The sequence below is a fragment of the Coffea eugenioides genome, chromosome 2 (genome assembly GCF_003713205.1).
Source record: "Coffea eugenioides isolate CCC68of chromosome 2, Ceug_1.0, whole genome shotgun sequence".
In the NCBI taxonomy this organism is placed as follows: Eukaryota; Viridiplantae; Streptophyta; class Magnoliopsida; order Gentianales; family Rubiaceae; genus Coffea; species Coffea eugenioides.
Window position 1 is genome coordinate 78,865,764 of NC_040036.1, and position 139,947 is coordinate 79,005,710.

The 139,947-nt window shown below is 36.4% G+C and overlaps 16 protein-coding genes and 2 long non-coding RNA genes across 22 annotated transcripts in view; 8 read left to right on the forward strand and 10 right to left on the reverse strand.

Annotated features, from left to right (window-relative positions):
- Positions 1-6,922: 6,922 nt before the first annotated feature.
- Positions 6,923-8,646, forward strand: LOC113761912 (hydroquinone glucosyltransferase-like). The gene has a single exon (XM_027305094.1). The coding sequence runs from the start codon at positions 7,036-7,038 to the stop codon at positions 8,446-8,448; it is 1,413 nt and encodes a 470-aa protein (XP_027160895.1). The 5' UTR covers positions 6,923-7,035; the 3' UTR covers positions 8,449-8,646.
- A 14,692-nt stretch (positions 8,647-23,338) lies between these two features.
- On the forward strand, positions 23,339-27,777 carry LOC113762966 (putative anthocyanidin reductase). Of its 2 annotated transcripts, XR_003467290.1 has the most exons (6): positions 23,339-23,485; positions 23,731-23,900; positions 24,940-25,152; positions 25,492-25,865; positions 27,188-27,404; positions 27,634-27,777. XR_003467290.1 is itself a non-coding variant. In XM_027306629.1 (5 exons), exons 1-5 carry the CDS (start codon positions 23,377-23,379, stop codon positions 27,330-27,332), a joined length of 1,011 nt encoding a protein of 336 aa, XP_027162430.1. In that variant the 5' UTR covers positions 23,339-23,376; the 3' UTR covers positions 27,333-27,628. The 2 variants fall into 2 exon arrangements, 1 of the variants encoding a protein (XP_027162430.1); XM_027306629.1 differs by lacking the exon at positions 27,634-27,777 and having other exon boundaries at positions 27,188-27,628.
- Positions 27,778-28,182: 405 nt separating this feature from the next.
- LOC113762965 (probable WRKY transcription factor 53) lies at positions 28,183-30,990 on the reverse strand. The gene is made up of 3 exons (XM_027306628.1): positions 30,322-30,990; positions 30,084-30,212; positions 28,183-29,206 (listed from the first exon to the last, which is right to left on the reverse strand). The coding sequence occupies exons 1-3, from the start codon at positions 30,651-30,653 to the stop codon at positions 28,564-28,566; spliced, it is 1,104 nt and encodes a 367-aa protein (XP_027162429.1). The 5' UTR covers positions 30,654-30,990; the 3' UTR covers positions 28,183-28,563.
- An 8,062-nt stretch (positions 30,991-39,052) lies between these two features.
- On the reverse strand, positions 39,053-40,403 carry LOC113763846 (transcription factor TRY). The gene is made up of 3 exons (XM_027307813.1): positions 40,324-40,403; positions 39,861-39,948; positions 39,053-39,339 (listed from the first exon to the last, which is right to left on the reverse strand). Exons 1-3 carry the CDS (start codon positions 40,376-40,378, stop codon positions 39,195-39,197), a joined length of 288 nt encoding a protein of 95 aa, XP_027163614.1. The 5' UTR covers positions 40,379-40,403; the 3' UTR covers positions 39,053-39,194.
- A 7,315-nt stretch (positions 40,404-47,718) lies between these two features.
- Positions 47,719-51,611, reverse strand: LOC113762971 (histone H3-like centromeric protein HTR12). Of its 2 annotated transcripts, XM_027306636.1 has the most exons (7): positions 51,462-51,611; positions 51,303-51,343; positions 51,155-51,197; positions 50,869-50,996; positions 48,904-48,978; positions 48,538-48,613; positions 47,719-48,114 (listed from the first exon to the last, which is right to left on the reverse strand). In XM_027306636.1, exons 1-7 carry the CDS (start codon positions 51,514-51,516, stop codon positions 48,059-48,061), a joined length of 474 nt encoding a protein of 157 aa, XP_027162437.1. In that variant the 5' UTR covers positions 51,517-51,611; the 3' UTR covers positions 47,719-48,058. The 2 variants fall into 2 exon arrangements, with proteins under 2 accessions (XP_027162437.1, XP_027162438.1); XM_027306637.1 differs by lacking the exon at positions 47,719-48,114 and having other exon boundaries at positions 48,565-48,650.
- Positions 51,612-53,067: 1,456 nt separating this feature from the next.
- LOC113762435 (rhodanese-like domain-containing protein 4, chloroplastic) lies at positions 53,068-57,453 on the reverse strand. The gene is made up of 8 exons (XM_027305890.1): positions 56,597-57,453; positions 55,601-55,703; positions 55,405-55,488; positions 55,248-55,319; positions 55,089-55,163; positions 54,657-54,737; positions 54,195-54,440; positions 53,068-53,817 (listed from the first exon to the last, which is right to left on the reverse strand). The coding sequence occupies exons 1-8, from the start codon at positions 57,250-57,252 to the stop codon at positions 53,770-53,772; spliced, it is 1,365 nt and encodes a 454-aa protein (XP_027161691.1). The 5' UTR covers positions 57,253-57,453; the 3' UTR covers positions 53,068-53,769.
- An 812-nt stretch (positions 57,454-58,265) lies between these two features.
- Positions 58,266-64,848, reverse strand: LOC113762207 (chitinase domain-containing protein 1). Its single transcript, XM_027305544.1, has 8 exons — positions 64,567-64,848; positions 64,371-64,444; positions 63,196-63,276; positions 61,967-62,051; positions 61,387-61,484; positions 60,519-60,606; positions 59,448-59,796; positions 58,266-58,665 (listed from the first exon to the last, which is right to left on the reverse strand). The coding sequence occupies exons 1-8, from the start codon at positions 64,846-64,848 to the stop codon at positions 58,415-58,417; spliced, it is 1,308 nt and encodes a 435-aa protein (XP_027161345.1). The 3' UTR covers positions 58,266-58,414.
- Positions 64,849-66,432: 1,584 nt separating this feature from the next.
- LOC113762806 lies at positions 66,433-69,548 on the forward strand. The gene is made up of 2 exons (XR_003467264.1): positions 66,433-66,545; positions 69,131-69,548. It is a non-coding gene; the product is annotated as an uncharacterized LOC113762806 (long non-coding RNA).
- LOC113762805 (protein WHAT'S THIS FACTOR 1 homolog, chloroplastic) lies at positions 66,485-68,677 on the forward strand. Its single transcript, XM_027306407.1, has one exon. It carries the CDS (start codon positions 66,671-66,673, stop codon positions 68,264-68,266), a length of 1,596 nt encoding a protein of 531 aa, XP_027162208.1. The 5' UTR covers positions 66,485-66,670; the 3' UTR covers positions 68,267-68,677.
- Positions 69,549-73,660: 4,112 nt separating the features above from the next.
- On the reverse strand, positions 73,661-76,714 carry LOC113763545. The gene is made up of 5 exons (XR_003467364.1): positions 76,504-76,714; positions 75,583-75,658; positions 75,121-75,152; positions 75,006-75,034; positions 73,661-74,451 (listed from the first exon to the last, which is right to left on the reverse strand). It is a non-coding gene; the product is annotated as an uncharacterized LOC113763545 (long non-coding RNA).
- Positions 76,715-77,157: 443 nt separating this feature from the next.
- On the forward strand, positions 77,158-78,929 carry LOC113760356 (pentatricopeptide repeat-containing protein At4g01030, mitochondrial). The gene is given in 4 exon segments (XM_027302905.1): positions 77,158-77,446; positions 77,449-78,164; positions 78,166-78,421; positions 78,424-78,929. Coding segments are annotated over 4 exon segments (1,767 nt in total).
- Positions 78,930-80,473: 1,544 nt separating this feature from the next.
- LOC113761603 (abscisic acid receptor PYL9-like) lies at positions 80,474-83,409 on the reverse strand. The gene is made up of 3 exons (XM_027304672.1): positions 82,910-83,409; positions 82,054-82,269; positions 80,474-81,116 (listed from the first exon to the last, which is right to left on the reverse strand). The coding sequence occupies exons 1-3, from the start codon at positions 83,021-83,023 to the stop codon at positions 80,904-80,906; spliced, it is 543 nt and encodes a 180-aa protein (XP_027160473.1). The 5' UTR covers positions 83,024-83,409; the 3' UTR covers positions 80,474-80,903.
- Positions 83,410-95,699: 12,290 nt separating this feature from the next.
- On the forward strand, positions 95,700-98,878 carry LOC113760357 (phospholipase A1 PLIP1, chloroplastic). Its single transcript, XM_027302906.1, has 6 exons — positions 95,700-95,848; positions 95,966-96,653; positions 96,917-97,444; positions 97,676-97,735; positions 97,828-98,244; positions 98,434-98,878. Exons 1-6 carry the CDS (start codon positions 95,700-95,702, stop codon positions 98,848-98,850), a joined length of 2,259 nt encoding a protein of 752 aa, XP_027158707.1. The 3' UTR covers positions 98,851-98,878.
- Positions 98,879-99,863: 985 nt separating this feature from the next.
- LOC113762859 (zinc finger CCCH domain-containing protein 1-like) lies at positions 99,864-102,221 on the reverse strand. Of its 2 annotated transcripts, XM_027306476.1 has the most exons (3): positions 101,900-102,221; positions 100,388-101,040; positions 99,864-100,128 (listed from the first exon to the last, which is right to left on the reverse strand). In XM_027306476.1, exons 2-3 carry the CDS (start codon positions 100,648-100,650, stop codon positions 100,035-100,037), a joined length of 357 nt encoding a protein of 118 aa, XP_027162277.1. In that variant the 5' UTR covers positions 100,651-101,040; positions 101,900-102,221; the 3' UTR covers positions 99,864-100,034. The 2 variants fall into 2 exon arrangements, 1 of the variants encoding a protein (XP_027162277.1); XR_003467272.1 differs by lacking the exon at positions 101,900-102,221 and having other exon boundaries at positions 100,392-101,309.
- Positions 102,222-104,527: 2,306 nt separating this feature from the next.
- On the forward strand, positions 104,528-115,575 carry LOC113762857. The gene is made up of 9 exons (XM_027306474.1): positions 104,528-105,545; positions 106,755-106,943; positions 107,735-107,827; positions 107,967-108,149; positions 108,228-108,330; positions 108,423-108,608; positions 110,314-112,772; positions 113,704-114,293; positions 114,950-115,575. The coding sequence occupies exons 1-9, from the start codon at positions 105,318-105,320 to the stop codon at positions 114,957-114,959; spliced, it is 4,041 nt and encodes a 1,346-aa protein (XP_027162275.1). The 5' UTR covers positions 104,528-105,317; the 3' UTR covers positions 114,960-115,575.
- Positions 115,576-116,052: 477 nt separating this feature from the next.
- Positions 116,053-122,864, reverse strand: LOC113762858 (DEAD-box ATP-dependent RNA helicase 31-like). The gene is made up of 10 exons (XM_027306475.1): positions 121,543-122,864; positions 121,207-121,313; positions 120,552-120,607; positions 119,789-120,013; positions 118,827-119,033; positions 118,658-118,744; positions 118,435-118,530; positions 117,304-117,519; positions 116,546-116,728; positions 116,053-116,388 (listed from the first exon to the last, which is right to left on the reverse strand). The coding sequence occupies exons 1-10, from the start codon at positions 122,748-122,750 to the stop codon at positions 116,161-116,163; spliced, it is 2,613 nt and encodes an 870-aa protein (XP_027162276.1). The 5' UTR covers positions 122,751-122,864; the 3' UTR covers positions 116,053-116,160.
- A 6,621-nt stretch (positions 122,865-129,485) lies between these two features.
- Positions 129,486-135,707, forward strand: LOC113761567 (cyclic nucleotide-gated ion channel 1). 2 transcript variants are annotated; one of them, XM_027304621.1, is made up of 8 exons: positions 129,486-129,656; positions 130,550-131,123; positions 131,398-131,610; positions 132,236-132,531; positions 133,510-133,621; positions 134,046-134,282; positions 134,420-134,814; positions 135,145-135,707. In XM_027304621.1, exons 1-8 carry the CDS (start codon positions 129,628-129,630, stop codon positions 135,446-135,448), a joined length of 2,160 nt encoding a protein of 719 aa, XP_027160422.1. In that variant the 5' UTR covers positions 129,486-129,627; the 3' UTR covers positions 135,449-135,707. The 2 variants fall into 2 exon arrangements, with proteins under 2 accessions (XP_027160422.1, XP_027160423.1); XM_027304622.1 differs by lacking the exon at positions 131,398-131,610.
- A 327-nt stretch (positions 135,708-136,034) lies between these two features.
- Positions 136,035-139,947, reverse strand: part of LOC113763330 (long chain acyl-CoA synthetase 4-like) — a 7,963-nt gene continuing 4,050 nt past the window's right edge. Inside the window, exons 11-19 of the mRNA XM_027307098.1 lie at positions 139,852-139,939; positions 139,509-139,575; positions 138,456-138,531; positions 138,240-138,357; positions 137,638-137,886; positions 137,410-137,549; positions 136,980-137,162; positions 136,652-136,771; positions 136,035-136,301 (exon numbers count right to left, since the gene is read on the reverse strand). Coding sequence (XP_027162899.1) covers positions 136,266-136,301; positions 136,652-136,771; positions 136,980-137,162; positions 137,410-137,549; positions 137,638-137,886; positions 138,240-138,357; positions 138,456-138,531; positions 139,509-139,575; positions 139,852-139,939 — 1,077 coding nt within the window. The 3' untranslated portion in view covers positions 136,035-136,265. The remainder of the gene's footprint in view (positions 136,302-136,651; positions 136,772-136,979; positions 137,163-137,409; positions 137,550-137,637; positions 137,887-138,239; positions 138,358-138,455; positions 138,532-139,508; positions 139,576-139,851; positions 139,940-139,947) is intronic.

Genomic DNA, 139,947 nt, shown 5'->3' on the forward strand with positions numbered 1-139,947 from the left:
GATCCAACTGGGTCTAGGAGGACCGGTGGGAATTGAACAACTATCGGATCAAACGGGTGCACTACGCACTCGTCTGGATTTTTTTGAGAAACCGCTTAATATGGCAATTGATAAAAGGCAATATTTGAATGGTTTAATGATAGCCATCAGCAAAAAGGCCGGTGGGTGACCCTAAAATAACTTCTACCTATTATATAAGAAAAAAGCCAAGTTACTATAGCACCCCATCTTTTTTACACATGTATTGCACATATTTTTGACAAGTGGATTCTTGGTCATTTTAGCTAAACTTTTCCTTCCCTTTTTTGATTCAATTGGGCCAAAATAATTAAAATATTTTTTCTCTTTCAGAAAATCAACTGTGTCGCTTCTTCTTCTTCTTGCGGCAAGTGCTGTTATTTTTTATTTTTTAAAACTAATCTAACTAAAATTGTTGCCATGTTCTTTTTTTTTTTCGTCGAGATGATTAGCTACTTAACAAAGAGAAGTTTTTATTATTTTTTTATCCCATTTTACATTTTCTTTTCTTCCTTGTTTTTCTTCATGTCTAATCTCTCATATTTGCTCTATTCTTCGATCATAATGTTATAGTCAACTGGCATTTGTTTGTTAAATTTATAGGATGATGCTATTATTTGGTATTTTTCATGGATAAAAGGTGAAATATTAAAATATGTAAAAAGATCTTAGAATTCATTTTATACCAATGATCATTTTCTATGAAGAATAGAACAATAATTCTTTCTTTTCTTTTCTCCTCCCACGATTTGATTTCTTACTTCACATTTTTTTTCTTTTTCTTTGTTTTTTGGTTACATTTTGTAATTATCTACAATTTTGTGTATTTTTTAAAGAGAAAAGATATATCATGTGATGCTTCCACCAAGATAAATCTAACTAGGCATTCTTCTACCTCTGTGTTCTATAAGATTTTGTATATATTTAAACTAACGTTAATTTTTGTTTGTTTTTTTAATTATTCAGGTTCTGTGGTATAAATTGGGTTGGCATATAAAAATTGTAGTTGGTGGTAGAAGTCACAATTAAAAATTGTTAGAAAATTCAATTTTGATTAGGAAAATGTTTTTGCAATAAAAAAAATGGTTCAATTCTAATTTGTATATGTAGATCTGGAAACGTAGCAATTCATATTTTTTATCTAACCTTGCTATTTATATTCTGGAGCTGCAGGATAATGTTGTCACCTTTAAACGGGATTTAAATAAATAAAGAAAGAAAAATGTGAAACTTTAGAGTAAGTTATATTGATGTTAAAGATTGTGACATGTCTTAGTGGCTTTCTAAACTTTTTCTCATTATTAAAATACTGGAAGCATTATGACTGCTTTTGATTTAGTTACAACTAAGACTATGCTACTAATTAATACAGCAATGCACTTGTAGTGTATTGATTTTCTCTCTTTTTTGGGTATTATCATAATAATAGTTCAAAAATCTTTATTCAAATCACAATAAATAGGGGTATTAACTTCATAGATGGAATTTCTCTTCACAACAAATTTTGAGGGAAATTTTATTTATACTCCATATTTTATTAATTGTATTCCTACAATAAATAAAAACTATATGATAAAAATAATAGTGAAAATGTGATTAACAAAAATGAGAGTTCAAATAACATATGTTAATTTTAATTGTTTTGAGGCCCAATTTTCTCCTATATTTCTATTGATTTATCATGTGCCAAAATAATTTGATGTTATGTGTTTGACTAAATTTCTAGGGGGCCAAACTGTGCTTTGCACAGCTCAAGTACCTCTAGTACTAGTACATACTTTTCAATTCCACGAGTTCCTGTCAACGCCATGCTGGCAGCTTGGCAGTTGGCACCTCAGACATAATTCACTGCTAAGATCTTTCTCATCAAATTATTGTCACCTCAACCACCAGCCCAAACCAACTTCCTTTAGTGGAGTTGGCCACCACATTAATTGTGGGGTGGGAGGTCAAGGGTTCAAACCTTGCCTCCCATCAATGTCCCTCAATATGAGGTTTGTTCTAAATCCATACAAGTGTGTGGTGCACAAAAAAAACCACCAGCCCAAAGGCACGTGGCCACCATTAAATCATTTAAGTTTTGGTGGGATAGGAGGCAAGGGATCAATTGCTACATTAAATGGCTTCTTAAAAAATCTAGGTCCAGTAGTGGTTTAGTCTCCACCGACCTCTCTAGATCCAGTTGGGTCTCCCCCTTAGATTAGGATAGTGTAGGATATTATAGAAAAAGTGATGATTGACTAAAAAAAAAGAAAATTATTGCCGCATCCCATTTTACGGGCATTACCATGAATTTAAAACTCCTCTAAGGGTTGTTAAATTCTGATTCATACTACGGAGTAGAAGAAATAGCAGTTCAAGCGGGATACAAACTAAACTATTTCATCGGCTTACTCAATGCGATTTTCTTGCCCGTTCGTTATTTGGGGCTTGTGGCTCTGCAAGTAGAATTTTGGGTAGGATCGCACATGAAGGCTTCCAGTCCATACCCTTAGAGGAGCCCATTTTTTGTTCGACGCAGTTGGACGATTGATATCATTTTCTTTGGGCTTCTAAACTATCCTGACAGTGATGACGATCTATTGTCTATCTTTGCTTTCCGTAATGGACTTTCTTCTAGCCCACTACCTCGTTAGAATCTCTAGATTCCGAAATTCGCATTTTAATCGGTGTTACCATTCCTTATTTTTTTTTTGGGCAACACAGAGGTATCTGGGTCTTCGGACTGATAATACCTAATGACCCAACTAATCCTCTGCGGGTCGGGAGAGGCTGCCCAGCTTTTTCACCGACCGCTTTACCGGGATTCGAACCTTCGCGGAGGTACTCCCCCAACTGGGGTACTACCACCAGCTCTAGCCCCGGGGGGCAACCACTCCTTATTACCTACTTGTTTTTGACACAATCTCTGTGTGTCTGGATATTTTGAAAGCTATATATATATATATATGTTGGTGGGAAATTGAAAGAATTGATTGGAAAAGTAAAAATTAAGTTTTAAACTGAGGTGGAAGAAGTTTGTTCATAAAATCATACCAAGTGGCAAAATTTGTTCACACCTAAAACAAGACCCCCGCTTTATGGATAATACTACAGACAACTGATTTTTTCTGATAAATATAAAATTAAATTTGGTTTGCTTGGTAATGCGTGTCTCGCATTTGTCGATTCGTTTAAGTTTTTAATGCTTCCCCCCCCCGGGGGGGGGGGGGGGGTTTAAAAGCATAGAAAGGGATATCCTCAATTGAATAAGAGTATAAGAGCCTACATACAGTTCTATGAATAATTCATATAGACAGCTGGAGTAATAAAATTTGGATGTCCCAGCTGATACCTAAAACAATTTAAATGATGCAGCTGGAGTTACTTAACAAGCATATGTATGGCTATTCTAAGACCCCAAGTAATTGGTGGGATATGGAACATATATAGAATAGTGTGGGATCCAATTGATAGGATTGTTAATTGGTTTGTGTTTGTGAGATCTCAAACTTAGATCCTCGTGTTTCTTTTCTCACTAAGAAAGTCTTGTTCTGGGTATTTGGGACCACGATATGGCATTATGTTGAAAAATTGACGATTGCGAAATTAAAAACTGTCTTCTTCTTCTTTTTTTTTTTTGGGGTTCGGTTGAAATATACAAAACCGTCTTAATTAAAGAACGTAGTAACATTTATTGCTATTTTATGCATTCCTATTGCAAATTCTTTAAATACGTATAGTGAAGGGTGTTAAACTACAACAGCGACACACAATTGCGTGGGTTATGCCGTCATTCTTGCAAGTAACGCTGGAAGGGTCAAAGAAAAACTTCCCATTGGCATTATGTGGGATTTCCAACTAATTTTCTGTTTTTACATCCACATATTAAAACACACATCTATACATACATATATATATATATCTATTTTTTTTTTCCGGGCTTATTTTATAATTTGTAGTATATGTAGATTTTGGATGAAACATTTCAACGATGCAAGTGGTTAGGATGTCAAGAAGAGGGAACAGGTTAGAATCTTCTGTTGTTTGATGATGTAAAGATGAAGATTAATGTTTTAATTTTCAGCGACTTCATTACTCGGTTATTCTTTGAACAGTTGGCCAGAAAACGAGTTTCTTTGACGGGTTGTAAACTCTCGCTGCCAAGTGTTCCCAATTCTTGGAAAGTACAGAAGAAGGTGAAATTTACAAAGTCAAGGTAATGGAACATTCCTTCTTTTCTTTTTTTGAATGCTCCTTCCTTTTTTTCTTTTTTTCCCTGTTTGAATGTTAATAGAGGGGCCGGGAGAGATTTGAAAAAAAGATTATGAACCAGCTCCCCAATAAATGTGTCATGTGAACGAGTTTCTCTGTTTGATTCATCATATGCTTCTTTGAAGGTCATTAATTGACAATGTCAGAAGCAGTGATAGATGATCTAAGCACAAGTTGTTTGGTTTCTAGAAGCAAAAAGACCATTGGTATAAAGTTTTGTGACTTGTATTTGTAGGTTGAGATTGGTTGAACGAATTATCTTAAGGGAGGCTCAAGCAGCCAATAAGGGATGGGGAATGACTTGATTTACTTTCATTTTGTTACTTAAACATTTACTACTGGATTAGCGTCTCCAAAAAAACAAAATAATGGTTGATTAGCCAAGAGCCACGCAATTTACAAGGCCACGCAGCTTACGCGTTACCCGTCGCTATTATGGTAGAAAAACCCCCTTAAAAAAAATTACAACAGTAGTGAATTTATAAGAGGAGGAAGGAAAGCAGGAAAAAATGTGAGTGAAAATGGGAATTAGAGTTTGCTGCTATATAGGATTCCTGCCCTGCTGCCCAAATGAATTATCTTTTGTTCTTGATGAAGATATTGGATAGGAATCTGTCTTGCTCGTGGTACCTTTATTTATGGACCTAATCATTGCTAGGAACATTAATCTCTATTTTCTACCGTCAAAAAAAAAAAAAAAAAGAAGCAGTCCAGTTGAGATGATGATAATTAGAGGGAGCAAAGGAGAAGGTATTGATTGGTGTCGTGTTTTTTGATAAAATAAATGATGATGGTTGAATGATAGGCATGTGATTGATATTGGGAATATGGGATGGAGCCTTGGTGGAGGATTTTTTTTTTTTTTTTTTTTTTTATCGATACGATAGCTTTTACATTACGGGGAGCGGGAGGGCCTGAAGAGATCTTGGAGTAATCCGAAGGGGACTGAATTACCACCGGACTAGACGGGCGTACTACGCACCCGTCTGAATTTTTTAAATAAAGTCACATTTAATTGTGACAAATTTGTCTTCCACCCCACCAAGTCTTAATGCATTGATGATGACCACCAGCCTAGACGGAGGAGGACCAAATAAATTCAAAGTGCTTAGCCACAGGTGTATTTGGTTGAATGGCATTGTGTGAACCATATCGAATCTTCCACTGCTACCAAACAAAATGCAAAGCCCTCGTCCTTGGGTCTGCTTCCTCCATTGTTTTTGACATATTCTCTTCCCGAATTGTCCACATATCCAAATTCCTTTCTTTTCTTTTCTTTTTTTCCTTTTTCCTTTTAGCATGAATGATGGATAGCAATATCGGTGACCCGTACGTGGAGGATGGACATCTCTCAAATTGCGTCCCTGAGAGGGAAACTAACAATGGCTTCAAAAGCCAAGTTTGGTTTGTGATATATATATATATATCAGTACAACAGCAGAAGTTGAAAGCCACAAAAAGTGCAAAGAGATAATCGGAAAGTTAAAAATCAAAGTTTAATGGTTGCTTGTAATTGGCAGATGTTGAGACGCCACCATCGTTCCTGTCCTCCTACTTTAGCAATCAGATATTCTTATTGGCTGTGATTATTTTTTCGGGTGTAATTCTTGATCATTCCAACTGTCAATTGTTAGAAGCAAAATTTTTTTTGAGAGTGTCAAGTGAAACTAACAGAACCCTCTCCAAAAAAAAAATAATTTGTATGCGACATGGTATGATATGCATCTTTTCTAGTTTTCTGCTACAATAATTGGGAGTCTTTTTGAATCAACAACCAGTCTTCTATCTTTGTGGAGGAAATAATTTTGTCGGTGTCTTCTGGCTTTGTGGTTGGAGAACTTAAATAGTAGTAGTACTACTACTAAGTGTAAGCAGCTGGTTTGACAAAGAGAAGCCAAGGATCATTTGTTTAAAAACACACAATTGCAGGCAAGACCAGACACAGCACATGAGATTAGGTATTTAGGTCGGGGTTGGCATGACGAAATGGTTATGTTTGCATGATATCAGCACCAAGAACTCCCATCTGGATAACGAGTACCAGTAGTCGCAATTACATTTACCTATAGCCTGTAGCCATCACCATCACTGATACTACACATACCCTTTGAGTCTGCGCACGTACGCCGGCATGCGTTAAATTCACCGCCAATAATCATTAATATTATTATTATTGTTTCTATATTACAAATAAGGAAAAAAATTATTGGTTAATTAATAACATTTACCAAAATATTTCAAGTCACGTGGTCTTTTAATTCCTAGTATTTTTCTACATATAATAACTGTATTTTGTTACGAGAAATATGTTATTTACATTTCAATTTTTGTTACTCATATATACTCTTCCTATCTTTTTATCATATAATTTTTATTTATTAAATTATATGATAAAATAAACAACGAGAGTGCAAATAATTAAAGTATATGATTTAACAAATAGTGGGAATATAAATAACGTTTATTTTCCCTTTTGTTACAAATAAATGAGGTGTCTTGATCCTACTTCGTAATCACATACCTAATACATACATACATATATATATATACATAGTAGTATTATAGTTTTTTGTAGAGTAAATCTCTAGCATTAATGCAGACCATCTGTATGTATATATATATATATATACACTAGCTTGTTATCCAACTCATCTTGCAACCACTATAGAGCAAGCTTCATTCTGCGTTTTTCATCTATTGTAGCTATAACTGAAAACTAGAGAAGAATTGTTGATCAGCAGAAGCCAATTTAAGCCATTTTCAATGGATCAAACACCCCGTGTAGCCCTCTTACCATCTCCCGGGATGGGTCATCTCATCCCGCTGGTGGAGTTTGCTAAGCGCCTTATTCTCCAACACAACTTCTCAGTCACCATAATTCTCCCGACAGATGGACCTCTCTCTAAGGCACAAACCACCTTTCTTGCTGCTCTTCCTGCTGCCATCGATTATATTCTCCTTCCTCCTGTTAACTTCGACGACTTAGCTGACGACGTTAGGATTGAGACGCGTATTTCCCTCACCGTCACTCGCTCTCTTCCTTCCCTTCGTGTTGCGCTCAAGTCTTTGGTTGACACCACCAAGTTGGCCGCTCTCGTGGTCGATCTTTTCGGCACGGATGCCTTTGATGTAGCCAATGAATTCAAGCTCCCGCCATATATCTTCTTCCCTTCCACCGCCACGGCTTTAGCGTTTTTCTCCTACCTGCCTAAGCTTCATGAGATGGTTGCATGTGAATTTAGAGACTTGCCCGGGCCAATTCGAGTCCCGGGTTGTGTACCAATTCACGGGAGGGATCTCCTCGACCCGGCTCAGGACCGAAAGAACGACGCCTACAAGTGGCTGCTTCACCACGCGAGGAGGTACAGCCTGGCCGAGGGAATCCTGGTGAACAGCTTCAAGGACTTGGAGCCTGGACCTTTAAAAGCGTTGCAGGAGCAAGAACCGGGTAAGCCACCGGTTTATCCGGTTGGACCACTTATACAGATGGGCTCAGGGGACAAGAGGGGGGAGGAGTCGGAATGCTTGAAATGGTTGGATGATCAGCCCAGCGGGTCCGTTCTGTACATTTCGTTTGGTAGCGGTGGGACCCTCTCCCATAATCAGCTAATCGAGCTAGCATTTGGATTGGAGATGAGCGAGCAAAGATTCTTGTGGGTGGTCCGGAGTCCAAATGATGGAGTTGCCAATGCCACTTACTTCACCGTCCACAGTCAAAATGATCCTCTGGCTTTTATGCCGGAAGGGTTCTTGGATAGGATCAAGGGTCGAGGTTTTTTGCTGCCATCTTGGGCTCCACAGGCTAAAATTCTCGGCCACAGTTCCACCGGTGGGTTTCTGACCCACTGCGGTTGGAACTCGACTCTTGAAAGTGTGGTTGAGGGGATTCCGCTTATTGCTTGGCCGCTCTACGCGGAGCAGAAGATGAACGCCGTAATGCTTGCGGAGGATCTAAAAGTTGCTTTGAGGCCAAAGGCTGACGAAAATGGATTCGTGGGAAGAGTTGAGATTGCAAACATGGTAAAGAGGTTAATGGAAGGAGAAGAAGGGAAGAGGCTCCGCAGCCGAATGAAGGAGCTCAAGGATGCAGCTGCTAAGGTTTTGAGCCAAGACGGTTCTTCCGCAGAAGCTCTAGCCCAAGTTGCCGGCAAGTGGCAGGCCAAAATTTGTACGTAAATTAGATTATAGCCTCGTCTTAGTTTTGCCCTTTCTGTTCTTGGTGTATTTTTTTATTTAAAAGCACCTTGTTCTGCGTTGGTTTCAAGCGCATAAATGTAGGAGGTGTATTGTCTTTGGTTAAATAAGTTAAAAAGGGTAATTTGGTTTTGTAAAGAGGTCAGTTTCTATGAGCCCCCATTCTATTATTTTGGTGTTCGACTTGGATGAGTATTAAGTGGAGAATGAGGAGCCGGAGAAGGCTTGGGCACGTCCATTGCATGACAAAAATTCGAGATGTGCTTGCTTGAGTACCTGTAAAAATTCATGCGGCTGCTCATTTAGGAATGGAGTGTTATAAACTTGTGCTCTCCCAAATACATGGCTACTACTAGGTTGGTGGGATCCGGGATACGTGCATCCATGTAAAATACAGGCAGGCATGCGATTGCCACTTGTTAAATTTTTATCCCCTGCCCTCTTCTTAGTCCTTACCAAGGAGCGGGGATGGGCCAATAAGAAGGACAGGTTAAAATTTGTGGTGGGCGCGGGCGTTAAGTGGAGTTGGTGGCTGCCTGCCATCGTCACAAGGATGCCCCAGTCTATCCCGTAACATGTATACTTTCTTTTTCTTTTTTTTTGTGTGTAAAATAGTGTACAGTGACTACATTAGATGTTGATTACTCCGGCATTGAACGGTGTCAGGTGTCGGATTTCTTCTAGCGGTAGGGGGGAGGAGGTGGGGTGCAGGGAGAGGAGGCGGCGAGGGAAGGGGGGAGGGAGAGAGGAGGAAGGGAAAGATTGAGGAGGAGAGGAAAGAAAAGAAAGAGAGGAGGGGGGGGTGTCGTTGCCATCGTTGGAGAAGATGCCGGCCGACAAGCCGAACAAGTGAAGAAGGAAGAAGAAAGGCAAAAAAGGAAAAAGCTTTATGGTGTATTGGAATATTTTAGAGTGTGTCTTAAAAGTTTGGAATATTTTTAAAAGGTTTTTATAGACAAAGTTGTAAAAGAATTTGTCTATAAAATGCCCCTGAAAAAAACCAATCCCAAGGGAACCCATTGTTTTCTCTATCTACAATATTCGAACCTGAAACCTTTCTTTTAGGAACATCGAACTCCTTGTTATTTAACCTAATAACAGTTGGTATTCACTATAATCACCTAATAACCGTTGGTATTCACTATCTAACCCAAAACTTTCTAAAATCACGGGTCTCACAAGTTCCAATTATAATTGGTCGAGGACAAAATGATTCCTTTTTACATTTTCATATCACTCTCTTACTCTTTTTTTCAACTCCAATAAATAACTTTTCGTTGAATTAATATCACTCTCTTACTTATTTACATTCTATCTCGATTCATTTACATCATGCGTTCACTTATTTACACCGTTAGAAACAAACTAGTTTGAACTAAACTTGTGAGGCCTTTTATTCAAATCAACACAAGTTGATAAGGATGGATCACTTTCTCATAAAAGATCATGTGTTTGAATTTCATATTGTCACCGTAAAAGATGTGTTAATAAGCGATCTATACGAACTTTTGCGAGTATGCTCTGATATGTGATGATGATTAAAATCGAACCCACCAAAATATTTTTATTACACCAAAAAAAAAAAAGGCCCCTTATCCAATCTTCTATTGCTCTCGGTGGATCATTGGGAGGTGCAACTGCTATTTTACCAAATTGCTCTGCACTTCTGAATATTCTAGTCCCTATTGAGTGACAGCTATAGTGATGCTAAAGCTGTTTAAAAAATTATTAGACAATCCACGAAAGATATGAGAATCCGTTCTTGTCTTGCACACTTTTAATAATGGTCATGCAAAATGTGTGTAATCGTGATTGTGTCTGTTCACATTCTGACTTTGTCTATGGATTTCGTGTATGCAAAAGCCAAAAGGACTTGTTCTGGTACGCTCTTCGATTTGGGCATTTGAACTGTTGGTGACTATGAAGACTTCAACCTTGACTTCCAATCACTCGTCACTATAAATAATTTCTTCTAAATTCATACGACTGTATAATACATCCGTCTGGTTCGACGGTGATTCATGTTTCGCCGATTCTTCTATAGATTAAGTTGGGTTATCTCTCTAGAATAAGTTAAAGTAGAAGTAGGAATAGGAATAGATGTCGTGTAGATAAGTGACGACTGACAAAAAAATGCACGCTTTTCGATCGTTATATATATTTTATTATATACCATAAATTTATTTTGTGAGCACTAATTCAATATGTGCAAAACATACAATTAAGTTAAAAAAACACACACACACACACAAAAAGGTATCTAATTCTACTAACACAATCATATTTTACCCCGAGCTATAAAAAATATCATACTGCATGGTGAACTAGTGATGGCTGAAAAAAAAAAAAAAGAAAGAAATGGCGATGGCTGACAGACAAAATTTTCTTGTGGTTCATGACAAGGATCACTCAAGCGATATCGCTGAAACATGCCTGCTTTTTTTTTTTTTCTTTTAGCACTAGTAGATATCAGGCAGCTTCGAAATATTTGTTACCCGTCGAATGTAAAAGCAAATCAATTATAGTGCAGCTTCTAAATATCTTTAGAATAAGAATAACTATTTAAATATTTAATAACTAAGATTTATGATTTAACAAAAGAAATTCTAAAGTAAAATAAAATTACTTTCAAAAGGTAGAATTTGCAAAAGAATTAATGCTTGAAATAAGTTTAATGGAATTAGTGAAGATTGATGCTTGATCAAATAGAGACAAATGTTGAAAAATTTGGTGTTTATCTTGACTAATAACTCCTATTGTTCTTTTTTAGTTCTAGTCAATTTAGCATTAATAATTTGTATATGTAGTTAAATCTTCTTTTACTTGTGTTTAATTTCTTCTCTCTGTCTTTTCTTTTTTTTTTTTCATATCGATATAGTGTTTCTTTAGTTGCTAGTTTAAAGTTATAATAATCATATCCAATAAAGGAATGATTTGGATAGCAGGTGGCTAATGAGAGACTCATTAGGAGGGATCTCAGATGTGAAATTTTTTCTGTAAATGTAGTTAATTTGTAATTGTTTAAATACAAGGGATAAAATAATTGTAATTGTGTATATTCATATGATAAGTTAAGTATAATTTAAGTTGCTAACTAGTACTCGGGAGGGAGTGATAGGTTGGAGAATGAGTGTAAGTGAGAGATTCCAAATTAGAATCTTTCCATTTACACTAAAAAAATAAAATAAAAAATTGCTAACTAGCACTTACTAGTGCATTTGTTAGAAAAATCCATAAAGGACTTGCTAATTAAGAGTTATATTAACTGCTAATACCATGTAAACATTAAAGTGAAACACAAATACTAATTGTATACAAAAATTAGTTTTGTAATAAATTTGTGTCTTATATTAGTATAAGAAAACTTAAGATTTGGTTTTAAACAGAGGCATTTAAGTATATTCTCTAATTGATATCTAAATGTGAAACACGTTGGGGGAGGCAAAGTGATAAAATTGGATTTAAAAATTAGGACTTCATAGACAAGTTAAAAAATTTTTTAAGGGCCTATATAGATTTTTTGAAAAACTTTGGGGGGCGGCTGCCCCTAACTCCCCTCCCAATAACGTCTGTCTGTCGAAATAGAATCTGGAGAAAATTCATGATTTTGGATTCTTATGCATCTTCCACTCCTTATGCGTAGACTGAATAGATCATCCGATTGATGGTATTCTTTTCTTTGCAATTGTGTGGAATTTAGTGGGACGTGTACTGCAGGGCATGTGATAATTTGGACGTAATGGCCCCAACTCATCTGTCAAACGTCTATCCTAATACTACTATTTGGTTCTGCTGCCATTTTACCACCATATAAAAAGTGCAGTGCCCGAATGCAAAAGGCAATCAACCACCGGGTCAATGGCCACCATGGGGGGCTTAAGTCTCTCCTTAGATTTTTTTTTTTTTTTTTTTTCGACACTGGGGTGTTCGGGTCAAGACCCGAAGGCGGCCCGACTAATCCCCAGCGGCCCGAGAGGAGAGGCCCCATCCCCCCAAGCACGGTAACCCTGCACGACTCGAACCCCTGGCAAGCGCTCCTAAGTCTCTCCTTAGATTGTAGGTAAGGATTCAAATGTAACGAAAAAAGTTTAAGGTTGTGTCAGAACACTTTCTTGATCTAGTTGGGTCTGTATACCCACTAACCCCCTATCATAACCTCCTTAGACTCCCCCTCTCCCCTAGATTAGGATAGAGTAGATTATACAAAATGTATCGTTGCGGATAAAAAAAAAAGAATGCAAAAGGAAATCAGCTTGACCACAATAGCGACTCCAATATTCAACAAATGAAGAGATGGGGTGAAAATCTTGCCTTGAATCTTCAAGATAATGATGGATTACGTGATGATGTTGTGTGAATTTGAATATTTTCTTTTCGTTTAGTTGGACTGAGCAAAGGACTTTTTGACTCCTTGCTGACATAAATATTATGGTAGAATGAACTTTCTTCCGTTGAAACTTGAAAGTATCGCTTGAGAACATATCATTATTTCAGTTTCCTTTCTTTTTTTTTCTTCTGTAATCCTATCCTTCTAGAGGAGGAATCGAACATAAACTGAACATCCTAATATTTGATAAATATGTTTATGATGCAAATGAAATATTATTTAAAAAAATTTACTATTCTGATAAAGTGAACACGTTGATATATATATTTTTTTAAGACGGCAACATCAGAACACGTTGATATTGGTTATGTCAAATTTTTTAAGCTAGCTATAGAAGCTTCCAATTTTTTGCCATTTTTTTTCAATTTTTTGCCATTTAACATTATTGAATTTCTCTATTGGGGCTCTATGATTGAAGTTTCTGGTGTGGTGTGGTCGTCATATGCCCCGAGGAATCACATCAGCAAGCATTCGCGCCCCTTCCAACAGCGCCGGCTCTTTTTGACTCCTAATACTAACCACCACAGTGCAGGGCAGGGCTGGCAAAAATAAAGATGATTCCAAATTAATTGGCGGCAGCCGAGGCTAAGCTGTTCTTGCCCGCTATTAATTAATCAGGCAGAATATTCTTGAATTCTGAAATTTCCATTGCCATGAATTGGAAAATGCTCCTACTAACAACCCTTGTAACCCCAAAAAAAAAAAAAAGAAAAGGAGATATCACTTTCTTTCTTACCAAAGCATGATGTCACTTTTACGTCATCCACATCCATCGTGTTGCTCGTGGGATGCACGAGCAATAAATAGACGAAACGAGTCGTCTCATCATGTCTTAGGTGTCGACTGCCGACACAAGATGGTTTAATCAGTAAAACAGATTATTTTTTCACGAAAAATCGTGTGTTTAAATGCTGAGAATTGCGTTAATAGATAATCGATAAAAGTCTCTGTCAACTACTTATGATTTTGGGAGCATGTCCTGTATCATGATGGTAAAAGGAGCCAAACCCACCCATATTTTCTACCCAAAAAAAAAAATCTCATCTCCTAAGCTTCTTAGAATAATACTAGTATGGAAGATGTGACCCCCCTGCCTGGGGCCGTTCCCTCTTTTGCATTGCTCCAAATGAAGCTTTCAGAATATAGACAGAATGGAATATCACAACCCGAAATTCTTACCAGACGATGAACAAGAATATGAAGTTAGCAATCTTCAGATTTTAGGAATGAATTAATGACATAGTTTACAGCTCGTTATTGAATGCGACTGATGTGACACGTCACAATTTTTAACCAAATATCACTAAGAATGTAGAAGTAACGCTCGAATATTCTCCGTAGAAAAAAAAAATGAAGACAGTTCAAGGAAGAAAAAATATTCGGTATATTTAAGGACAGAAGTGATTAAATTGTTCTTACCGCATAATTAAATGATGACAACATAAAGAGCCATTTTTGGTCATCCAATTTTCTAAGGATTAATTTTTTATGCACTAACAGTACAGTAATTTTTTTATACTAGCAGTTCTGGATGTATGCTACATATATATTATTTGAATTCATGTTATGTGATATGATCTAAACCTTGTTGTGTAAAAAGAAAATTGTACATATGAAAAACATATTCATTTTTTAAACAAAGAAAAAATTAGAATATTTTTATTAGTACTTCTTCCAACTACTTCGCTCATTTTCTTAACAACCTTTTGTATTCATCAACCGAACATCTCAAAGGTGGTACAAATACTTTTTTTTTTTGGTTCAAAAAATATTTCTAATAGATTCAAATCAAACGGACAGTTTCAGTTTATTACATCTTCTGTTGTATTATAAGTTGTTATTAATTAGTGAAAGAAGTAAATTATATGAAGTCAAAGAACAACACTCTATAAATAAATAAATAATTAAATAGACAGCATTTTTTTGATCAAAATTAAATTCCAGTGTTATGCAATTCCTTGTTTGGGTCGATAATTTCACTAGATTGGCATGGAATGACGACCTTTTCTACTGGATCTGTGGTCTATTTCATAGGTCATTTTCTTAAAGAGACTAAAAAAAAAATTTTCATTCTTTTCGTGGTGGTCTCTTGCTCTCTTTATTTGAGCTAACCCAATAAATTATTACCATTGCAGGCTCTATGTCAGGTTTATTATTTGGACGTTCCTGCAGACTTTTATGACCCATTACTCGTAAAATGTTGCAATAGATGCATGTTAGTGTCGAGCAATTCAAAACCAAATTTAAAACCGTAACCTGGTTCCTGACGTTTCTTATTTCCTAATAGGCTTCTTCTTCTTCTTCTTCTTTTTTTAGCACACGGACGTATTATAATGAATGCTTAACATGCCACATTTTAACAGAATCAATGGAAATACGGTAGTGATGCTGGATTATTCTCCACAGAGAGTAAAGACAGCTTAAGGGTCAAAAGAAGAGGAAAAAATGAAGGACAGACCAGATAATATAATAGGACCCAATAAATTGTCGCCATTGCAGGCTCTTTGCTCTTCTACATTCCTCATTTCCTGTAGACTTCTGTGACCCAATTACTCGTAAAATGTTGCAAAAAACATGGAGCAATTCAAACCCTCTTTTTTTTTTTTTTTTTGTGTCAGGGTGATTAAAGGAATACAAAATTCTTGGAGACGACATGGTCTTTATAATAATATATATATATATATATATATATATGAAAGGCAGCTTTGCATAATTTAAGGTTGGTAAAGTCAAGGTAGAGAAATTGAACCACTTGTGATTCATTAGCTTCAGAGGCCAAAGATTCCAACACTATTAATATGTGTTTTAGCTAAGTGAAGGGGTAGGGGCGTGAAGAGGGTTTGCAATTGCATAGCAATGTTGGATTTGAGTCATTATATGTACTTTGATTTAGTTGAGCTAAACCCCCTTTTTTTTTTTTTTTACTCAACTGTTCTAGAAAGCAGGATCGAGCTCGGCGGAATCAATTTACCTGCAGAAATACCCTTTTTTTTTGGTTGGGATTGAATTTAGATTGCAGGAGTTGAGTTGGAAATATTCCAAGCGCAACGCAATGGGAGTCTATGATTCCCCAGCAATGATGTTGCAGGGCAGGAGGAGCCAGGATTAGGATTATGAATAAAGTAACCACAAATTAATACAGTTGGTCTGGCAATTAGTCCCATATGTGATTTGTAATTTATGTATGCACAGTAGCCAATGGATAGCTTCTTTGAAAGTTAAGTTAAACGCTTTGAGTCATGAGTTGTGCCTAACCACCAACCCCCCGCAGCATTAGTACTAGTACTAGATCAGTATTTAATTTTTTTTGACATCAGACTTTTTTTTTTCCTTTGTATTGGTTGGTTAATCAGTCCCCGCCAATAATTATCATGAATGATTACAACATCCAAATTAAAAAAGATGTGATATGAAGCATATCATATTAGTATTAAATTTAGAATACTACGAATAACATATAACATATCTCTATTTGATTTCATCTAAACAGGCTAATTGTAGTTGTACACATGCTATTCAATAGATATATACTTGCGTTTAAAGCTAACAAGTTTGTTTTAAACTCATGTATATACCCATTTGATTTCACCATGTGAACCTATTCAATATTTATGACCTTTTCTCTTTTGGTAATAATTCATTTATTGAGTTGTATAATAAGACCATCTAGTTAATCGGTCCTAATTTGAATTCTATAATCATAATAACAAATTGCAATTTAAATTTGAAATTTCTACTCGCCACCTTTAAGACCAACAGTTAAACTACTTGTCTTGTGATTGTTTTAAAATTTGAGAGTGCCAATCACTTACTTCTTTTTGTCATACTTTTCATTTATTTATTTTTTCTCTTCAATTTTAATTCGATAATGTTTAGGATTAAATGTCTTCTTTGTTTTTAATTTTTGAGTAAAAAGAAATGAACATGAGTGAAAAAGTAACAATTTTTTTAAATTCATGTATATATCTATTTAATTTCGTCTAAATAATATGTTTAGGTGAATCAAATAGAAATATATTACATGCTATTCGTACTATTTAAGTGAAATCAAATAGATATATATATATACATATATATGGGTTAAAAAAACTATTCATATATATGATCAATGAAAAATAAAAAAATTCATTTTATAAAATGTGAAGAGTGGAAAATTTTATTTTGTGAAATGTGAGAGACGAAAAATTTCATTTTGTAAAATGTGAGAAATTATGGATCGGATTATGTAAAATTTGATTTGACAATTTTTCCCTTAAAAAATGTTCACATAGAAGGCACGTAGTGGATTCTGATAAAATATTTATTGGAAACTTATGTAGGGATCAAATTTGACCAATATTAATTTGTAAGGGACGTAAAATTACACTTTTAAAAATAAGAGACAAAAAAAGTTATTTTACAAAATGTAAGTAACGTTTTGAATGATTTTCCCGTAAAAATATGTTGAATAAGTGAAAAAAATATAAATAATGCCACTTTCAGAAGAAATTCTTGAAGTGGACTGTCAAAACAATCTTTATGATTTTTATATTTTGTGGTTTATTTAATGACCATACGTACTAACGGTCTGATACTGGATTGCATGAATTAAAGGTACAGACGACTCTAGGGTCTTGCCTTTTTGGTTTCAATTTTGCCTTCTACTCCTTTTTTATTTTTATTATTTTTTCAGAATCTGTTCCATAGTTTTTGGGTCTGATAACATGATGATTTCAGCCGATCAGCTTACTCAAGATTCATCTACCAAACGGTTTATTTTTCCAAATCAAACATTGAAACTCGATTTAATCTATAATTCTACGTACACATCACCTGAAGGAAAAAGGTGACCATACATCAATCATCATGAAATACAGAAATTACAAATGAACACTACCTACTATGATTGATGTCTTCCGAGATCAAATCAGCATTTAATTTTTTTTTTGACATCTGATTTTGTTTTCCTTTGTATTGGTTGGTTAACCAGTCCCCGCCAATAATTATCATGAATGATTACAAACATCCAAATTAAAAAGATATGATATGAAGCCTTAATTAATTTTTATGTACTTCAATGAGAACCGATCGATCAAACCAGTTAAGCATGTTCGTTAATTATGTCAAGCTCGAGTCGTAACACGTCTTCTGGTAATTAAACATAATAAATTAAGTGCCTTTACGCATTTGAAAGAAGAAAGAGCACCATTAATTACCATTTTTTTTGTTTTTCCTTGTAGTATTCTTTTTCAGTCTCTCTATATTATTATATGTGAATGGAATTATGGAACCAACCCCACACTAAGCATGCATTCATTTGTATTAGTAGAAGGTCTTAACGTTCGGTAATGAACACAAGGAACTGGACTCCATATCTAAGAAGCTATGGTAGCATTTTCTTTCAAGTTCCAATGCTCATATTAATCGTGATTTCTATCTGGAATTAATATTGAAAGAAAAATATTTACGCAGCGGAATGAGCAAACAATTTTTCGATGTTATTGCTTGAATTTGCAATTTGATTCGGGCCTTGATATTTCAAAACAAATAAATACTTACTTGTTTAGACGAATATGCGATGCCTGCTGCAGATGTTCGAATTCCAGCAATCAGCCTTCCACGCGCTAGGCCTCTAGCTCGTCCACACAGACTCAAACTAATGGATTACTGAATTTTGGAGTTTTGTCTTTTGTAGAGAAGAAATAACTTTCTTTCTTTTCAAAAGACCAGCCGCAATTGCCTCTCACCCTTTTTGGGACCTTGCCCAACTTTTGTCAATAGGGTTTTATTTATATAGTTGTTTTGATTAGATCAATATCTTATATTATCTTGATCAAAGCAATATAACACAACTCATATGATTATCCAACCCATATTTGATTCTTATCTTGATCAAATCAAAACAACCGATATATATTTTATTCTCATCTTGATCAAATCAAAATAGAATACAATTAATATAATTATTTAATTCATGTTTTAGTTTTGATCACATCAAAATATAAACACCATTAATATAATTATATTAACTGTTCTCTTCATCTTTATAATATTTGAGTCATACACAAATACCAACTCCAAATTCCGTCTAGATTGGGTTTCAAGATGTGCTAGCATCCTTACCAAAGTATAAACCCATTCTAATCAATTTCCCTATTAGTTCAAATCCTTTTGTGAGTGACTATCTAGGTTCATTACCCAGTTGGCAATGTAATAAACGTTAACCTATTAACATTAGTTAGAACATTTCTAACACTTGAGAAGTTCTCCAAATATACCTCAAGTTAACATAGTTCATGAGTGATGCCTAGCAGCATATCATGACACCCAACCGGTGATGAAAGATTGGAATCCTTTTATGTGAACCATGACTGCAATTGTTTTGCATAAAAATCCTTCTATTACTATATCCCTATTGAGTTCAGTTTAGTAATAATGTCAAACTCTAAAACTCAATTGTATGACTTAATCTATCAAATTACTTGACTATAAAATTGATCATCTACATGAATCAATTTGTCTTGGCCAAGAACTCCTTTAGTCAAGATTGATAGATTTCATAAGATATCAAACCATTCATGATGGAATAATAGATCCCATTTTGCATAAACACCTGGCTCCATGCATAACTAATTAGAGGTACCATATGCCAATACTCATCCGAACAAGTATTTTCTGCATTGATAGACTTTAACCACCCATGAATGAGCCAACCATGTCATCTCAGGTCTTTGGATCACATGCACCATTGCAATCAATAATGAATCATTGACATTAATAAGCTAATGATTCATTATTTAAATTAGTTAGTGTTCAAGCCAACTTGTCACACAAGTGCCTCTCATATTTGTTCTAATATCACATACTTAATGGTATGAGACTCACCATTCTATTATCATTAATATCTCATATTAATCATAGAAAATAAATATGAGACTAATCTTCCGAATTAAACTTGTCCAATTAATAATCCTATGATTAGGAACAATTTAATATTATTTGTACCAAGTTTTTCCGTCACTCATATTCTCATCACATGAGAATGGAACATTAACAAATAATAATGGACAACATTCAATCAAATCTAAACCAAGAATAATTGAATCAAGAAGTGCAATTTTATTTTAATCAAGACAATAATTATTAATGCTCTAGGGCATACTGCTAACAAATATTTCTATGCACCTTGATGGATATTTACAGTCTTTCTTTCAATTAACCAACTTTTTTTTTAAAGTGATAATTTCATTCACAAACTAAATTACTATGAACTAGGTCAGTCAATTGTGTTAAGCAAAGCTTTAAATGAATTTTCTAGAAGGAGTTGATGAGAATGGACGCAATTGATTTAGTCAAATTTAGAATCAACCATTACGAAACCTTAAAAACAAAAAACAAAAAAAAAAAGATTTGTTTGATATTTCTTATCAACTAAACGAACGAGAACACAACGAAGAAACTTTCACCTAAAAGATCGAAAATCGAAATCCATATTACCATTGCTAGTAGACTATCAAACAAAACGCACTTGAGTTTTTTGCCAAATTTGTCAGTTACAAGTTTTTTAAAAACTTTAGTTATAGTAATCTAAAAAAATTTCTCAAAAATTTTAAACTATACATTTCAAAATATATAAAAATTTACACACTTCAAAAAATTTTTTAAAATTTATATAATAAGTTACAGTAAAGTTTTAGACAAACGCCTAAAAAATTCATTTCTTAAATAGGGCCATAGATTGAAAGAGAGGTGTTACTCTGCTCTACAACCAACGACCAATTAGAAGGAATTGAAAGTTTTTCTAGAAAGTTGAAGATTTTGCCATGACTAAATTGACAATCGGTAATGGTATGAGGTAGAACTGTTTTTCTAATGATTTGTGGTGTGCGTGTTGAAACACTTTTGTTAGTGTGATTCTTCAATGGCCTGAATAGATTTTCAACTGGATTATCTGTATTTTCAAGATTCATTGTAGTCCACCAATTTGTGATTATTTTCAATGAATGGCAGATGATCATAACCAGTGGCCAACCCGGCTTCGTGTTGCTCTTGTTCGAGCCAGGTCAAGCAAAGGAATTTAGTGCCAAAAACAAACAAAATAAAGTGAATTTTTTTTTTTAAAAAAAAAAAAAAGGAGAGAGAGAGAGAGAGCCTTAAGCTAAGACATGAATATTCGGGGATTTCCGGTATGGGTCGTTTAATGAAATGAATATCGTCCAGTTACCACCCAAAACAAAAAAAGGAAAAAAAAAAAAAGAACATCCATACGCCAAAATTATTGGTAAATGGTCACTACAATATACTAGTATTCGGTATTGTTAAGCAAACATAAATAAGTTTAGTACAAATAGATGCTAGTTTTCGTTTCAAAATTCGTGGATTATTAGTTGGTTATTGATTGTAATGTTATTAAATATAATTGGTATATATTAATTCCACCATTGTGGACTGATTATAATCATATGAAAATTTTACAAAAAACAAACACAACAAAAGGTTGCTCGGTTATTGGAGATTACCTTGACTGTCTATGGCCACCAACAATTAGATATCCCTCTGTCCTATTTAATTCTCTGGCTAGGACGGTTCGCCTTTCTTACTTAGACTGCCCCTTTTTTTCCCCCCTTTTGTAAGGCTCATTTCTCATTTATTTATTTTTATTAAGTGTAAACTTCAATTTTTTTAATTTATTTTTATAAGCGAAAGACGTCGAATTAAGAACCTCCTATTTATAATAATATTTTTTATCTTATCATCTAATCTAATCCAATCCTTTGCGGTCAACAACTTCAAGTTTCCTTCCTACCCAATCCAACCCTTCCCGGTCGACAACTTCAAGTTTCACTTCCTAGCAAACTCAAACAATTATTCAAGTTCTTCTCAATAGTTATATAAGAAACCTCCAAAAACACCAAGCACCATATCTTGAAAATAGTGGATGATAAATAGTGGATGATATCATCCACTATTTTCAAGATATGGATTGGAAGTCCATTTTGATTTTGGCGACATAACGTAATCGACAAACTCGGATCGTGGAAAAAATTTGGCTTTCACAATATAATACTAATATATAACAATACAGGCAGATTATGCTACATTATAGTAGTATTATACTACAAGAGGAAAAAGATTCACCTGAGCGCAAGTGGGGAGCACCATGGTCCAGCGTCAATGTACTCCGATCCTCGAGAAGCAACAAATGACCACCCCAGCCTCTAAAGTAAAATTAATTATAGGGATAATTTCAAGAAACCTCCCCTAAAGTTTAAAAAATTACACTTATATCCCTTAATTTAATAGTTTTAATAATAAAACCTTAAAATAATATTGACTTGATCAATTTTTTAAATGAATACCCAAAAAATGAACTTGTGTGATGAATTTTAATTTATTTTTCTATACAATTATAAGATTGTTTAGTATAATTATAAGGCAAATGTACCAAAATTTTCATGCCAATTTCTACTATTTGATAAAGAATTATAATAATAATTTTATTACTCTGATATGATACTTTTGATGGTATTTTATTATAAATTTAGATTTATAAGATAGAAATGAAAATGTTGAAATAGTTCATTTAGAGTTTATGAATTTTTGGAGCGGTGGGATATCATATTTTAATAGTGGTTTTGGGCCATTTTTTATTTATTTTTAATTTTAATACCAAAAAAAGATTACTAATATCAGCAAAAATATTGGATTGCATATAAAATTAACTCATAAAAAAATCACTAGTTCGACATTTAGTTATAATAAAAACTAGAGGCAATAGTGGTAGTTCTATAATTTTATTGGTAAAAAATTTAAAAAAAGAATGAAAAATAGTTTAAAAACTCATTCTAAGTATAAGCATGCCAAAAAAAAGAATGAAAAAATAGTTTAAAAACTCATTATAAGTATAAGCATGCCAAATAGGCCTGTCAACGGGTCGAAACTAATAAATCCGGACCGAACCCTTTATTCTATACCAGTTTCGAATCCGACTCGGATATCCGACGGGTCTTCTATTCTTTCTCCAGGAACCGGATCCGGCGGGTCCTGGATCTAGGTCGGACCTACCCGAAAAAATTATATATTTTTAAAATAATAGTTAGAGAAGTAAATTTGGAATATTATATTAATAAATATATACTTTTTAAATTATTAATCAATTTATATTCGGGTTCGGGTCGAATACGGGTCGAAAATACCACATTTCGTATCCGATTTGTTTTTTGTTTGACAAAACGGATCCGGATCCAGATCCCGGAATTATATCCCTACCCGTATCCGAAATAATTTGACTGATCCGGTCCGGATTCGATAGACCGTTGACAGGCCTAATGCCAAATAAGAGAATTTCATTAAAATATTTAAGAATAAAATTGTCATTTTAAATAATAAGGGAGGTATGTATAATTTTTTAAATTTCAGGGGAGCTCAATGTGATTGTCAGAAACCTATATCCCTTAATTATATTGTGCTGTATCATGCAAACAAAGTGCTCCTATATACAACCCTTGGCCACATCAATCAGTCACCAGATTTAATTGCAAAAAATGAACACCAAGGTTTGCGTCACGGGAGCTGCAGGCTATCTCGGTTCTGCCCTCGTTCACAAGTTGCTGGAAAAAGGGTATGCCGTCCATGCTACTCTCCGGAATTTAGGTAGGCAACCTGCCATGCCAATCTTTACTTCTTGGTCTCTCTCTGTCTTTCTTTCTATCACTTACACACTGCCTAAGTAATGAGGAGATGGCTGAGCAATTAGAGCTATTAGGGTCGAAGTACTGGCGGGCTTTGTTATACGTTGACAGGCTAATTAAGCAAGAAGGGTTTCGTTTTAACAGCTAAATACTTGTATGTGATGATCTAGGAAAAAAGTTAAGAAAGTAGTGCACATGTACGTGCAGGTGATGCATCAAAGACAGGGCTGCTCAAAGCTCTTCCCCACGCAGACACAAGGCTCTTATTGTTTCAGGCAGATATCTACAATCCTGATGAGTTTGGTCCTGCTATTCAAGGCTGCCAGGTGGTTTTCCACGTTGCCACTCCCTTGCAGCACGACGCCTCCAGCTCTCAGGTTCCAATTCTCGAACCGTTAGAGAAGAAAAAAAATGGAAAAAAAAACTATAATGTTGCTGCTGGGTTAATGATGCTTTCTTTCAAAATTAACGAAGCTAAAACGGAATTTCCCTACAGCAATATGAAGAAATTCTCCTCCCTGGAACGATTTGTGGAGGATATTGTTTTGATTTCACGAGGTGAAGAACCAAAACTAGTTTCATTGATGCCTCAGATGTATGCTATTCAAATACACAGTTTCAGCGATGCCTCTTGAAAAAGTACCCATTTAATAGGCACCCTTTTAGGGAATACACACATATCTTCTTCTTAAGATTCAACCAAAATGGCCCAAAGTGCCGATTTATTGACTTTTGAATATAATCTATTGCAACAGTCAAAAGAAGACAAATGCGCATGACACTCTGCAATTTTCCTCCAAAAGTTTCCCACAAAAGAAATTCAACTGAGTTGGTGTAAAGCTTTAATTTATGTCTTTTGATCTTCTACAAACTTTCCAATTTGGGATTCCAACCAATACACCGCCAACGATACTTACAATACATAGCATTAACTACCCCACTAGATGGTGTATTATGTGGGCGTGTTTGGATAGAAGATTATTTGGGATTTTTTTTTTTTGAAAAAAATATTATAGCATTTTTTGATGTGACATATATGAGATCACATAAAAAATTGATTCAAAAATATGCTGATGCTATAAGCAAATAAAAGGGCGAAAAATTATTAGTATTATTATGCTCGTGTGACTTACATTACATGTCTATCAAGTACAGCTGAAAGTTTGCATCGGCACTGTTGTGGTAGACGATTAGTATATATATTAACTATAGGAAGAATGCAGAAATGGCGTGCATGATGAACTTATAATTTGGGAGTCGATTTTGAGGACCTAAGGAGATCGAGTTTAAGGTGCCTGAAACCAATTTTTGGGACTTAAATTTCGATTAATTTGAGGTGCATTACGGCAGCATATTTAAACTGGTTGGATTAATTGTTCTGTGACCCTATCAAGTGTACAATGATTACGCATGCAGTATAAGAATACTTGTGAGGCAGCTGTTGCTGGGGTGAAGACCATTGCTGAATCCTGCATCAAATCAGGAACTGTGAAGCAACTCATCTACACTGCCTCTGTTGTAGCATCATCAGCATTAAAGGATGATGGATCAGGCTACAAGGACACAATCGATGAATCCTGTTGGACTCCTCTCAATGTCTCCTATAGATGCGCCACAGATTTCTTAACTGTATGTAGTAGGTCTATCCTCATTCTTGCTCAGATTGCACTGCTTTAGTAAAGTATATTTGGATTATTAGTTTCAATCTAATCTCTTATGATAACAAGCCTAATGCCTTATTGTCGTTTGCTTTAAAATTAATTTTTTGTCAAAATTAACGTGGAAACTGATTATATAGAATAATTAGAATCAACATGAGTTAATGTTACCCTTTGCTAGATTCTAAATTTTAACTTCTTTGGCCTATTAAAAAAAATCTACAAAAAAAAAAAAAGCCAAATATAGGGCCATATGATGTTATTGATATTTCACTTTGTCAAATCTTTTTATTTCTCGGCGCTGCGGCAGGCATATGTACGCTCAAAGACATTGGCCGAAAAAGAAGTGCTGAGATACAATGATGAGAAGAAATTAGAGGTGGTGAGTCTTGTTTGTGGACTTGTTGGAGGATACAAATTTCAATCCTTGATAGGCGAAAGCATGAGAGTGCTAATATCCCAAGCTACCAAAGACAAGATGAGGTATCAAACTCTAAGGTTTTTGGAGGAAGTGATTGGAAAAATTCCAGTTTTGCATATTGAAGATGTTATTGATGCCCATATCTTCTGCGTGGAAAACCCGGGCTTCACTGGCAGATTTCTATGTGCTTCTGATCTTCTAAAATCAGAGGAGATTGCAACGTTGATTCAAAGTCGTTGCTCAGAAAGCAAAATTCCCGATGAGTAAGGCTTACCTTTAACTGCTTTTATAAATTATATTGATGTGCCATATAGTTTTAGAGTCTCTCGTGGGTCTTTGAAATCATAGGAACTTCCGTCGTATCAAAATGAGTAAATGGTAAAAATGGCCGCTACATTATTTAAAGCGGCACGGTCTAGTTATCAAACTTTTTTTCTTTTTCGATCAAAAAGGTCATTCAACTCCTTAAAACGGGCCTTTAGTGTCATATCGACCAATTTAACCAATAAATCAATCTAGAAAAAGAAAAAAAAATCTTTTGTAACCCTTGGCCCAAATAAATTTTGAGCAAAATTCATAGGCACAAAATGGTTAACCTAAGTTGTTTAGTAGTCTTTGGACCCAAGCTTATAAAGGCAAAGGAACGGGTATCATATATATTTGACTTACTCTTATAGGTTTTCAGGAGCAAAAAAGTCCTAAATATAGACCGTTTTTGGTTAATTTAGCAGAGAACGACTCAAAAAGCCTGTTTTAAGGAATTACATGACCTTTTTGCCCCAAAAAAAAAAAGTTTAATGACCAGATCGTGCCATTTTAAATAGTTTAATCACCATTCTCGCCATTTGCTCTATCAAAATTTGAGTTACACAGAAACATACTTTAAGTCTAGTGTTAGCCATATACAAGTTAAATCTGAATATCATCCGTAGGACAAATCACATGAATAACAATGCAGTTTAGCCGAAAGTGAACCGTTAGTTTTAACTTTGAAACGTTACCATTGGAAAGACCATAATAGTCGTTGAAATTTAAGAGGGCAGAATCTTATCAGTACTTCATAGTATATTTCTTTTTTTCCAACCGTCCTTTATTTTTGCTTTACCTATCTGGAGCAGTGTTTACTCAGCCCAGAACTGTTTCTCTTCATAGTATGAGATGGGCAAAGATACCAAGAAATGGATAATGAACCAACAGAAGGTCATGCAACCCAATCTGTTAAGAGGGTCTGGACCCAATAAATGTTCCAAGTGACCCAATGCCAAGGCAAAAACTTGGATCCACCAATTGTTGGACTTAAATCCACTGTGTCCTCCAACCTGCTTTACTAGCTGTGATTGAAGAGTACAATGCTAAGGCAAAAACTTGCATAAGCCTGATCCACCATCTGAATATAGATCTCGAGGAGATAAATAAGCCATGTCGCTTTGTTTTGCTTTACGATCTTCAGGCATTTCGCAAAAAAATGACGTGACAAGTTTTTCTGGTAGATGAAGTACTTTTTTCTGACGTCAATATACCGTGGTTAACAATAATTTCTTGAATGGAATTAGATGTTCTGATTGTGGCTTTTTTTTTTTTTCAGGTTCATTGAGGATTCGAATAGAGATATTAGATGGGGCTCTTCAAAGCTGGAGGAATTGGGCTTTCACTACAAATATGACGCTGTGATGACCCTAAATGAGTCCCTTCAGTATTTCAGGGTTCCACTTCCACTGGAGAGTTCCTAAAACATTACCATATAAGCATGTTTCTGTTCAGTCATTTCTAATAAGGTTGAGAAATCCCACCTAACAAGTAAGGTGAATTTTATGCCCCCACGTGAATGGGTTGGTGGTTGGCGCCTCCTCCTCGGGACCGTTAGGTCCTGGAGTCGAACCTCCGCAGCAACATCAGTTCGCCGTGCATTTAACGTGCTAGGTCTGGTTGGGGCGCTGGGCCGGGCCGGAGTGGGGATTAGTCGGGCCGCCTTTACGGACTTGACCCGGACACCCCACTCCGTCGAAAAAAAAAAAAAAAAAAAAAAGTAAGGTGAATTTTATGGTCCCTTTTGGAACCATTTTATCAATTTGTATCTCTCATTAAAGATAAATTTTAAACATTTAATAATGTTTAAACTAAAGGTCAGTAATACTTCTTTCACCATCTAATGATGAATTTCACTTGCTTGCGGTATGATACCAAAAGGGACCGTAGAATCACCTGAAACCCTTTATTGTGTCAAATCTCAATAGATAATAACATAATAAAAATATGTTGAATCTGTGAAAAAGATAAATAATGCCACTTTCAGAAGAAATTCTTGAAGTGGACTGTCATTCAATAGTGTTGTTGAAATGGTCAAAACAATCTTGATGATTTTTATATTTTGTGGTTTATTTAATCACCATACGTACTAACAGTCTGATACTGGATTGCATGAATTAAAGGTACAGACGAGTCTACTAGGGTCTTGCCTTTTTGCTTTCAATTTTGCCTTCTACTCCTTTTTTATTTTTATTATTTTTTCAGAATCTGTTCCATAGTTTTGGGGTCTGATAACATGATGATTTCAGCCGATCAGCTTACTCAAGATTCATCTACCAAATGGTTTATTTTTCCAAATCAAACATTGAAACTCGATTTAATCTACGTACACATCACCTGAAGGAAAAAGGTGACCATACATCAATCATCATGAAATACAGAAATTACAAATGAACACTCTATCTTCTATGATCGATGTCTTCCGAGATCAAATCAAATCCTAAACTAGCCGGTGGCGGTGGGTACCAACATGTACATCTATATATATTCTCGGACTACAACTAAAAACTGATTTCACAGTTTATTCATCTCTCTTTCCGGCTTCCGGTGCGGAAGGATCAAAACAGGTACAAACGGTAACAGAGCCAGCATTTTATGATAATATAGACACGTTTTTTTTTATTGAATTGCTCAGGGGATAAATGGATTTGAAAATCAGTTGAAGTAGGCGAGGTCGTCATCAAGTGTGAAACTTGTATCAAAATCCACTTGATCAATCGAGAAATCATGATCACCAAACGGGGAACTGCTGATGACTGAAGTTGGAGTTGATATCATGTCAGTAAGATCAGACTCTGAGGTCTGCAGGATGTTGTCTATACCGAAGTTGTTGTCCATTTGGCATGATGATGAGAAGTAGTTGGACTCGGACGTTGTCGGAGATAAAAATGTAGGCGAATTGCTGCCCATCATGTCACAATCCTTCATTACATCAGAGAAGAATTGGCTTTCTAGAATGTCTGATCCCACTCCTTTAAAAGAGAAGGAAAATGAGCGGAAAATCTCTTCTTTAGTTTTCGAGACCTCCGTTTCAACTTTAAGGCCTTGTCCAAGATGTTGTAGCGTCTGTTCTGCTCCCATTTGATTACCTCCTTCTCTTGCTAGTGAACGAGCTTTCTTTGGTTTATGCATTTCCTTTCCATCTGAACGTATTGCTGAACCTGAATTGGCGGCTTGAATGCAACTATGCCTTCCTTTATAGGTTACCTCAAAGACGGCCGGATCCTCGTCCGACCTCTGGACTTGCTTGGTTGCCAAACAGCCTCTTGAGTTTCGATGAGTGCATCGATAATATGCTCTGCAATTGCAATACCTCCTCCTGTTAGTCTAGTCACACTCTGATCCAGTAATATTTAAGCTCACACATTATTGAAGCACGGAGCCAAGAGATTCAAGTTCAATTGAGACCATTGATAGAAGGCCGGCATAATTCAGACAACCTAGGAAAGTCAATTTTCATAGACAGTAGCTCCTAAAAGACAAAAGTCAGGAAACATATGGGCTTATCATTTAATGTTCAGGAGCTACTTTGCCTGGTTACTGACTGTATCTGTATGTATAATCCATGGGACCATACCATATACTAGTGAATTAAGCCACTTGAGAGTAACAAGTTGTTGGCCATAATATAAATGCTCCACCTGAATTCTAGATAAGCTTCAGTACATCAATCAGTCCATAGTACATTACGGTTAGGAAGATGTAAAACAGGTGAATTCATTCGAGTACTATTATTTATTGGTTTTGCAAATCAGTCGGCAGAAAATATGTATATCTATCTGTTCCACTATTATTTAAGTAGTACTACTATTAGTTTTGCAAATCAGGTCACAATCCTGCATCCAATTATGAACAGTTCTTAAAGCGTCTGTGCCTGATCCCTTTCAATCCTAACCGTCTAAAATATGCACACAATTTTAACCTTTAATTGTTACTGCTCCATTAGTCATCCATGGATTTGCTTCTGCCCAAAAGGGATATACATAGTAACAAGGATGTTCCTACCTACGGAGGGAGTATTTGTGGTTTTTGACATTTTTGTCACTCCCAGGCAATTGTGCAGTTCATGATGTCATAGCACAACCAAGTAGTCTGGTCTAGAATTAATGCACAAGTGAAAAAGAGAAGGCCACTTTTCGGATAAGACAGACTGATCGTATGAGGTTGCTGCTTACCTTGGAAAATTAGCCCCTAAAATATCTTTCTGCCCATATTTTCTCCAGCTGTGTCCATCATCAACGTGACCTTCAAGACCACTTGCAGAGCAAACGCGAACGTTCTCACTCCACTTTGGCAATGTCTTTCTGCAGACGAACATAAGAAAACTGAGATCGCTATCGAATTCAAAATTTAATGAAAGAATCAAGAAAACAGAGAATTACTGGAGCACAGCCGGGGGCTTGAAATGTTTACCTCTTCTTGGATGCATCTTTGTTGCATTCTTGATCCTTTGAGAAACCACTGGAATTTGAGCCCTCAGTTATTGGGGTAGTGAGAACAGGGGAATGAAATAGAGGAGATTCCTTTCTGCCGGTTTCTGGCAAAGTCTCTTCTTCCTTTAAGACCCTCCAAGTTAACATGGCTAGTGCTTTATCATATGTAGAAACTATCTTCTCAACCAATGCTTCGCAAGTCTCCGGAGATGTTACCGGATCAAGTTGTTTCCTGAGTTCATTTGCCATCTCCCTACCTTGACTTAGCTCAATTATTAGATTCTTTTGCTCGCTCGGATTAACTTTTTCCATGTTTGGATCTTCACAAACACTGGACAGGCCTATGGTTCTGATTTGGGACAAAAGCTGAAAAATGGATTTTGAGCTGGAGTTCAGAAAGCGATAAGCTTGAGGAGCGGTTCAGATGGCAAATGGAGAACACATCACTAGTTTAACTAATACTACTGGAAGGACAAACATGACAGTTTGAGATGGATAGCAGGATATGCCCAATGGACAGGAGCAGATAGAAGTTGCAGCCTAATTTCTCAGTTTGAAGAAAGTGGTCTATTTAGTGATGTAAAGTGCTGGGAAAAGAGGAGATATAAAGAAGAAGAAAAGTAGTGGGAAAGGGGATGGTGCTTGACTGAGGGGAAGGAAGCTTGAAATTTTCTCGTATATAGTTGCTCTGGCAGCTAAACGGGGTTGTGGGGGTTGGGGGGTTTAAAGAACAAAAATTGATAGGCATTTAGGCAGTACACGTTTGATTGTTTGAAATGAAATCCTAGGGTGAATTCCCGTAAAACTTGCATAGAATATGTTAGGCGGCCCATATTGTACTCAACTAGTAACTCTTGCATTTTACGTGAGGAGGAAATTCATACATTTTCATCTTAAATTCACATATAAAACATTTTCTCGATATTAATTGTACAAATCATCAATGCATCAAGGGTATAGGTTTGGAATGTTAGCATATTTTGCTTTAGCAATATCAGCAATTTTGTTTTCATACTCAGTCTGCAATGAAATATTTCTCTCATCATAAAAAAAAATTGTTATTTGTACTTCCACCATTTGTTTTATCATATAATCTAATAAATAAAAATTATATATCATTAAAATAATAGTAAGAATGTGATTAACAAAAATGAGAGTGTCAATAACATCTATCGAATCATGTTCTATTTGCACTTATAATAAGGGCAGCATCTAAAGTCTAAAATGATTGGAAGATCTTCCCTCCATTCACACAAATCACAATCACATTCCTCTATCTAATCAACTTGGATTTGGGAGAGAGACCGATTATCGCCATTAGAATTTGGGTGAATACAACTAACATCGCCGCGTACAATAAAAAAAAAATTAAGTATATGTAGTTAATTAATCTATTAACCGTAAACTAGTCTATCATTATATACATTATTGCTATCTCTATTCTTAGGATGAACCTTGTCATCATAGGATTCTACCATCAAACGAAATGTCTTTTCTACCCTACCTGTCGTAAACTTTCATAGTTGTATACTACTCCCTCCATCCCAATTATTTTATCATGTTTCATGAATTTAACCTTTTAAAATAGTGGTTTTGATTGTGTTGTTTATACTTCACTTTCCAATTTTAATCCCACAAATTCAAATTTTAAATTTAAATGGTAGCATATATATGATTAAAGGGAGAAACTAAAAAGTGTTTTGACTTTTTTAACATGACAAATATTTGGAAACATCTCAAAATACAAAGTAAATACTTCCAACGGGATGAAGGGAGTACTAAATATATGCAAGGAGGACAGCCTCTCGTTAGATAGATTTTCTCTCTAGTTTTGGAAATTATGACAACATCCCATATACTTTGGAAGCAATTTAGCCAACATTTGAAGTATAGTTAATAACCAAAAAATGTTAGTGTGTTTGAATAGAGTATTATTTGAAATATTATTTGGAATAATTACTGTAGTACTTTTTGTAATGTGATGTATATGAAATAAAAAGTAGTATGAAATATAAAAATGTGAATTGAAAAATTTTTTTATGATGCAAGCGAAATATTGTTTGGGATAATTTGGCAATCCTTGAAAATTGACTGAGAACGCGGTGTATATACTTTTTACCAATCACGTTGAGAGGAGGATTTAAGTACACAAATAGATCCAAAATTTAATTGCTGACCAATTCAAACGGGCCACATAGAAACCGGGGGGCCGCGAATCGCTTTCAATAATAATAATATATGTTTCCCTTTTTTGATATCTCCTCACGTCCAATATCCAATAGGGAAATTTCAAGGAAATGAAGAAAATCTTGGAATGCACCACAGGTGAGTAATAGAAATTTTCAATCCAGTTGTGAAGAAAACTAGAAAAAGGAGATGGCATTCAAAAAAGTTGAAAGTCAAAGATGAAAGTTTAAGACAGGGAGCCCGCCGCGGGAGGGGGGGGGGGGGGGTTGGGGGAGGCTACAGCGAGGAGTGCAGGCCAAGGAAAAGATGACGAGAGATCCGAGAATCTTCTCACTCGCTTCCGCGTTGATGCCCCAATTTTTTATTATTATTATTTTCATTAGTTAATTGTTTTCATCATGCAATGACGTATAACAGGTGGCGTCACCAAACAAACAACGGATAATTTGAGAAACCTCCCTTGAGGTTTCTCATAATTTCACTTGGCTCCTTTATGGTTTCAAAAATTACACTACCTCCCTTGATAATATTTTAATAAAACTCCTTTGTTGCCATGTTTATACAAAGAATGAATTTTATAATTTTTCTTCCTTTTTTTTCCTTATTCATTTCTCTAATATTTCATTAGAAGTATATAAGAACTATCAATGTTATCCACGATATCTATATAGATTAAACGTTAAACTAGTAACATTTTTTCTTTGATAACTTTTAATAACATCCAACTTTTTAGTAGCTCTTTTTTTGTATTATAATTAAAAATAAATGACCCAAAATCACTACCAAACTATGATAGTTCCATCACTAAACTAGTCCATAAACTTTTATTACAAAAAAAAAGTCCATAAAGTTAAAAAAAAAAGATAGCACTTCTTTATATATCTTAAAAAAGAATCAATGTCTCCAATAAAGCACTATAAAAAAAATAGTTTATTATAACAAAAGATTTATTTTTATAGTTAATTATCAAATAACAAATAATGACATGAAAAACTTGAAACCTTTTTTTTTTACATTTATATATATATAATTATGCTAAATTACTTTACAATTGTTTAGGAGAACAAGATAAACTTTATAAGATAAGGACATTTTAGGATATTTATTAAATTTTTGACCCTATTTTAAGATTCGATTACCAAAATATCAAATCAAGAGAGGTAAATGTAATTTTTTAAACTTTAAGAGGACTTAAAAGTGAATTAGTCAGAAACCATTCCGAAATTATCCCAACAAACAATCACCCCCTTGCTTACGCGGATGCCTCCTAAAGCTAAGAGCCAGAATAAAACAATGAAGAAAAGGCCAAACAAATGATTCCACACGGCTGACAACGATTGTGCTAATTTAATTATTATTACGACCATACTCCTAATTCCTATTCGAGGTTTCAAACTTCCACTCGGATTATGCATCCTATATCATGTTCCATCAATTATGACCACAACAACCGAATGCATGAATCAAAGAAGGCATCGAAATTCAAAAAAGGGATTCTTTTTTGTCTGGTTGGTTCGCTGATTAACGAACGCCCCCAAATTCGGATAAACAACGCCACCCCCCAAACTTTTTTCCCAGGGACAAAAAGTCATCCAGCGAGCAAGGATAGCAAAAAGGTTAGCCCTTTTCATTTAATTTTTTTTTTTAAAAAAAGAAAAAAGAAAAAAAGAACGTTGGCCATTGTCCCTTGAGAAGGGACACCTGTAGGCTCGCAATTGCAAATATTAAAATAGAGAAGGCCAGTTGATGCTAGTAGGCTCGCAATCGCAACCGTAGACTCTCAAATAAATCATCCAAATAAACTCCTATCCAAACAAATTTCTATTTTGACGCTGGTCTTTCAACTGTAGTCCAAAAATCTCTTCTTCTCAGTCTCAAATATTCTAGGATGTGCACCCACCGGCTTGAAGCTCAAATGTTAAAAATTTTGTGCTTTTATCAATTTGTGAGGGGCAATTTGCGTATCCGGGACTCGATGATACAGGGGGTTTAATTGATTGGCTGTGGCTTTTTCTCTGCTTTACTACTGGTTGAGAGAACATATAAAATGATTTTCTCAAAAAAAAAAGAAAAAGAAATTAACCAAGAATGGATGGATGGCAACGTCATCACGTGATGAATGGAGTGGCATCACTTCTTAGCTCACAGCGATGTTTTATTTTTAAACTGTAATTTGGCATATTTTGGTTGGTGAGTGAAACTGGAAGGGACTTGTGAGCTCATCTTATCTGCTAGACAGAAAAGTGGAAATTTGAGTGATCAAGATTCTTGTCCTCCATCATTTTTCAACATGTCTATAGTTGTAGTATTGTACAAGTCTTCTTATTCATGACAATTTGTTTTTTTTTTTTTTTGTTTTATTGAGTGTGTTTGATTTATGTCGCTACTCTAATGGTAGGTTAAACGTACACTAAAAAATAACAGATTTGTAATTTAATAGATATAATGGATGTGAAAATTTATGAATAGACCCTAGAAGATACAAGAAAATTCAAGATTGTTTTCTAACATAAATCTCTATAGTTCCTTTCTGTGCATGTTGAAATTGCAAGATCTGCTAATCAACGGTTTTAAACTCTAAAAATCTATCAACATAGACCCAAGATCCAAACAAATTCCAAATATAACGATCAGATCTAAAATAAATTTAAATCTAACAACAAAATAAGAAAAAGCAACACAAAAATCTCACTAGGAACTCTTAGGACGATAAAAAAACCTGAACACTTGGAAGAAGTCTTTGTGAAAAAATCTTTAGGAGAGACTTTATTGGTGAAGAGGAAAAGAAGTAGAGAGAAATTGGAGAGAGAGAGAGAGCAAGTCCCCAGAAATGAGTTTCAAACTAATTATTGTTTCTAGACAATAAGCAGGGAGAAAAATAATCAGCCAAATATACCCAAGAGATCTTGGATAACAATAATAATAAAGCAAGCATGCATGATTTGGACTATTTCCCTCCTAACTTCCAAGAAAAAGCCCTGCTATGCTGAGGAAAGCGAAGCATCGAAGTGAATGTGAAGTTCACGTCCAAAAAAAGAGCCAATACCTGTGCCATTTCGCTTCTAGATGCAAAAGGAGGCCGGCCACCCTTGGCTTTATGTGAGAGCGTTAAACGTGTGGGACATTTTTAAGAGTCCTACTACTGTGCCTTTCTCGCCTGAAAGCTTGAATTGAAGGTCTGCGGGGTACAATGCACATCCCCCCCTCACTATTTTACCCGGTCAAAATTTGGGTTTGGGACATCAATCCAAATTCTTCATCATTTACTTTGAATCTTCATCGTATTCTCTGTCCGTTTCACACGGTTTATCAACCTTTCACACGTGCTAAGACTCCTCTGGTGCTCCAAAACGTACGTAGATTGGATACATACTTTAGATTGTGATCAGTGCCCCGCTGCTGAGCGTAATGGCATTCTTAATTACTTTGAAATTCTTTTTGTGACAGACGGAGTAAAAAAGAGTAGCTAATTAGTGGAACTATTCTAAGAACTGGATCCAGATGTCAGTTCAGCAGAAAGAATAATTAGAACAGCATCAACATTTATTTAGCAACCAACCAGCCAATTGGTCCAAATATTAATATTATACTAGTATAAGGATTTTTCTAACAAGTTAGTAGTGCTTAATAAAACACTCGTTGACGCACCTACGTTACACTCAAACACACAATATGTTATGTGAATGCACATAACAATAATTCGGTCTGCCTAACAGGTGCCTATACGACACTCGATATATTTCATTTCAGGTGTTATATTTTTTGGGAATATAGAATTAATTAAAAAATGTATATAAATACAAGAGAGGATGGGCAAGACTAAATAGGGAAAGTATATCAATGTAAAGGATGATAATAATTACTTATTAGTATGTGTATATGTATGGTAAGTTAAGTGAATGTTAACGGGTGCTCTCGTTAGAAAAACTCTCTTAATAATTATCACATTCCCTTACATTCATATGCTTTTTCTAATTAATTTTATGTTTCTAAAAAAACAATGCTTGAACCCCTATTTATATTAATACGCGAAATTAAATGTTATGAATCCGATATTTGCCATCTGCATATCACCCTATTTATAATCTTACATATATAATATGGGAAACTAATTAATGTCATTTGCCATCTATAGATCATTGGAAATCAAATTAGGACCAAGTGTGATTTGATAAGCAAGTGACCTTTTTTTTTTTTATCAGCATGATGATCTCTGGTTGATTATTAATTGGATGAAAAGGTCAGTGGTATTAACATTTCGTCGTATGTGGCAATTAAAAGTGGCAATACTAAGCTATTGGTACAGATGCCATGGACGCATGACCAAGTCATCATTAATTTTTGTTTTCTTTTACCTAAGACCAGCAAAAAAAAAAAAAATTTATTTTAAAAAAAAAAAAAGTACTAGCAAAATGGTCGTCATTAATTTTTTATTTTTTGAGTTTTTGGGTGTGTTTTGAGGACATGTAACGAAAATCATCTCAAAATCAAGACTCGTACATCATCTCATATTAAACCAAACCGCGTTGTGTCGTAATGGGTGTGGGTGCAGTGCAGGACTTGGTCAATGCCAATCCTCAAATCCAATTTTTCGTTTATAGATTCATTTTTCAGTGAAACGTGATTTTGAGGCTTGTCCTATCCGACATCGACATCGCAATTTTCAAGTCTTCCCAGTCAAAAGAACACATACCAATTACCATCCCTCCAAATTCCAAAATGATCTCTATTACTGATTCAAATGCAGTAACTTTTTTTTTTTTTTTTTTTTTTATTAATGACAAACCCTGTACACAGGGTAGGGGATGCCAGAAATGCATTAACAACAACGTTAGCCAACAAATACTCTGCAATTACAGAGTTAACCGCCCTTGCTTAAAGTTCCTTTAAATCCAGCTCAATCTTCAGCTTCAAGTGGCTTTTTGTACAAATGGCTTTTTGCCCGTGCCTTGCCAGAGTAATTAATGTTCCAATTGAACTTCCTGCAGTTATTTCAGTTAACCGCCCTTCAACTTTTAAAAATCTTCTGAAATTGTCTTTTGTTTTTCTTTTCTGAGGAAAACAAACTTCCAAATTTAACCGTAGTTTTCTTCTTCTTTTATTTAAAACCAAAAAGAAAAAAAAAAGTTAGACTAATTCACAATTTTCGGCATTGAAGTCTTAGAGGAGAGATAATAATTGACAGATTTTCTTTTCTCCAACATATAATAGTATTCTTCCAAAAAGAAAACGTAAAGCCCACTGGGCTTCGGTTGGATCAAATATTCAGACTGGGTAGCCAGCGTACAACGCCTAAAGGATAAATTAGCGTTCAGGTCATGACCTTCTCCACTGGTATCTAAGAACTAGGCCCACTTTTACACTTGACGAGAACCATGAAATTATACTCCTTAAAGTTTATTAATTGTTAATTGATTTATAGTACTTTGTCATTCATTGGATATGTAGCACAAAGGGCAAATCTGGTACAAAATTCTAATTTCAGTTCCTAAAATAATATTTTAATCGTTTGGACTAAATTTGCAAAAGATTAGTAACCTCAGGGGAGGTCAGTGTAATTTTTCAAACCACAGGGGAGGTCAGTGCAATTATCCCTAAGTAATAATTACTAATTAGTGAAAGTGACTTGAGTGTACGACAGTTTAATCGAGTCGAGTCGAGCTCGAGTAGTGCTATACTCGAGCTCGACTCGACTCATATATCCATAGGCTCGAGCTCGGCTCGAGCTCGATCGAGTAAAAAAATTGATACTCGAAACTCGACTCGATAGGCTCGATAACGAAGGGTATTTTGTAAATTCCATATAACTTATACCCATAATGGTCATTTTATAATTATAATATATATATATTATTTAAATTATAAATATATTATTTAAATAACCCCGGCTCGACGAGTAGCTCGACGAGCCTCTAGCCGGGGATTTTTGACTCGAAACTCGACTCGATTTTCACTCAAGCTACTCGAAACTCGGCTCGAACTCGGTCAACCCGAGTTCGAGCCAAGTCGTTGACCAAGCTACTCGCGAGTAGCTCGCGAACACCCCTAGTTTGGATGAGCTGCCTAGATTCCAACAACTTTTGACCTTGTGTGATGTTTCAAAATCTGTTTAATTGAACAAACTATCATTGATGGTTCATCTCAATCGTAGGGAAAATAGAGGCTGTTTAAATTGCGAATTTTTTCGGAAAAAAAGTTTTTTGAATATTTTCTTGACACGTTTTTAAATTATTTTATTTTAACCTCACATACATCACATCATTATAATATAATTTCATCATAAACGTACTCTAAAAGCATTTCCCAAGGCAAAATCAATATGCCCAAACTATACCATATTTGTTTTAAAAATAGTGGTATGTTTGGATGGGAGGTTATTTGAAATAATTACTGTAATACTTTTTATGATGTGATATATGTGAGATAAAAAGATGGTTAGAAATTATATGTACGCTGCAAATAAAATAAAATTTGAATTTTTTATTCGAAAATATTGCAATCCAAACACACAACAGAAACGTGAATTAGAAAATCTAGTTCAACCTTGAAAATGTAACTCAAGGTAACCCACGCTGAATTAAGATTGGAGAGTCCCAACACTCCCCTACTTCATACATCACACTGGAGCATTATCTAATTGAACAAAAGGCCAAATAAATCCCAACATCAAACTGATGAACTGATAATTTTGGAATGGTCTTTTGGGTCCTCTCGTTGTTTGTTTGCAAAACCTTCAGAGTGTTTCATCAACCAAAATCTCTCTATTTCCTCAGGTTTACGGCCTGGAATTCTCCCAGCTATCAATGCCCACCTGCAATATTAATTCTCAACCATCTTCCCTCTAAACTAAAGGAGTAATCAGAATTGAAGGCAAGGGAAAAAAAATTCAGGCTGGAAAATGATACCCACCTAAGAAAAGTTCAGCAAGTACAGTGTATTATCCACCACACAGGGTCAAAGTTTTTTTTTTTTTTTTTTTTCCGCCTCCACGTTTAACCCCTCACGAATAGGGGGTTTTTCCAGAAAAAGGAAAGAAAGGAAGGAAAAATGGTACAAAATTTGTTGCCAGTCCAAATTGTACTTGTTTTGCCACAGCATGGACTTGTTCACAACGCATATACTGCTCTGATACTTTCTTTCTCCACATTCAACATGTATATCGTCAAGACATAACAGATTATTGAAGAAATTGGAGATTACTACGGGGAAAAAAAATTCATGTAATGCACGTTAAATATTATTGTTCTAAAATATGTTCGACAAACAACCTAGTGCAGGCCATTAATGTTTAAGTGAATATAATAGTATAGCAAATTTTGTTGAGTTGGTTACCTGTCTCCGACCAGCTTGTGCATTCTGTAGATGAGGTCTTCTTCCTGTTCAGTCATGTTGATGAAGTCCCACGCAATACTGCTCACCTCTGTGTTAAAGTACCAAATTACCGGTCTTATATAAAAATGGACCAAAAAAAATGATGAAGAAAAGTAGGGAATGAAAACTTGAATTGACAGAGCATAACTTTTTTTTTTTCGGAAACGATAAACCTAATCTATCCTATACTAAGGGGAAGGGGCAGATCTAAGGAGGTCCAGGGATAAATCCGGAGGGAATTGAACGACCACCGGACCAGACGGGTACACAGCACACCCGCCTGAATTTTTTTGGAAATAAACCACCTAAATGTGACATTTTTGGTGGGAGGCAAACCCCACCAACTAGGTGGTGGCCACTGAGCCAATGGCCCAGTGGTTACAGAGCATAGCCAAAGTGGTTAAAAATTGGAATTCGGACCAACCTTCGTACGAGCAAGATTTGACGATTTTCCGCTGCTTTGCCCGACCATCATCCATTGTCGAGAACTAAGAGAGAATATCAAGAAAGAAGATGTGTGGATGCCTGATGCGGACTTTGAAGCACGAGAGGCTTTTTTTTTTTTCCCTTGGGTTAAGTTGTGGCAGTTTACTAACTAGCAAGCGCGGGAGATCAAATGTGCATAGTTGGTTCAATTCACAGGAGCGGATCACTTCTTTTTTATGGGATCAGATGATGTGGGAGTTGTGTTGATAAATAATATGTAAATATCTCTTCAAGTAAATTAATAGTTTTGAAGGCATAGACCTGGACCTATGATTTTAGAGACGTGCTTTGATCCGTGAGAATAACCGGAATCAAAATCATTCAAAATTTTACTTTATCTAAGGAAAAAAATTTAATAAATGCATAGCAATATACCGACAGAATTCATAAAGGCTACCTCCAACTCCAAGCCCTTAATTTCTAATTGGTTGTATACGTATATACATACGTGCAGGGTATTCATATATGTCAAGACACAACATGGGACCCGTAAGGCGTCCCAAGTCACAGACAGCATCGTCCGCAGCGGGGGCACGATAAGGGATGGCATTATCAAACGGACAGACAAATGCTTGGGATCCAAACCAATCGAGCCACTCGCTGATTATATCAATTTCACTAGTCTCCTCTAAAGTTTGATAACAAAATTAGTCCAATTAGAAAAAATAACATTAAAAAATGTTTTAAGAAGAGAGATTAAACTTTTATTCAATAACTACTCCTTATGCGTGTATATAAGTTGTATTAGTAAAAAAATAAAAATAATTAATACGCATATTTCATCTTTCAAAAAATTCATATTTAATAAATTAGACAATACAAATAAATAACAAAACTGCATTAATGATTACAAGATCTAGCAAAACAGACTAATCATCTTTTTTCATATGATGTTTGCTATGATTCTTGTGATTTTGAACAGAAAAATTTTCTAATTTTGCCTTTTTCTTCCTCCTTCCTCCATTAGGTAAATTTTTTTGAATATATATCTAATGGAGGAAAGAGGGAAAAGAAAGGTAAAATTCAAATTTTGATGTTCAAAATCACAAGAATCATAACAAAACATTATGTCAAAAGAGATGACTAATCTGTTTTTTTTAATCTTGTGATCATTAGTATAGTTTTGTTGCTTATTTATGTTGTTTAATTTATTAAATGTGAACTTTTTGAGCGGTGAAATGTGTATACTTATTGTTTCTAATTTTTAATTATTTTACTACTACAATTTATATACATGCATAAAGGGTATTTATAGAATAAAAGTTTCGTTTCTCTTTTTAAAGTACATTTTAATGTTATTTTTTGGACTAATTTTATTATCAAAATCTTAACCTCGAGGGAGATTTATGTAATATTGTAAATTTCAAGAAAGACTAGTGAATTTGTTAGAAACCTCAGAGGAGGTTTCTGAAATTATCCCAACATAAATTGATATGGCTCTCAAAATTTACGGAAACTCAAACCCTCATGACTATTATCCACCTCATTGGTTCCTTTATATACGTGCGTGTGTGTGTGTGTGTGGTTGGCTGAAAAAATCTCGTTGGATGTGCGATCTTTTTAATTAGGATAATGGTTATTTTATGGTAGCTGGTAACCAATCCACAGTTTTAAAATTTATTAGACTAATAGAACTTATTTAAACAATTAGGATATGATGTTTAATTTAAAAAAACTGCAATTATCCGAACTTACCTGCATATGTATAGAGTTGGTTACAATGACTAATTCTTGTATCTATAATTATTAGTTATATGATACTAAATTCAGTTAGGAGACCCATTATACATCTATCATTTTTTCCACAAATTTTGAACTTCACTCATTAATCCTAACTCCCTTCTACCATTTCCAAACCGTTCATTCATCGCCACTAACTCATGCGCTTTACTATTATGTTGTTCCTTTCTTTTGTTGTATACAATTAATTTCCTTATAAAAGCATATTATTAGTATCTATATTACCATATGATTAAAATTATTTTTGAATAACAATCATAAAAGTATTAAGTTTTCTTTTAACCAAATTTCTTATAATAAACCAATTCTTAGTTTCTTTAATTACTATAACTTTAAAATAGCAACTAAGGTGACATTATATATGTTACATATGAAATCAAAGACAAAGAAAACCAAAAAAAAAGAAAAAAGAAACTGCCATAAAAATTGAAAAAAATTTCAACCTTGATTTTGAATATCTCACACTGATAATAAATAAAACGGCATAGAGTTTAATTTTCATATTTTTCTAATTTGGATATGTTTTGTATTGTTTTCAATGTTAATTTAATTATATTTTTTCATTTTTAATCTCAGTGTTGGATAACTCTATGTCCCTGATCCTATTCCATAACTTTAGAATATGGAATAAAATTTTTGCTATTAGTATCTACGAAATTATAAGGAGACTGGTTACTTGGTCCATGAACACTTCTACTCGAGCCTTCTACATTGTACAAATATTATTACTATATTAATTACTAAATAAAAAGTAATTAATTACTACATTGTACGAATATTATTACTATATTAATCACTATAAATATCATGTATACATCACAAAAGCTATTCATGAACAAGACCTTTACTATATTGATACCTTTTTCTAATTACTCTTTTTTTTGAATAGCTCCTACCCCTCTTTGTACTTTTTCAACCCTCAACTGTCAGATTCAGAATTCGAACCTTGAATTTAGAAACTATAAGAGTCATTCCGTAAGACACTGGACCTTCTCTAATTACTCATTTCTGAGAACTCTCTAATTTCAAAAACTGATTTAATCATCGGAGTGATTCTTGGGACTTGACTTATATGTGTTGGTAGTTCATTCTTTTATGTAGGTCATATCCATCCAAGTCGAGCTATCTTAGCCCAACTTAGTTCAGTTTGGCACTATTATTTAAGGGTGCATTTGATAAATTTGAAGTATGAAAACTGAAATATGAAATTTGAATCCATAAGCTATTAAATTGTTAAGTATTAAATTTAATACATTTGAGTGTACATGACATTCAGTGATAAGTGAATAGTTTATCACTTATTTCGAGAGCAAGTTTTATCTAAAAAAATCTAATGCCGTTTAATTAATTTAGATATTCAATTTTTAGTTATCAAACGCATCGGAACATGTTAAGATCTGAATCCATTAAATTTAAATGCTGAATTGGATTATCATATAGGATCTAAGTGTTTTTATAGCTCTCTTAGTTTAATTTTTTTATAACACGTGCAACTCATTTCAAAATAATATTAAAAAACTCATTTTAGAAGAGAGAATATAATCTCATTCCAAATATTTCAAATTTGCCATTTTATTGTCTTAGTTTGTAGTACAAGAACGTGATAGAACTATAGGAGGAGGAGGAGGATCATATTATTAATAATCAGGGACTTTGAAACTTCTTCTTCTTTTTTTTTTAAAGCACAGTTATCTTTTTGAAACGTTGTTCTTCATTTGCATTTCAATTCTTGACAAATTTTGTTCAAAAAGATGGATGCAAGCTCACCTGGAAAAATCGTCGATCAATGACACGTATATGCGAGTTCAGGACATAGTACCTTGTAACGACAAAATACAAGTCAACGTCATAATTTACTAGCATATTGTATCAGATTGAATTTTCCGTAAACTATTCCTACCGAATGACTGACAGAGCTGCGTAAGACACATTCCAATTTCAGGCTACTACGCAAGTAGCCAGAAAATCAAAGGTGCCGGGTAACCACTAGGCCAATGGCTCAGTGACCACCAGGGAGGGACTTAAGTTCCTCCTTGGACTGTTGGTGAGAGGTTCAAACCTCATCAGTAGTAAAAAAAATTTAAGGGTTGTGTCATAGCACTCTCTTGATCTAATTGGATCTGTATACCCACTAGCCCTTATTACAGCCTCCTTAGGCTCCCCCTAGATTATGATAGAGTAGGTTATACAAATGTATTTTTGCTGACAAAAAAAAAAAAAAATCAAAGGTGCAAGGTGGCTTTGTGGGTGGGGGGAGGGGGGCCCACAGTCTCCCTACTAGGGGAGGTGGGAGGGTGCGGTCCTGATTCTTGACTGCGAGGGATAATGCCAAGAGCAGCTTGGTGTGCCGCATTCTTGAGTTTTGGAAAGAATAGGGAAGAGAAGGTTTATTTATTAAATTAATTTTATATGCACTCACGAACATGAATATATGTTATTATCTCAATATGAATTTCAACTTCAATTCTTATACATATAACATCCATTCATATTGCCAATATATATATATATATCTGTATATGCTATAAGCATATATAGGATTAATTCTTATTTAAATCAAAATTTGCTTCCATTCACAATATATAAGTTAGTGTTTACGCTCTATTTACCTCTTATAAATAATTTAGATGTAGAAGAGCATTCTCACCGAAAGAATTGTTATTCGTACCATTAAGTGTAGCCAAGATGACATATCACTCGTACTTATTCCATTTGTTAGAAGATGACATATCACCCGTACTGGCTCGATGGAAAAACGAACCTCCATGCTCAAGCTGATACAACCATTAGCCTTAGGCAAGTGGCCACCACCAAGCCATATTCAAACTTTACCTCCCATCAATTTGTCATATTTGTGGTTCTTCAAAAAATTCAGACGGGTGATCCGGTGGTGGTTCTGTCTCCATCGGTCTCCCATAGATCCAGTTGGATCTCCCCCTAATTAGATTAGGATAGAATAGGAGTAGGAGTAGAGATGACGATTGAACAAAAAATAAAAATGCTCAAGCTGATACCATCATCATCATCACATACACACATACGTGTGTATATACGTGTGTGTGTATATATATACACACATGGGCCCATGTGTACACGCACATGGGCACCTACTTTCAAGTTTCCAGTAGGAAGCAAAAAAATGAGGACAGAGGGAAAAACGAAAAAAAAGGGACCAATGAAGCCTACTTTTCGGCTGGTGCTTGCGATGTACTTATCTCCGGACCCTTGCCATTCTGGACCAAACTACACGGGTTAGGATTACCCTACCGTATGATGCAACATGTAACACTTGTGATACCGAAAGTGTTTGAGTTAATTTCATTTTGTCCCCTCAAAAAACTATAAGTCAAATTTCACTTCAGTCTCTGAATTTTATAATGAAACACTTAAGTCCCTAAACTATAAGATGTGTTCCAGTTAAGTAAATTCGGTAACGGGATAAAAAAAATTGATGGTGTATTAAGAGTGTGAACAGCACCTTCGTGTAGCATGATTGTGCAAGTGTTACAAACCAAAAAAAATAGGGACATAAAAGTAATTTCATCTTTTGTAAGTGTTATAAACCAAAAAAGGGACATAAAAGTAATTTCCTTTTTTTTTTGGTCTTTTCCTTCTTCATCATTCTTTTTTTTTTTGTTTTTTCCTTTTCTTCTTCTTCCATCATGCCCTTTTCTCAACTTTTCCGGCCAATATCAAGAAAAAAAGGATGGAGTTCACTGAAAAGAACCCAACCAATTGATGCAATAGGCAACCTCCTATCCTTTCCCCCTATAGTTGTCATTGACTCTCCAATTTTTTCTTCCCTAAGTAGCATTATCACCAACAGCAGTAGCTTCTTCATTGGATCTGAAGTGCTGCCGAAGTTTGACCCGATCCAAGTGGTGCAAGTGTTCGTTTGGATTACTGGCGGCGAAGTTGGAGCAGCGAGTTCACTAGCTCCCAAAATCGGCCCGCTCAGTCTCTTCCCCAAGAAAATTGGGGAAAAGAAACTACAAAGGATTGGAAAAGGCCTCTAGGTCATCTTTATGCTCATCGCCCAAAATCGTCAGGCCAAAAAAGAAAATTTCAAGTAGAATGCATAATTTAGACTACAAAATTGGGGATGTGAACTAAATTGTCTAAAAGATGAAAACAAATTGAAGGTGTACTTGGTTGAGATTTCGAAATTGATATCACAATTGGATTCAAATACAGAAGGTTAGTATGCTTTAGTAAAGGGGGAAAAAATATGGGAATTGCTATCCGATAAGTTTCTTGCCTTTTCTTTCAGTATTCTTTCACTCAATAAAACCTTCAAGGCCACTGTAACCTCCATGGAAGATCCCATACCAACAGATCCAAAAACAAATTTCAAGCTTCAAGTTGAAATTTTTTTTAACTTCTTGATGCATGTTTTATCCCTGGAATCTTTGATATTGAAAAGAAACATAGAAAAGTAGGAAATTCGATGATGGCTAAAGCGGACAGAGATCAGCCATTATCAAAAAGAGGGGAGAGTCAATATTAAGAATGGATTAATGGTGATGGGTTTTGGTGACCAGCAAAATGCGGGGGCGGAAAAGGGATTGGAAATAGTGGGGTGGCGGGGGTTGGAAGGGGAGAGGTTAGAGAGTGACAGCGGTGGAAGATGGGGTGGTAGAGGTGGGGATGCGACTGGGAAGGATGGGGAAGACGAAGAATAAGGACAAAAAAAAAAAAAGAAAAATGGAAGGACAAAGAAGAAGGAATTAAAAAAAGGTAAAATCATCTTATGCCCCTATTCTTTTGGTTTATATAGTTACACAATCACACATTAATGGAGTGTGTTCTTCACACTCCTAATACACCATTAATTTTTTGAATTCCATCATTGATTTTGCTTAATTGGAACACATTCTATAGTTTAGAAATTTAAGTGTCCCATTTTAAAATTCAAGAATTAAAGTAGAATTTCATATATAATTTGGAGGGACAAAATGAAATTAACCCAAAAGTGAATTGACTGATGCTCTTTGTCAGAGATTGGAAGACGAGGCAAACTTAGAAACATAATAGTTCATCATCTCATCGGTGAGCTGCGTCCGAGATTGTGAATTTATTGATGCTCTTCGCCCCAATTTAAACAAGAGAAAGGGCCAAAATGTGAAACAAAAATCAAAACGCCGACTCCCAGCTAAAACAGATACAAGCCATTGCTTACCCCAATTTCTGCTCGCACACAAGAAGACCTTAGCAATCCAAGAATATCTGTTCAAAAAAGGTAGCAAGGCAACCTTCAAAGAAATGCGGACACGAGTGGTATTTTAAAAGGGGAAAAAAATTGATTCTCATGTTCACACCCACTTTAATGTTTGTTTAGGCTTATAGGAAAGATGCTTGCTAAGGCTCTTTACTCCATGGGGAGTTTTCGCGGGCTTGCCTCTGCCACATTTGTCTGTGTGACAAATTACACACGTTGAGGATAGAAAATCAGCTAATAGCATTCAAAGGAGAAACCAAGCTGATGTGCAAATGTTTTACCCTTTTCCAAGTCTATAGCTAAAAAAAATGTCTAGATGTATACACTAGAGGAGTATCGTGCTCGAAGATGGTAAGTAGGGCGAAATAAAGGACATCAGACCAAAAACTCATCTCGTCCACCTTGTTTCTGCAAAAAGCAGACGGGTTAGTTGACCCAATCTACAAGATGACTGACAATTTTGTGTGGTATGTATCAGCAACATAAGCTACAAAGCCGTCTTCACCACAGATGACAATTTTCATTCTATACTTGGCTACTCAATTTTCAGATTACCTACAGCTGAAGAAGTGTATCTAAATACAAAAAAAAAAAAGTCATAACTTACAATCTGCACAACAGTGACAACAAAGCTTCTAAAGCCTCTGATACAGGCAAATGAATAATCCAGTAATTGGCCATTAAACATTGGGCAGCATTGCAAATGGGATGCTTCTCACCAAGGTTGGCCCTTTCCTCCAAGACGTCGTGCCAATTCCCAATCTTTTTTCACTGAGTGGCAAGAAGCAAAAGAAGATTCAATATTCTTCAAATACGAGAACCAAAATTATCAGCATCAATGTCCAAAGTGCACAGAGGGATCCACTATGACTTGGAACTGAGAAAAAAAAATGGAAATCTGAAAATGGATTTATTTGTTTATCACTTTAGAGCTGGATGAGTAGTCGTAGCTCAGGAACCAAAGTACTACTCATGGGCCAGGTACTAGAACCAGTGCTTCAAACTGTCATATACAGTCCAAAATGTGAACACTTGATTACTTTGAGTTACAAATAGAGTAGATGACAACAGTCATATAAATAGCAAGTGTTATGACAATGGAAACAATGCTTCAAAAAACTTCCATAAAACTCATAAATGAATTACCACTCAGAAACAACAAATTGAGGACATTCAAGAAAGACCAGAACTTACTAAGTGTTACGCGCTTTGCATGGATTGCACATAGCATTGCATCCTCAAACAACTGAACCAGGTAATCCTCTGCAGCCTATGAGCGGAGTGAAATAATCCCCAGTGGTTATCCACTAGTGTTGATGAATGAAGAAAATGTATTTTACCATATACACTGATCAAAAACCAATAAAAAATAAAAACCACACAAATAATCCCCAGTGGTTATCCACTAGTATGTATTTTACCATATACCTGAATAGTGAAACTGAAAATTAAAAACAATAAAAAATAAACTGTCTACACATAAACCACGCAAATTACTGCAACTACTAAGACAACCAAAACATTGGAAAGACAAACCTATCAATCTAAAATCTTTCTTACCTCCTGAAGTGCCACCAAGGCTTCAGCTGTCCAACGAGTAACATCTAGTGTATAAAAGTTGCTAATTTCTTTCACCTAGATTATAAGTAGTAATCAGAACCTACAATTGGAATGAAGAACAAAGCAAGGAGTATACAACTTCCTTTACTGAATAAAATGACAGTCACAGACAGTAAAAGAAAGATAGAAAGTGCAGGGGATACATGTTGAAAAGCAAAGAAGAAATTGCTCTAAGGTTTCGTTTAGTTCTTAAGTTTCGCCTTTATGTCTTAGAAGTCTGAAATCCTGGAAATGATATTCCAGGAATTCCAGATCCAGTCTGAAATAGTTTTTCTTATGATGTTGGTTTCACCAGAAAACTGACAAGATATCTGGGAAAAAAAATTATGTGCACATTAAGAATGAATAAGTTATCTCTAATGTTATCCTACTTACTTGTCACCCCAAAACTAATTATCTCACCTCCATACGATCCAATAGAAGTTAAACAAAATCTAAAGTTGCATTAGATTATCCCCCGTACAAACTTAGCCACACAAGGGAAAATACAAAATGAGTAATTCAATCACATCTAATGCTGTCTAATATTATGAACCAAAATGCGTCATGACCATAACATCTGGATCATTTGAAATGCAAGACAGCCCAAAAAGCTACAAGGAATTCTATACTATCTCTAGCACTTGAAATTCATTGTTTTAAAAAAATATACTTAGCATATCATAGCTGTAACTGGAATTTGCAAGGTATTGGAAATGTAAACTCTTTCTTTGCCAGTTTATTTCTAATTCCTAACTCAATCACGGATTCAAAATGATCAAGCCGTCAAATTCACAATCTCCAAACCAACAAAAATAATTAGTCATAACAATAATAATAACCCCATAACAGTGATAACAACAAACTAACAAAGTTAAACATACAGCCTTCTTACACGCCCATGGCAAATCATGACCAAGATGCAAATCATGCAAATACATATGCATATAATGGATAGGGCGTGTATGGAAAAATAAGAAGAGAGACTAAATCTGGACTGACTGTATCTGCATGCATACTTGGAATCCTGGTTGAAAGACATCTATAGCCAGGAGGAGCAAACTCAAAGCAATTATATGACATCATCAGACCTTATTCAAGAAAACTAATTTGCTCTACTTAGCACTCATATTTTTACTTTGTAGTCATATTTGCACACAAATATCTACTAACACATGACAAGCACAGACATCTTCAAACATTACTCAGTTCATGAAGTTGTCAGTGTACACTACGAATTGACAATTAGTTGAAGCATTCATTGATGACGTGCTTTCAAAAACAAGAGCTTATGCTGATTTAGTGTAGGGGATGTACCCTACAACATCAACAGTGATGCCCATGAGTTAGTTAATCAACATTCACTATTCTAATTTTCTAGCAGAAAACAAGTTTACTGAAGCAATTAATCAAAAAACAGAGTCATAACCCGACAACAATACAACTGACAACCTCAAGATCATGACCTACAGAAATTCAACTACATATACAGACAAGACTGCTGTAGAATGAGATTGCAGAATCCAATTATCTCTTACAAAATTTGGGCAAGATATATTCAAAGCTCCGTTACAACAGTTAAAGCCTCAAACATCAGAACTATGAGGATGCAAGTACCCGTATTTGTAGAGCAGCTCAAAGTTCACATGTGTTAAGACATGAAAGGACAAACTTTACTTGGCTGTCAATGCTTTCGGGAAGTGGGTTCTAGGTCGACTTTCAGCCTAATATCCCCAAACTATATGTTTCATATGAAACTATTACAAGATTTCGAAAATATAAAACACCTAATATAACATTAATTAAAAATTCTAGTACAGATCTTTAAGTATGCATATAAACAGGTTGCCCCACTCATAGGCACACTCACAAGCATGAATCCTGGACAAGCGTATAGAGAAAAACAGAAACAAAGCGGAAAATTACAAGTCTAATGAAAGGAGCAGCAGGAATGAGGAGTTTCCAAGTCCTCTGGAAATGCCGAATTTCCCTAAGAGCCACCGTCCCTGGCCTGTGCCGATATTTCTTTTTCTGCCTTCCCGCCTGTCTCGGACCTTTAATCGAACACATAAGAAACCAAAATCAACATTTCCCCCAAAACCAGCCCTCACCTATAATTCTCTGAAGATATACTGAGTTCACATTTCCACTAAAAAAGGGGAAAGAAAATTTCACAGAAGAAAAAATTAACAACTTTCTAGATTTCGCTCACTTGTTTTTGCTGCTGGGCTCCTCGGACTTCTCCTCGTAGGCGTCTGTTAACTCCAAAAATATATATACATATACATAAAACAAATTAGTCAAACGGCGTAGTAATGCGTCTAAAAAATGGAGAGAGGGAGGGAAGTGAAGAGGAGTACCGCAGCAGCGGAAGAAGTGGCGGTTCCGGCAGTGGCGACGCCTGAAAATTGACAGGGGAAAAAATAAAATTAGGGTTTAAACAAAAAAAAGAAAAGAAAAGAAGAATCAATTACTGAAAATTCAGAAAAAGAACGAAGAGATGGGAAGAAAGGAATAACCGGTGGGTTTAGTATGATTTCGGGTTCGTGAAGCCGGGTGTTTGGTTCTCGCCATCAATTTTACTTTTTTTTTTTTTTTGGTTTCTTCTTGTTTTGAAGTAGTACTAGTAGAATAAGGAGGTGGAGGGAAATTGATGAAAGTTGAATTGAGTTGTGAGTTGCAACGGTAGGATAATCTTGGGTTTCCCGCTCGATTTCAGTTTCGATTTTGGTGCTGTAGTTATTTCGGTTTGGGTTTGGGTAAAACCCGTATCGTCTCTGATGGTGATGGGTTTCCCGGCCTTTTGTAATCCCTTGCAAGTAAGTTTTTTAGTGTTTGTTTAAAATTTTACTGTAATTTACTGTAGAAGTTTTTAAAAAAATTGTTGAAATGTGTTTTTTTTTTTAATATTTTGAAGTGTAGAGTTTAAAAATTTTGAGAAATTTTTTGAGATTATTGTAGTTAAAGTTTTTAAAAAACTTGTAGCAGATAAACTTGGCAAAAAACTTGTCTGCCAATACACTAATACGTGGCTTAAAAGTTCATTACTAATACAATTACGTGTTTAGATGCTGCTACTACTATACTTGTTAAGCTATAATGACATTTGTGTCATGGATCCTATTAGGATTTGTTTGCTGACCTCAGAAGGGCTTTTATGATTAAGTTTTAGGCAAAGATTACTGCAACTGGTTAATTTGAAATTGATTTTGCCCCCCTCCCACCTAAGGAACAGCTTCATAATCAATTGCTTTTTGGCACTGTTTTATTCATAAGTAACCAAAGGTAGTACTCCTCATAGATGGTTCTTAAGCCTTGCATGTTTGATCATATTTTCTCATCTTCAATTTATGCATAGTTAGATTGATAATAGCGTATTGTGTCCGCGAATCTCACAAGGCATAAGGTGAAAAATAGATTATAGGAGTCTTTTGATTCTCCCTTGTAGGGCTGCTGTCCTGGCGAGTCGAGTCATTCGCAATTAACTTGCCAGCAGCTTTGTCAAATGCTCAACTTGAACTTGATCGGTAGCTCGATGCATATAACAAGTCAAGTTCGAACCTTCATTTGTGCAATTCGAGTGCTCATCGAATAGCTTGATTATTAGTATATTATTTATCTTATATTCTATTTTAATTATGAAATGACTAATAAAGATTTATGTTTTAGGTAATTTACCATAAATGTTGTCTACTCAATAAAATCTATAAATGGCAAAAAATGTGATATTGTAATAACTGAAAAAGAAATGAGAATTTTAGATAGCTTACCATAAATTTTTGAGCTTTTTTTTTTCGAGTTTTATTTTGCGCCCTAGAACTTGTTAAAGTTTGAGACTAGTCTCAAGCTTCAAGTAGCCGAGCTCAAGCTTGGAAATGCATTTTGTTGAGTTGAGTCGAGTTATATAATTTTTTGTCCGCTCGAGTTCAAACAGCCTCATATAGCATCGAGTTCGAACTCTAGCATAGCACTACACGAACTCAACTCGACTCATTAACACCCCTACTCCCATGTAGTCTAAAATTGTGAAAACATGCAACAAAATAAGAAACATGAGAACAAAAGAAATCTCCCCTTTCAGACTGAGCTGGGCTCTTTCATGACATAAATTTCTCGCAATTGCAATCCATCTAATCCTCTGCTTTCATGTTTCTGCATATAACACCTCAAGATTCAGAAAAGAAAAAGTTTTATTAGATCACATCTTCAGAGAGAGACCACGCATTGAACATTGCGGATTCATGCACAGAGCCATTTTTTGCCTGCAGATGCGATGGCCTGCTTGCAGCTGTCAGTCTATGTATTGCTTGACAATTACACAATCCCAAACAGTCCACCAGACCCGGCAGGTTTTGATGAATTGTGCACATAGTAAGATGCCCGAATCAGGCATATTTCAAAGACGCAATTAGGAATCCCTTGTTTAACACCAGACACTTCTAAGTTGTGGACTGTAAGAGCATGGATACGAAGGAAATGTAACGATACTAGCATTCAAGCATCATCAACTTTCTTCATTCACCCTTTGCTTACTGTCCGTTTCTCATGAGTTTAAGATGGTGAAATCAAGCACATCAGTAAACCCAAATAGATCTAAACCTAACCACACAACATATAAGATGTTACTCCAAACCAGAGATGCCGCAACTAACTTAAGTATCGTCAACTGATGGAAATCGTGTCCCTGGATCTTTCACTTAGGTAATCACAAGTTCAAAAATTTTCAGCGAGCAGCACATATTGAAGAATTCATGAAGTAGCTCTGCCATGTCCTGACTCAAACCTGCATTTTAAGTGCCTGAAGCTTAAAAATTTGCACTTCAAACTTTATGGTTGTGCAGGCATAGGAGATGCTGGAGGCTTCAGATCCGGATACTGCAATTGGATGAAAAAAATGGCAGAAAAAAGAGGCATTAATGAACTTCATCAAATTGTTTGCAGATCAACTTGGACGGTAAAAAACAAAAAGATTCGTTCCTAGGCGGGGAACAGCAGGGATAACTGAAGATATTTGGTTTCCCTCCATTGCTATAACCTTTAAACTGAAACCGTCCGACACATATTTTCTTTACCCATTGACTTTATCAAGTACCAAAATTTGCTGCCAAGTGTTGGCTTGAGGGAGGAACATCCTTTTGTGCTATCAGATGGCCAGAAGATAATGACCAGTTGGTTACAGGAATATGTGCCTGCTGAGGGGCTTGCTTTGTTGCATAAACATAAATATCATTAGACAACTGCAAAGAACTTACATTAGGGTAAGGAGAAAGAGGTCTTGAAATTCCAGGCAGTGAATCTGTTTCAACTTCTGCTTTAGGAACTGAATTGATTTCTGCTGTTGGCTCTGCGACTGCTTCTACTTTAGATGGCGCATCACTCACCCCAGGAACCGATTCAACTCTCTCTGTCGTGCTACCAATTGTACCAGGGTTTGCTTCTGTAGGTGCAGGTAGCGCCTTGCTAGTCACGGGTAACGGTAGAAGAGCCTTCCCAATTAGCTGAATTGAATAGAAAGCAGAACGGAACATATCATGAATTGAATTAGTAGAACCAAATATCATCCTTTAGAACAAGAAACCCAGTTATTAATAGAGGAAGGAGCAAAGCAAAAAGAAATTAAAGAACATACAAACTCGCATTCAAATAAAGGAGACAAGTTCACGAAACTAAGAGATAGATGCAACGGATTGGTAATTAAGTGTCATGCAGCTTACCTTAACATCACCTACAAGCTCCTTAGGGGCAACCTTCGTGGTAAAAAACTCGTCAACTTTCTCTAGAGTTTTCTTCCTATCCTGTCAAAACAGAGTGGAGAAATATTTGCACAGTTTCTCACGTCCAGAGCATGTTTTAGCAAAAGCATGGATACAAGGCTCTATTGGTTTACATAAAATGTCTCGAGGTATGCATAAATGCTTTTTTGGATTTTGGCAGCTAAATTTGAGTGCTATAAGAACAGGGAAGGACCTTTCAAGATCTTACTAAAGAATCTAAATAAATAAACAAAACACAAGTCATAGATGCTGCACAAATAAAAGGACCTTCAAGGTTGAATTGAACAAGTGGACTCTCATTCTCTCCAGCACATGGAGAGGGCAATTTCAAGGCAATATCATTGCGGAAACTAAAAATAGCATTACACAAACCTCTGCAAACAGGAATTTTTGGCCAATTAACTGGAAAAGCGCAGCTGAACCTAATACTTGCAGAATTGTTTCGACCTAAGAAAGGTATAAAAACGTTAGCAGCAATCCTCCTAAAGAAACACGATCATTAGCCTTTGAATGAGAAAGCATTAGTCTAACCTCTGAGAATGCTAGCAATCCTAATCCAGTTGCAGCAGCAATGCCAAGAATCACAGATGTCGCATCTGCCTCCTGAAAAAACAAAGTGGATTAAAGCTTTTACTTCCAACTATCATAAAAGATTGACCTAGAATACAGCATGCATCCGGACACATACACCAACGGTACCACCAATTGTGTCAGTCAAATTGCTGAGATCAAGGCTGAATTTCTTTGGAAGAGTCCACGGAAGACCACTGCTCTGCATTTTCAACACTCAAAATATAAGTTTCAATTGAACTATTGCATAAATTAATAGTAAAGCCTAAATGCTTTTACATAATTGAAAAACGTTTTTTAGGTTATGCAGCAACCATCCATCCTCGGGATCCTTCTGCTCCATCTCTGATTGCATAAGCAGCTTTGAAGCCATTTGCTGTCACAAGCTCAGCAACCAGTTCTGAGTTCCCATTAAATCTGGCTTCACCAAAGGTTAACAACTTACAATTGAAATTTATACGTCAATGTTCAGAAAAGAGCCAAAAGGGAAACTTTTGTAGACATGTTAGGGAAAATAAATAGAACAAGCATTTGCAAGCAAGAAAGCTCTCTGTGCAAAAGACCTTCAGAAAATATAAGTTAAATGTAGACCACCTCCGGCTGATGAAGAACATTAGATCTTGTAGTAACTGGATGACTACAAAATTCAAGCTTTGCTTAAATAAGTGTGATAAGTGTATGGTTTATTCCTCAAGAAACCTGAAAGTAGCCCTAATTGAATGACTACAACATTCAAGCCTACCTTAATTTTTCATGTGCTTAACCTCAGAAACCAATGCCGATGGAGTCCGAACCTATCACTGAAAGTCTATGATAAGGCTAATTACTGACTATGGCTTAGAAGGATGAGCTAGAGAACTTAAAATTCACTTGAATGATGCTTCAGCAGTAAATTTTTTAGCCGAAGCCCTCAATAATGACTACAACTGCAACAACTTCGTCAAATAGAATTTAACTTGATTCTCAGTTTTTTATATTTTATATTTTTTCCGGCTACATGAGGCCTCATTGAACTAGTAAACAGTTATGGCATCAGAACAATGCAATGTACAACAGTTCGGCAATAGATTTTTACACGTTGGTCAGTCTGATACAAAGAAATTATGTGGTTTGGAGCACTAATGATGTGAGTCATGGTCAATGAAGGCATAATGCAAAGTGTCTGATTGAAATCAATGTGCTATCGAAGTATGTTTGTCTTTCCCCGACTTGTCGAGCTTTAACTTGGAATTACTATTGAACTTGGGAGACATTCTAGCCCATTGACATGAACAATAAGAAGTGAAGAAAGAAAGGGATCATAATCTTACTTGTCTAGGATGAATAGTGTAGTGTTTTCTGGTTCCTTAAACTTTAAAGACAATTTCTTCAAGAACCCCAGCTTATCATCACCTTTATAAGCAACAGCCACTGGCTTCTTCTTCAAACCTCGAACATCCGGACTGCCTACTCGCCTTAATTCTACCGGTGGTCTTATATCAAGCAGTTGAGCACTGGCATCATCATTCAATTTTGCATAAGCAGCCTTGGCAGACTCAACACCCCATGGCTTAGACTTACCAAACACCTGAGATAAAAGAAGTGGCACAGCCAAAATGGCTACACCCCCACCTACAACTAGAGGATTTTCCGCTACAAAGTTGGTAACACTATCAATAACTCCACTGACATCAAAGGCATCCAAGTCTAAACTGGGGAATTCCCCCAGTGACTGCTGTAATGCTTCCTCATATGATAGTGCTTCAGCTGATCCACTACCAAGAACGGAGGATAGTAGCACTATACCCGCACCAATAGTTTTCGGTAAAGCCCCAGCTACTTTTGCAGAATCCCTCCTAAAATTTGCTAATGTCGGGCACGTCTTGATCTGAGGAACTGCGTGGAACGGTAGATATTTTCTGGGTTCAGTTCTTCTTTCTGAAAGTACAGATAGTGGGGTCAAACCGACAGCATTAAGGGCCTCCATTGCATAATTCTGGATAATCAGATATCTATTGCTCAGAAAGCCTTAACCGCTTCAAGAATTGTAATTGAAAGGTTGCCTTGAGCCAAAAATTGAATCTTTTTAAGACTGGAATTCTGTCATGCCCAATTGAGACAGTAGTGGGTTTCAAGTTTGATATTTTGATATTTCAGCTATGGTCATGAGTATGGAAAGTTTGGTGATGCGAACTGGGATGACTATCGAACCACTTGCGGAGTGACACGTGGCAAGTGAGGATCGCAGCTTTGGTGATCATGTTGGCTGTATAGTTGGGTGCTTTCGTTGATTTGTGGCTGAGAATTTTCTGAGGAAGTTTATAGAATAGAAACTCTGGTGATGATGTTAAATTGTTCAAGCAGTACCACGATTTCAACGCTCCACAGTACACAGCCCTCTAAGGATTGACGAATGCTAATCTCTCCTACTTTAATGACTTTGAAGATGTTAACAAATAGCTGTTCTGCTGCAACATTACACGCAAGCAAAATTGCAATTACTACTGACTGCCTAATCCTTACTCTTGATGTTGTTCACTTTTGAGCAATTATACCAAAAATAGTAGTATGTTCCAAGACTCGACCATTAATTAATAACATCCATATAGAAGAAAAAATCTCAACGGTTTTTCCCTCAATTGTCAGGCACAAGACAAGAGGTTCCAACTATAAACTTGACAGCGAATAAAACCCTCATCGATATGCCTTGTTTGAACTCCATTTAAGAGTTGTCGACTTGTCATCTGATAACACACATGCAGGCGGAATGATAAGTGGACAATGAATTGCCTAAACCTTTTAATATTACTGTAACAGTCTACTTTATCAGGAAACTATCTATCATAGAATCACCAGTCTCCACAAAAAAGGTAGGAAATGAAGGGGAGCAAAAATGTGAACCAAGTAAAAAAAAAAAAAAAAATTAGCAGTCTTGTAGACTTAGAAACAACTAGTACAACTTTATCAGGAAAAACTACAAGAAAAAACATGTTACTTAGCTCATGTAAAGCTGCATCTCTTGTAGACTTAGAAACAACTAGTACAACTTTATCAGGAAAAACTACAAGAAAAAACATGTTACTTAGCTTACAAAATCATGGAACTCAGGTTACTGAATCTAAGAACACGGCAGCGGTGGGCAGTGGTCGTCATAAGATCTCAAAAAAGTAATCCAAACCTTGCCCAATCTCCCAAATCGAGATGCCAGCACCCCACAAACGAGCTTCCTCAAGCCGTGCAGCAATTGACATCAGTGATGGGTAGAACACGATATGCTTGATATGTTTGTCATCAGAGTACAAGAAAAAATGCTCAGCACTGTTCTTTTCCCATTGCAATACAGGCCTGTGCTGCTCCAGCAAAGAAAGATAATCTCTGCCTAGGATTGGTTCCCCACCTCCTGCAAATGCACATTGAAGGAAATGTAAATCAAATATTTTTCAGCAAAAAACCATTACATGTTACCAGGAATTCAACAAGCAGAACAAAAAATCAATTAAGCTCAGAATCTCATGCTTTGACCATATATTTCATTCTATTTTATCTTCTTCATTTTCCTTAGTGTCTCATCAAATGTAAGCCACATTTCAGGGGAGAAATCAAAAGGGAAAGAAGGAAGATGGTTTCTTTCACTTTACTTTCCTTGGTTGAACATAGAAAATAAGAGGGAAAGAGGTGTCAACATGAAAAACATTGTGTTATCCCCAGACTAGTTCCAGGTAAAAACAGGGGAATTTGATTGCATAAGCTACTTGTTAAGTATGTAAATATGAGGAAGAAATACTTGAAATCTACAAAGCTCAATATATGATAATGCTGCATAGTTTAATATAAATTCCCTGTTACTTTTTCCCGTAAAGACAATCCTTTGGGCCCACTCTCATCAGCCAAACTTCTCTAAAGCTACTTTAACAAGTAATTCTTGAAAATTTTATGTATATTACTTTATCTAGCTATTTCCAATAAGTACAAGTCTTGAATAGCCCTAAATAGAGTAGCTATAACGGTGCTTTAAGTTTACATAAGCTAAACGCAAGACTCCTGAATAGGTTTTCACATAACCATAGCTAGAATCAACCTATGTCAGGCAAAGTATGACAACCTCTTCACACACGTATGCTGTTAGATGCTACCCAGAAATGAACATAATATGGAGGGTAAATAAGAAAATCTTACTCATACCTCCCGAATGCATGAAATCTTTTCCATAGAAATTGATGCCAAGAAATATCTTTTTAGCCAACCCCTGACTGCCATTGTCAGAACCAAGAAGAAGCTTCAAGATGGAGCGGATCCACTTCAAAGGTGCATTGGGACCCGGATTATGAGGAACTGAGAAATCATATGTCATAAGCGAGAAACCATCTACGACGTTACTCAAGCTTAGCAGATCTTCTGGTCCAAAATCATGTGGCTGTAGTTGATCTGAATATGGTGGGCCTATAACATAGACTAAGAACAAAGTCTGCCCATTTCTCTCGAGGATTACTGAATGCATAGCTTCTCCTAGTTGCTTTATAAATTGCAAGGCCTAGACGTTGAAAAAGAAGTAAAGGCTCAATAAGTGGTAATAATGCTACTGTTGTTGTTGTTAACAAACAGCAAAAAGCACCAAACTGCATGAAGTGCTATTACTAAATCAACTCCGACATAACTATATATGTGCCATTTCAAAGATAACTGTCTGATAGGTAAAGCTATCTAGCTGTCTCTACAGATCATCAATAGCGTGCATCAGATATCACAATTAAATCTAAAGTTCAAGGGCTGATCCAGCACACTTCTATGCTCCTTCATAACTAAGGTTCTCACCACCTGTCCCAGCAAATTGAGGCCCATAACTGGCTTGGCATCTTTTATTTTCTCTTAGAATTTTGATAACCAAGAACCTGGGTCAGGCTAGGCTGTTCATTTACCAACTAGGGGCAACCTGAACCAGTTGCCAGGAATCAACCTGTAGCATGTGCCTAACCCTGAAAGTCAGGAGTTTTTCCCTTCGCCAATAGGCCATTTTGATATACTCAAATTGGTGACTAAAAAGGTTGAGCTTCATGACTTCATATGGTAAGAAGACTATTTGTCAGATTTTGAAGAAAAACATTTTTTCCCAAACCCAAGTTTATGTTAGTCATGAAACTAATCAAGAAATGGCGAAAATTGGCCAAGTAAGAAAGCTGAAATTGTGTCAGAAATACTTAAAGTGGTGTAACCCTCATATACAAGAAAAGAAAGGATTTGAGGAGGTAAGCATACCATCTTCCTCATTTCTGGATTATGCAAGACACCATAGTTTGCCCACCTTGACCAAGATTCAAGTACAATACCATCATAATCCATTTCCCTGTACAAAGGGTGCCAAAAGATGTTTAGACTGATGAAAACCATATCTAACAAAGAGGAGACTAAAACAGTCCACAATTTCATACAAGACCAAGGCACAGGAATTTGAATTCTAATTACTTGGAGCATGATGAACAAGAGAAATAATTTAAAAGAAACTAAATCCAAAGGCATTATAACTACTACACACAGGACTGCAGCCAGTTTGCCGTGAACTAGATGGCTAAAACTTTATTAAATAATCATCCAAAGTGTGTCTGGAAAATGCAGCTTTTTCCTTTGCCCCTGTTATGTCCAACTAAAATATTGGTGGAAAATACCCTTCTGTCTTGCAGCAAATCATCATACCCTCTCACTGTCAGTCAGATTGCTGCTGAAGTTTTACCAATGCTCATGGTAACATTGATCTTACTTTCAGCCTCAATACACATACACCAAAAATAAATAAACAAATAAAATAAATAAAAAAATGGAGGAGAAGCCTGATAGAATTATGATTAATATATCCATACCACATAATACAAGCTTTTTAAACATCAACAAGGGATGAGGTACTTATGTTTCAAATCAAGTTAGAACCTGACGTTAGATTTCCTCATAGAAAGTGTTTGATAATATCTCTCCATATTTAAATAAATATAATCCTTACCATTGACCACTGTGTCAAAACTAATGTCACATACAAAAACACAAGAAAACATGAAGCCAAAAGATGTAAGTGATTCTAAAGGAGCACCAAAATTTTATGAAACATCATCTCAGAGAAAACAAAGGTACTTACTTGCATTCTGCTACAATAAGGTTGATGACTTTTTTCCTTTGTTTCTTCTTGGTTAGCAGATCCACAGGGATTGCTTCCAAAACAACTCTTGGTAATATCTACTAGAGCATCAGAATAAGGAAACCGTCCTTAAAGTCAAGTATTGGAGAAAAAGGTGCAAAATGCTTCTAAAATCGCATTTAGAAGATGGTCAAGGGGACCGTTTAAATGCAGATACTCATGGAAGACTTGAAACAAATCAATCAGCACACCAATTATAGTAATTTTATGTACCAGCTTGAAAAATTACAATTGACCTGCGGAAAGTGGAAAGCTGTTCAAGGGTAAAAAGGGATCCTAGATATGGGCAAGAAATATGGGCAAGAAAATGTGTTTGTGTGTGTATGTTTCAGTATAACTGAAGCTTTCTTATTTTCTTTTTCTCCCCTTTCCAGAGTATTTTGCATCAACCACTTGCCATTCTAGTACTTTTTCTATTGCAAACCGTGATTTCCAATTTTAAAGACCTAAGTAGATTCCTTAATTCTGCTTTAGAATGACAGAACATAGAATCTTCACATAACAGGTAATTTGGCCAAACCTTAGCATCACCCTTCATTCTAATATCCGAAATCCATCCAGTATCAGCATTATGTCTTCCGTCTAGAATAAATGTGCTTCCTTCGCTGCCATGAGACAAACTGATCAGCATAGAATTTGAAAGAGGGAAACAAAGCATTAAGGAAATTGAGCAATAAACTGGAAACCAATTGGCAGTGATCGGAATGACCCAAAGATCCCCATTATCTTTCTTAGTAGCCTTCAGAACTGATGCAGAACTTTTATCCTTTAATATACATATAAAAGAGCAAGATTTACATACATTTCTGATAAGATTTATTCAGCATGCAGCACTTGACAACATGAAGATCTGGATTTTATTTCTTTTGATAAAAAAGCTAACATACACCATGGTGGTTAAGGATAAACATCCAATACCCTACCCTGCACTCCACAAGGGTTCACAAGGTGCTTTACAAGATGTATATCCACTCAATTATTTATGACATCTTCACCCGTGTATTCCTACTCAAAACATAACCTACTTACACAGCTTAATTACAAAAGTTTCAGGTAAAAGTTGCTCTCAAGAAAAATAGTTTCTTCACTTCCTCCAGTTGCTTTCCCTTCCCCTATGTGCCCTCACATCTCTTGTTTGTAATTTTCCAAGCCTTCCAATCAATGATGCTTCGTGGCTTTCATTCCAAGTGCAAAATAGTGTCAAACAAACCAGTTAGCAGGTTAAATTATCATTTATCTCTTAAGTAGCATATGCTACTACAGGACAAAAATGCTTTGGTTATCTCCACACTTACAAGTCATTAACCTCATCTCCCTCCCTTTCCACCTAATTTTTCATTTTTAGAATAATTGAGTTGCTTTAGCATATTGCTTTTCTGAATATGCAACCACTATGGTGAAGGAATTATTAAACATCCCTCTGTTTATATCACCTTCTCTTCTTGAAATTTATAACTTTGCTAATAAAGTTTGATTTTGAGACAGTCAACCTGTCTTACACAACAACCTCTAGAAACCAATTAGCAGCAAGATGGGATCACAGGACCATCATAGACGTGCTAGAGAGATAGACAATAGGAACTAGTGCTTGCTGATCATCTTGAACAATAGAAGTGAACAAGTGCAGTAACAAGTGCAGTAACTTATAGCATGCATGAACAAGTGCAGTAACAAGTGCAGTAACTTATAGCAACTTATAGCATGCATGAACAAGTGCAGTAAATCACCATGAGACTGCAGATTCCATACCTCTTAAGTTCATACCACACAGGTGATATATGTGTCAGCTTAGAAGTGAACTTCTTGGCCAGGTCATATCCTTTTGAGTTCCTGCCCCATATATTCTTTAACAATGAAATCTCCATTTAAAAATCAAGAGAACAACAATTTTGCTAACAAAAATGTACTTAAACAAATGCCTGACACCAATACCATTAAACAGAGTCGAAGGTCAAAATTTTTATTTTCTATTTTAGAAAAATACAACAAAATAACTAATTGCACCTAATCTCCCTTTCATTCAGGTTTTTGACTCAATATTGCAAGATCAAACCCCCTACTTTCAGCTGGAGGTTCTTAAAAAGCAAAATCAAGTGTCACCCCAGTCTTCGATTCTGATCAGTGGTACAAACAATAGAGTGTCAGTATCTAGTGCATGTAAAAGTTTAATGCAGTCAAGAACTAGACTCTAATGTTCTTTGGGATTTTTGTTTCTATTTTTTTCTTTAGATTAAATTAATCCATCCTACACACACTCAGTATTTTACATAAGCGGATTTAGAATCAGGACTACAGAAATTACCTAACTGGATCCAGTTTATGACACCCCCCCCCCCCGGCCTTATAGACCATGTGGCATATTCAATAGCCACATGAGTTTTCTTGCGTCATAGTATATCGCTCACTAGTCACTACATTTAATATATCATCATACATTACCATGATCATGTGACTCTTAAATATAGTATTCCATAACCTGGGCTTGTAGACCGGATCTATTAAGTATTTTTTTACCAGATTAATTGGTGTATTTTACAGACTTACAATCAGCACAATGACCTCTGTTCAAATGGGCAAGTGTGGCATGCATCTAGAGCAGCACATTACACAGCCGGTGTGGTTAATTTTTATTCCAAATTGGTGTTAGAGACTACTAGTAGTACTTACTAAAAGAAAAAAAGAAAAATTCAGAAGTTTTAAGTTGATAATCCATTTCTTTAAACACCTATAAAATTTTAACTTCGTATATTATACCAATATCAGCAATAACATGAACAAAAAAAAAAAACTAAATACATAAACACAGAAAGCATCAATGAGGTATTCAAAAAAATTTATCTTATCAAGAAAGGTATTCAAATAAATTAAGAACATATAAGATCTTCTAATGATTAACTTCATAAAAGTGTAATATATGAAAATACCAAGGAGTAATATATGCCAGCACAGGATTTTCAAACTGCCGCCGACTCACATTTTCCGAAACCTTCATATGCTCCTGCATTTCTTGAAAATTTGAGCAACGAATAAATTCCTCTCAATCAAAACTCAATCTTTTCAAGTAACACAATTGAAGAGCAGAGTGCCCTTGAAAAAAAAAATGAAGCGCAGAGCGCGTACAGCGAGGACTTCACGGTAATATACGTCAGTCTTAACAAGGCCTCTCCGGTAAACATCCGGTAGATTCGGGACCGTAGCCGTATACGGTGAGTAGATTCTACGGTAAACGATCGCTGAAATGGCGGGAAATATGATGAAGACGAGGAACAAGGTAATAGTTCGCTTGCGTTCTTGGCTCGTTGGAGTCTCCACTGAGTCCACGTGCCGGTGATCAGACGTTTCAACTCTGCTGGATCGACGGTCGGAGTTGGGTCCGACTCGCCGGTGTGTTTTCTTGCCCATATCCCTCTTAACGGACCTTGCTTCAATCTAAGAAAGAAAGCGAGACTATATAATAATACGAGTGTAATCTCACTAAGCCACATTTTTCCAGCTTAATTAATAATAAATTTTCTATCCAAGATTTTGATAAAAATGACACTAATGCCCATACACGCTCCTACAAAAAAAAAAAAAAAAAAGGCCATACACCCTGATAGTTTTTTTTTTTTTTTTTTCCAAAACGATAATACACCCTGATAGTTGGATAATGCTTTATTGGGGAAAAAAATACTGGTCATATAGCATAAAAAATTTTAAAAAATAAAATATGGGAAAATATCAAAGAGTTGAAAAAGTTTGTTAAAGGGTTAGAAAGTTATAAAAGAATTCGCAAAACTTTTACACTAGTTTTCAGTTGCTTCTTCTTCTTCCTTTAAATTATAAGTGAATAAGTTTCGATAAATTTCGCTTGCTTTGTAGTCTCAGAAGATTATCACAAGTGAATAAGATGTGAATTCGTATTTTTGGGTTACACTTACACTTTGCTTCATATTTTGTTGGGTACTAAATTATTTGGTTAAAAATTGTGAGATTCTATAAAAACATTTTCTACTTTAATTTTTATTTTTCAATCGCCTTTTTTATTTCATATAAAAATGTTACAATAAAAAGATTTCTAAATAATTTTCATTTCCATAGCACTCATTAACTTTATTTAATCTAAAATAGGCACGTTATTAGTATTGAGATTGACAATTTGAGTTGCTTAGACTTTTTTACAAAATTTTTAGCTTTTTTGGTAAATTGCTACAAGACAAAATATATGGTGTAGTCTTCTTAAAATGAATTTAGCAACTATTGTAAAAATAGACATTTGTTAGGGTTACAATTACTACACGTTCAAAAATTAGTTAGGAACATTTTCGTCAAACAAAATATACCTTCTTCATCTTAACCCGTTAACAGATCAATCATGAGGGATAAAGTGTATACATTTGGAGTTTATGGAGGCAATGTGTCGTTAAGGGTCAAGTTCAAGAGAACAAAATGTAATTAATCCTTATATTTATTCATGAGATTTGGTGTATATTATCTTTTGAAATTAACTCAAGCTGCAATCTGTAATAGTAGTAGCTATATAAAATTCACCTATGAAATTTTAGAGTGATTATGGTCTAGAATCGAAACAAATTATTTAAGATATATATTCATCACTAATATATATATATATAGACACACACTATATATTCACTGCCACGTATTTGCACTACTATAAGTCCAACCATTATTGCAAAGCTCCTTTAGAATATTAGACGACTTCCTGACATTTTCTTACCAAAGTAAAAAGGGCGACAATTAAACCTAGATCCTCGAGTAACCTTCAAAAGCCGGCAACTTTTGAAGGCGCCCAGGAGACTTAACCATTAGACGACTTCAATTGTTCGTTTTTTGTTAGCTTCAAGAAGCTTGGATAAATGGCAATCCAAACAAGCCCTTAAGCTTGCAACTAATGGTTCTTTTTTTTTTTTTGGGGTCAGTACGGCGTTGTTGCAACTAAGGGTTCATGACATGGACAATTTTAACCCTCGACTGCTTTTTGTAAACACGAAGATAACAAGAGAAATATCTGCACAAAGGGGTTTAGCTGATGAACCCTACCCAAAGTCAATCATTTTCTCATCTTCAAACTTCATTTACCCATTTCCAAGCCCAACAAGGTCAGTTAAATCTTCAGCTTTCTTGACGAATTTATTCATTTGTATGCCATTGTAATTGCTCTCTGATGTTAGCTTATTGGCTGAAAAACGTGTTTGATGCATATTTCTGGAAATAAACTGACAAAATGGAACGTAATTTCTTGTTATCTCCCCACAAGATTTCACCACCCGTTGCTGCTTTTCCATTTTGCATCTCCTATGAATCCTATTTACGTCAAAAGCCCCAATGTTCTTTGAGGACACCTTTCTCAGTTTGTAGAAGAAACTTGGAAAAGACACTATTTTTGGGTGAAAGTTTGGTTTTCCAGGAAAAAAATGACTTTTGGGGTGATTCAAGGAGAACCCATGTGCCCCTCTTGCCTATAAGGTCAGGTGCTGTGAAGAGGAGGAAAGAGCTTCCTCTTGATAATGTAATCCAAAGGGATAAGAAGCTCAAATTGGTTTTAAAAATTAGGAAGATTTTGATGAGTCAGCCTGATAGGATAATGGCGCTTCGTCATTTAGGTAGGTTTAGAAGAGCATTAGGTCTGGATAAGAAAAGGCGTTTTATCGCATTGTTGAGGAAGTTTCCAGCTGTGTTTGAGATCGTGGAAGAAGGGGCTTATTCGCTTAGGTTTAAGTTGACTCCTGAGGCGGAGAGGCTATATTTAGAGGAAATGAAGATTAAGAATGAGATGGAGGATCTCCTAGTTGTCAAGTTGAGGAAATTGTTGATGATGTCAGCTGATAAGCGGATTCTTTTGGAGAAGATTGCCCACTTGAAGAATGATCTTGGGCTTCCTTTAGAGTTTTGTGACACGATATGCCAGCGATACCCACAATATTTCAAGGTTGTGTCTACTGGGCAGGGACAGGCGTTGGAGTTAACTCATTGGGATCCTGAGCTTGCTGTCTCTGCTGCAGAGCTTGCAGAAGAGGAGAATCGGGAAAGAGAGCTGGAAGAGAGAAATTTGATTATTGATAGGCCACTGAAATTCAGTAGAGTGAAGTTACCTAGGGGTCTTAATCTTTCAAAAGGAGAGATGAGAAGGATTTCTCAGTTCAGGGACATGCCATACATTTCACCTTATTCTGACTTCTCTAATTTGAGATCTGGAACAATAGAGAAAGAAAAACATGCTTGTGGTGTTGTTCATGAAATATTAAGCCTCACTGTTGAGAAGAGAACCCTTGTGGACCACCTGACTCATTTTCGAGAGGAATTTAGGTTTTCTCAGCAGCTTCGTGGAATGCTCGTTAGGCATCCTGATATGTTTTATGTCTCTCTTAAAGGGGATAGGGACTCTGTTTTTCTTCGTGAAGCATATAGTGATTCTCAATTAATAGAAAAAGATAGACTCTTGCTCATCAAAGAGAAGCTTCGTTCCCTTGTTGCTGTTCCACGATTCCCAAGAACGCCCATTCCAAAAACTGGCACAGGTGGAGAAGAAGGAAGTGAGGCAGAAGAGGCAAGCAGTGCAGAAGAGGAAGATGAATGGTTGGACATTGATAGTTTTGCTGGTGATAAATTGGATGATGATGAAGATTTTGATGAAGATGATCTAGATTTTGAAGACAATTGGAGCAGTGATGAAGATGATTTATCCCCAGACTTAAATGGTGATGATGGAATTATGAACCTTGAAGCACACAAACAAAGCAGGAAAATAGATGACTCAGAGAAAGAAGATAAGCCTCTTGTTCCAGTCTTTCCAGATGGCCGGCCAAGAGAACGCTGGTAAACTCATGGAGTGTTTTAAAATGCAAGAGGCTTTCATATTTTTGAAAGGCCCTGTGCCCTGGGAGAGTGACAAAAGGTGTGCTATCCTTTCAACATTGGGTTTGCACGAGGTTCATAACAGCGGAGAAGAGTGTTAGGCACTTTGTTTGAAAGGTTAGCATTTCTCAGAGACTATAAGTTTTGGGACTTCACATCCACTGTAAAGTCAAAATGGTCCTTGAGAGAGAGAGTGAGAGAGGGAGGAGAATAAGATTGAATGTTTAGCATATCTTTCTTTTAAGTAAAAAAGAGCAGAAGATCTTATCTTGATGTTTGCCGAGCTCGCAGGCATTGCATTTCTGCTGCATCTGACAGCTTGTTCATATTATGTTATATTATTTCCATGATATGAACTACACACTTCTTTCCGAAACTCTTGAAATTAGAAGTAAAGTCTGCATTTTATTTGTTTGCTTTGTTTACAAGTACAAATTGCTGTGGTTGATTACATTTTACTCCAGTTCATGCAATTAACCTTGAGGAAGTTCTGGCGCTAGCATCCTACTGTTTAAATCTTAACTGATAACCATTCTTAGTCCAAGTATTAGATTTTTGTCGTAGTTTTTATATGAGGTTCTTACATGCAGTCTCTGCTTCTCTGATGACCTTGTCCACGTTGAATTAGGAAGACTATAAATCTCAATTTGGATAATAGTCCTTTGCAGTAACCAAAGGAAAAAGGAATGTATTCATCACAAAAAAGTTTGCCAAATTATGTGTTCATGGCAAGCTTCATAAATTTGAATAGAGCAATTTGAGTTGTAAATCTGTTTGCTACACAATTCCAAAAAGAAGTTTGGTGAGCATGCTTTTCTGCGTTGGTCAGGAGTGACTTCCTACACCAGAGTTAATGGATAAAGACTTTTTGGCAAGGGGTGAAGTTTTCAGGACACTCCAGGATTCTCTCAACTATAAACATCGCTACAATCATGAGCTCATGGATATTCCCTTATGCTGATTCACTAGCTGCTTCCATTTCTTGAAGAGAATATAATGTTGCTTTTGCAAAGCAGCCGAAAATATCTTAGGTTTATTTTGATTAGGTATCCGACCGGTTATGGCTTCTTTAGGGGAAGTCTTGGAACTGAAACGTTGACTTTAGCTCCAGAGTTAACGAATGTCGACCTCCTCCATCGTTGGACTGCCTTGTAGTCAAGACTCTTTGTTCGATTTCTTGGACACATTTGAAGAATGGTTCCCGTCCCTCAACTTAATTATTTAACCAAGATATCTCGTTGGCTGTATTCTTTCATTTTCTTCCGTTGTTTCTTCATTTATCTGCAATCAAGGCATCCAATCACTCGTAAACCAATATTTTGGGGCCTAAACATATGCTCTCCATGTCATATATTAATAGACCTGTAATTTTAGTCTCGAGGAGCATAAAGATTATAAGCTTGCCGACCCAAATTACAGTACAAATGTGACTTTTTGAAAAAATTTAAGGGTGATTGCCCTCCAGTTCCGTTCCTTCTCCATATTCAGTGATCTCGTCTGCCATGTTTGTTCTACAGAGCTAAAGACATCCAAAAAAATGTATGCAGACTGTTCTTATCAAAATCAAATTTACATGTGTCATATTCAAGCTCTGGTTTTCTGTTCATAGACTTCATCAGTGGAGATGCGGGAAGCCCTGATGTCCTAGAAAAGTCTGAGCTTCGAAACAAATAAGATGTTTCAGCTTTGCTCGTAGATGGCAGCTACAGAATGCGGGTGAAGTGTTCCGCATAGGTTTCTGCGGCGCTGCACAGAGATTTAGCGAAAGAAACAAGCATTATAAGTTTTATTGTCAACCCGTTGTATACTGAAAGAGACATAAGGTCGAATATTTGACACAAAATTTTGAAGCCAAAATTGGGGAATTAGCTTTGTATGTACCAAGCATTTTTTTTCCTACTCTCGGAAGCATTTTTTTCTAACTCCTTTGATGCATGGGATATTAACTAGGCTTTTGTGAGCCGTTAATTAAGGCTAATGACTAGTGGTAGAACGGATTGAAAGCATGTCAATATGAAAAGCAAGGCCAAACAGACATTATTTTGCCAGTCCAATATAATTCACTGTCCTCAAGGTCGAGGATAAAGAAGAACCCGTTCCAACTTGAGGCATATATATATCCGGCCGGCTTAAACAAAAAGATTGATAATAATCATTATGCACAAGAATTGTGCTTACGTCGGGATAATGAGATCAATATAGTGGGTAGGGGTGAAAATTGAAATGCTTTATCCGATGCTTTATTCTTTATGTCAGAAGGGTTGACTCTTAATTATCTTTGCAGGTCCGAATCTTTGTTTACTTTAGGTGGACTTGCATCAGGAATCAAATGGATCTGGTCTTGCTAATAATGTATGATTCCCGAAGGATATTAAGGTCCCACCAAACACACCGTAACTAATCGAAGGCTCATGCTTTATTAGCTACTAGGAAATGTTCAAGTTTGCCCAGAAATGTTCAATTATTTAAACTGAGATATTCAATATAAAAAGTTACGTGAAGGTGCGTCCAAATGTTTGTAATTATTTTTTGTAATTTTATTAAGCAATGAAGAGAGCCACAATTTCAGTCTGGTTGCTAAATGACAGTCATTTTTGGTATGCTGACTGATTTGGACAGCAATGGCAATGTCATTAGTTTGAAAATAATATAACACTGTGTAATGCTGCCTTATATTTTTTATGTGCCCAAAATCTGTGACTTTGTAGCTCAAAAAAAAAAAAAAAAAAGAGAGCAGTGTAGTATTGCAGCAAGGCTTAGCCTTATTTTTAGACTCTGATACAACCAATCCACTATTTTCGTAATTGCATCAAATTAACCCAAAGACTGAAAGAAAGACCCATTACTTTGTAGTACAATAACCAAAATGGCTTCATTAGCTTGTAACTTCCAGAAATCTATGGAAAGCAAAAGAATTGTGCTCACATATCAACCGTAGTGAGATGAACTGCATTTGACCAAAAATGGAGGAGGATTACCTAATGCAGGTGTATCTTCTCAATACATCAATAGCATAGGGGATGGTCAACTACTCAATACACAAAAAAAAAGGAAGTTTCACAGGCCTCGATGCAATTCTACCCTTGATCATTTGATGCATGTCAACAGCCAGAATCCCGTAAAAGGAAAGACAAGCACATGAGATAATGTAAAAGCCTGCATTTATGAAACTTACGACCAGTAGACTGCATTCCAGAGGTTCTCATTACACATCAAAGCTGTTCCAGCTCAAAAAGGAATATAAGAAAAAGAAGAAAAAAGAAATGCACAGTGTAGTATTGCATCAAGCCTTTTCCTTGTTATTAGAATCATACACTTCAAAATAACCGAAAGACCGAAAAATGCATTACTTTGTAGTACAATAACTAAAAAGGTTTTCATTAGCATATAACTTCAAGAAATCTAATGAAAAGAAACTGTGCTTACATATCAACCTTAGTGGGATAAATTGTATTTGATCAAAAAAGGAGGAGGATTATTAATATAGGCCATACTTCTATCCTCTCAATACATCAGTAGCAAAAGGGATGGTCAAACTCTTGGCACAAAATAACTCATCCAGTTACACAAGATTTTAAACCAAATAAAAATATTATGATAACACCATCCACGTGAGATATAATGCATCAAGAGCTGACATACATATACAGCATGTAATGCAAAGATCAGATAGCTACAGTTAGTGCAAAATCTAGTATCCAGGGTCATACGCTTCAAGGCTTTGATCTTGATAAAGTTTCAAGGGTGGCCGATTCTGCTTCCCACATAAATAAACACGTAGTTTTGTTAATCAAATGGCAGAGGCATTCTTGAGTGGTACTGCAAAAATCCACTTCATACAGTTAAATATTAGTAACAATTACCACATTCTTCAAAAATATATCATAGATTTTTTTCTTTTATCATTGTCACTTCCATTTTAATCTAACTTTTTTCACTTACAGGAACATCAACATTAGCGCCTATCTATGCAATTACCTATATGGCAGACAAGTTTTTTCCATATAATTATCCCTGAAGGCAAAAGTATGGGGCAAAGGATTTTGTACAATTCATAGGTCGGGCCATACTGCACCAGTGTAGCCAAAGAATAAACGAACAATCTTCAATTACAATATAAAACATGCAATAACTACAAATGAACAATTTTCCATTACATTATTATATACACAATATAGACACTGTTGTAAAAAAAAATTCCATTCATAGAGATGGTTATATTAAACCGAAAGGTGAAAGAAAAAAAGTTAGAATCAGCATCTTAAAAGTAGTAGAAGGCCATTATTTGCTTTATTATATGCCGATAATTTTAATACCTAATTCCATCATGAAGAGCCCGGTATCCATCTAATTTAACACCAAATAAGGACACAAAGAAATGGTTCGCAAGTTAAATAGTAGAAAAGATAATTAACAGAAACTTAATCATTTTCTCATAATTAACAGAAACATAATCAACAGAGACATCTACTAATTATTAGTATACAAGCACATCTATTTGACTAAGATATTTTTTTAAATAAAGTGTAAACAGCTTACTTGTCTAAAGCTGAATTATGCTAAAAGGCCAAAGCTTGGGCTTAGACTGACTGGTACTAAACGAAGCATTACCCCTATAAAATTCAACCCAAAAGTTAACAACAATAAACAGGAGCAAAAATAAATTGTTCATATGCAAAATGGAAACAAGTAGAAAAAAAGAAGGCTATAAAATGTTACACAAAGATAATCACCAAGTTTTTAGCCAAAGACATTGTGCTAAAATTTAAACAACCCATGAATCCAAAACTATATGGTCAAAGAAGGAAAAGAGATCTAGGGATTTTTTCTTCTAAATAATAGGTTTTTTGGTAAACATACACCTTTCGTAACAGCATTTGTGGCCAGAGTGTTATCTACCAACCAATCTAACAAATTTTGCCACTTTAACCTCCTTTCCCACAATTAGTTGAAAATTATTCAAAACTATAATTAAAAACTTCAAACTAAAGTCATCAAAAGATGAAATAAGTTCAATTCCATTGGAAATTGACAATGGCAGAGACATGAAAAAGAAACAAAGAAAATTAACAATTTAAGTTATTTTGAAAATCCCAAGCAACAACTAAACAAGAGCTGGGAAATTTGAGCATATAACATGTCGAGTGATAACCAATGCAATCTTGATTTTGAGCTCCAAGACTCCAAATGATCAAGTAATATAGTACAGCATAAACTGAAAAGCATGAAACTTTTGCACTAAAAGCCAAAGCCAACAGATGAGATAACTTATTTATGGCTTGGTTCCTAAGCTTAAATGACACCACAAATACAGCAATAATAAAAAAACAACAGCCTCATCAATCCATTTTAGCTGCGAGGAGTAAAGACAAGTTACATTAAATAGCTATCAATGATACAGTCAACCAAACACAGTAGCTCTAGTATGGTAAAAGAATATTGAAATGGTCAAATAATAGTGAATTTCCCAAAGAATAGGAAACTTAAATGACCAATGCCTATGTTAGCGCCAAGTAACCCAAGGGTCTTTTCTTGAAACTCAATCTCTAGCTTTTTCTTAACATTTTAATCATTACAGTAATGACCATAATCATTTCAGTATCAGTATTTCAACTTGCACTTTTTCGCACACCTTTCTTCTTTTCTTTTACGTCCCTCCTCACACTGCCAATGCCTCTCATCCTTTTTTCAACAAGTTTATACCTATAAATATTGAAGTTCAAGAAATGAACCCAAAAGGTTAAAGATGAAATATACAAATTTATTACCAAGTAAAACTTACTCTAACAACAAAAGTGTAATCAATCTATAAAATTAATCAATGAAAAGAAACTAATGATTCGTTATTCAAAAGCCCATCAAAAGAAGATGACATTTTCACACTACAAAATAGTCTATCTAGATAGCCAAATAAGGAAGCTGACATGCTATGGAGTTCCAAATACGGATGTGCACAATATCTGCTCAACCAAGTCACCTAGTTTAAGGTATTCTCACATATCAATTAAACAGAACCTGAATTAATTAGAACTTATACTATCATTAAAACCCAAAAAAGGAAAAACAACAATAAAAGGTGAACAAACACCTACTTAAAGGCTATCTTCACCATTTGTTTATTCCTGGACCACAAATAAAGATTGCTTCTTCCTGTAGTGGATACCAGAAAAAGAAGAAAGAAGAAAGAAAAGGTCAGAGATAAAAATCTGACGGGGAAAAATTTATCCCTGAGAAATTGCAAAGGCAAAGTACCTTCGGTTGTGTAGACAATCATCTCTCTAGTCTTACTCTCAAACATATACTACTTTAGAAATATTGACTTGTCCTAAAAGATGCAGAGACAGAAATTGCATGAAGACCAGGTCTCATATTCAGTGAAAAAACAAGCAAAGAACAAAAGGATTCAACTTTTAACTGAGCAAAAAATGATTCCTGAACCAGCTTAGAGGTTTCTTCGGAAAATCTTTAAACTTCTCTGTAAAAGTCAAAGTGAAAAGTCTTAAACTCGACCCTTTTGTTCCATATTAGTTAATGTTATTTATCATTTAGCTTCTGATTTAACAGATGCACTTGATATAATTTTGGCAGATTTCATTTTGACAGGTAAAAGGATTCACTCAAAGCTAGTATTTAAGAGAAGAATATTAAAATCTAAAAACAAAAGGCCCAAAGTACCGTGAAAAAAATAGGAGTAGGAGTTTTACCACAATTTTTTGCCATCCTCCACAAATTTCTGTCATAGAGGGAAAGAGGGAAGGTCACAAATTGAAAAGGGAAACAAACCAGAGCAAAAAACTTGTGGGCTAAAAAGTTTCTTACCACAGAGGTTGTTCTTCCTTTTCTTCCTCACTCTGTAAAAATGCAAATTGTAATATGAAAGTATAAACGAAGTAAAAAGACGGGAAAAATCACAGATGAATGTGCGCCAAGAAAAGAAGCAATCAGTGTTTCTACAACAGGGGCTCTAGAATGCATAGGTGTTTTAGGGATTAAATGCTTCTAGAATGCTTTAAGAAACCACTATAACTGATACTTTCTGTCAAACAGCACCAGAAAAAATGTTTATAGAGGAAAACATTGATGTTCATGCCTATTTTTTAGCTAAAACCTAATAAATTCATCTTCCTTTCTATAAAAATAATAGTATAATCCAATAAAATAAAATATAAAATAAAAACTTCAAGTGATTTGAGAGTAGAGACCGAAATTAAAAGGACGAAGGTTTTATCGGCAAAAAATAAATAAACAAATAAATCAATAGATAAATAAAGCAGAACAGACCTTTGGAGGACAGAAAAGGATGGAATATATCCACAAGTACTTGCATTTGCATCCCATAAAAGTTTTCATCTTTTTCCTGCAAAGATAATACTATAAAAATTAGGAAATCGGATAAATAAAACATAAGAGACATAAAATAAAATAAAAAATCTTAAGATATAAAGATTAGAAGATCAAAGTTCTTATCGCTAAGAAAATAATTGACTAACAGAGATATTAAACCAAGCTTTATTAATTTTTAAGCAAATAAAGACCATTGGAAGAACAGAGAAAAGTTGAGTAACTCTACAAGTTATTTGTACCTCATCTCATCTAAAAAGATCAGAAACAAAAGCTAGAAAATTGAAGATCATCTGTGGCTGTTGTTGACCTTAATTTTTAGAGAAAACAATACAGAAAAAATCGGAGAGGTATGGAAGAATTGTTGGTCCGCCGGTGACTTCTCTCTCACCTTTTGCTCCGTTTCTACTTCCCTATTACACCTGCACACGAGCACCTGGAACTTCCCCTCTCCGTCGGAAAATGGGAAATAAGGTTACCATCCTAGAAAACAGGACTTGGTTCAACATAGAAATCAAGATGTGGGTGGATGGCTCTAGGCCTGATAGGTTCAGGAAAATTGTTAGGATCGAACCAGGCAGATCTATAAGAGTAAAGGCCTCAGCTTTCAACAGCGATGATGATCCGGGCGGCCCTGAATGTGTCATGCTACTGGTTTATGCAAATGGAAGTTGGACAGGAAAATACCTTCTTCCTCAGGACTTGTTCGCTTATGCGGCTGTCTTCTGCTATAGGAACCAACATGGTCAAGTCGTTCTTCGAGCCAAGAGAGCAAACTTCAACCTCTTCGCAATCGTACAGAAATCAGAGGAGGAAGAAGATAAGAATTTGATGGTAGTAATCCTCGAGCCACTAACCAACCTTCAATTGATGTGATTTTCTCTGCTACTGCACGTCTTAGATTGAATCCAGTGGATAATAGGTTGAGCTCAGCAACAAACAACGGTGCATCTGTTTTTTAAAAGAAGGGCAAAATCGTAAAACCATGGAAACCCACATTGAGCCCATCACTTTCGTCTCAGCAAGTCAGCACATTGAGCCACATTGAACTCAGCAGGTCAGCTGGTCTTCATTTTCGTCTTTCGGACAAAAAACAGTTGCACTTCTCCTCCCAGCGGACAAAAGCAAGAATCTGAATTCTCCTCCCAGCGAAAGCACGCGAGCCCCACGTGATGGACGACGACCCCCCAGCGAATGAAATGTAGCCACATCAGCACAACCAGCAAGACAAGAAGAATTACACTTCCCAGCAAGAGCACACGAGGCCCACGCGATTGACGGCCAAATCTCAGCCAAAAAACCGAAGGTCCTTCTTCTTCTTCTCTTGGACAAAAGCAAGAGAAGAAGAATTACACTTCCCAGCAAGAGCACACAAGTCCCACGCGATTGACGACCAAATTTCAGCCAATAAAAGTCAGCCACGTCAGCAGAACAACCACCACCCTCAACAATCCCATTCGCGCTTTTACTATATAGGTTGATAAATACCGCTTGCACTGGTTCCAAATTCACTGGATGGTATATATTATATTTGGTGATGTGGAAGCTTCAAACGTTAAGCCAGACATAGTAACCTGAAATTGCCTTATGTCTGGGCATTTGGCTTGTGGATTGTACCAAGAAGTTGTAAGCATTCTGTGGAAAATGCAAAATGCAGGTTTTAAGCCAAACTCAGGCTCTATAACTAGTGCCCTTCAAGCAATATCTGAATTGGAACAATTCAGTTTTGGGAAGGAAATCCATTGCTTTGTCATTAGAAGCGGCCTAGACTATGACCCGCATCTAGGTGCTTCATTGCTAGACATGTAGTAGAGAATGATGATTTAATAAATGCCCAAAGAGTCTTTGATAATATGGAGAACCGGAGTTTTTTTACTTGGAATTGTGTGATTTCAGGATATGTATATAGAGGACTTTTTGATGAAGCACTTAATCTTTTGGATCAGATCAAGGAGGAAGCACTTAAACCTGATTTAGTGACTTATAACATTCTGGTTTCTGGGTATTCAACTTTAGGCTGTGTTATGGAAGCCTTGGCCATGATTCGCCAAATGAAAATTTCTGGTCTGACTCCTAACGTTGTCTCATGGACTGCTTTAATATCAGGTTGTACACAGAATGGGTATTACAAGGATGCACTCAAGTATTCCATTGAGACGCAGAAGGTAGGCATCAAACCAAACTCAGCCACACTAGCAAGCTTACTTTGAGCTTGTGCAGGTTTGTCTATGTTGCAGAAAGGAAAAGAGGTACACTGCAATAGTATCAGAAATGCTTTTCTTCAGGATGTATTTGTGACTACGGCTCTTATTGACATGTACAGTAAGCGTGGCAGCTTAAAAAATGGCTATGAGGTTTTTCAGAAAATTGAGAACAAGACATTAACTTCTTGGAATGCCATGATCGGGGGTTTAGCAACATACAGCCTTGGAAAGGATGCAATTTCACTTTTTCGAGAAATGCAAGGCAGAGATGTTAAGCCTGATGCCATAACCTTGACAGCTGTCCTCTCTGGCTGCAAGGAACTCTGGCTTGATAAATGAGGCCTGGGAGTATTTTGACGGTATGGAGATGGATTATGGGATAATACCTACAATTGAGCATTACTCTTGCATGGTTGATCTACTTGGAAGGGCTGGGTATCTTGACGAAGCATGGGACCTAATTCACAAAATGCCAATGTTGCCAGATGCTACAGTTTGGGGGGCTTTCCTTTCATCATGCCGAATCCACAAAAACTTGGAGCTTGGAGAGATTGCAGCACAAAGCTTTTTAACTATGTCTGGCTGCTAACTATGAATCTATATTCAGCCCTAGACAGATGGAAGGATGTGGATCGCATCGGAGAGTTGATGGAAGCTAACCGTGTCAAAGTTGGTCATGTTTGGAGCTGGATACAACTGAACCAAACGGTTCACATATTCTCTGCTCTAGGAAAACCACATCCAGATAAAGGGGAGATCCATTTTGAGTTATATCAGTTGATTTCTGAGATGAAGAATTTGGGGTATGTGCCTGCTACTGAATGTGTCTACCAGAACGTTAACACAAGGGAAAAGGAGAAGCTATTGCTTAGCCACACCGAGAAATTGGCAATTACATTTGGGTCAATCCAAACAAAAGATAGCATACCAACAAGGGTGATTAAGAGCACAAGAACTTGTTTAGACTGTCACACACTGGTGAAATATATCGCTTTGTTGAGAAGACGAGATATCTTTCTCAAAGATGGTCTTTGTTTTCATCGTTTCTCAGATGGTGAATGTTCATGCAACGACTTCTGGTGATCGTGTTTCAGTAATTTGCTTCTTCCTTTATGCACCAAGTTAACAGTTCCAGTAAAACTAAGAATAAGATCTAAAAGATATTTCATCTTGGCTGAGACAAAGCTAATCTGCACAGCAGGCAGTAAAATGAGATGAAGGAACAGTAGGATGCTGAACATAGATATTCCTGGGGAGCAATGAACCAAGCCAAATCCATGAAGTAAACAAAACCAAGAAAATACATGACAGTTAACTCTTGATTCTCCTCTTTTGTCTACTTGAATAGCATACTGGAATACATAAAATGCAGCATTATTGGTTGTTGGGCTGCATTGTTTGCACAAATAGGTATCAGGTTCGACACTTTGCCTTTATATCAGAATTTATGTGTTAATTTCATATTGTTGGTGAAGTCTTTTAAGCATCTATGGCAGCAAGAAACTGGCAACCTTGAAGGATTAAGATGGAAAACGACACGGACACCACTCCACCACTAGCCGAGCTGAAACTCTCCTATACTGAGATAATTGCAGTTGGTGCGACTTCTGCAACTTGATTATCTTGAAAAAAGAGAGCTTCCCGCATGGAAAACCCACGAAATTACAAACATACGTCCATGGCCATAATATCTTCTTGAGATAGAAGTAGTTTTGTCAAACAGTTCCATACTATTGATGGTCTGTATTGTAAATTTGGTATATATTTCAATTTCGGTCTTCTTTTAGAGCAATCTTTTAATTTAATGAATTCAGAAGACAAGTGGTACTAATTTCTTTTTAGTTTTCTACATCTTTTTAAATTTCTGATTTCTAATTATCTTTGCTTGATTTCCTTGATGTTGGTGTTGCACTCCAAATTTCACTTCAATAAAATGCATAGAACCAGTACACTTCAGAAACCATTCCAACTGTTCAATTTTGGTGTTAGTTTGATTAACTACAGCATTAGTTTTAAGTTCCAGGTTAAACTTGGTCCCTTGAATTAATGGGGATGCTGTCGAGTAGTACCAAAATTGCTTAATGTATAGACAAGGGATGCTTAATGTATAGATTAAGAATGCTGTTGAGTTGAGCCGAACTCGGGTGGTACCATACTCGAGCTTTTGATCGCCGTTGACTTGACTTTCATGATTTTATCTAATGCCAGCGTATTTAAGAAGCTAATTTTAGATCAAAGTACGGTGGGCCTGCCCTAGTGTTGGTCTAATATTTCAATTGATGGCTCTACCGATTGTCGTACGGTCCCTTAGTTATCTCAAGCCGAATCCCCAAGACTTCTCAGAAGTTCTTTTTTTTTATGGTATGTTCCCCCGGGTAGAAGTAACTAGCCATAAAGAGCACTTATTAGGTTCTCTGCTCTGGGAAAGATATATCAAGTTGAAAAGGTAAAGGTCATTTAGCATTACGATTTGTCTTCATCCTAAAACACAAAAATTAGGACCGGACAACACAATTAGTTTACGCCTTTTCTTTGCTTTATCAAAGTGGGAAATTTCTCTTTACCAACATCTACATGAAACCATCAATAGCAGCGAGAAACATCAACATTTTAGAAGCACCAACAACTTATCAAGCCCAGGAATAATCAAGCACCGTAACAAAGAAACAGCGGCCACAGGTTTATTTTCTCTTGATACTACCCTAAACAAGGAAAGGCAACAAGACGCGCCACGGTCAAAGTTTCCAGACTAGCACATTAATAGTTTGATACCCACATATATATATATATATATATATATATACACAATATTTACAATACATAGCACAGACACTTCAAACAGCCAATCCAGGAACGTAACGGAAGCAGATAAACTAATTTCCTATATCCACTAAATACCAGCGCTGCTAAAGTTCTCACTCCCAGAAGCAGTTGAAATTGAAAAGAAATGACCAATGGAAGCAAAATTGATCCGCTCAATCAAATCTGCCCAGCATTTTCCTGTGGAACCTCTTGACAGAGTCACCAGGTTCCATTATTCCTATGACCAGCTCAAGTTCAGTTGATGGGCATAATGTTTTCCTGCATCGCCATCCTCTCAGAGACATCAGCTAAAGATTTGAGGTTGCAATTGATCAAAGCCTTGACAAAGTAGCATGTCTCATCTTGAGTATTCCCTTGTGGTACATCCACAACAAACGACTCGGTGACAACTGTTCCCGGTCTGCCATCAATTATCTCGGGATGCACGGTAAGGATGGAAGAATAGTTCTGCAAAAGAAGTAAACAAAGGATGGCCCATGTGAGCATAAGCTGTGTAAGCTGTGCCTAAGTATCTACATTACAGATCTGCAACACGTTTAACTATTATCCTCCTAGTTCTTCCTTTGTTTTTTTTCCAGGAGTGGGGGTATCTTAATGTTGGGGTAGGGGACAAGAAGCATCTGATTAACTGCATATGATGTTAGACAATCAAACACCATGCAAATAAAACAGGGAATGCTAATTCCAGATACAGCCAATATGATGAAATAGGAACTGCTACTTCCAGATACAAACAATATGAATCTACCAGCCAAATTATAGTCAAAACTCAGCAAACACTACTGTCTTTCGCTGGTTGTTCTGCAACCGAGTGATGAACGCAACCACAACATGGCTTTTAGAATTTAGAGGAATCACTTCAAGGAACTTGTGAATTAGATTCCGAAATTTCTTGCCAAGAGATAAAACACCAATTACAGATGTCTGAACAGTCTAGATTTCATTTAAGGATAAAACCAAGAAAGAAACCTTAAGACTGTAAAATTTTTCTAGTGACCACTAAGTCAAAATATTCATCACTCCATGCTCAAAGGACTTGCAACGACTGTGTAGTACACATGTAAGAGAGTAAAAGCTCAACCATTTATGAGCGGACATGTTCTTTCTTACTTCTTACCCTTTTGTTGAGCTTAAGAAAAAGCAAAAATGCATCTCAACTACACCAGAAAACAGTGTCACTTTGTCTGTAACTGCCATAGCCATCTTAATGGACCAAAATGCTAGTCGATAGTATTATGAATTACCTGAACTGTAGAAAACAATCATTTACGTTTTATCATCTCGTATTACAATGTTAATAGCATAACCCTCGTCATTCTTTTCTTCCGGAAGAACCACAAATCCAATCCATTTGAAACAAGCAGAAAGCGGATTGAGGCCTTACCTTGAGCCTGTGGTCACCACCAACAATCTTGATCCCAAGAATGTGCTTCTCATCATCAAGAAGTTCCAATCTTTCAGTGCTGGTGGTTGCAGGAAGCCCTGACCTCACATTCACCTCTCTAACACTCCCAATCTTAAGGTCACCTTTCACAATGCACGTGCTAACAAAGGGCTTATACCTCTGTGGCTGATCAAATCTCCTCACCAGTGACCAAACCTACACCCAAGTACAAAACATCAAATGTCTTGATAAATTTGAATACCCTTCAAGTAAATAGTATCAAATACAATTGTATACGATGTTTAGGTGAAGGGGACCAGAATTCAAAATCCCTTTTTCCAGACTATGTGACTTTCTTGTCAAGCAAACGAAACCCGACTAAAATCCCAATTCAAGATTCAAGAAACTCAAAAATCAGAAAACTCAATTATCCACCCACAGAAATGGAGTTTCCACAAAAGAATAAAAAATTAACCAAGATTCAAATCGAACCCGCCTAGTGTCAAGCCTTACAAAGTCAAATTATCAAAGAAAGATGCATTAAGGAAGTAAATATATTGAGGTTAAACAATCAAGAAGCCAAACTGAGCACCAAAAATTGAATCTTTTATCCCATCAAATACAAGAAGCACCACCAATCATCAAACTTATATGTAAGGATTGCATTTTCCAAGAAATTAATGCAAGCCCTTTGCAAGAAATAAGAAAAAAAAAACAAAGACAAAATCTTGTAATATACTATTGGATTTTTAATCAAGAAAAACAAGCATACAGGGGAGTATGTGACTGCAGGCAGTAATATGCACCATTTTTTCCCCTTTTTGAGAGAAATAAGCAAGAGGGAAGGAGGGATTACGATATCGACAGGGGCTCTAATGTGTTTGACAACAGAGGAAGAGCACGGGTGCTCGGTGGGCTGGTGGCTGCCCTGCATGCGGTTTCTTCTGTTTAAGTAGCTGACTGCCTCCATATGAAATTCTTTACCCAAAAATCATAAAAATCCCAGTTATTTTTGGGTTCTGTCTAGCAAAGAAAAGGCTCTACAAGCAATTGTTTCGGCTCCTTGTGTTTGGGTAAAGTTAACACGAAAAATATGAGAGAGAGAGATAGAGAGGAGAGAGAGCAGACTCGAAAGGTAATAAATGCGGAGAGTCTTGACTTGTAAGTGGCTCAAAGAAGATATGTTTATCAGTTTATCTACTACTCCTAGTCCTAGAAGCAGCAGTACCGGTAAATAATAATGAAGAAATTCAATGCCAAGAATGGGAGGGAGGGGGCAAGGGAGACTCCGCCGGCCGTCCAACCAATGGGAGTAGAAAAACAGAAATAGAGAGGCCCCCAACAACGCAAACCAAACCTACTCCTTCCCATCCCCAATTGGTAGAAAGGGCCCTCCACTTTTTTATTCACGTTTTATTCTTCCTATTAAACAACCTTATCTCCATGACCTACCTCAACTCAACCTGCATGCATGTCGTTATTGTTCTCCAGTACAAAAATTATTAGTATGTGTTTTTATTTTAGAAGTGCATCAGTTTCCCCACTTCTATGCCGGTACATAAATGGAAGATAGAGAGGTAATAAACTAAACACTCCTTAGTTACCACGAAATGCTCTGCTCAGGTAAATAGTAATAGTACACTACTATTTTTGTGGGTGGAATGAACAACATTTGCTTAGATCGATAATCTGTACTTATTTTGAAGGGGTTAATTAAACTACAAAAGAATCTTTGTGTGTAAACTCCTACAAATTTTTAAGAATATTTTAACAAGAGCTAATTCAGTAATGTAAAAAAAAAAAAATCATTTGCCATTTGTCATGTAAGTACGTACTATCATTAGTAAATACCCGATTTTATCCCCAAGGAGGAATATTATTATATTTTTAGATACTCATTTCTTGGCTTCCAATTCGATGCTAGTACTTTTGGCTTTCTCTACTAGTAGTGTTCAGTCTGCAGTGCCGAACTTTTGAAACCTTATGAGAAATATTTTTTTTCTGACTGTTCGGAGTCTCCAAGCGTGCAAATGGTAAAAAGACAAGTTAGATATACTTTGATACATACTAGATACATGAATGCACCCAATAATATAACTGCATCATCTCACATGATCAGTACTAGATACATGAATGCACCCAATAATATAACTGCATCTTCTCACATGACCAGTACTCTGGTAAATTTTGTTTTTATGTCCCAATATTTGATTTTGATATTGACTTCTTTTTTTTTTCTAATCTTTTTCGTACGCGTGTCTCGTGGTGATTGGATTATAAGTAGTACAATGATTAGTCATTGCTCTGTCTTCCAACGTTGGGATTTTAGCGCCTAGCATTTGTAGTAATCCCCCCTGACCCTGGCCCTGTTTGAAACTTGAGTTTTTTGGGAGTTTGTCTAAAACTTTACTGTAGTGCATTGTAGAAGTTTTTCAAAAAGTTTTGTAGAAATTTTTGTAAAGTGAAAAACTTTTTTTTTCTTTTCTTTTTTTTCTTTCTTTCCTTTTTCTTTTCTTTCCTCTCTTCTTCTTCTTCTTCTTCCTTTTTCTTCTTCTTCTTTCTTTCTTTCCTCCGGTTACCTCCCAGCAGCACTCATGCCCGCCACCTCCGCGCCACCCCTCTCCTCCTTTCCCCTTCTCCTTCCCTCCGCCTTTCCCCCGCTCTCCCCCCGCACCCCCTATGCCCCACCCTTTCCCCCGCTCTCCCCCGCCACCCCCTGTGCCCCACCACCCTCCCTGTCCTTTTCCCAGCGCGACCCCTCCCCCGCCACCCCTGCCCTTCCCCAATGCGACCCCTCCCCCCGCCACCCCCTTGCCCTTTCCCCAGCGCGGCCCCCTCCCCCTTGCCCTTTCCCCAGCATGCACCTTCTCCACAGCCATCAACAAGCCAGGCGCATCTCCGCAAGATGGGGGACGAAACAGCGGTGGTGGTCGACACCGGCGGTGGTGTGGGTTGGGATAGGGGTGGAAGAAGAAAAAAAGGGGAGGAGATTTTTTTTTTGTGTTTTGGGTATTTTGAAATGTGTAGGTAAAAATCTTTGAAAAGATTTTTTGGGATTCCTGTAGCAAAAGTTGTTAAAAAACTTCTAGGTAAAAAACTTGTCCAAAAACCTGGCTTCCAAACAGGCCCCTGGTTTCACATGATCGTGGCTGAGGATCAACACTAGAGCCCGCTAGTGGAGCACCACCATGTGCACGGCTTGTTTTTGTGAAACGGTTCAAACCAAGAATCAAGACCACCCCTACCGTGGCGAGCTCTATTATCGTGTACTAGCACACATGTTCCAAAATATTTGTCATATGGTACGGTACTGATATGGTCTCCATTAATGATGCAAAGTCGTCAGTCCATCCTTCTTGCTCCCCTCCATCTCACATTCTTCTGCGTTGGTGTGGCTAATGGAGTAAAAAGTACTGACCCCTTTTTTTTTTTTTGGCATGCTCTTCAGCAGTTGAATGAATGGGGTCTACAACTAATGGCGCATAATATCCCACGCCTACTGGAGTCCTCACCGAGTTTAATTGGTTGATCAATGTGAATGTTGCTACTGCATTCATCTGTTTTCACTCACACTGACAGCGACATGCTTTGGCAATTCAAAGTTCTTTATTTTTTGGGTAAAAAATGAAAGATTACGTGAGTTTTACTCCCATGATTTCTACAGAGATTCTTACAAAAGTTCCACCAATGGACTTCTCACATCAATAACGAAATTGGACACGCATTATTTTTATTAGAAAAGTCAGCCCGATCTTACTAAACGAGCCAACTTACATTGATGTCAATTCAAAGGATTGAAAAAAAGAAAAAGGTTGCGACAAGCAGCACCTGCATCTTTGCAATAGAGTAGTGCAAATTCTTTCTTGTATCATTTTTACCTTCTTTGCTTTAAAAATACTTGCAAATGGATCAAAATATCCTGTTTTTAACTTTTAAGTCACCTTTATACCGTAGCATAGGAGATTCAGTTGCTAGAAGGAGAACTTGAAATGTAGGTCTTTTCAAGGACAAGAATAAATGCTGACCTCCACCACATTGATGATTGATCTTTATCTACACCCATGCATTACACTAAACGGGTGTCAGCAAATTCTGACAGAATTAATAGTCCAAAAACTACATGGGTGTCACCCACGACCCCACCGTTGATCGTTGATCGTGTTTTAAATTTTGAAATCTCAACCTTAACGATGACAGAGTTAGATAAATGCGTCTCAAGGAAATACTTCTAAATCAGCTCAAACATCTCTTAGTAATAATACGGTATATAACTCGCGACTATTTTATGAAGAAGATGGAAGCCAAAAAATATGATCACAGTCCATATTAAGATTATGTCTACGCGTGGCTATCTGGATTATGTCTAATAATCAATCAAAAAAGTCAACTTTGTTCAATTAATTGTCCCAACTTTATTCGCCTGCCTGAACTTGGAAATGGTATATTCCTATTACTAGTATTACAGTGGTTATTTGAGCATGCAGGGGAAAAAAACAAAACTTGAATAAGAAAAGGACGGTCACTGCCATTTGGTCCAGTGGTCATCACTATTAAAGGTGATGCTGGAGGTCAGGGGGGTTCAATCCCTACCTCCCACAAATTTGCCACATTTTGTGACGGTCTTAATTGACCTCCATCGATAAAAAAAAAAAAAAAGAATAAGAAAAGGACGGTACAAAAGCGTTGTCTGGCCCAGCTCTATAGGTGGCATGCTGCAAGTCCAATCAAATTATTTCGGATGCTGGCCCATTTCCGGTGTTCCTAGAATCTGGCATTGAAATCCCGTACTCAAACTCGTGTTGGAAAACAATTGGCTTCTTAAAATCCGAAAAAAAATTCTCATGCAGATTGGAGACGAGGAATTTCTGATCTCAAAAAGTTTACTACAGTACCTTTTTCTCAAATGATGACTGATCCAGGAGGCAGATTACTATTGGTTGAAGCCGAACATAATTGACCATTGCTTTTTCTATGACTATTATCCCTTTGTTCCTTCCTTAGTCTCCTCCCTTTTTTTTTTTTTTCCTTCAAATTGAAGAAAACGCTTTTGGTACGATTGACCAGTTCCAATCATTTCTCTCTTCTTCTCCTTTTGTTTTTTAGGGAATATATTCACACTCTCATTTTAATCTCTACGCCTCAATTTTTTCACTTAATAAATAATAATTAATATTACTTCCCTTTTTTTGTCAAAACGGCACCAGACCATCACTTTGCTCGACTGCGTGAAAAGTGAATCTCGTTAGCTCTGACAGTGAATCATTCCTTCGTCAACTTAGAAGTGAGGCATATATATATGCTTGCTTGAAATGAAGCCAACTGAACTTCTCCAATGATGTAAATGCACTCGCTGCTTCACTCAGCAAAGCCACTAGAACGGTAAAGATAAAATGCAAAACGGATAATACTACGATTTATCCCAAAAAAAAAAAGAGAAGAAAACTTTTAATTTTATCTTTTCCACACCCACTCTCGTAAAAGATAAGCCACATAAGAAGTGATCCATGATTCTAGAGGTATCAATTACAATCCTATTATATTAACTCATCAAAAATCGCCCACTAATAACCCTTTTAGACCCGTCAATTAAATATATCTAATTAGTGGGTAGTGGATTGATTCGACTCACTCATTTATGCTTATTTAAATATAATTATATATTTAAATTAAACTTTTAGTGAGTATTAAGTAAATAAATTTGAATTTCTTACTGATGTAATAACAATAAAATACAGTTATCTTTTGTAAAACAACGTATGAAAAAATAAAGAATAGAATTTTAAATGACTCATAAATGAGTAATTGAGTATACATATACCCATTTATTAAATGGATATAAATGAGTTGATTCATTTATACCCATTATTCAATTATAACATGCCAAAACCTGTTCGAGCCACTCATTTTGACACCTGTAGTCCTAATTAAGTAAGGAGTTAAACTTAGATCATCACAACTGCCCTCTTTCATATGAATAGAAATATGGGTTAATACCACTTTCCGCCGCTTCAAGTACTCTTAGATTCTCACTTTGATTCTTAAATTTTAAAATGGGATAATTTAGACCTTAAAGTATAAACTTTATATATCTTACTTGAGTAAAATATGTTTCATATTAGTACATAAAGTATAAAATCTTTTGTGCTTCAATACCTAAAGTGTGACTAATATTATATTTAGATGAGATAGATTTCATACTTTAAGGGCTAAAGTGGAAAAAGAATTTACTTAAGTGTGATAAATTCTATATGTTGGAGACTAAAATATCCCATTTTAAAGTTTAGGGATCAAAGTATAAGTCTGAATATAATTGAAGAGCGCAAAGTAAAATTAAACATATAAAATATTGGAAAATTATATGGTAAAACCACCTTAGTGGTAGCGAGGCAACATGACATTCCACTTTTATAACGCGGATATCAATTAAACCATTGACTCGGTCAAGCCTACGACGATGGACCGTCATTGTTGCATTTTGCACCTGTGATACACCTGAACGTTGCTTTAAACAAGCGACTTACTAAATGAGTCTGTCTAACACGCGCGTATATTGGACATTGGTTAAGATGTATTTCAAATGAATGTTTGAAAAAAATAAAAAATAATTAGAAAAAAATGTATAAATATAAAGAAGAATGATAATTGTTAGTATGTGTATATACACGACAGGTTATGTGAAATTTAGATTTGTTAACGAATGTTTATTAAATATTCGTTAAAAAATCCTTAGTAAATTTGTTCGAGAACAAGCAACCATGCATTAACATGCTGGGTTTGGTACAGGTCGTATAGAGGCAAGGGAATAATAATATTGATTAGATTATACAAATTGTTATCGTTGTTTGGAAAACAAAAACAAAAACAAAAACAAGGGAACAAGGGGCAAGGGAAGAATGACAAGCAAAAGTCAGAAGTTGAATTCGTGACAGGGCCATTAAGCATAGAAGCAAATGGAAATATTAGGCCTTATCCATCCGCGTTGATTGAAAGCAATGGACCTGGACCCATCCCTCCCCCTACTCACGGTATCAATCTTCTTTTAATCAAATCATGCATATCTAGCAAGTGACATCTACTTGAGTTTCCAACATCAAATTCAGGTGGAAGATATTTTTTTTAAAAAAAAATTTCAACCTCAATGGGAAGTTACATTAAATCAAGATAATACAGAAATTCTTGATTCCACTGTCAAAGCAATGAAAGGAGCAAAGAGAAAATGACATTTTTTGTGGGGATATTTTCTAATTATATCTTATGCAGCTTTATCTTTTCCTTTGCCCTTTTTCCGTACTTTCTTCTTCCCTTTAATTTGCTCACGACAAGGCTGACATAGACAATGCAATTACTAGTGGCGGAGTCGAATGACTTTTCTTTGGGCGCAAAAATGCATAGCAAGTCCTTCAACAACATCTATATTCCATGTCTTAACCTTGGATAAGTTCATATTAAGGGTGTAACCGAGTCTAATTACAAATATTATAATGTTCACATTTGTTTGACTATTTTATTGAATTTAAAAATGTATTTAAACTTGATTCATTTATCTATCAAGCAAAATTCAAAAGAAATTTTATCGAGTCAAACTCGAGTCGAGATCGAATAATTTGAGATTTTCATCAATAAATTCAATTTTGTGCCAATCGAGCTAACCTTGAATTGAGTTTAAAATTTTATTGAACATGAAATATTGTTCAGATTTGATTTGATTTATTGGCGAATCAAACTTAAACAAGTTCTTACTGACCAAACTCGATTTGCCTATCGAGCAACTTGGTTCTTACTGACCAAAATTTGACGGGGCTCACAAATTCTTTTTAGGACATACACTTGGCAAGTGTTGATATTTTACACGACGCCATTGAGGCACGTAGGGGCATGAACGTGATTTCCTTTATTTTCATATATTGCTTAGGTATAATTAGAAGGAAAAATCACAAAAAGTGCCCCCTAAGGTTTGTAGTGTTTTATATTTTACCCCATAACATTATCTTTTTGGCACTTTTATCCCCTTTGTTAGTCCACTTTAGCAAATAATCCATTGAAACATTAAACTAGATGAAAATATCCCTTATTCGAACAGTTAAAATTTCGAACGAAAATGCCCCCATCTATTATTTATAAAAAAATGTTTCCCTTCAAGTCCATAAATATTTTGTTATCATTTTATCATTCATCAGAGTCTTTAATCTTCCAAGTCCTATATTTGCAGCTGAAAAAGGGGGAAAATGGCCCAAAGTTCTTCAAATTCATTTCGTTGCTCTTCCTCTAAATGTTGTCCATTACAGCATTTAAAAGAATCAAATTAAGAAACCTGTGGGTGGATGTTATAAAATAGCACTCTTAAGAATATTATGGACACCAAAAAAAATTCTGAAAGGATATTTCTTGGTTGTTCAAATTATAAGGTATGATTTGTATGATAAATTAATGTTTTTTTTTAACTTTTAGACAAAATAATTTGTAAAACAAGAAATCTGTTTTTTTAGAATCATCAAGCATATGATTTTCTTGTTTTTCTTTGCAAAATAGATTAGTAAGAGCGGGCTTTTTCCTCCAATAAAAGTATTGTTGGAAAAAATATTACCCGATCCGAACTCATAGGCAATTTTGTCTATCCATTTACCATGGATACTATTGTCGTTTACCTCTTAACTATCAACACAGTTTACTCGATCTGGGTTTTTTCCTCCAAGAAAAAAATATTACCCGATCCGAACTCATAGGCAATTTTGTCTATCCATTTACCAGGGATACTATTGTCGTTTACCTCTTAACTATCAACACAGTTGAATGCTTTAACTACCAGTCAAGGGATTGAGTGTCAAAAAAATAATATTATGGGGACTTTTTTTGATTCCCCCTAATTGGAATTGTACTTGACTCGTTAAAGCCCAAATGAACAGTAGATTTAGCAAAGACGTCAACGGCTACTTACACCTATAATTGTCAATGGTAATTGTACCATTCGACCAAGATACTAGCAGAATAAATATAGACGTTGAATAATAATGGTAGATATTAACACAATAACGTGTAAGAATACAACAAATTTTTTCACTTTTTGAAATTTGCATCCAAACATTAGGTTACTGTCTCCATTTGTTATTTTAAAGTATCTATATTATATGATGCAATTGTCAATAACGCCTTTGGCCCACTCACACAACTTACCGATAGCTCAGAAATCAGCCATTTTTTTTTTTTTTTTGCACTTGATGTCAAAGTATAGCCTTGAAATTAACTAAAATTAAGCACAAGCTGCAAAATCAATTATAAAAGAGCAGAAGTGTCCAAATATTAGGAACGTTTTGTTTCATACAAACAAAAATAAAAAGGAAAAGAAAAGCAAAAAGTATATTCGCAAGAACGAGTTTAAATCCGTTCACGGGCTCAAATATTAAAAAGCACAAGTCAGTCAAAGACGGGGGAGTGCTAATGAAAATATTGCAAGGCGTAAAGTGAAACTCGGAACAATAATATTATTACAAGGGGAGTTTAGTATGGTTTACCCAAATCGAAGGCTTAAAATCCACTTTGGACCTTTTAAACTATAGATGCCTTTCCACTTTAATTTTTAAATTTTAATTTTAGACATTTTATCCTTAAAGTATGATATACATCTCAAGAAACTGTCAAAATTAATGGAATAGTAGATAAGTGATTCTCAAACTTTAAGAACTAGAGTGAGATAAATTTTATACTTTAATAAATAAAGCATTCAAAATTAAAGTTAAAATTAAAGTGAAAATACGTCCGTAGCGTAGATTAAGGGTCCAAAGTGAAATTTATCTCAAATTCGAACATACCAAGCTTTTAAGGTCTGCTAACCTTCCCCTCCCCATTTATATGTTGCAATTACCAATCATGCCCCAATCCAAGGGTAATAATGGACTGAACTCAAGCAGCAGTAGTTCAAGCATGGAGAATTTTTTTTTGATCAATTGTCATCATCTATAACTACTCTTACTTCTACTCTAACCAATTATGGGGATGACCCAATAGGGTCACGGGGAATCGAGGGGAGTTGAACCACTATCGGACCATACGGGTATATTACTCACCCATATAAATATAAGAAAGATCACATTAAATGGCAACTTTTGATAAGATGTAAGATTTGAATTTTTGATCTTCCACATCACAATACGTGGTTGGTGTATATACAGTATTATTAGGGATGTCAATAGGGGCGGGTGCCCGCGGAGGGCTCTCGGGGCGGGGGTTGGGGCAGGGGGTGGGGCGGGGGCGGGGGGGAATTTTTTCCCCCCATTTAGAAACGAGGCGGGGGGCGCGGGAGTATACCCCCGCCCCGCCACCCGCAAAAAAAAAGTATATATATATAAATAAATATATATAATATGTAATTTAATTAGTTATAAACTTATGATAATGATATTATTAGTTAGATGTATTATATAATGTATATTAGTGTATGTAATATAATTGATATTATCAATTATATGAATAATTAGACATGTCTATTAATAGAATTTATTAATTAGTTATACTAAATTTACTAATACATTTATACTAAATTTCTAATTACACTTAATAGAATAACACTTTTTTTTCAAAAAAAAGCACAAACACAATAATGAATTAGTGATTGTATTTGTACCAAAAGTGAAAACTTGACTATTTTAGTTGTATTTATTTCATCATGTTGGATTGTATTCAAATAACTTTTGTTTGATTGTTTTTATGAGTTTCAATTGTAAAATTACAATGAATAATAACTTAATGATGTGTTGATATTTTAATACTTGATTATTTATTAAAATTTAACTATAATAAAATTTTATTAACCCCGCGAGGACAATTTTATTAACCCTACGGGTGCCCCCACGGGGGAAGCGAGGCGGGGCGGAGGCGGGGGACGGGGCGAGGGTCGGGGGGAATTAATAGGCAACGGGGCGGGGGTAGGGGAGGGGTCCCCGCCCCAACCTCGCCCCGTTGCCATCCCTAAGTATCATCATAGTAGTAGTACTATCTACTGTCGTTTACCATTTTGACACTGTAGCAGTTAGAGGGAAGAATAATGCCAGTAACCGCCATGCAGAGGATTAATGCACTCTACCATTTTCCAGTTTCATTCGCTTTCCAAAAGGGCGCTGGGATTCTGGGAATAGGTCCGAAACAGCCAACAAGAAGTTAAGGCTGAAGCCCATTCCCTCCCTTTAACCGCCATCTGTGTTGGAATACGTGTTGATTTCTGGTTCAGCACTGCATGCAGCCCAACATTTGGCCGTTGTCTCTTTTTCCTTCTTTCTCTTGTTGGGAAGGTTTGATTGGATGGTCCGGAAAAAGAAATTGTATGTATGGGACTCTGCGTTCAGACTAGGGATGTAATCGAGCTCGAGCTCGACCGAGCCTAAAAAGTTGTAACTCGAGGCTTGACTCGAGAAAATCCCTTTAAACTCAAGACTCGACTCGATAAGGCTCGATCTTTAGTCAAGCCTTATCAAGTCGAGTCTAATCAAGCTTTTTGACTTGACTCGGAAAATGTACAATTCTGCTATTATGGAATTTTATTATAAAGAAGAGTATATTGTAAATTCAGTATAAATTATACCCATAACAGTCATTTTATAATTATAATATATATTATTTAAATTATATATATTATTTAAATATATCCCGACTCGACAAGCCACAAGCCCCAAAATACTGAGTCGAAAGTACATTCGAGTAGCTCGAGACTTGACTCGAACTCGATCAAACCGAGTTCAAGCCAAACCGTCACTCGCAAGTAACTCGGCTCGCGTACATCCCTAGTTCAGACCTCCCCATTTGAAGGATAATGCAATTGAAGTTAAGAAGAAATAAAACTCTTTTTTTGTTTCTTTTGGAAGTGAAGGGTACGAAAGTCCAACCAAATTTCAGAGACTTAGAAATGATAAATGCCTTCTAAGAGTTAATCACATCACTCGCCCCACTCTGCTCAGCATCTTAGAAGAGAGTAAGTTGTTTTATAGTATAATTGGCATAAACAGGTTTTAACAAAGAAAAGTCTGAAGATCTCCATCCATCTCCAATAATCTGCAACAATACTACAATATATATATATATATATATATATAAATGCGTGCACAAAATCCAGGTTGATCAAAACCAACAATAATCATAAGCCAATCCAAAATTGAATTATGATTTACTTGCATTTATGTGAAAGAGCAATAACATTTGACTGAAAAATATCTTTTATAACACATGTAGAACACATTTACTTGCATTTCTGTGTGCACCTGTATAACACATGCATTTTACCTTTTATAAAATACTAAATTCCTCTCATGTAACTCTACTGAAGTTTAAAATTTAACATAATATGTTAATTTAACATTATGTATGTATTAATTTTAGTTTGATAATAGTTAATTATCTTTTTTTTTTTGGAATTATTTAAATTAGTGAGTAGAAGATACCTGATAAATAATTATAGCTTGAGAGCAAGAGGGTTTGATAATGAAAATTAAGATCTGTATGATTACTTGGCCCATAATTTGATAGAAATCTTAAATATGCCGATTAGAGTTTGATAAGAGAGATTCTTAAAGGTACTCAATCAATCTGCTGTCATCCCTACCTACCCAATGCTCTATATAGGTTTTCGAAAATATAGGAACATGACATAGATTTCATCAATGTGTATGCGTGTTTTTTTTTTTTCTGGATTATGTCGTAATTATCAATTGATCACCCCATGCCAATAACAGAAGTGATTTGTCGTGGCCGTGTTGTGTTCCGACAAAAAAATTGTATACCATAATAGAACATGACATAGATTTAGTAGTTGAGGAGTGGGAAGGACATAGGCAGAGGCGGAAGCTATGTCAAGGTGCAGAATATTACCATAATATTTTTCCGCACACATTGGATCAAGTACTTCTCACGTCAAGGAATTTATGAACCGGAGAAAAAAAAAAACTGAAATTCCAAGGAATTAAGAAGATACGGAAGTTGTTGCTGGAAAACTGGTTTCCTAACTTGCTTGAAAGCAACAAAAAACTTAAACAGGTTTTGGACCTCCAATCAGATATGCTTGTTGTCGCCGTTATACTAAAATGTGTCTGAGAAAGAAAGACGAGAAAGAAAAGGAAGCATCAACCGGAAATAGAACTTACATTTCTCTTTGTTAATTTTCTCCTTTTAGATATCCTAGTCCAAGAATAATGGAGTAAAGTTTTCATGGAGTTTGATCCGAAAGGCACACTTCGACTTTGATATTTGTCTTGCTATTAATCTATTGAGGCCTCTTGAATTCTTTTTCATTTCAGGTCGTCTTGACGACGGCATCCTAGTTTAGAACGGTGAAGGTGAGCTCCTCCATTAAACTAAACAGCCAAACAAAAAGCGTCTTCTGATTTTTTGAATGTCTCCAAGAATAGTTTGTCATTGTCCATTTTCATGGTAAGGAAAAAGGAAAACAATGTCCAGGAATGTGCTTCAAGTGTTTGAAGACAACAAAAGACAACGCTAGAAATGTACCGGACTTTTACCGCAAAATATGACACGCAAAAACTTGAATAGCCCACAAGGTGGAGTATGTATTCAAGTATTGCTCAGGGCTTCAGCCTAGTGACGGTGTTCCACCTTGGTAGAGCAGTAAATTTTGGGTTTAAAGTTCCTAGACGTCTCCTTAAACGATGATAACCAGACACAGATGGACATATTTGGTTGGTATTCAGGTTATTTTGAAACTTTTCAAGCCGTATTGCGGTTATAAAATGGCATCTCATATTGAATGTCTCGTTGGGAACAAGGTGTGTTTTGTCGATTATTCCCCCTTTAAAAGGTTTCCTTGCTTCACGTTCTTCGGTTTCCAAGAAATGATCCGAGAAAACCAAAGTTCATATGCAATCAAAATGCTCAAGGCTAAGAAAAATGTGCTGGCTGTTTCCTGATTTCGTAGGTTCTCAAGGCCGCGGGAGGGTGGGATTGAGGTTATGGCTGGCTCTTGGCTGTTTATAACTATCACCCCGGTTACTTCAACCAGAAACAGATGCAGCCTTTTCCGCTCGTATCAGCAACAGAGCTCGAGCAGACATTCGTATGCTAGCAGCACATTACGGAGGTCATGCTCCTGTAACCAGCTTCCTTGCTCTATCAATCGTGTGCGGGCATCAACAACAGAGCCCAAGCGCAAGGACAGTGCTCTCACTGTGGACATATTCAATTTCCAGCTTTCGAGTTCTCTCATTCCTAGTTCTCTTCGATCATTCTTGTTTGATCCGTTAACTAAGAAAGCGGTAAATGTGGAAGAGAACATGGTGGGAAGAGACCGAGAATGCAATAAGGTCAAGGTTGGGGAGAAGTTGAGGAGAGCCAACTGGGTTGAAAGGATAATTGAACTTCAGAGGCAATGGAGGCAGAAGCAGCTCAAGGATGAAGAATGCAGCATACAGGAAGCCAGTGAAGATTGTGATGGAAATGGAGCTGAGGATTTTTGTGAAGTGGAATACGATGATGATGCAGCTGAAGACAAGGTGGAAGCAGAATCCTTCCGGAGGTTGATGAGCCATGTTTCTTGGTCAGACACCGAGCTCTTCGCTAAATTGGCTTCTCTGAGCAACTTGGCCTATGTGATCCCAGAGATTAAGGTACGTTCATCAACTGGTTTTATACTTCTCAGTGGTAAGAAAACATGGGTTGATATAACCACGAAGCTTCTTTTTAAATTGGATGCAATCTTTGTATTGTCAAAACTTGAATAGGAATCAAAATTCACCTCCAATCTGTCCGCCATATGAGGTTTTACAATTACTGCGTTCATCTGCAGACCAACATAATAAATATTATTTCAAATCAATTGGCGTCGTAACTAAAACGCCAACCAAGCAACGGTTTTTTAATTTATTTGCAGGCCAACGATCTAAGGAGATGCTATGGCCTAGACTTTGTAACTTCTTCCTTAACAAAGAAGGCAGAAGCAGCGGCCCTAAAAATGAAACTTGACCAGGATTCAACTAGTGTACCCCTGGAAACATCAGCAACTACAGAATCAGGAACAGAGAAAAGGCAGAATTCTAGGCAGAACCATCTCCCTCACCCATCAGTTGCATATGACATTGCAGCTTCTGCAGCATCTTACGTCCAATCCCGTGCCAAAGACCTTTTATCCATTGGTTCTGAACCCCAGATGGAGATCTCTGATGCAGTTCTGCATGCCAAAGGAAAACACCAGATAGAGGAAGAAGTGGGAACTCCTCCAGGAATACACAAATCGGAGATGGCTGCTTACGTTGCGGCATCATCAATGACAGCAGTGGTTGCAGCTGATGAGAAGCAAAAACAGGAGGCAGCAAGGGACCTTCAATCACTTCATTCCTCACCTTGTGAATGGTTTGTTTGCGATGACTCGAGCATCTATACACGCTGCTTTGTCATTCAGGTAACAATTCAAGTAATCCAAGATTACATCCTCACACACTAGATTAACCTCAAGGTCCTCAACTGACAGTTGGAGGGAAAAAAAAAAGAATAAAATGATGATTTATCCAGGGACAATATTATGTTACTGAAAGAGTTAATTATCTGACATAAGAGGAAACCGAATAGCTTCAAAAGCTTGGTTAGGTAGGATGCCATATAGCTTTACAAACCTCTTACTTGCAAGCTGCAGGGGTCAGACTCCTTGGCGTCATGGCAGGCAAATCTCTTCTTTGAACCAACTAATTTTGAGGTACACATACAAAACCTATCCAGATCTAATTTCTAAAGAAGTGGCTATATTGTAGCTAAGCAAGTACTTAAATTGATAACTGCATACTGCAGGGAACAGATGTGTTGGTTCACAGAGGAATTTATGAAGCTGCGAAGGGAATATATGAGCAATTCATGCCAGAAATTACTCAGCACCTGGAAAGATTTGGTGATCGAGCAAAGCTTCAATTTACCGGCCATTCCCTTGGTGGTAGTCTTTCCCTTCTAGTCCATTTGATGCTACTGACAAGGGAAGTTGTTAAACCCTTATCTCTTCTACCAGTTGTCACTTTTGGATCACCTTTTGTGTTCTGTGGTGGCCAGAAGGTCCTTCACAAACTGGGTTTGGATGAAGATCACGTTCATTGTGTGATCATGCATAGAGATATTGTTCCAAGAGCATTCTCCTGTGTTTATCCAAACCATGTGGCGCAAGTCCTAAAGCGCTTGAATAGCACCTTCCGCTCACATCCTTGTCTAAATAAAAATGTAAGTATGCTCATGGCTCCCTCTCAAGATAAAGAATTACAAAAGGCAATTCAGTTAATATGCCTAAAGAAACAGGTAATGGAAGTATAATAGCCTATCATTAACATGTCTAAGATCTCCAATGCCAACTCTTTTCTATAACTATGCTATCCCCCTGTACCAACAAATTTTTTCTCTTTTTGGGTACAGAAGCTGTTATACTCTCCCATGGGTACAATATTTATTCTCCAACCAGATGAGATGTCATCCCCTCCACATCCATTGCTCCCTCCAGGCAATGCTCTATATGCATTAAAAAATACTCAGTCTGCTAATGTAGCAAGTGCTCTCAGGGCCTTTCTAAATACCCCACACCCATTGGAAACTCTCAGTGATCCTACAGCTTATGGTTCTGAAGGTACAATTCTGAGGGACCATGACTCCCGTAACTATCTTAAGGCAGTGAATAAGGTTATCAGGCAACACACAAGGCAGGATATTAGGAAAGCAAGAAAGCAGAGAAACCTACTCCGGCAACTCTTAGCTTCAAAATCTCCCCATACATGGAGCAATGATTGCACTTCGGAAGAAAGGTTGGCAACAAAGGAACCAACTACCGGTGTCTAAGTTCTTCTAAACAAACTATTTTTGCACACAAAAGGGGCTGTTATTAAGAGCACAAATTGTTATAGTAACTAGCATCATTAATGATGTCAATATAGGTAGAAAAAGATGTTACTTCTAGTTAGTTGGAAAAATCCTTTTCAGTCCAATATTACAAATAGACTGCATGTGATGGCATTAAGGCCATTTATAAGTTACCAAGACCAAAATCATATTTCAGTCCAGTATTACAAATGGACTGCGTGTAATGGCATTAAGGCAATTTATATAATAACAAGAACAAATCCTTAACTCACAGGCAATCTAATAAAATGCCTCAAATTATATGAGACCATGACAACATTTTTTAAACTGGAAAAAGTTTATGACCTTACAAATCAGCAGGACACCTAGGACCACAATTCTCAATCTACTTATGACCAAAAAGACAGAAACATACTTCAGGAAATACAAATCCAAAAGCTTTGAAAACTTGCCAATGAAAAGAATTTACCAAATGGCAAAGCCAATACGAGGCCCAAAGAATGGCTTATAGATAACTAACTACCTGAGATAGCACCACTTTAGGACTACAGCAATGGCTTGGCAGATTCAAGGAAAGTAAACAAGATGGCGAATCTTTATGGCTGTTATGTTCATACACTCCTGAAGGCAAAGAATAAAAACTTGATTTTGGTACACAAATTCATTATTGAGGCTCAAAACTTATAGACTTGAACATAAACCCAGTAAGAACCCAAAGATATAAAGTAAACAAGACATTCACGCCAATAACGATAAGGAAATTTCCTAAACCTTGTTATCATAATGCATAAATTCCAATATCATCATCTTGTTGTCATGGTGCATAAATTCCAATATCATCAAAACTGATGTTTGCAGTTTCTCAAAGCATGACTTCTTGCAAAAGCTCAATATTGCAAAAAATTGGGTATTTCGTCGTAATGGGGTATAAGTTTACATTAGCATCACATGCACATGGAAGTGAATGGAGATCATTGTACAAGAGCATTTATTCAGCAAGAATATTGTAGAGGTTTGTGAAACAGCATTTATTAGAAGCAATAACTGTATCAGAAAACATGTGTAAATTGGTGATGTCTGCTATCCAACAAAATACAAGCATGGAACATATTATTATAAAAGCATGATGTACAAGGCAAATGGCTTGGTCACATCATTTCCCTTCAGCTGACTTTTTCTGCATATCTCAAATGCAGTGTTGAATAGCCCCAGGGTTGGCTGACTGCACATGAAACACTTCTTGTTTCTAGCATGATGCTGCAAAGCCAAAAAATTGTGGTCAACAACATATTTAAAAGTCATAGAACTAGCTGTTTACATGCAGTATTCGTTACAAGATAATCATTTAACTCTGTCAAACCAAGCATCTAGGGTTTACATTTTTTTTTTAACAAAAAGCAAATGAAAGCAATTTGGAACAGAAGAAAGACATAGATGAATAACTAATACTTTTAGTGCACAATGCTCACAAAAGCAGTGCTTGCACTTGGTCACAACAGGATCCACAAAAGGTTACCTACAAATGAAACAAGCAAAAGGCAAGGAATCATCTTCATCCTCATCACTCTTCTCAGCGGTCCACTCATCCTCATCATCAATTCCCAAAGCCAAATTCCATTTCCTAACCCTCTCCGCTTCATCCCACTTCTTCTCTAGCTGCCATCCAGATTTATAATCCTTGCAGATATCTGGTTGATGGTCAAACCTTGCTGATACTCTAATGTGGGCAGATGCTCTAAGGGGTCCATGTGCGCCACCAGCTTCCTCACCGGAGAACATATGTTCTCGCGAAACCCAGACTTGTAATCAGTGTCTCCATGTATCCCTTTGTACAGTTTTTCATCATTAGTTGATGTGCCTTTTCCTTTCAATCCCTCCTCTGCTTGCTTGAGAACTCTCTCCCTGATTGCCTGAGCATCTCTTGAGAACCCAGTCTCAGTTTCTAATGTTGCTGTTGCTCTACCATCATGATGAACCTGAATTTCTTTAGAAGATTCAAAGCAAAAAAAATGGGGTTCTTGAGTCTACAATAGTTTCTATCTCAATGGAACGCTTTGAGGATCCAATAGAGAAGTGTAACTTGTTGTTAGCTGCTGCTGGCTTCTTCTTATAAATTACAGAGCTCTCTGATGTTTTTGCCCTTAGATGGCTTTTTGAAGAAAATACAAACTGCAAACACATAAATGAGTCAATGATTTTATGTCAAGGTAAAAAATTAATAGTAGAAGTATACAACTACACAAGCTAGTAACAGAAAATCTTGGAAAAAACAAAATACAAAAAGCAGCACCACCACAAAACACATACTACATGATATACACTCCTGATACCTGGATGACGAGGGATCATTTCCATACACAAGTCCTTTTACTAGACCTTATTACAACTGACTAGCAACCTATCAGCATTTGGCTTTCAGAAAGAACTTTCTTTCATGAATTTCTGTTTACGTAAAGGAAGCACTGGAAGGAAGAGTTGATAAGGGAGATGATGAGTCTCGAAGACTTGTTTCAAAAGATAACGAAAAGGATCCTTAACAGTACTAGATTATATTCGGATTTCCAGCTTTCAAGCAGAATTCACACAACTAGAATATTTACCATGATCATGAATCAAAGGAATATGTCAGCAACAGCAGAAGTCAACAACAATGACTTATTGCTAAAAATTTGAGAATTCGGGTGTTCTCACTTTTCAAAATTATTAAACAAAACAGTGAAAATAATATACGTTCCACTTTCCAGCTCTCCAAACAAGCTGCAAAAATGCAGTCTTTAGGCTATCACTACGCATAGATGCAAAACTGCAAACGTGCTCTGGAGAAAGAGTATCAATTCCAGCACTCGGGAGTCACTTTTACACACCTTCTATAATTATATTACTCCATATAAGCCAAACCCTAGAAATCAGGGAAAACCAAGAAAGCAGGTGAAAGAATACATCACAATGAAATAGAAATTAGCAACAGACTTAATAGCTAAGGTCTAAATGGGCAAAAGAAATCGCAAAAGAAGAACAAATATCGAACATTGCTGTTGTTGAGGTCCGACAGAGTCTGCCATTGAACACTTGACCCGAACCAAGTGACCAATTCCGGGCAGGCGGGAATTTAAGTGGACTCAGTAAATGTCGGCGATGATGACGTGCGCTGGCGACGATGGCATGGCGGCGGAGCCTGGTTCTTCGGGGTTGTAGGGAAAGAGAAGAGGAGCTAGAAGTGAATTGACGCGGGAGGAGAGCCGGTGGACTGGCGATGGTTATTAAGCTTTGAGAGAGTTCAAAATTTCAGTCCGGCGTTTCCGTTGCTGGGGAGATGGCGAAGAAGCGTGACTTCCAATTTGTTCAGCATATCGCGCCTTCGGGCTTGACATTAGTACAACCCGTGTTGTCAAGAAGATTTGAGTAGAATTGGGGTTGTTTTTATTATTATTTTTTGTTAAAAATAAAGATTTTAAATAAAAATTTTCATATATCTAAAGGCCAGAAGTACTTTATTTTTTAGTTAGTGATTTCATAATTTAGATTTCATGAATAGTATCATTCTTGATATTTTTAAATTCACGACCAATGAATATTATTTTTTTATTTTCTATATAATTTGCCCTCTTAGTTAAAATTACTTAGTTGAAGGGTAAAATATTTATTATTTACTTTTTTGCATTTAATAGGTGTGGTGATGTTTCCTTTCTATTTAACCTCATATTAATAAAAAAAACCTTCATATTAATATATTTCAAACAAAATTCCTCTATGAGTGGAGCTGCTTCTTACTTTTTGAATTCAAAAGACATGAAAGGATATATAATAATTTTAAAAAAAAATAAATTTCTATAAAAAAAAAAAAAGAATGAAGTGTTAGAAACATTTTGACTTAACCATACTAAAAACCCATTCTCAAATTTATATAAATATAGATTTGATTGATTTTTACTTTTCAAAATGTTTTGGGACGATGAACTTTATCTTGGTAAGGATTAATTACTTGATAAATCCAATAGTAAATGCTCCAAATAAAACCGAGGAGTCTATTAGTTCCACATCAAATAAACTCCAAATAAGATTGTAGCGTCTACTTTAAAGAAAATTTTTGTTTGGATAGTAGATTATTTGGGATAATTTTTTGAAAAAAAATACCGTAGCATTTTTTTTAATGTGATGTGTGTGAAATAAAAAAAGTGATTAAAAATGTATTAATGATGCAAACAAATAAATTTTTGAAAATAAATCATAATCCAAACAAACCTTGTAGAAATTTTTGAAACATAACGATAATACTAGTGCACTTTTTAATATACGCAAGAAACGTTTCAGAATTTTGGAAATTGGAGTGGCGTCAATAAAAGAAAAGATCACTACATTTTGTCGAACCTACTGCCACTTGGAGCCGTGTGGGCATGAGTCTGGCCGGGGTTTCAGAATGAGGCCCAAAGGCCCAAAACAACGACCACCTTAGGGCTCTAGACACAACTAACACTAAAACTTTTTAAAATGTTTTTGGGCCAAGTGACTATCGCGCGTGAGGTGCCTACGCATCCTGGATAGAGATATTTTACACAGTTTTTCTTTTATATATATAAAAAACAACAATCCAATAAGACAATTAGGTTTGTTTGGACAGCTGATTATTTTTTAAATATATTTGCTTACATCATCATTATAATTTTTAATATATTTTTTTATCTTTTCAATTATCTTTTTATCTCACATACGTCACATCACAAATAAATGCTATAGTAAAAATATCTCAAATAATTTACAATCCAAACAAATAATAAAACCAGCTCAACAAAGGCATCGCTATTTTTTTTTTTTTATTGAAACGATAGATGTCCTATAATCTAATCTAGCCTAGTCTAAGGGGAAGGGGAGGGGGTTCGATGTGAGTACAGACTCCATCGATGAAGGTCAATTAAGACCGTCAGGCAGGAATTACTTACACAAAAAAAATTTTTCTTGCTTTTCTTCTGCCCCCACCGGCCCCACCCCAACCCTCCAATCCCCTCTTTTCTTTTCGAGATCCCCTCTTCATCTCATCATCGTCATCATCATTTCTATTAAATTTTCCTAAGCATTTGAAAAAGCAATTAGTGGTAGTATCTATTGCTTAATCTTTTTCTTAAGTTTTCTACGAAAAATGGCAATTTAATTTTTTCCACAGAAAATCTGTAAAATGCCCCATGCCTTAGTCTCTCTATCTAAGGGTGTGTTTGGATTGCATTTTTCATGAAAAAATTACTATAACGATTTGATGTATGTGAGGGAAAAAGGTAATAAAGAAATGTGATAACGGAAAATAACGTAATTTTTCGACGAAAACCGACAATTCAAATAAAGCCTAAGCATTTCCACGCGAGGAAAACAAAAAGGCAAAATTGAATTATTGTATTCCCCCCCCCCCCCCCCCCCCTTTTTTTGATACAAAACAAACAATTGCAGAATAACTTCAAAAACTTGTCTTCTTCCCAACTTCCCAAGTCCTAGTAGAGAGTAGAGTAGTATAATCTTCTTCCCAAACAACGTCAAACTAATTTCTCCTTCTCGTTTTCCTTTTTCTTTTTTATTTTCTGATGGATTTTACTATTCTCTAATCTTATACTTAACAGTCTAGTAATTATTTTCCCCCCCTGGATTCCGATTTCCCTTAAAAATCACTGCCTCCCAATTCACAAACACTCCCAAAATAGAAGCCACTGCCCAAATTTTCCCCCTTGCCTTGCCTTCTCTCTTCTCTTATTTTTCTAGAAATTCACGATCCCTTTACTCCTTCTTCACTCATTTTATTAGTCAATCCTTTATTCCCGTCTATCTTGATTATTCAGCAAAAGGAACCAAAAAAGCTAGGAAAAGAATTGGGCCTTTTTCTCTTTTTCCCCTTTTTTTTTGTTTTCTTTCTTTTGGTGTTTTGCTTTTTTCTTTGTGTTGGGGGTTCTCTCAGATTCCGGCACCATTGCTCTGATTTATTTCTTGCCCGCGACAGCTTCTTGAAAGGCTTTATGTTTCAGTGTTTTGTATTTAATTTTTGATTTTTCTGATCAGTTCCTCCTCTTAGGTATTAGGATTGCCTCTCTGTTTCGGTCTTTTTGTTCCTTCCGGGCAAATTACAGATATCCTATTGAGAAATACAAGTTTCTGGTGATTTTTCCATGTCATGGACATCTGATTGTTGAATTTAAGTTTTTAACGTCGTTGTTCCATCTATAAAGTTCACTGCTTCAGTGTTTTTTAGGGTTTTTATCCATTCTATAGTTGGCTCAGGATATTTACTGGACGAATATACGGCTGGCGAGTGAAACTTCTTTTCTGGTTATCTTGACTTGAGATACGAAAGTGGGGTTCCTTTTCTGCGGGGTGTCTGGAAAGGAAAGTTGAAAACTTGAGTTGGGGTTTGATCAAAAAGATTTTAAAGATTGAATTTTTTTTGTGGTATTTAACAAAAGTTATAGTGTATGGGAGAACATGAGGAATGGCCAGAGCCTAGTGGGCTATTGCCGAACGGGCTATTGCCCAATGCAGAACCGGTGGCTCGCCTCCTGGACTCAGAGAGATGGTTAAGGGCAGAGGAAAGAACTGCAGAGCTTATTACCTGCATTCAGCCAAACCAGCCATCCGAGGAGCGCAGAAATGCTGTTGCAGATTATGTGCAGCGGCTCATCGTGAAGTGCTTCCCGTGTCAGGTTGTTGATTCCCGGTTTAATATTTAGTTGTTTGCGGTACTATTACTTAAGAAAATTTGTTTTGTGTTTTCTTACCATTACGTGCTGTTAGCTGCTATGTTACTGCTTTTCTGCGCACTGTTAGGAAATGGCATTAATATAGGAATGGTAGAAGGAAATATTTATGGTTTTGTATATGTGCTTCATGCATGTATTATTAGAGGACCACGCTTTTAGTGTCTTCCACCATGCATGATCTCGAACAGAATGATGAACCTGTAGTTTCAGATGTGTTCTCTTAGTTTCTCTTGATGATTTTCTAGAACTTTAAGCTAATTACTTCTCATTTGGAAAGCTCGTAGTCTATCAAGCTCTAAGGTACTTGTCACTTGAATGAACAAGAAAATTAAGTAACTAGTACTTCTTTAGATTTCCAAGTGATTGTGAAGTGGTGCCTGATTTCTACTCCATTTTTGTGAAACAATCATCCAGATATCAAGGATTGTACATTCCTTGTCAATTTTTTTAAGTTGTAAAGATGGAGGTTTTTCTTTTCCTTGGACGAAACAAACATCATGCTCTAGAATGGTTTCTTAAGCTTTCATGGCTGAGTTGTCTATCCCATTCTGCAAAATAAGAATGGAATTTAACATTGAAAAGTTTTCCAAGATAAGGCTACTAGCATTTTATGGTTATAGTTGCAAACAATCATCCAACGTGAATAAGTAAATGCGTGCAGTTGAAGATCACTTCCGCACAAGTTTACCCACAATGAGAAGGTGGAGTGCTGTAGACATGGTGAAAACAATGACATGTCTTTTTGTGCTGCTGAATCTGTAGAAAAATTTGCTAATAGGCAACAGTTGGTGACCTTCTTTCTGATCCCATTTTGGAGCCCCAAAATATAGCGCCACTCGTGGAATTTTATATTTTAAGTAAAAGAATTTCCAATTATGTTGCTTGAAAAGTGAAAGAAACTTTTCCTTCTGATATTTGTGTTGAATGACCATGTGGAATTGCTGTGCTTGGATGTACTTATACTGACAAACTCAATTGCTCTTCCCATAAAACCTGTATCCAAAAAATGGATGAGAGGAATTTCTTTTATCCGGTTTTATGGATGGATATATGTGCACTTCTCTTTTACTGTCAGTTATCTTTTTGGACTTCTTGTCAATTATGTTTGATCATTTTTTGATATACTATCTTATGCATTTTGCCCATATATAGGTTTTTACTTTTGGCTCTGTACCCTTGAAGACTTATCTACCGGATGGAGACATCGATTTAACTGCTTTTAGTAATAATCAAAGTCTGAAAGACTCATGGGCCAATCAGGTGCGCGATATGCTAGAGAATGAGGAGAAGAATGAGCACGCTGAATTTCATGTGAAGGAGGTTCAGTATATTCAGGCTGAAGTATGTGTTATGTGCATTGTAGTTTATCAGTTTTAAATTTTGCGCCCCTTGAATTTTGCTATATATCTGTTGCTTAGTCTTGAGAATATCAGGCATTCTGCTTCTGTAAGATGTTATAGATGTCCTTTAGCATTTTGATATGTTGCTGCCTGGTTTTTTTTTACCATCACTTTCACATGTAGTAGAATCAACTTGCCTGATATTGTTCTCCTTCTGAGAGAAATAGTTAACATTAATGCTTCCTACAATCAGAGAAGGTAAGCTTTGTTATGGCTTGTGGCTGAAGTGTAAGGTTGGCTGCCCTACTCTGTGATTCTGCTTTCTTCTAGCGGAAGAAGGCTGCAGTTTGCCACCTCTCAGGACCCCCCTGAAACCCCTTACTTTGTTATAGGAGTCTCTTATAATTCCCTTCTTCTTTCCTTAATGTTTATTTGTCACCTTTTCACAGAATTTGAAGTTCGTAATCAGTACATTCTTGCTTGCCATCTTGATACTATAGGTGCTTCCTCTTTTCTAAGACTGAAGTCCTGACTATAAGACTTGGCTTTTACCTGTGCAGCCTTTGTACTTTTCTTAAAATGGATTCTGAAAAAAAAAATTTTTTTTGGCCCTAATCTTTACAAATCAATAATCTCATGGGCACTTGTGGGTTGTTCAGGGGGTTGATTTGAATTTCGTTGTGATCACTTAGCATTCAGTGTATTATTCTAAATTGGATAGTTGTTGTGTTATTTATCTTCTTCCTGTAACTTTATTTTTTATATCGTCTTTTTTCTCCCATGGGGTTGCAGGTTAAAATAATAAAGTGCCTTGTGGAGAACATTGTTGTGGACATATCTTTTAATCAGCTTGGTGGACTATGTACGCTTTGCTTCCTTGAGGAGGTCTGGATTTGCCTATGGTGTTCCTAGTGGCATGTTTGAATTAGAATATTTATGGTGCCATTGTTGCGAGACTTTGATCATGTGATATTTATGTTTGTTGAGGAAGAAAATACTTGATGATGGTTTTTTTTTTTGGCAGGTTGATCATCTGATAAATCAGAATCACTTGTTTAAGCGCAGCATCATATTGATCAAGGCTTGGTGTTACTATGAGAGTCGTATACTTGGTGCTCATCATGGACTTATCTCAACTTATGCCCTGGAGACCTTGGTGCTTTACATATTTCACGTTTTTAACAATTCCTTTACTGGACCACTTGAGGTTGCTATCCGGTAATACATTTCTGTGGAATTTAGCCTCTCTTGTCTTCCCACTCAAGCTATTTATTTAATCTTTCAGGTCCTTTATCGTTTTCTGGAGTTCTTTAGTAACTTTGATTGGGACAACTTCTGTGTTAGCTTGTGGGGACCTGTACTGATTAACTCCCTTCCTGATGTAACTGGTATAAATGGATCAATTTCTTCTTGTTAACTGGCTTATCGACAATCTTGTCTAATTGCTAATTCCAATTCTTCTCATGGAAATGTGTTGCAGCTGAACCACCTCGAAAGGACAGTGGTGAATTGCTACTCAGCAAATTGTTTCTTGATGCATGTAGCTCTGTATATGCTGTTTTTCCTGGTGGGCAGGAAAACCATGGCCAGCCTTTCGTCTCTAAACATTTCAATGTGATAGATCCTTTACGTGTAAACAATAATCTTGGACGTAGTGTTAGTAAAGGTACCTGAGCACTATTTTTTCCCTTAATGTTGCTATCTATGACTGAACTTCTTAATTAGTTTTTGTTTTGTTTATCACGTTTTTGCCCTGGTGACAGGTACCTTTTATATATATATATATAGGTGTGTGTGTGTGTGTATGTGTTTGATATCCTACTCAAAGCATACAAAATCTCATTCAGTTAATGAGCAGTACAATTTTCAGATTTTATTCCAGTAATGTCGTAAGGTTCTTATCTTTGATGGTCTTAAATAAGTTTTCCTTCATCCAAACTCTCTCTCTCTCTCTCTCTCTCTCATCATGGTAAATATTTGGTTCATTATCTGTCTTTAGGCTCTTAATATCCATTAACTTATTGTACCACCCCAAAAAATTTGCTTCTGTATTTTTCTCGTGTAAGGATGATGGTTAAGTAGGTTACAGTAAGCAGCTAGCCCTCTAGTGTGATTGGCTTGATACCTTCAGCAATTAGTTTTTTGTGTGGATTTGATTTAGATAAGCTGTTCTTGCATGCTGGACCAATCACCTCTTAGATTATAAATATTTCTCCTCGGCCTTATACTTACTTTAGTCTCTTAAAGCTGTTTGGAAAAGGTGAATATCTGAAAAATCTTTTCAGTTAGTTGAAAGGTTATTTTCTTCGTGGAAGTTTTAAAATGCTAAAGCAGTGTTAGATAATACTTTCAAGGTCCTTTACGCAGAGAGTTTTTTGTTTTGCCTTTTGCATTTCAAATTAAAATGAACTAGAATGATATTGCCTGTTGAGAAAACTTGAATTTTTTAAATAAGAATAACTAGCTTGTCTAAGCAATGTAGGTTTTTTTGCCCTTGTGTGTGTGCTTTTTTTTTTTTTGTGTGTGTTGTGGTTTGGGGGGGGGGTGGTTGGTGGTGGTTAGTTTTAATGAGTTTGTTATGGAATATCTTACAAGTGCAGTAGGCTTGGGTTTTAGGCATCTGGATGCAGAATTTTTAGCCAATGACTATGCTTCTGTACAAGCAGTCCATCTTTGTGTTGACAATTGAAAACCATTTGCTTTAAACATCTCAGTCCTCTACAAATTGCTTGCCTGTTCTCTTATCTATTGGGTAACTGGAACTTTCAAAGTCTATCTTTTTTATTCTTCCTTAGTAAAATTATAAGCTTAAGGCCATGTAGCAGGTCTTGGGTCCTTCCCTGCGTTGTAGCATGAGAATGGGGTTGGAAGTTTTTTTTTTTTGTTCTCTCCTTCATGGACCATGAGGAATAATTTGCCATGGATTAAAAAGCTACTAAATCTAGTTTGATTAATCTTTGGACACCAGAAATGAACTTTGAGGCCTTTTCGTAGGGGAAAAAAAATAGATAATAACTTCTGTCTCTTCATGATAATTGAAGGATTAATATTACACTCATATGTTCCTTCCTTCAGTTTCGTCTCTTACAAGCATAGACTATTATTGATTGGTTAGCTCTATGGCATCGTTGAACTCTTTTCCTTAAGTGATTTATGCTGGTGAAAAATAATTGTTTCTCTTGATACGACAATAAACTTTTTATTTTGTTTGATATGGTTAAAATGTTTATTCTTGTAGATCTGAAATGTAAAAATTACTTCTTTAGGAAATGTTCTTATCTAAAATTAGCAAATAATTATATTTTGGTAGTTGATTCTGGTTATTCTCTCATTCAATCTTTTCTCTGATTTCTTTAACTTTTTTTTCCAAGGTAATTTCTTTCGAATTCGCAGTGCGTTTGCATTTGGTGCTAAAAGATTGGCTAGATTACTTGAATGTCCCAAAGAAAACGTAATTTTTGAAGTCAATCAGTTTTTCATGAATACATGGGACAGACATGGCAGTGGCCATCGGCCTGATGCTCCAGTAAATGATTTATTGCGGCCGAAATTGGAAATTAACCTATCTGAGCCTGAGAATACTATGAGTAACACAAGAGTGAAGAAAATGAATGATAAAGTTTCAGCTGATGAGGTGGATGTAGAGGAGACCCAAACTCATTTTAATGCTCCCCAACATGGTAAATACTCTTCTGGAAGCATATCCAGAATGAACAACTCTTCTGCTTCATATAGTCAAAGGCAAAAGAATCATGGAAATTTAAACAGCTCAAGGGTGGCTGATCATGCAAGAGAATCTACTTCTAATCAGGTTGAGCATTCTGAAAAAGGTCAGAGAAATATCAAATCTGATCAGTTGGTAAATGACATTCCCGGAAGAGTTATGTTGGCCAGAACATCCTCTAGCCCTGAGCTGACTGAGACATATGGTGATGTTTCCTCTCAACTGAGGCGGAATAGAGCACCTGAGAGTGCAAAAGTGCATGTTACTTCCACAAGGCTGGATGGTAGTAACAGGAGGAAGAACCCTGGATCTGAAAGTTTGGCCAGCCATAGTGGCCGATCTTCTGATGAGTCCTCATCTGTCAGGCATGTCCCATCTTATCACAGTCTTGATGCTACGGCTGACTCAGTGAGTGGCTCAAATAGCTATGTGCATGATTCTGGTTTTGATACTTCAAATGAAGAACTTTCCTCCAATATTGGAACCCAGGGGATGCATCAAGAGGAGCAAGATCTTGTGAATATGATGGCATCTACTTCACTTCATGGTTTTAATGGTCAAGTTCCCCTGCCATTTAATTTGTCCTCAGCTCAGCTACCTTTCCCAATTTCCCCGTCCTTTCTAGCCTCAATGGGATATACTCAGAGAAATATGTCTGGATTGGTTCCTGCTAATATTCCATTGATTGATCCCTCTTTCTCGAGCATGCAATTTCCACATGGGTTGGTCTCTCCACCGCTAACACATTACTTTCCAGGAATGGGGTTGAGTGCAAACTCAGAAGAGGCAATTGACCGAAGCAGTGAGAATTTTGGTTCCATAGAGATGAACTCTGGGGAGGCAGAAAATGATTTCTGGCAGGATCAGGAAATAGGTTCCTCAGCTGGATTTGAGCCTGACAATGTTAATCTAGAGTTGCTGCAGTCAGATGACAAGCAACACTCGACTCTGTCAGGTTTTAACTTTGTTTCCTCTCCTTGGGTAAGTGGTGCTGGAGGTTCTATGATGGCACAACAGAAGCATAACAAGGAAAAACGTGGACCTCTGCTGGAAGATCATCCGGATAACTCTCAGTTTCAAGAGAACAGAGGAAGTGAAATTTACTCTGAAGAGAGATCGGCAAGTTCGAGGTTTTCTTCTGCTGCTCATAGTAATTCTGTTAGAAGTAGAACCTCATCTGAGAGTTCTTGGGATGGATCAGCAAGTAAGGTGTCAAAATCAACAAGAGAGAGACGAGGAAAGAAAGTTGTTGCTGGAGATTCAACTGCTGGATATGGAAAAGGTAAGATTATTTCTGAACGTGTACATAATCACGCTGAAGATGAAGATCAAGATTGGAACCCACAATCAATTGTGGGTGCTGAATTGACTGAGAGAAGTCTAGGGGCTCAATCTGTTGCTTCCCTGCATGGCCCTAGGCATCACATGCCTGGTTATGAAGTTTCCCAGGCAAGTGGATCAGATTCAGTGGCACCTATTGCACCAATGCTCTTAGGTCCTGGATCTCGGCAAAGGATGACTGACAATTCTGGTGTAATTGCATTTTATCCCACGGGACCTCCAGTTCCTTTTCTAACTATGCTTCCAGTATACAATATCCCTCCTGAAACTGGAGCTTCTGATACATCGACAAGCCATTTTGGAGGAGAGGGGGTCTTGGAGAACAATGATTCTGTGCAGCATTTTGACACAATTGAGGGTCTTGATCAGTCTGAAGATGTAAATTCTTCTACTTCCTTCAGAGTGCCTACTGCCATCGAGACATCTGATGAGCACAAGCCTGATATACTCAACAGTGACTTTGCCAGCCATTGGCAGAATCTGCAATATGGTAGGTTCTGCCAAAATCCTAGGTACCCTGGGCCTCTTATTTATCCCTCTCCAGTGATGGTGCCACCTATGTATCTTCAAGGTCGTTTCCCTTGGGATGGTCCTGGGAGACCTCTTTCGGCCAACCTCTTCACTCAGTTGATGGGTTATGGTCCTCGGCTGGTTCCAGTTTCTCCTTTACAGTCTGTTTCAAATAGACCTCCTAATGTCTATCAACATTATGTTGAGGACATGCCCAGATATCGAAGTGGGACTGGGACTTATCTGCCAAACCCTGTAAGTTGGATTTTTGTTGAACAAGTTCTTCATCATTCCTTTAAAGATTTCAGCTGCTTATTGTTGTTATTTGTCCCTTTTTGTTTCCAAAATTTGGCTACTTATTAATTAGTATGCATGGATAGTGAAGCAAACATATGAGAACATGAAACAGGGTATTTTCTAGCAACAGCGGTATGGGTTTACACTATCAACCCAAGGTTGTCTTTCTAGGACTTCTTAGTGGCAGAATCTTGTTTCTGTTGAAGTGTCTGTGGACACAGGTTACTTAGGTCTATGTGCTGTATATATTCTGCATCTTCAAGTAGCCTCACTTAGTTGGATCATACTAGTCTTTCAAGGCAATGACCATTTATGCGTCTCCCTTCATGAAAATGGCTTATTTGCTGGGCCTATTTGGAAGGGTTTTATTGAAAAATCAATTGGTTAATTTGGAATTTTAAGAGAGAGTCATCGTGACAGTTACTATGATATCATCTTGTATTGAATGTTTAATACTTTTGTCTTAGCTGAATTTGGTTTCCTTTAACACATAAGTAGTCGATTGAACTATGATGTTGATGATATTATATATAAAAAGAAGGGAGGCTGTATTTTGGTGAGCATGTACTTAGAAATTGGTTATGCTAGCCTTAAATTGATTGGTGTAATGAATGCAAGAAGTCGATAGTGTTGGAGCCTCAATGGTACTTGTCTAGACATATGGTAGGAGTATCATCTTACTTGTAGAGTTTCATTAGAAATTGTTGTCAAACAAGGGTTTCTTCATTAATATTTGCAAAATCTATATTGCCTCTCTTCTTCTGGCTAGGCGGAGTTATGTCAAGTTTTTGTCTTACTATTGCTGGTGGTTCATTTTTGTTGCTTCATTACTGACTCCCTTTTCACCCATCAACTGTGTGCATGACTTTTCTACTTTGCTATTCTTCAGAAGGTTTCCATGAGGGATCGCCACTCTTCTGGTGGCAGGAGAGGGAATTACAACTATGAAAGAAGTGATAGCTATGGTGACAGAGAAGGGAACTGGAATGGGAATTCTAAATCAAGAGCTGCCGGCCGCAGTCACAATCGCAACCAAACTGAGAAGTCAAACTCAAGATTGGATCGTTTCTCTTCCAGTGACAACCGGGCAGATCGATCTTGGCCAGCGTATAGACATGAGTCCTTGTCTTCTTATCAGAATGGTCCCTTGCGTTCTAACTCTAGCCAGAATGGTCCTGCTAATGTGACTTACAGCATGTATCAGTTACCACAGATGGATCCTAGTGGAGTATCTTCAAATGGACCTGCTGTTCCACCGGTGGTTATGCTGTATCCTTTTGATCATAATGCTAGTTTTGGGTCGCGTGGTGAACAGCTAGAGTTTGGGTCTCTTGGTCCAATAGGCTTTTCTGGTATGAATGAACAACCACATTTAAGTGAAGGAACCAGAGCTAGAGGAGCATATGATGATCATAGGTTTCGTGGAGGCTCTGGTCAAAGGTCTTCACCAGATCATCCATCCTCGCCTCATCATCACAGGTAATTTTTCTAACTTCTGTTTTCGTTATGAGCCGAGGGATTCTTGTGGTTGATTTGAGAGTTGAAGAATATGTAACACTGTTATATTTAGTTTCAATTTGGATTGTGTGATTTGTATGTCCCTGGTTTTCTGGTTACAGTGGTCATGTTTACAGATGTAAATACTTGTAATAAATCAAGTGCACTATGTTTTTTGCTTCGTGGATCGAAATGGTGTGGCATGCTCATATAATAATTATTCTCCGGGAAATTGAAACCTTTATGATGATATCTAATAATTCCTCTGATAGGATGGTTTTAGCCCAGAGAAGTGCCTCATGTTGGCTGACTGTTTAACTGAAAAATGTGTAGATTATTCACCTGATTGTTACATTGGTCTAGGAATCTTTGGATATATTATTCCCTTTTTGTTACTCTGAGACGAGGCAATCATTCTTTGACCTTTGCCCTTATGATAGCTAATTCGTTGTGGAGCTTTTGCAACGAGCATGCATTATAACAATTGTTTTTGCATGGTTGGATTCACGTGTATTTCGTATGACCGATCACTGGTGATCTCTGCTTCTTTTTTGTTTCTTTTCTTTTCTTTTTTTGGGGTTGTTGGTTAGGTGTGTGTCACTACATTCTGTAACATACATATATCATCTTATTAACAGGAGGACTTAAATAGCTTGCCAGGCTGAAAGGAGCTGCCTTGGAAGGAACTATTAAGATTTTCCTCTATTGTTGAACCATGTAGAGGAGGACGGTGGAGCCGTAGCAAAGTGCCATCCCAGAAATCAGGGAAATGTAGTGAGTGTCACCATGACCATGCGTGAAGGATCTGGTGGGTGCATATTGATATTGGTTGTTTTCTTTTCAAGTTAGTTCTTGATTGGTCTCCTCTTTAGGTCTCAGTAGTTCCTGTATGTAATCTCTATCAAGTCATATTCTAACTGCGGCCATCTACAAAAGATAAGGAAGCACAGCAGGAGGAAGTAGTAGGACTCACATTGGAATTTTATTCCCCACCTTTTCCTTCTATTAGGAAGTTACATACTGTACTTTCATGAAAGTAGAGCCTTTTTGAGGTTAAAAAAGAAAAAAAAATTAGAATTTTTTACTCTGATATATAGTAGTTTTGTCAATGATGGGACACCGTTCCCCATAGATCCTTCTAGGTTCTAATGATCAGTTGCTTGTACTAGTTTCATCCACCATCTGGATGTATAACAGTGTAGTAACCTGAATGGCAATGACAAGTTTAAAAAAAAAAAAAAGGTCTATTATTTTTTATGTCTTATAGCAGCGTACTATTTTAACGGATCTTCTGTCTAATGTTCTTAAAAAAAAAAAAGAAAATATAGGGCATGGAATAAAATGCCCTTTTTATTTTCAGCAGCATATTATGGTCTATGAATGAATAAAAGGAAATGGTAACCAGCGTGAAAAGGGAAAAGGTCAGGAACGGTTGATTTTCTTCCGTTCTGGTTAGACGGAGTTTGGCTGTTTGAGCTAGGAGACGGTAAACCGTGCTTCTTTATTTGTTTTTGTTGTATCACAGTTGCAGAAGCAGCCCTGGGATCCGTCAAATTACTCTCTTCTGTTAAAAAAGTCGATCTAAAAATTCTTCCCGCAAACAGAGACGAATTTCGGCTAAAATTGTTTGCAGAATAAGTTGAAATGGAAAAGGAATATATTTGCCGAGTTGTGGAAACTGTTGACTTTTGGTAGGCATAAGTTGTGGATTACTTTGGTTAGAATCATCAAAGAGAAAGCCAAAAAAAAAAAAAGGCATATTTATAATCCCAAGGGATTTACAGGATCCCTATGTTCAAACCACATGGAAATAAAAAGTAATTTGCCTATTTGAAGAATGCTGCCTCAACTATTTAGAGCGCAGTCCAGGAATATTCCTCAAACCCATTTTGCCTAGCACTAGCTTGGGAATTGCCGGAGGATTGTCTAATCCCATGCTTCGACTGAATTCATTGGCGAGCTCAACAAGCCTGTACTTGTCTCTACCCACAGTCTTGTTGGAATTGTAATAACCAAGCCATGCTTGATACGCAGCTTCCTTGTTTTTCATCTCCACGTGGGATAGTGCTCGTTCCACCTGTGGATACAGTCTGGTTATAGTACAGAAGGCCTCAAATGCATATGATTGAGTTGCAGTCCGCTTATACTTGTTTCATAGAAGTGTGCAATATGCTAGGATACAAGCCTATAAATGGGCTTCAGTACAATAGGCAAACATTAAATCTCAGACATACCTTTTTCCTTGTGTCTGGATCAACCAAAGGTACCTCTGCCTTCGTTGTTGGCAAGTCTTTAATGGTTGACAAGAAGAATTCCTCCCAAGGGGCCAATAGTAACATGCCTTGACCTTCTTTGCCTTTGCGCCCAGTTCTACCTAGTCGATGTATATATTGCTGTCTATCAGCTGGCAAACCAATCTGCAGGAACAAACATTTCATGCATATTCAATGGCATTTAGATATGCTGGTCTGCAAACAAATTAACCGTCTTCGTAAGCATATAATTAGCAGTCTCGCTAGAAAGTCAAAAAACGGGTCTCCAGTGTACATTATCAAAAAAAATCTAGAAAAAAAAAAATCCCTCCAATTAAAATACGTCGATTTCCGGATGCACCAAACTGGCCTCATAAAGGTAGGAAGGTAAAGAAAAGATTAAAAAGAGAGTTCAAAACACAAATGTTTAGACACTACTGTCATTATTAAAGCTTCAACTACTCCTTTGTCAATTGATTGTTCTACACCAGCGGGATGTTTCTATTAAGCCAAACACCTCAATTCAGTACCCTCCTCCCCTCCAGCATGGCCCTTTCATATATCATTCTCTCATGAGAGGACTTCTAAGTGAAAAAGCAAAGGACAACAACATCAAAATGACTGCAAAAAATTGCTGAATTCTTAAAACTATAAACACGAAACTGTTCTCCAAGTTGTATCCATAACAAAATCCAAGCATCTCCAATTTGATTAAATACAAGGTCAAGCAATATTATTACCTGAACAACAAGAGTCACGTCTGGATAATCAACCCCACGTGCAGATACATCAGATGTCACAAGAATTAGACCTTTTGATTTTCGAAATTCATCTGAAATCCTGGTTCGGTAACTCTGGGGCTTTCTAGAATGAATTTCTCGGACATTCAAGTTAAGTTCAGCAAGAAGGTCAGCAACAAGTCTTGTGACCATTGCAGTTGTGCAAAACACAAGAACCTGTGTTGTCAAAAACCAACAATAAGGCAACTCTTACACTATAATAATAATCACAATGCATTGAACTGTAACCCAGGTGAGGCACAACACATTGCCTTGCATAAAAAGCACCAGCGCATCACCCTCCACACCCCCTCCCATCACCCCCAAAAAGAAAACGAAAACAGACACGCACACAGAGATGCGCCACCAGGTAGATGCAGACAGAATCCAATAAACAAGAAAGCCATAAGTATTTCTTTTTTATGTTATTCTTTACTTGTGTACTATAAATGAGACCCTATACACCTATAGCTTTTAAGAAGAGACAGATTAAACGAAGTTCTTATCTTTCTTCACAAGAATCAGTACCACATAACAAGTACAGGCATCAATTACGATTTTTTATTTGAAAACATGTACGCAGACTGTCCTGCGATGCACAACATCTAGCGCGTGTTCAACATGAAAATGAGATCAAGAAATTCTGCACAGGTGGGCACCTACTGCTCAAGCAGTTATAAACAAATTATGCCACGCAAGTACCCCAGCAATTGAACCCCTTAACAACATGAAGAGTCATCACTGACTTTCCATATTAGTCCTAGCAACCCACTCCCCACCACCATATTCTGAACGGGAAAAAAATTTTGTAAAGCAGCATGAAATTGTAATATAATTTCATTTCTCCTATAGCCACCCATTTAAACAATAAGCATTAGGGGCTGGGCCAAAGCCAAGATATAACATGCAACACATGTTAAATAATTGAAGTAAATTTTTGGAAAATGACTATTAAATTTGTCTGCTAAAAGAGCCAGCAATGAACATAAAGTGGCCTCTAAGATTCCCTTTCACCACTTCTTTTCCTATAATACCGGATTTCAGAATTCTGCTGAGTATCTCATGTCTGGAAATGAGCAAGTTACACAGTACCTTATAATCAACATCATCAGCTATATGCTCTTTCAGTAGAGTATAAAGAAGCGTAAAATGCTTGTCTAGAGGAGCAACCATATGCATCTGTCTAACCTGAAATATAGACCATTACAAATCTCAATAGGAAGAAGTATATCAGCAGAAGATTAAATGTTGCCAGAGCTTTTGATACAGTACATAGAGGTATAAACAAATAATAAGTCAGTAAGCTAGAGCCTACTTGTGAATGTGTCTCTTCACTGCCCTCTTGAACTGTGTTGATGAACTCATGATCTCTTTTTAAAGCAATATGACATATATGACGAACCTGCAATTATTTCAAAAAGTTTTTAACTTTTTCTATTTGTTGTGGCTCCCCACTATTATTAAGAATAAAGTGATAGCCTGACCTCCTGTGGTATGGTAGCAGAAAAAAGAAGTGTCTGGCGCTGTTTTGGAACGGCATCTATGATTCTCTCAATATCTTTACGAAATCCCATATCTAACAAATGATCAGCTTCATCAAGCACCAACACTTTAACACCCATCAAACGAGTTGCAAACCCTGCTGTATTCTCAATATGATCTCTAAGTCTTCCAGGTGTAGCCACAAGAATCTGAGATTTAAAAGCACAAGACACTTCCAATCAAACCAAACAAACCAGCAAAAGTAGCTTGCAATGTGTATTGTCTTGCAAGAAATTGAGCATAAAAATTGCATCCAATACATCAAAGTTTTACTAAGGCTAACCAAAGCTACACAGAAAGTTGATGGTTTGCCTCCAGACTAGGGCTTCCATTAAAATGAAGCTTCATACTGTAGTAAACTGCTTTTGAATGAGATGCAAAATACTCACAGTTGTCACTGATGCAACTCTTACTTTTCCGCACCTTTTTTTTTAATAAAAGTTGGGGATGGGAACACTTGGCCATGGAAAGGAAAACGGAGCTCCTATATCAGTTAAGTAAGAAATTAAAATGTGGGGCAGGGAAGAGGAGGCTGAGAGTTTCAAGGTTATTAAGCCATGTGTCTTTCAGGATTCTATGAAGTTCAAAGACTACAAAATTTTGGATCACTGTCACTTCAAAAAGTTGAGACTGAAAGCAGCATTTTGGTTGAAATTTAACTTGGTTCTACTTAATTCCATACAAATTGATGCTACACACAGGTAGTTGTTCACTCTGCTTGGCCCTATAAAGATTCAAGTTTGTATGGGAAGGTACCCCATTATTTATTCAGAAAATTCCTATTGGGTATAGAAGTTAAATTTAATGAACACAAAAGGTGAACCAGTCTTCTGGCACCATCCCAATTCAAGAGCTTTGTGATTATTAATGTTGCATGGAGAGACTGCAAAAATGAGGTGCATACCTGGCATGGATTTGCTTGCATTCTTTTCTGTTCCAATGCAAGCCTTGTACCACCTATTACAACTTGAACACCTATTGAAGGGTGGTATTTCAACAATGTGTTGGCCTCTGTAGCAGCTTGACTTGCAAGCTCCCGGGTTGGGCAAATGACAAGCACAAGTATTGGAGGTCGCTTCTGATCACGAGCTGCAGGTGGTGATTTTGTAATTACCTCGATAGAAGGAAGCTGAGATTGACATTTCAGCCATAAGTACAAGCACAAACGACACACTCTCATTGATGAGATAGATTATAGCTAGATAAAAGTTTCCCCTGAAACAACCAATTAGCTCAGAAATGCATATACAAGGCCAACCCAATTATGTTAGCCAACAAATTCTAAGTATCCAGAAGTTTCTCATTCATTGATTCCAGCCAAAAGATTAATGAGCACAGTCAAAAGATTATGCCCAAGACCAATTGACAATATTTTCATTAGTCAGAAATGCCTCTCCACTGTTTATTTCATCTTCATTGCTCATAATTTTATCACCTGAAAATAACTCTTCATTTAGGACAAGTAAAATAAGAAAATTTGAAAATTGCACACTTGTTATGTAACATATCAAAATATTCTTCCTTACATAGTCCATATGCAAACCAACAACTTAGCCTTATATCACAAATGCCACAAGAAAACTCACCCTTCTCCTTTTCCTTTTTCTTATTTTCTTTTGATCAGTAACAAGCATTTAAGAATATGCATTAAGATATGAGCTTCTTACCAAGAATGCCACTGTCTTCCCAGTGCCAGTTTTTGCCTTGGCCAGGACATCCTTACCTACCAAAAAAAAAGTGGTTATAATGAGCAACCTGATCATACTAATCTAGAAATGACAACTTCATTCATAATTGGAGCACCAATGAGAACGATGTAGAAGCTGCAATGCAGACAACATCAGTTTAAAGACCCTCTTCATTATTTTCCCATCATCTTTCACCTGGCATAAAACTTAAATTAAAATGGGACAACCCAGTTAATTTCCATTAAACTATCCGGAAAAGTTTGAATACTCTCCTCGCTTTACCAAAAGATTAAATTGCAAAATCTTAATCTTCTTCCATACAAATTCCAAAACATTAAAACTTATCCATATCAGTTTTTCACACGAACACTAAAATCTACATCTTTGTTGGTTCAATTGAGAACTCAACTAAATTCACGCTGGTTAGATACTATAGGCCTGCAAAAGCCAGGTGACCAAATTGCACGTTGTACTGGTTCTCAAATATTTAAGATACCATATCAAGAAGCATAGACATTCTTTTTCCCAAAGTGGGTAGGCAGGAGCTCTCAAGCATCAAAGACTATAATATGTTAAGCTAAACAAGAATGTTTTTCATTAAGTCCTTTGGTAGAAAAAGCTTATCCGAGAATACCTTTTAGAATGACAGGAAGGGTTGCCTCCTGTACTACAGTCATCCTCTCATAACCAACATCTTTAAGTGCTTTGATGGACAAGGGAGAGATAGAGCATTCTTCAAACCTGTTGAAATTCACACACACTAATTGGTGAAAAAGTTAACAAGAACTTAACATATGCAAGCAGTCTGCTTTTTCCCTTCTTGTTCTATGGTTTCCTCTCTTCCACTTTAATAAGTATAATTACCTTCTCATAAGGCAACATATGGTTATTGCGTGCATGCAGAGATACAAATAACCTAATCCACTTTCACACAATTCATAATATACATATATAAAACCATATTGAATACCTTGTTTCACTAAGGTATGAGTCACTTCTCTCTGAAGAACTTGAGGGTGAAGCCTTTGGCATACCATCACCCTCACCCTGAGAGAAGGCGCTTTCTTTCTCGGACACATAATTGCCAACATCATCATCATCATCATTAAGTTCTTCACTGCTTTCTTCACTATCAATCAACTCTTTAAACCTCATATACCCCTTCTCCTCCTCGTCTTCTTCCTCATCTTCATCGTCCTCTTCATCAGATGCTATCGATTTCCCTCGCCCTGCCCCTTTCCCTCTAGCATTTCTTCCATAATTCATGTCAATACCTTCCATTTGCTCTCTTGGGGCCCCATTTTTCCGTCTATCCCTTAAACCCCGGGAAGATGTTTTGTTTGAAAGTCGAGCCCTTTGCAAGTCGCTACCATTCTTTCTATCCCTTGAACCTCTTGAAAATATCTCATTTGAATCCCGAGCTTCTTCCCTGCTAAACACGTCATTCAGTCTATTACCCCTGGGACCCCTCGAGAATCTGTCATCTGATCCCCAAGCTCTCTCTCTGCTAAAGATAGCATTCTCTCTACCCCTCCTCCGGAAGATTGGCTCCTTGTCATCCTCTGCTCCCCACTCACCACCACTAAACTTCCCTTTCCTCCGTGGGAACGATCCCTCCAAATCACGAGGCCCACCACGCCTGTTGGAAGCCTGAAAATCATCGGAATCCCCATCTCTCCTCCTCTTCCCACCTCTCTCTTCCCTCCCCCTTTTACCCCAATTACCAGCAACCCTATCTCTACTAAAAACACCACCACCGCTAGTCCTATTCCTGAGACTATTTCCCTTACTATCGTCGTCCTCACTGTCACTAAATACCTGAGTTTTGGAAAAAGACTTAGAACTCAACCCACTGACCCAGTCACTGAGGTCAGCCTCGTCCTCAATCAAACTCTTGGAGGAGGGCCTGGTGGCGGAACTCGTTCTTCCCCGGGTAGAGAGCTTACGAGTGCTACTAAAATGCGTCCGAATTTGCTGCTCCTGGTCATGGCCATTGGTGGATAAAATTGGGAACCTAACAGAATGGTACTTTAGCCTGAGGGGGAAGACCCGGGAGAAAATGGGTACAGGGCGGGTGGGTTTTAACGGTGGGATTGACATCATGGATGTGAAATGAGCCACCGCCAGGGAGGGATTGAGGGGTCGGAGGCCTGGGAATAGGCTTAGCCTAAGTGGCATGCTATGGCTTAAATGTGAGGAAATAATGTTTTGCGTAAAATAAATAAGAAAATAATAATAACAGAAAATTCAGGACGTGTTGGGCTGCAGGAACGGCATTCCGGGAGTCTTTTGTGGGGGGCGGGGGCGGGGGCGTGGGCGGGGGCGGGAGCGGGAGCGGGGGATGGAGGAGGGAGATGAAGAAAGGGAGTGGAGGGTTTAAGAGCCCTGTTGTTTTCTGTAGCTGGGGATTGATCAGGGTTTAAGGAGAACATTAATTTAATTAGCCCTGTAGTCTTATACGGAAAAAGGTTATAATCTCCATTAAGCAGCTAAATGCGCAGCCTCCGCATCCTTGAAATATTCCCGCCTCTCTCTCTCTCCCTCTCTCTCACAGGGGTAGTAATAAAGGAATAAAAATGTGTTGGTATATCCTTTTTTTTTTTTTTTCGAAACGATAGATGTCCTATAACCTAAGCTAGCCTAGTCTAAGGGAAATGAGAGGAGGTTCGATGTGAGTACAGACTCCATCGATGGAGGTCAATTAAGACCGCCACAAATTGTGACAAATTTGTGGGAGGCAGGGATTGAACCCCTGACCTCCAACATCACCTTTAATGGTGATGACCACTGGACCAAATGGCCAGTGGCATGTGTTGGTATATCCTTTACGCCTAAAGTTATATATATATATATATAGTCAATGTAAAATTATTTTTTTATACGAGTAGATTTAGATTACTATCACATAATATACATACACGTGTGACATACATCTAAAACTAATGTAAAAAAATCACTATATTATCAGTAGTATACAATACTAGCAATTTTTGAATATTACACTTTCATTCTTAAATTCTGCTGTATTTACTTTTGACTCTTAATTAATAATAATTTCGATCATGTCAAATGCAAACTACTCAATGGATTAGTTTCTTATAAAGATTACAAAATGTTCTTCATCCTTAAACATGAGTACAACCCCTTTTACAAACAATCATGGTGAGACAAAAAGTATATAACTCTAGTAAGCAAAGAAAAGAAAACTATCAAAGTTTGCTCATTTTAAGCAAAGACTGAGTTTGGAAGTAGTAAACCGTGGGGGGATCAATGAAACCGCCTACATATTGCGGTGTCAGCTTAGCACCGTTTTGTGACTTTTTAAAATTAACTTTGTTTGTCTACAAAATTACTAGATAGATGGAGGGATGAGAATCTATATCTATATCTATATGTATTGGAGGGAGGGTTTTTAGAATGGTTAATTCAGAATGCTTTATAATTTCTCATTCTTTTTTTTTATAGAATTTTAATTTTTTTAATTATTATATATCATTTTCATGTCTTTTGAATGTAGTCCACTTATATAGGAATTTGATTTGAAAATTATTCGTGTGAGGGTAAATAAAGAAGAAAATCACCAACCGTACTAAAAGTGAAAAACAATATTTTCCTTTTTAACTTAGTAATCCTAATTAAAAGGACAAATTATATAAAAAATAAAAAGGAAATAATATTCATTGGCCATTCCACTTAGATAGGAATTTGATTTGAAATCTATTCAAGTGAGAGTTAATAAAGAGGAAAATCACCAACCGTACTAAAAGTGAAAAACAATATTTTCCTTTTTAACTTAGTAAACCTAATTAAAAGGGCAAATTATATAGAAAATAAAAAGGAAATAATATTCATTGGTCATAGATTAAAATATCAACAATGGTACTATTTGTTAATCCTAAATTATGAAAGCACTAAATAGAAAACAAAAGTAGTACTAGCCTGAAAATATAAATTATGGATTTAAAGGGTTTGGGAGAATGGTGAAGGGAAAAAAATAAGAAATTCGGTGGGAAAGATAGAAAGTTAGAGGCTAGAAAGAGAGCAAGAAGTTAAAGAGCGGTGAGAAAAATCGAAAAAGGAAAGTAAACTAATACAAGATTGGACGAAGAGAGGGAAGAAGAAAAAATGAGATTGTAGGATATTACAGGAAAGATGACAGCGTGGTAAGGGGTCTAAGAGTCATAGAAGGCAGCGGATAACCAATTAGTAGTTAAGAGATGATGGAAAAAATGAAAGTTTTTAATAATTTTGAAAATTTAAAAAACACATATTACAAAGATTATTTTGAAAGTCATAAAAGGCACCATGGTAAGAGGTTTGAAAGTCATAGAATGCAGTAAATAGCTACTTAGGAGGCAAGAGATAATGGAAAGGATGATAATTTTAAACAATTTTGAAAATTTTAAAAACACATCTTACAAAGATTATTTTAAATCTATATTGAAATTATGAAGAATATTATTTTATAAGAACCCAACAATTTTAGAATTGCAAAATGAGAAAATTTTTCTAAAATTAAGGAAAATGAAGTAGTTATACTTTATATTTTTAATGCTAAAAATTTTGGTATATGGGTATAACATGATATATTGATAAATAAGTTTATAATTGCTCTATCATGTAAATGTTGTAAATTAAATCATTTTATTCAAATTGTTATCATATATTGACAGACAATAGGTTAAAAAAGTTTGGTTTCAACTTATTTAAGATATTAAAATTAAGAAAGTCCATTTTGTACTTATGAAATAAACTTTTTTTTAAACATGTTAAGCATATACTTCTTTGATTTTTTTTTTTTGCCTTTTTCATATACTTTGTTCTATACTATAATATATAAGTATTGTTTTGAATTGAAATATAATTTTATGCATAGCACGGATCAAAATGTTAGTAATGTAGTAATTGTTTTACTATGTTTTATCCATATCGAATTTAAAACATGTATTGGAAGTATCAAAAGAATTCAATTACTAGAAGGAATCTCATCTTACATATACTTGATCATTTTTCTTTTCATCCATTAAAGTAGAGTGGACTTGTCACTTAATGATGAACATAATAGGGACCATAGCACAATAATTGGTCCCATAACTCTAAAAGCTTATTTATTAGTGAACAATGACATTAAAATACTAAGATTGAGAGCTAGCCAATCATTTTTATATGTAAATCACATAACCAAATTTCTTAAATAAAATATTTGTAGTGAACCATGACTTTGAACATTATTAATCAACCAATTAAATACGTCCATGTTTTTTCTTTTGCCTTCTAAAAAAGACGTAGTCAAAATTTGAACTGAACCATTTGTCTGGATTTTGGAGTTGAATTGTAGGAGGTTTCAGTGCAGCATAGTATTGGCCTACCAGAAAATGCTTTTTTGGAAAACGTAACAATTCTTCTACCAAACAGGGTAGTACTACTGGCCCTTAAGGAAGGTAATTAAATTGGGCTAATTGATTAGAATATAGGTGAAAAAAAAAATATTCAGACACTTACGGGTCTGACAGGGGTTCTGTATATATCTATGGGTGCCGGGCTGTGTCAGCCCGGGCACACAGCCCGGCACCTGACACAAAAAAGTTTTTTTTTTTTATAAAAGACACATGGGTGCCGGGCTGACCTGACAAAGACTGCAAAAGCTGGCTGCCGGGCACTCTCTGCCCGGCAGCCAGTCAAATTGTTTAAAAAAAAAATCGGCAGGCTTCAATGCAATTCAGACAAAGTAGTTCTCGTGAATTTTTCACACTTTTTTGCTTCAGATTTGCCCCTTTTGGCAGGCTTGTGGACAAAACAAAAAATGTCTGGCAGCTCCAGTGAAGCAAAAAAGCTGAACCAAAAGAAAAATTTACGTACGATTGGACAAAAAAACTATGCTCCATTAGACTTTAGCAGGTCGTGAAACAATAACTGCTTACATATTATTCAATCGACTTAACGTTATATAGTTACTTATAATATAATAGAATATTTAATTAATTATTTTAATATACCAAATAAAGTATTGAACATTAAATAATGAATAAATTTTTAAAAGGACTTTTATTATAATTTTAATATATATAATATTTTTCATCCATGCATAATTCGTTTTTTCGAGTGTCCAATATACTTCTTTATGCATCTCCACATTTGCATTGCTTCTGCTTATTGTGCGCAGAAAAGTGAACTTTTTCCACCATAGAAATGTAACCAATGTTTAATTCTTACCTCCACTTTAATTCCGTGGATGGAAGAATATTGTCAGAAATGCATTCTTCTGTGGCTAATTGATTAGAATATAGGTGTAAAAAAAAAAAATCAGACAGGTTTAAAAACAACAGATATGTTCCTTTTTTAAAAAAAAGATATCAGACTGGCACCTGACAGATTCCCTATTTTTAAAAAAGATATCAGGTGCCTTTTTTTAAAAAAAAAAGATGTCAGGTGCCGGACTGGGTCAGCCCAACACCTTAATTAAATACATTTAATCAAATCTCTTTAAATTAATTCATTCAATTAATTAAACTAATTAATCCACTAAAATAATTAAAATAATTGTATACTAAAAAACGTAAACTAATTATCAACTATCTTAACAAATAAAGTGAATCGCATTAAACTAATATCACTAGTTTCGAAATTAAGCTATGCGAATTACATTAATTTTATGTATTTATTTTATTAGCATGGATATTATTTCAAATACTTAAATTGCCCCGACTAAATGGCTATCTTAATCAAAACTCAATTGCACAAATTCGTTCAATTAATCCATTCAATTAATTAACCTCGCCAAATACATCTAAATTCATTTAATCATACCTCTTAAAATTAATTCATTCAATTAATTAAACTAATTAATCCACTAAACTAATTAAAATAATTGTATACTACATAACGTAAACTAATTATCAACTATCTTAACAAAAAAATGAATTGCATTAAACTAATATCACTAGTTTCGAAATTAAGCTATGCTAATTACATTAATTTTATATATTTATTTTATTAGCATAGGTATTATTTCAAATATTTAAATTACCCGGACTAAATGGCTAACAGTTATCGTACGTAAATTTTTCTTTTGGTTCAGCTTTTTTGCTTCACAGGAGCTGCCTTCTTTTCACTTAACAAATTGCTGAGCTTTTTTTCACTTAACAGGAGCTTTCTTTCCTCCGCAATTTAGCTTCCATTCCCAACTCCCTACCGCCTCTACGTATATCCAACAGTGCCCCTGTAACCCCTCCTCTTTCTTCCCCAACAAAAAGAAGGCTCTATAGTTTAGTACCTTGTTTCGCATTTTTTTTTTCTAAACAATTTCACTGGCAGCCAGCTTTTTTTTTCAGCCTGTCGGATTTTTTTTTTTAACAATTTGACTGGCTGCCGGGCAAAGAGTACCCGGCAGCCAGCTTTTGTAGACTTTGTCAGGTGTCGGGCTGTGTCAGCCCGGCACCCATGTGTCAACTATAAAAAAAAAAAAATTTTTTTTGGTGTCAGGTGCCGGGCTGACACGGCCCGGCACCCATAGATTTATACCACGCCCCTGTCAGACCCGCAAGTGTCTGACTTTTCTTTTATACACCAATATTCTAATCAATTAGCCATTAAGGCTAAATTGCGCATGGAATTGTCGTCACCTGAAGACTACCAGAATGCATGGAACTAAAATAAAATGGAGTCGGGCCCACTCGAGCTCGGTCCAAAAAAAAAAAGTTTGAAGAGCCAATCCTTCGGTGAGTTGGACTGAGTTTGAGCTTTAAAATTAGGCATAAATTAAATATAATCCGAACTCGAGTTTTATTAGGCTCAAATTCAATATAAATCCGACCCTTTAATGACCAACATATATAATGATATATATATATAAATAATATAATATTTATATTTTGATATTATATATAATCATATATTCAAATATATTATTATTAAATATTAAATATATACAAATTTCAAAATACAAAAATAGATCTGAAAATTGAAGTCTCAACATTTTTCGGACAAAAGTACAGACAAAACAAAAGGTCAAAAGGCCTTGCCCCAATTTTCTTGACACCGATTCAAGTCATAAGGTTACGAAGAAGTTCCAATCTTTGAAGATGTATTGGTTTACGATCGCATATTTTATTACTATTTTTTATGTATTTTGAACGAATTAAATATAAATATTATTGAAAAATTATTTGTAATCGATGAATGTTAAATTAGTTTTACAACTTAATAATTATAATAATTATATTAAAAAAATTGAGAAGTAATGAGTGAGTTTGTGCTAAATCCGAATATGATTCAAAACTCAAATATTTTATGAGTCAAGTATGATTTTCACATTTATTAACCTGAAACTTATAATTCACAACCCGAAAGTATTATAACTTAAATTAATTGAATCAGAACTTTTGAAAGCTCGATTCAGATGGCCGATTGACGAGCCTAACTAAAAGCCATTAGTATTCTACAAAGTATTCCTGATTCTGAACGCAAACTACGTAGGAGTACTCGCTAGTACCCAGGGCTTACAATACTACGTAGGAGTACTTTTTTGGCTGCGTTCAACGGTGCAGTACGGCTGCTGTACGGGGAAGTTAATGGGAAAACGGCAAAAGTGAAAAAGACAAAAAAAGGGCGAGAGAGATAAAAGAGAAAGTAGGCTCACAAATCACAAATGTCAAGCTACCTGCAGGCCAGGCCCCAAGGTCAAGCGCGAAGCTACCTGGAAAAATGTTGCTGCCTTTTCCTCTTGGACTATTCTCCGGCCAAGTCTTCAGTCTTTCGTTGGACTTGGAGGAAGAAGACCCATTCCTTAAACTTAAAATGCACTCCTTGGAATTTCCATGGGGCCATTCACTTGGAAACTTCTCAATGCCACTACTTTTAACCAGTTATGCACTCCTTGTTCATAACCCCCCCCCCCCCCCCCCTCCCAATTTAGCAGCAACTCTTCACCCCCATCAAAAATTCAGCTTCCGTTTGCCTCAAAGTTCAAAGGGAGCTTCCTATATTTGCATCACTGTATTTCATGTCAGATTGGTTGGCTGGTCGCTTGCTTGCTTCCTTGTTTTAGTTAAGAATTATGGAGCTCAAGCAAGATAGATATGTCAGGTTAGTTTTCATCTGGGTTTTTATCTACGGGTTTCTTGGGGTCTGAGGAAAATAGATATATAAGCTTTGGTTTGTTTTCGAGTCTAGATAGCGGCTCTCTTCCAGTTGGTTTTGGAATTTGATTTGAAAAAAAAAAACTTTCTTGAACTTGAGTAAATTCTCTTCTTTCTGCTTAGTGCTTAGCGTATGACCAAATGCCAGTTTAAGTTTAGCATATGACAAAATGCTAGTTTTAAGTTTTTGGTACTCTTGTTGCTGCCTTTATTCCTGATCATGTTTAGATGGATGCTAAGGCTGGTGCCACTTTAAACAATTGGGTTTTTGACCTTTTATTTTGTCATCAGGTATGAGGCCTATGTGAAAAGAAAACATCATGTTCCCTGGATGTTCAGTTCGCATTCCAGACTACCAATATGATTTCATTGTTGTAACTTTTGTCTAGCAAAATACAATATGCAAATTTTTTTCCTTTTTGGATCATCAATCAACTATAGGTGAAACTTTTTGTGGGGTAATTGGTTTCTTGTTCTTCTCTTTAGTCATATCAACATCTTTTGTCAAAAAGTGGTGCTTTTGAATACGGAGGATTAGCCAAAAATGAAGTCTTCAAGTTGTCTTCTTTACATAGGATGAGATGAAAAGGAAAACTTTTGGAACCACTCATTTCAACTCGTTCATTATTCAGAAATTCTTCTTGGTATTTTGCATGCTTGCCTGAAATGACATTTAAGGTACAATAGACAAGCCAGGCTATAGATGGTTTCCTCTATTGTATCAAGAATAGGCGAGTTTTTACTCCACCTGTTTTAGTTCTGAGTATAATTAAAGTACTTTAGTTCATTGTAATTTTTGTTCCCCACTTTCTACACGTTTATATACTGATTTCTGTCCAGGTTTGAGGACTGGAGTTCAGAGAGGACATCTTTCAATTCCAAGCAGCAATTTTCTTCAACTCGTGGACTACTTTCTATAAGGAAACCCAGTCTCGGTTCAATGGTTAGCAGTATTAGAAGAGGATTTGAGAGGGGTTCTGAAAGGATGAAAAGCTTAAAGAGGTCTCTGAATGCCTCGCGGACAAGCGATCAACCAGCAGAAGATCCAGGCTCTAGGGAAAAAGTTTTTGATCCTCAGGGTGCATTTCTTCAGCAATGGAACAAAATCTTTGTAGTTGCATCTATTATTGCAGTGTCACTGGATCCCTTGTTCTTTTACATCCCTGTTATTGATAACAACAGGAAGTGCCTTGACATGGACAATAACTTGAAGATAATAGCTTGCGTTCTCCGCTCAATTACTGACTTATTCTATACATTTCATATAATCTTGCAATTCCGGACTGGGTTTATTTCTCCGACTTCTCGAGTATTTGGAAGGGGAGAAATGATTCAGGATTTGTCTGCAATAGCCAAGCGATACCTGTACTCCTACTTTTTTGTTGACATTTTAGCAGTTCTTCCCCTGCCACAGGTTGGTCTCCTTTTCTGTTCTCTTGCATTTTGTTAAATTGGTGTCTTGGTGTATCAAATGTAAGACTTGGTTAAAAATGTAACTCTCTAAAAAAGGAATGGCACCATATAAGGATGACTGTGACTGATTGAAGAAGATATATATATTTTGACTCCTCTGATGCATAATATTTTCTTTATTCAGAACTTCAGATTAGTCATTTGACACCTTTGCCAAAACATGATTCAGATGAGATATATTTGGTGTACATTTTAACTATTTTTAATCTTTCCAGGTGATAATTTTAATAATTTCCCCAAAAGTTAATGCCCCAGCTTCATTGGTTACGAAAGACCTATTGAAGATTGCCATCTTCGCGCAGTATGTTCCAAGACTTATTAGGATATATCCGTTATACAAGGAAGTAACAAGAAATTCTGGGATATTTACTGAAACTCCATGGGCTGGTGCTGCTTTCAATCTGTTCCTTTATATGCTGGCAAGTAATGTATGTCATTGCTTTTGATCATTTTTTCTAATCCAGAAAGTTGCATACTCATAAACAGTCACACGTTATTGGTCCTTTAGGCATAAGTTACTTACAACTTACAAGACTATGTGACAAAACCATGGGTTTATCAATACCAATCCAGATTTTTAAATGCATAAACAAATAAGTACTGCATGACTGCAAATTACCTTTAGCGGAATATACTGGATAAGGTATGTGATATGCTCAATATGATGCCTCAGGTGAAGCAACAGTTTCTGTAATTTTAATACAGGCACTATGTTTCTGTGTATAACATGCTATTGGCCCAAAAAGGACATGCACTAGGCCATCCAGAAAATCCCTGTACTGGGCCATTTAGATGATTCAATCATTCTTTTAAGTGATTTTGGGAGCTTTTGAAAAGCTTTTGTTTGTGAAGACAATATATTCAACTCCTGCTAAACATGAGAACAAGTAATTTGGTTAGCCTTTAATTAGAGATCTAGATTCTTGAGTAAACATTGGTTGCTAATTCTGCTACTTGAGTGCATAGTTACCAATACTTTTCTTTCTTGTAAGTGAAGGTACTTAACTTACTGCTGCTTATTGTCCTAATTGTGAACGCAAATATTTACATCAGGTACTTGGAGCATTTTGGTACCTGTTCACAATAGAGCGTAAAGACAAATGCTGGCGTGTTGCCTGTCATAAACAAAATTCTTGTGATCTTTATGCTTTGTACTGTGGAGAAAAACATAAAGGAAATTATTCATTTCTGAATACTTCTTGCCCTCTCCTAGAACCAGAGCAGATAAAAAGCCCAAACGACTTTAATTTTGGCATATTCCTTGAGGCTCTCCAGTCTAAGGTAGTTGAAAAGCGAAACTTTTGGGAGAAGCTCTTTTACTGCTTCTGGTGGGGCCTGCGAAATTTAAGGTTTGTCCTTCATTTTTTTGTGATTATGTAATGTTTTCACATCCTGTTCGATTTTTGATAGAAGTCAACGTGATACATGCCTTTGCTATGACAAGATGGCAATGACTTTGGACCTTAATCTATTTTATTTTGAAGTCTATGGTACAGAAAATGATTAGATTTACTGTGAAGGGATAGTATATAACAAGCTGGTAAGAGCAGATAGATATTTCCTTTGCACTACAAAGTACTGTGTGTAACATAAGATAGCTTGATATAGCATTACAAGCAAGAAAGAGAGAGGAAAAACAAAAAGCAACCAATAAACAGACTCTTATCATAAAGGGCAAAAAGAGAAAAAGAAAAACAGCTTGGTCTGCTGTGCATGTTGTTTTGTTTCTTTAAACACCAAATGTATATGGTAATTTCTATCAAGTTGTCATTGCTCCTAAAAGCTGGCTACCATACTGTTCATGTGAAACGTTTAGTGTGGTGCATTCCTTTTTTTTTGTTTTTTTGTTTATGCTGATTCCAAATTTCCGTCGTGTGATTCACACCGAGTTTTTCAGACAGATCCATTCTAGCATATTGCAGATGTGTTCCTGAAAAGTAAGTCTAGGGATGTTATAATCATTAAACTTGCATGATTATGTCATTAGAATTTGTACTAAAGCTTCTAATCTGGTAATGGTCTCCATATTTAACACCCTTACCTGCTTTACTTGTATGTGCATGGAGGACATGATTAGAAAAGAAAAGAAAAAGAACTTGGTATATGTGGTATTAAAAATTACACAACAAGTTTATGACTCAGATTTAGTTTAGCTCCTAATGTTCCAAAATGATGCTGTCAATTTCCTACAGGAATTAAATTTTCTCTGTTTTGGAGACAAGTATCCGGGTTCTGATAAGCTATGTGCAAAAATCTACTGAACAATTCACCTATTGGATTCCTTGCACAGGGAGTTAACATGTATTTTAAATCTTTCTCTTATTCAGCTCCCTTGGACAAAACCTCAAGACAAGCAACTTTACTTGGGAGAATCTGTTTGCCATCTTCATCTCAGTCATCGGCTTGATTTTATTTTCATTGCTTATTGGCAACATGCAGGTGCACAATCATTTTCAACTTTATTATTTTCTGGTGGTTCTATAGATTCTAAGCTGATGAGACCTCCATGAAATGCATGGCTTCTCATCTAAGTATGTCATCAAGAAGCCAGCCCTATGTATTGTGATAAAAAAATCAAGTGCGAGTTAAACAAGCATATTTGCAGAGCCAATCAGCAATTTTCTCCTTGCTGATACATTCTCTACATCACTACATGCTATATTCTGCTTTCATACTTGTAAAGTTTCAACATTTTTCTGATCTGGTCCTTGTGATTTTCTTCTCAAAAAGACAAATTTTGCACATATCAGATGCCTTTTATCTGTTTTTAACGCCTACTTATGTTCCCAAATCAGCATGTCGTTTTTTCTGGATTTTTTATCTGAAGTTCTAAACATGTTTATGCAACTTTTTGCTGCTACAGAAATATCTGCAGTCCATCACTGTTAGAGTAGAGGAAATGCGAGTGAAAAGGCGAGATGTAGACCAGTGGATGTCACACCGTATGCTCCCTGAAAATCTTAGGCAGCGGATTAGAAGACATGAACAGTACAAGTGGCAAGAAACCAGAGGTGTTGAGGAAGATTCCCTGATTCAGAATCTCCCGAAGGACTTGAGGAGGGATATAAATCGTCATCACTGCTGGGCTTTACTGACCAGAGTAAGTTCCGTCTTTACACTTGCAGTGCGCTTTCTTTTCTATATATTTTTGTGCATGAGCATCTTTCATTGTTATGAGTTCTATGCTTTGTCTTTTTATTAAGAAATCAAGTAAATTGGTTTTATCATTCCTTGCAGGTGCCAATGTTTGAGAAAATGGATGATCGCTTATTGGATGCATTATGTGATCGTCTCAAACCTGTTCTTTACACTGAGAATAGCTGCATATATCGTGAAGGTGACCCAGTAGATGAAATGCTTTTCCTCATGCGGGGCAGTCTATTGACTACAACCACCAACGGTGGGAGAACTGGCTTCTTCAACTCTGTTTATCTCAAGGCTGGTGATTTTTGTGGAGAGGAGCTTCTTACTTGGGCTTTGGACCCCAATTCCAACTCCAGTCTTCCAACTTCAACCAGAACAGTCCTTGCAGTGAAAGACGTAGAAGCTTTTGCTTTGAAGGCTGATGATCTGAGGTTTGTAGCCTCCCAGTTCAGGCGTCTCCACAGCAAGCAGCTCCAGCACACCTTCAGGCAAGTCTACAGTTAATGTTGTAGAAGTTCGTTTCAATGGGCCAAAGGTTTCCATGATGCATACAAATACTTTCTTGTTTAAGTACTAAATTTCATGATTGCACAGAGTCCTTGTGCCTGTCCTTGTCAGAAAAGGACTGTGGAGGTGGATATTATGAAGAGAATGGATCATTTCTTGGAATCCCCATCTCTTTGAACTAATATTTTCATTTTTAATGCAAATTTTTGCTCCTTTTCCCTGTTTCTCTGTCCAAGTATCCAAACATTTTGTTCTACTTTGAGAATGTACTGCTGTTGGCATCAACTTTGACGATGTATACTGTACCTCAGGTTCTACTCCCAGCAATGGAGAACATGGGCAGCTTGCTTTATACAAGCTGCTTGGCGCCGTCATTGCAGGAAGAGGCACGAGAAGTCCTTGCGAGATGAAGAGGATAGACTGCAGGGTGCATTGGCTAATGGAGGAAATTCACCCAGCCTAGCAGCCACTATTTATGCGTCGAAGTTTGCTGCCAATGCACTACGTGCATTGCGCCGCAACCATCCACGTACTGCTAAAGTATCTCCCGTATTACCTTCTTTACTGCTTCAGAAGCCTGCCGAGCCTGATTTTAATGCGGAGGATCGGCTATAGTTTTGGAGCCTTTCAATTGTTTGGTGTAAAGAATCTTTCGAGGCTGGAGAAGCTTTGTATGCCTGAGTGGGAAGAGGTTCTCTGTAGCCTCCCATGTAACTTTTAGTCTCGGGGTATTTTGTAAAGTAAAACCTTGTTTACTGGGAAGCTCTGTCATCGAGATGTGTATTCAAGTTGAATGTCACACTCCTGTCGTTGTAGTACTTGCATTTATTCTGTACTAACATATAATTTTCAGGAGAATTCTTCTTCGTCTTCATGTGGTGAGATCCCTCCAAATTATTAGCTGCATGTTATCTTGGGAATTATACACTAGCATGTCGAACTAGCTTGTGATACATTAAGATTTCCGAGAAGTAAAACTGACTTCTAGTTAAGGACTCCTCGTAATAAATCACATTACGAAGATATTAGTGAATTGAACAATGACCGCATAGTGTCTGCTTTTCTCATAGCCTTCGTGAACAATGCCCTCTTTGTACTTAACTTCCCCTAAATTATTAGGATTAACCATTAAGGGTGGGTCCATCATTGTGCTCGCTTAAAAGCAGAGACTGTGGAAGAAGAATGTATCGACATCCGTACAGAAAGTTGAAGGGAAGTGAATGAGAAAACAGTGAGTGCTGAATCCAGTATTCGACTATTTTAGTAAGTATGAATAACTTTTCTCAACATGGGCATACACGTACGCTGTCTAGCAAGGATATACGATCTCACATAGTGTCTTACAATTACAGATAAATTCAGCTGAAGCTGAGGTGGTGAAAAGTGGCAGCAGATTCTTGGAGCAAAGTGACAGAGCTTGATTTTCTTGAGCTTATCTTGCACTTTTGTACAGACCATCAATCACATCCTGCAGTTGAACATTCGTAAAAGATCAGCTACAGTTACATCTATCCATCTATCCCTGCAATCATTTATCCACATTTTTTTTTTTATGGAAAAGGATATATCCACACTTGGTCCCCCATTTTCCGGAAAAACCCACTAGTTTTCAGTTAGTCATGTCACTTTTGTCTGAGAGCAGATGAGAACTGGTTGTTCTATGTCATTCCATTTGTTACTCTGGAGGAGGAGGAGGAGGAGCAGTTATGCCATTCCATTGTATTCACTAGCTAGATACTGCCTAAACACCCATTTTTAGAGCTCGAAATTGACGTGAATACAAAATAGTACAAACAAGCGATTGAGCGAAAGGCAAACCTGATAATATCTGAGAAACTGGGACCTCTTTTTCTTATACGTGGGCGTAAGAAGATCGCGCTCCATATCGAATGGTGTGGGATCCAGGTGTACAGCTTTGACAAACTCAAAGCCTTTTAACTGTCAATGCAATGGAATAAACTATATTCCCACCAAAATATACGTACGTACATATATATATAGATGTATATGTATAAAGTTATGAGCTCAGAAGGTGAAAAATTGCTTCATTAATCATGTACCACTTGGACTACTGCTGTTGCCATTATTTTAGTCCGAAGAGCGCATGGCTACCAGCAAAAGCACAACACAGGAAACACTAATGTACCTTCTTTTCTTTGCCAATCTTGCTTAGCTCCTCCAGAATATATGCTTTGGCTGACGGGCTCTCACATAAAGCACTAAAATGCCCAGTTTGCCCATTCTCCTCAGCCCAGCGTTCCACTGATTCGATATTTGGGTTGACCACAGCAACAAGAAAGGACTCGTAACTGTTTCCATAGATCCATATCTGAATCAAGCGAGACAAGGAATCCCTTCAGCTAGTGACAGAAACTCAAAACTGGAAACTTTAGAACAATGATGACAATCATAAAAGTATAAGGTGTACTCCTGGAGGATATCACTCAAAGTCTTGTACCATGGTTAAGATCACTCAATTCAAGTAAAAATGCCCAAATGGAAAGTTGAAATGTCTACCCTAAAGGAAAACAAGGGAAGCGCATATCCACTTATCTTCAACGGAGAAAGACACTCACCGCATCAATACAGGAGGCAAGGGAATAATTGTTTTCCAGATTTTCCACTGCAACATATTCTCCCTGAGAAAGCTTAAAAATATTTTTCTTGCGGTCAATGATTTTCATGCTCCCATCCAGCTGCCATTCACCAATATCCCCTATCGCAAGATTTCTGTAAGTTTGCATAATAGTCCAACCAAAGAACCATGACAATGTACAACGAGTAATTGAAACAAACTGACTCACCAGTGTGGAACCATCCATCAATCATTACTTCTTCAGTGAGGTCTTCACGCTTGTAGTAGCCTGAGAACAAGCATTTGCCCCTTATACAAATTTCCCCACGTGGTGGAGTGCTTGCTAGGGCGTCGTAACCCATTTCAGGAACTGATTCAAGGCACACATCGACAATTGGCAGTGGAGGGCCTACTGTACCAATCATTGCCAATACATCTGGTTGTGCAACAAACGATCCAGCACAGGTCTCTGTCAAACCTGCACAACGTTTGATGGAGTAATCATCCTCGTTAAGTTGAATCGTCTATAACATACACACTCATATAGTCACCTGCAAGGAAAACTAAGCCACTGATACAACAGTGAAACAGACAGGTATCCATGCAAATTCTGCTTGTTGATTTTCTTATATTCTATACCGCAACTTTTCCTAGTTATTTCATTGAAATACCTGGAATCTATATGGAATACAACATATTTGCCAGAACTCGTGACACAATGTGCAGCTGAAGAAGTCATTAGATTCAGCTATGAAGTGTTTCATACTTCAAGTCAACCAATGGGCTGAAATTAAGACAAATTGCAGATAATGATATAAACTATTTTTGTACCATATCCTTGCAGAACATGAGCACATGTGACTACTCGAAGAAAGGTTTCCACACTGGATGAAAGAGGAGCTGCTCCAGACAATATGAGACGCAGGTTTCCACCTAGACCTTCTTTCACCTAAGCAGAAACCAATTTTGCACCATACAGAGCATTGACTATTAAAGAAGAAAAAAAAGAAAGAAAATAAAGTGGATTTCCAATGAAATATTTTTTACCTTGTTGAAAATAATTTTGTCAAATCTGGGTGCTGCATCTACATGTTTATATCCTTTACCCATGTTCCGCAGTTTGCTGCAGATTAAGATATGTTATTTGGAACGTAGCATGAGTAAAAAATATAAGCCTTCTCTTAATTGAGAAATAAGGCAAAATGTATTGTTGATTTAATTAGGAAATGCAAGCTTCTAGTAAACAAAATACATTTTTAAAGCTCCTTGTAGGATACTCATAAATCATACGTAACTGCTCTGCGTTTGAACTGAAAGCATCTTGCTCATGAGGTGCAAACAAATATAGGCCATTACAGAGATTTAGGAGAGCCTTACCAATTATTCTCCTTATTATATAGTGAATCAGTGAAAAATGCCCAAAATTTCTAATGTTTTCCACAGCAGTTCGGTCTATTCAAATGAAAAAATATTCTACATGTCCAAGCTAGTAATTTAAATTACTTTCTTCCATTTACTGTTGCACAAGAAAAGGATGATTACTTTCTTTTACGCTATCAAGATTTTCCTGGAGGACTTGATTTTGCAGCAGGTTCTGAGTCAAAACTTTCTTATGCTACCCGAGTGCTCGGCTAGCATCTATCATCTATCACCTTATACTTGTTTTTCCTCAATTAGAATTCAATTCTTTGTTGCTTGTCATTTGTCAAACAAACAGATGTACAGCTTCTGTAACTACTGATGGATCTAAAACACATATGTAAGCATACAAGTGCATGTTTGGGCGTGAAAAAAGATCTCATCATAATTGTTTCCTGAATAAAACTCTTACAAGTTTCAGGTTACTGTTACAGATAGGCTTGTATGTATGTTACTATAGGGATAACACCAGTGAAATATTAAGCTTACTTATCTGCTTAAGTACATACTCGACAAGCATATCTTTTTTTCTGGTGTTGCCAGATAACTGCTTTGTTGTAACACCATCTTTTAGTTTTTTTGCATTTTTTTATTTTCATTTTCTAGTTAGCTTTGCATTGGAAGCTCCCGTTAACTAAAGATATTGAACTGCAAAAAAATTTGGAAACTGATTTATCTTACTATGAGTAGGCAATGTTGAACAGGGTATACTTGAGAAGACCTGCTGAAGAAAGCTTCTCTACCAAACCTGTGGACATAAACAGTTGCACCCATAAGATCTAACTGCTGAAGTGTGACACAAGTCACAACACACTTGTACAAATTGGCACTTGTGATTCATCAATTAATCATGATCCCTACCCCATACTGATTTGCAAGGGTACAACAACTGAAAATGATGCTTAACCTATAACCAAAAATTTGAAGCCATGCTAGCTGAAGATCGAAGACTTGGGAAGCTTAATATTGAAGTGAAATCTTGGAAAAATCAGGCATCTTCATGAGATGTAGAAGTACGGTTTACCTGAATATATTCTGTCTAAAACACGAGGAACAGAACAAAATACTGTCGGTCTAAGCTCTCGGATGTCATCCACCAATTGTTTGACGTCCTGAAGAT

What these genes read in the sequence shown, in the direction of transcription:
- LOC113762857 (XM_027306474.1), top strand. Translation starts at nt 105,318, where the DNA reads ATGGGAGAACATGAGGAATGGCCAGAGCCTAGTGGGCTATTGCCGAAC. An exon ending in TTCAGTATATTCAGGCTGAA is followed by an intron (nt 106,944 to 107,734) that starts GTATGTGTTATG and finishes ATGGGGTTGCAG; the next exon opens with GTTAAAATAATAAAGTGCCT. An exon ending in CTCCCTTCCTGATGTAACTG is followed by an intron (nt 108,331 to 108,422) that starts GTATAAATGGAT and finishes AATGTGTTGCAG; the next exon opens with CTGAACCACCTCGAAAGGAC.
- LOC113762858 (XM_027306475.1), bottom strand. Translation starts at nt 122,750, where the DNA reads ATGCCACTTAGGCTAAGCCTATTCCCAGGCCTCCGACCCCTCAATCCC. An exon ending in TCATACCTTAGTGAAACAAG is followed by an intron (nt 121,314 to 121,542) that starts GTATTCAATATG and finishes GAATTTCAACAG; the next exon opens with GTTTGAAGAATGCTCTATCT. An exon ending in ATCCAGACACAAGGAAAAAG is followed by an intron (nt 116,389 to 116,545) that starts GTATGTCTGAGA and finishes CTGTATCCACAG; the next exon opens with GTGGAACGAGCACTATCCCA.
- LOC113761567 (XM_027304621.1), top strand. Translation starts at nt 129,628, where the DNA reads ATGGAGCTCAAGCAAGATAGATATGTCAG. An exon ending in TGCTTATTGGCAACATGCAG is followed by an intron (nt 133,622 to 134,045) that starts GTGCACAATCAT and finishes TTGCTGCTACAG; the next exon opens with AAATATCTGCAGTCCATCAC. An exon ending in GCTGGGCTTTACTGACCAGA is followed by an intron (nt 134,283 to 134,419) that starts GTAAGTTCCGTC and finishes CATTCCTTGCAG; the next exon opens with GTGCCAATGTTTGAGAAAAT.
- LOC113760357 (XM_027302906.1), top strand. Translation starts at nt 95,700, where the DNA reads ATGATAACCAGACACAGATGGACATATTTGGTTGGTATTCAGGTTATT. An exon ending in GATTATTCCCCCTTTAAAAG is followed by an intron (nt 95,849 to 95,965) that starts GTTTCCTTGCTT and finishes CTGATTTCGTAG; the next exon opens with GTTCTCAAGGCCGCGGGAGG. An exon ending in ATGTGATCCCAGAGATTAAG is followed by an intron (nt 96,654 to 96,916) that starts GTACGTTCATCA and finishes ATTTATTTGCAG; the next exon opens with GCCAACGATCTAAGGAGATG.
- LOC113761603 (XM_027304672.1), bottom strand. Translation starts at nt 83,023, where the DNA reads ATGGAGGCAGTCAGCTACTTAAACAGAAGAAACCGCATGCAGGGCAGC. An exon ending in TTAGAGCCCCTGTCGATATC is followed by an intron (nt 82,270 to 82,909) that starts GTAATCCCTCCT and finishes ACTTGGGTGTAG; the next exon opens with GTTTGGTCACTGGTGAGGAG. An exon ending in GTGGTGACCACAGGCTCAAG is followed by an intron (nt 81,117 to 82,053) that starts GTAAGGCCTCAA and finishes CTTCTTTTGCAG; the next exon opens with AACTATTCTTCCATCCTTAC.
- LOC113762971 (XM_027306636.1), bottom strand. Translation starts at nt 51,516, where the DNA reads ATGGCGAGAACCAAACACCCGGCTTCACGAACCCGAAATCATACTAAA. An exon ending in GAGCCCAGCAGCAAAAACAA is followed by an intron (nt 50,997 to 51,154) that starts GTGAGCGAAATC and finishes GTTCGATTAAAG; the next exon opens with GTCCGAGACAGGCGGGAAGG. An exon ending in CCTTGGTGGCACTTCAGGAG is followed by an intron (nt 48,614 to 48,903) that starts GTAAGAAAGATT and finishes CTCCGCTCATAG; the next exon opens with GCTGCAGAGGATTACCTGGT.
- LOC113762435 (XM_027305890.1), bottom strand. Translation starts at nt 57,252, where the DNA reads ATGGAGGCCCTTAATGCTGTCGGTTTGACCCCACTATCTGTACTTTCA. An exon ending in CAATTGGTGGTACCGTTGGT is followed by an intron (nt 55,320 to 55,404) that starts GTATGTGTCCGG and finishes TTGTTTTTTCAG; the next exon opens with GAGGCAGATGCGACATCTGT. An exon ending in AAAAATTCCTGTTTGCAGAG is followed by an intron (nt 54,738 to 55,088) that starts GTTTGTGTAATG and finishes CTGTTTTGACAG; the next exon opens with GATAGGAAGAAAACTCTAGA.
- LOC113761912 (XM_027305094.1), top strand. Translation starts at nt 7,036, where the DNA reads ATGGATCAAACACCCCGTGTAGCCCTCTTACCATCTCCCGGGATGGGT.
- LOC113762966 (XM_027306629.1), top strand. Translation starts at nt 23,377, where the DNA reads ATGAACACCAAGGTTTGCGTCACGGGAGCTGCAGGCTATCTCGGTTCT. An exon ending in GCGCCACAGATTTCTTAACT is followed by an intron (nt 25,153 to 25,491) that starts GTATGTAGTAGG and finishes GCGCTGCGGCAG; the next exon opens with GCATATGTACGCTCAAAGAC. An exon ending in GAAAGCAAAATTCCCGATGA is followed by an intron (nt 25,866 to 27,187) that starts GTAAGGCTTACC and finishes TTTTTTTTTCAG; the next exon opens with GTTCATTGAGGATTCGAATA.
- LOC113762805 (XM_027306407.1), top strand. Translation starts at nt 66,671, where the DNA reads ATGGAACGTAATTTCTTGTTATCTCCCCACAAGATTTCACCACCCGTT.
- LOC113762207 (XM_027305544.1), bottom strand. Translation starts at nt 64,848, where the DNA reads ATGGGCAAGAAAACACACCGGCGAGTCGGACCCAACTCCGACCGTCGA. An exon ending in ATCCAGAAATGAGGAAGATG is followed by an intron (nt 59,797 to 60,518) that starts GTATGCTTACCT and finishes TTCAACGTCTAG; the next exon opens with GCCTTGCAATTTATAAAGCA. An exon ending in AGATTTCATGCATTCGGGAG is followed by an intron (nt 58,666 to 59,447) that starts GTATGAGTAAGA and finishes GTGCATTTGCAG; the next exon opens with GAGGTGGGGAACCAATCCTA.
- LOC113762965 (XM_027306628.1), bottom strand. Translation starts at nt 30,653, where the DNA reads ATGGAAAAAGTTAATCCGAGCGAGCAAAAGAATCTAATAATTGAGCTA. An exon ending in AAAGATGCATCCAAGAAGAG is followed by an intron (nt 30,213 to 30,321) that starts GTAAACATTTCA and finishes GTTCGTCTGCAG; the next exon opens with AAAGACATTGCCAAAGTGGA. An exon ending in TTAGGGGCTAATTTTCCAAG is followed by an intron (nt 29,207 to 30,083) that starts GTAAGCAGCAAC and finishes TTGCAATTGCAG; the next exon opens with AGCATATTATCGATGCACTC.
- LOC113763846 (XM_027307813.1), bottom strand. Translation starts at nt 40,378, where the DNA reads ATGGATGATGGTCGGGCAAAGCAGCGGAAAATCGTCAAATCTTGCTCG. An exon ending in CAAATCTTGCTCGTACGAAG is followed by an intron (nt 39,949 to 40,323) that starts GTTGGTCCGAAT and finishes ACTTTAACACAG; the next exon opens with AGGTGAGCAGTATTGCGTGG. An exon ending in CACAAGCTGGTCGGAGACAG is followed by an intron (nt 39,340 to 39,860) that starts GTAACCAACTCA and finishes TTAATATTGCAG; the next exon opens with GTGGGCATTGATAGCTGGGA.
- LOC113762859 (XM_027306476.1), bottom strand. Translation starts at nt 100,650, where the DNA reads ATGTTCTCCGGTGAGGAAGCTGGTGGCGCACATGGACCCCTTAGAGCA. An exon ending in TTTGCTTGTTTCATTTGTAG is followed by an intron (nt 100,129 to 100,387) that starts GTAACCTTTTGT and finishes TTGGCTTTGCAG; the next exon opens with CATCATGCTAGAAACAAGAA.